Source organism: Pristiophorus japonicus, chromosome 8 (assembly GCF_044704955.1).
Source record: "Pristiophorus japonicus isolate sPriJap1 chromosome 8, sPriJap1.hap1, whole genome shotgun sequence".
Taxonomy (NCBI): domain Eukaryota; kingdom Metazoa; phylum Chordata; class Chondrichthyes; family Pristiophoridae; genus Pristiophorus; species Pristiophorus japonicus.
This window is the reverse complement of record NC_091984.1, coordinates 154,351,388-154,485,699: the sequence shown is the minus strand read 5'-3', so window position 1 is coordinate 154,485,699 and position 134,312 is coordinate 154,351,388. Positions and strand designations below refer to the sequence as shown.

The 134,312-nt window shown below is 60.7% G+C and overlaps 3 protein-coding genes across 3 annotated transcripts; all 3 read right to left on the bottom strand.

Moving 5' to 3' along the window:
• Positions 1 to 4,688: 4,688 nt before the first annotated feature.
• LOC139269199 (mucin-22-like) lies at positions 4,689 to 5,633 on the bottom strand. The gene is made up of 2 exons (XM_070888291.1): positions 5,470 to 5,633; positions 4,689 to 5,385 (listed from the first exon to the last, which is right to left on the bottom strand). Exons 1-2 carry the CDS (start codon positions 5,631 to 5,633, stop codon positions 4,689 to 4,691), a joined length of 861 nt encoding a protein of 286 aa, XP_070744392.1.
• Positions 5,634 to 33,728: 28,095 nt separating this feature from the next.
• LOC139269198 (mucin-22-like) lies at positions 33,729 to 34,673 on the bottom strand. The gene is made up of 2 exons (XM_070888290.1): positions 34,517 to 34,673; positions 33,729 to 34,429 (listed from the first exon to the last, which is right to left on the bottom strand). Exons 1-2 carry the CDS (start codon positions 34,671 to 34,673, stop codon positions 33,729 to 33,731), a joined length of 858 nt encoding a protein of 285 aa, XP_070744391.1.
• Positions 34,674 to 63,459: 28,786 nt separating this feature from the next.
• LOC139269197 (mucin-22-like) lies at positions 63,460 to 71,090 on the bottom strand. The gene is made up of 10 exons (XM_070888289.1): positions 70,754 to 71,090; positions 70,141 to 70,703; positions 69,453 to 69,896; positions 68,700 to 69,031; positions 68,423 to 68,642; positions 67,342 to 68,012; positions 66,712 to 66,979; positions 64,653 to 65,035; positions 64,245 to 64,482; positions 63,460 to 63,699 (listed from the first exon to the last, which is right to left on the bottom strand). The coding sequence occupies exons 1-10, from the start codon at positions 71,088 to 71,090 to the stop codon at positions 63,460 to 63,462; spliced, it is 3,696 nt and encodes a 1,231-aa protein (XP_070744390.1).
• Positions 71,091 to 134,312: the final 63,222 nt, after the last annotated feature.

Below are 134,312 nucleotides of genomic sequence, written 5' to 3'. Positions count from 1 at the left end.
CTGCCTAGGGTCTCACTGTCTAGGGTCTCGCTACCCAGTGTCGCGCTGCCTAGAGTCTCACTGCCACTGGTCTCACTGCCCAGGATCTCGCTGCCCAACGTTTCGCTGCCCAGGATCTCACTGCCCAGGGTCTCGTTGCTTCGCGGCTCGCTGCCTCCGGTCTCGCTGCCCAGTGTTTCGCTACCAAGGGTCTTGCAGCCTCGATTATCTGTTCCTAGCGACTCAGTGCCCAGTACCTCGTTGCCCAAAATCTTGCTGCCCACGGTCTCGCTGCCCAACATTTCACTGTCCTGGGACTCGCTGTCCGTGTCTCGTTGCCAAAGGTCTCGCTGCCCGGGTCTCACTGCCTAGGCTCTCGCTGCCTAGGTTCTCGCTGCCCAGGGTCTGGCTGCCCAGGGTTTCGCTGCCTCGGGGCTCGCTGCCCAGGGTCTCGCAACTTAGGGTCACGCTGCCCATCGACTCGCTTCCTAGATTCTCGCTGCCTAGGGTCTCGCTACCAAAGAAGTCATTGCCTCAGATCTCCGGTTCTCGGGACACACCTGCCAGGGTCTCACTGTTCACGGTCTCTCTGCCCTGCGTCTTGCTGCCTGGTGTCTTGCTGCAAAGGGTCTTGATGCCCAATGTCTCGGTGCCTAGTGTCTCGCTGCCCAGAGGTCGCTATCGAATGTCTCTATACCTCGGGTCTCAGGTTCTAATCTCCCGTTGCCCATGGTCTTGCTGCCTTAAGTCTCGCTTCCCAGCGGCTCGCTGCCCATGGGCTCACTGCTAAGGGTCTCGGTGCCCAGGATCTCGCTACCCAGGGTCTCGCTGCCTAGGGTTTCACTGCCCAGGATCTCTTTGCTACGTGTCTTGCTGCCTCCGGTATCGCTGTCTACGTTCTCGCAGCCCAGTGTCGCGCTGCCTCGGGTCTCACTGCCCAATGTCTCGTTGCTTAGGGGCTCGCTGCCTCGGGTCTCGCTGCCTAAGGTCTCGCTTGCTTGGGTCACGCTGCTCAGTGTCTCGCTGACTAGGGTCTCACTGCCTAGGGTCTCGTGCCTAGGGTCTCTGGTCCTAGTGACTCACTGTCCAGTGCCTCCCTGCCCAACATCTCGCTGACCAGGAGCTCGCTGCATCGGTTCTCGAAGCCCAGGGTTTCACTGCAAAGGGTCTCGCTGCCTACGTTCTCGCTGCCCAGAGTCTGGCTAACTAGGGTTTCGCTGCCTCGGGGCTCGCTGCCCAGGGTCTCGCTGCCCAGTGTCTCACTGCCTAATGTCCCGCTGCCCAAGGTCCCGCTGCCCAGTGTTTTGCTTCCTAGGGCCTCGGTGCCCAGGGACTCGGGTCCGAGTGTCTCGCTGCCCAACGTCTCGCTGCTCAGGGTCTCACTGACCAAGATCTCGCTGTCCAACTTTTCGCTGCCCAGGATCTCACTGCCCAGGGACTCGTTGCTTCGGGGCTCGCTGCCTGTTGTCTCGCTGCCCAGTGTCCCGCTGCCTAGGGTTTGCTGTCTAAGGTCCCGCTGTCTTGGGTCTCGCTGCTCAGTGTCTCGCTGTCTAGGGTATCACTGCGTAGGGTCTCACTGACTAGGGTCCCTGCTCCTAGCGACTCACTGCCCAGTGCCGCACTGCCCTACATCTCACTGCCCAGGCTCTCGCTGTCTAGATTCTCGCAGCCCAAGGTTTCGCTGGCCAGGGTCTCGCTGTCCAACGTCTCGCTTCCCAGGGTCTCGCTGTCTCGGATTTCGCTGCCGAGGATCTCGCTGCCAAGTGACTCGCTGCCTAGGCTGTCGCTGTCCAGCATCTTGGGACCTAGGATCACTCTGCACAGCGTCTCTCTGCCTAGGGTCTCGTTGCCTATGGTCCAGCTGCCGAGAGTTTTGCGGTCAAGTGTCTTGCTGCCGAGGATCTCGCTTCCTAGGGTCTCGCTGACTGGTGTATTTCTGTCCAGGATCTCGCTGCCTAGGGTCGCACTCCCCATGGTCACGCGTCCAAGTGTCTTGCTGTCCAGGGTCTCACTGCCCAGAGTCTCGCTGCCCAAAATCTCGCTGCCCGGGATCTCGCAACCTGGAGTCTCGTTGCCTAGCGTCTCGCTACCGACCGGATCGCTGCCCAAGGTCTCGCTGCCCAGGGACTCACTGACCAGGATTTCTCTGCCCAAGGTCTCGCTACCCAGGGTCTCACTGACCAGGATTTCGCTCACCAAGGACTCGCTGCTCAGGGTCTCGCTGCCCACGGTCTCGTTTCTTGCTTTCTCGCTGCCCAGTATTTCGCTGCCTAGGGTCTCGCTGCCTTGGGTATCACTGCTTAGTGTCTCATTGCCCATGGTATAGTTGCCTAAAGTCTCGCTACCCAGGATCTCGCTGACTCAAGTCTCGCTGCCAAGGGTCTCGCTGTCTAGGGTCTCCTTGCCCAGGGCCTCGCTGCCTAGGGTCTCGCTGCCGATCGTCTCGGTGCCCAGGTACTCGTTGCCTAGTCTCTCATTGCCAGTGTCTCCTGGCCTCGTGTCTCGCTGCCCAGGTTCTAGCTGCCCAGTAACTCACTGCCCTGGGTCTCGGGTCCTGGGATCTCGGTTCCCAGGGTTTAGCTGCCGAGGGTCTTGCTGCTTATGGTCTCGCTGCACGGGGTCTTGCTGCATCGCATCTCGCTGCCCAGGGTCTCTTTTCCGAGGATCTTGCTTCCTAGCGTCTCTGGTCCGAGCATCTCGCTGCCCAGGGTCTCGAGTCCTAGCGTCTCGCTGCCTAGTGTCTCACTAACGAGGGTCTCGCTGCCCAGAGTTTCGCTGCCCAGGGTCTCGCTGCCTAGGGTCTCACTGACCACAGTCTCGCTGCCCAGCATCTCAGGTCCTAGTGTCTCACTACCCAGAGTCTCGTTGCCCACGGTCTCGCTGCCTAGGGTCTCACTGCTTAGGGTATCACTGCATCGGATTCTCGTGTCCTAGGGTCTATGTAAAGAGGGTCTCGCTAGAGTCTCGCTGCCGAGCGTCTTGATGCCTAGGGTCTTGCTGACTAGTGACTCAGGTCCTAGTGTCTCGCTGCCTCTCGTCTCGTTGCCCTGGGACTTGCAGCTTGGGATTTGCTGCCAAGGATCCCGGCACTTAGTGTCTCGCAGCCCAGAGTCTATCTGCCCATGGTCTCACTGCCTGGGATCTCGCTGCCAAATGTCTCACTACCCAGGGTCTCGCAGCCAAACGTTTCGCTGCCGAGGGTCTTGCTCGCTAGGGTTTCCCTACCCAGCGGCTCGCTGCCAATAGTCTTTGGCCGCAGGTTCTCGCTGACATTGGTCTCGCTGCCTTGATTCTCGCTGCCTATGGTCTCACGTCTTAGGGTCTCACAGCTCAGGGTCTCGCTGCCCAGGGTCACTTTGCCGAGGGTCTCACTGCATAAGGTCTCGCTGCCTCGGGTCTCAGGTTCTAATGTCTCGTAGCCCACGGTCCCGCTGCCTTGAGTCTCGCTGCCTGAGGTCTCGCTTCCCAGCGGCTCGCTGCCCAGGGTCTCACTGCCAAGGTTCTCGCTGCTCAGGATATCACTGCCCAGGATCTCGCTGCCGAGAGTTTCACTGCCCAGGATCTCGTTGCTTCATGTCTCGCTGCCTCGGGTCCAGCTGCCAAGAGTTTTGCGGACCAGTGTCTCGCTGCCGAGGATCTCGCTTCCTCGAGTCTCGCTGCCTGGTGTCTTGCTGTCCATGGTCTCACTGCCGAGGGTCGCACTCCCCATGATCACGCGTCCAAGTGAATTGCTGTCCAGTGTCTCGCTGCCCAGGGTCTCGCTGCCCGGCGACTCGCTACCTAGAGTCTCGCAGCCTAGCGTCTCGCTACAGACCGGATCGCTGCCCAAGGTCTCGCTGCCCAGGGTCTCACTGACCAGGATTTCGCTCCCTAAGGTCTCGCTGTCCAGGGTCTCACTGCCCAGGTTCTCGTTGCTTACCATCTCGCTGCCCAGGATTTCGCTGCCTAGGGTCTCGCTGCCTTGGGTATCACTGCTTATGGTCTCATTGCCCAGGGTGTCGCTGCCTCAAGTCTCGCTGCCAAGGGTCACGCTGCCTCGGGTCTCGTTGCCCAGTGCCTCGCTGCCGAGGCTCTCGCTGCGGATCGTTTCGGTGCCCACGGACTCGTTGCCTAGTCTCTCATTGCCCAGTGTCTCGTGGCCTCGTGTCTCGCTGCCCAGGTTCTAACTGCCCAGGAACTCACTGCCCTGGGTCTCGGGTCCTAGGATCTCGGTTCCCAGGGTTTAGCTGGCTAGGGTCTTGCTGTTTAGGGTCTCGCTGCACGGGGTCTTGCTGCATCGCATCTCGCTGACCAGTGTCTCTCTTCCGAGGATCTTGCTTCCTAGCGTCTCTGGTCCGATCATCTCGCTGCCCAGGGTCTCGAGCTCTAGCGTTTCGCTGCCTAGGGTCTCACTGACGAGGGTGTCGCTGCCCAGAGTCTCAGGTCCTAGTGCCTCCCTGCCCAGAGTTTCGCTGCCCAGGTTTTCGCTGCCGAGGGTCTCACTGACCAGGGTCTCGCTGCCCAGCATCTCAGGTCCTAGTGTCTCATTACCCAGAGTCTCGTTGCCCAGTGTCTCGCTGCCCAGATTCTCACTGCTTAGGGTATCACTGCCTCGGATCTCGTGTCCTAGGGTTTCGCTAAAGAGGGTCTCGCTAGTGCCTCGCTGCCGAGCGTCTTGATGCCTAGTGTCTTGCTGTCTAGGGACTCAGGTCCTAGTGTCTCGCTGCCTCTCATCTCGCTGCCCTGGGTCTTGCAGCTCCGGGCTTGCTGCCAAGCGTCTCGGGACTTAGGTTCTCGCAGCCCAGAGTCTGGCCGCCCATGGTCTCGCTGCCTAGGTTCTCGCTGCCGAGGGTCTCAGATTCTAATGTCTCGTAGCCCACGGTCCCGCAGCCTTGAGTCTCGCTGCCTGAGGTCTCGCATCCCAGCGGCTCGCTGCCCAGCGTTTCATTGCCAAAGGTCTCGCTGCCCACGGTTTCACTGCCCACGATCTCGTTGCTTCGTATCTCGCTGCCTAGGGTCTCGCTGTCTAGGGTCTCGCTACCCAGTGTCGCGCTGCCTAGGGTTTCGCTGCCCAGGGTCTCGCTGCCCAGTGTCTCACTGCCTAATGTCTCGCTGCCCAAGGTCTCGCTGCCCAGTGTTTTGCTGCCTAGGGCCTCGGTGCCCAGGGTCTCTGGTCCTAGTGTCTCGCTGCCCAACGTCTCGCTGCCCAGGGTCTCGCTGCCCAGGGTCTCGCTGCCTAGGGTCTCACTGCCACGGGTCTTACTGACCAGGATCTCGCTGTCCAACGTTTCGCTGCCCAGGATCTCACTGCCCAGGGACTCTTTGCTTAGGGGCTCGCCGCCTGGGGTCTCGCTGCCCAGTGTCTCGCTGCCTAGGATCTCGCTGCCTAAGGTCTCGCTGTCTTGGGTCTCGCTGCTCAGTGTCTCGCTGTCTAGGGTAACACTGCGTAGGGTCTCGCTGACTAGAGTCCCTGGTCCTAGCGACTCACTGCCCAGTGCCACCCTGCCCTACATCTCACTGCCCAGGGGCTTGCTGCCTAGATACTCGCAGCCCAAGTTTTCGCTGCCCAGGGTCTCGCTGCCTCGGGTCTCGCTTTCCAGGGCCTCGCTGCCTAGGGTCTCGCTGCCTATCGTCTCGGTGCCCAGGGACTCGTTGCCTAGTCCCTCATTGCCCATTGTCTCGTGGCCTCGTGTCTCGCTGCCCAGGTTCTAGCTGCCAGGAACTCACTGCCCTGGGTCTCGGATCCTAGGATCTCGGTTCCCAGTGTTTAGCTGCCTAGGGTCTTGCTTCTTATGGTCTCGTTGCACGGGGTCTTGCTGCATCGCATCTCCCTGCCCAGTATCTCGCTTCCCTGGGTCTCGCTTCCTTGCGTCTCTGGTCCGAGCATCTCGCTGCTCAGGGTCTCGAGTTCTCGTGTCTCGCTGCCTAGGGTCTCACTGACGAGGGTCTCGCTGCCCAGAGTTTCGCTGCCCAGGGTCTCGCTGCCTACGGTCTCACTGACCATGGTCTCGCTGCCCAGCATCTCAGGTCCTAGTGTCTCACTACCCAGAGTCTCGTTGGCCAGGGTCTCGCTGCCTAGGGTCTCACTGCTTAGGGTATAACTGCCTCGGATCTCGTGTCCTAGGGTCTCGGTAAAGAGGGTCTCGCTAGAGTCTCGCTGCCGAGCGTCTTGATGCCTAGGGTCTTGCTGTCTAGGGACTCAGGTCCTAGTGTCTCGCTCCCTCTCGTCTCGCTGCCCTGGGTCGTGCAGCTTGGGGTTTGCTGCCAAGGTTCTCGGGACTTAGGGTCTCGCAGTCTAGAGTCTGGCTACCCATGGTCTCACTGCCTGGGATCTCGCTGCCCAATGTCTCACTACACAGGGTCTCGCTGCCAAACGTTTCGCTGCCCAGGGTCTTGCTCCCTAGGGTCTCCATAACCAGGGGTTCGCTGCCAAGGGTCTCGGGCTGCAGGTTCTCGCTGCCATGTGTCTCGCTGCCTGGAGTTTCGCTGCCTATGGTCTCGCGTCTTAGGGTGTCGCAGCTCAGGGTCTCGCTGCTCAGGTTCTCGCTGCCGAAGGTCTCACTGACTAAGGACTCGCTGCCTCGGGTCTCAGGTTCTAATGTCTCGTCACCCACGGTCCCGCTGCCTTGAGTCTCGCAGCCTGAGGTCTCGCTTCACAGCGGCGCGCCGCCCAGGGTCTCACTGCCAAGGGTCTCGCTGGCCAGGCTTTCGCTGCACAGAGTCTCGCTGCCTGGGTTTCACTGCCCAGGATCTCGTTGCTTCGTGTATCGCTGCCGAGGGTCTCGCTGTCTAGGGTCTCGCTGCCCAGTGTCGCCCTGCCTAGGGTCTCACTGCCGCTGGTCTCACTGCCCAGGATCTCGCTGCCGAACGTTTCGCTGCCTAGGATCTCGCTGCCCAGTGTTTCGCTGCCTAGGGTCTTGCAGCCTCGATTATCGGGTCCGAGCAGTGCCCAGTCCCTCGCTGCCCAAAATCTTGCTGCCCACGGTCTCGCTGCCCAACATTTCACTGTCCTGGGACTCGCTGTCCCTGTCTCATTGCCAAAGGTCTCGCTGCCCAGGTCTCGCTGCCAAGGCTCTCGCTGCCTAGGTTCTCGCTGCCCAGGGCCTGGCTGCCCAGGGTTTCGCTGCCGAGGAACTTGCTGCCCAGGGTCTCGCAACTTAGGGTCACGCTGCCCAGGGTCTCGCTTCCTAGAATCTCGCTGCCGAGGGTCTTGCAACCTAAGAAGTCATTGCCTCGGATCTCCGGTTCTTGGGACACGCCTCCCAGGTCTCGCTGCTCATGGTCTCTCTGCCGTGCCTCTCGCTGCCTCGTGTCTCGCTGCAAAGGGTCTTGATGCCCAATGTCTTGCTGCCTGGTGTCTCGCTGCCCAGAGTTCGCTGTCCAATGTCTCGCTCCCCGGGGTCTCGATGCCGAGAGTCATGCTGCTTCGGGTCTCAGTTTCTAATGTGCCGTTGTCCAAGGTCTCGCTGCCTTGAGTCTCGCTTACAAGCGGCTCGCTGTCCAGGGTCTCATTGCTAAGTCTCTCGCTGCCCAGGATCTCGCTGCCCAGGGTCTCGCTGCCTAGGGTTTCACAGCGCAGGATCTCTTTGCTAAGTGTCTCGCTGCTCGGGTATTGCTGTCTAGGGTCTCGGTGCCCAGTGTTGCGCTGCCGAGGGTCTCACTGCCACGGGTCTCACTGACAAGGATCTCGCTGTCCAACGTTTCGCTGCCCAGGATCTCACTGCCCAGGGACTCGTTGCTTCGGGGCTCGCTGCCTGTTGTCTCGCTGCCCAGTGTCCCGCTGCCTAGGGTTTGCTGTCTAAGGTCCCGCTGTCTTGGGTCTCGCTGCTCAGTGTCTCGCTGTCTAGGGTATCACTGCGTAGGGTCTCGCTGACTAGGGTCCCTGCTCCTAGCGACTCACTGCCCAGTGCCGCACTGCCCTACATCTCACTGCCCAGGGTCTCGCTGTCTAGATTCTCGCAGCCCAAGGTTTCGCTGGCCAGGGTCTCGCTGTCCAACGTCTCGCTTCCCAGGGTCTCGCTGTCTCGGATTTCGCTGCCGAGGATCTCGCTGCCAAGTGACTCGCTGCCTAGGCTGTCGCTGTCCAGCATCTTGGGACCTAGGATCACTCTGCACAGCGTCTCTCTGCCTAGGGTCTCGTTGCCTATGGTCCAGCTGCCGAGAGTTTTGCGGTCAAGTGTCTTGCTGCCGAGGATCTCGCTTCCTAGGGTCTCGCTGACTGGTGTATTTCTGTCCAGGATCTCGCTGCCTAGGGTCGCACTCCCCATGGTCACGCGTCCAAGTGTCTTGCTGTCCAGGGTCTCACTGCCCAGAGTCTCGCTGCCCAAAATCTCGCTGCCCGGGATCTCGCAACCTGGAGTCTCGTTGCCTAGCGTCTCGCTGCCGACCGGATCGCTGCCCAAGGTCTCGCTGCCCAGGGACTCACTGACCAGGATTTCTCTGCCCAAGGTCTCGCTACCCAGGGTCTCACTGACCAGGATTTCGCTCACCAAGGACTCGCTGCTCAGGGTCTCGCTGCCCACGGTCTCGTTTCTTGCTTTCTCGCTGCCCAGTATTTCGCTGCCTAGGGTCTCGCTGCCTTGGGTATCACTGCTTAGTGTCTCATTGCCCATGGTATAGTTGCCTAAAGTCTCGCTACCCAGGATCTCGCTGACTCAAGTCTCGCTGCCAAGGGTCTCGCTGTCTAGGGTCTCCTTGCCCAGGGCCTCGCTGCCTAGGGTCTCGCTGCCGATCGTCTCGGTGCCCAGGTACTCGTTGCCTAGTCTCTCATTGCCAGTGTCTCCTGGCCTCGTGTCTCGCTGCCCAGGTTCTAGCTGCCCAGTAACTCACTGCCCTGGGTCTCGGGTCCTGGGATCTCGGTTCCCAGGGTTTAGCTGCCGAGGGTCTTGCTGCTTATGGTCTCGCTGCACGGGGTCTTGCTGCATCGCATCTCGCTGCCCAGGGTCTCTTTTCCGAGGATCTTGCTTCCTAGCGTCTCTGGTCCGAGCATCTCGCTGCCCAGGGTCTCGAGTCCTAGCGTCTCGCTGCCTAGTGTCTCACTAACGAGGGTCTCGCTGCCCAGAGTTTCGCTGCCCAGGGTCTCGCTGCCTAGGGTCTCACTGACCACAGTCTCGCTGCCCAGCATCTCAGGTCCTAGTGTCTCACTACCCAGAGTCTCGTTGCCCACGGTCTCGCTGCCTAGGGTCTCACTGCTTAGGGTATCACTGCATCGGATTCTCGTGTCCTAGGGTCTATGTAAAGAGGGTCTCGCTAGAGTCTCGCTGCCGAGCGTCTTGATGCCTAGGGTCTTGCTGACTAGTGACTCAGGTCCTAGTGTCTCGCTGCCTCTCGTCTCGTTGCCCTGGGACTTGCAGCTTGGGATTTGCTGCCAAGGATCCCGGCACTTAGTGTCTCGCAGCCCAGAGTCTATCTGCCCATGGTCTCACTGCCTGGGATCTCGCTGCCAAATGTCTCACTACCCAGGGTCTCGCAGCCAAACGTTTCGCTGCCGAGGGTCTTGCTCGCTAGGGTTTCCCTACCCAGCGGCTCGCTGCCAATAGTCTTTGGCCGCAGGTTCTCGCTGACATTGGTCTCGCTGCCTTGATTCTCGCTGCCTATGGTCTCACGTCTTAGGGTCTCACAGCTCAGGGTCTCGCTGCCCAGGGTCACTTTGCCGAGGGTCTCACTGCATAAGGTCTCGCTGCCTCGGGTCTCAGGTTCTAATGTCTCGTAGCCCACGGTCCCGCTGCCTTGAGTCTCGCTGCCTGAGGTCTCGCTTCCCAGCGGCTCGCTGCCCAGGGTCTCACTGCCAAGGTTCTCGCTGCCCAGGATATCACTGCCCAGGATCTCGCTGCCGAGAGTTTCACTGCCCAGGATCTCGTTGCTTCGTGTCTCGCTGCCTCGGGTCCAGCTGCCAAGAGTTTTGCGGACCAGTGTCTCGCTGCCGAGGATCTCGCTTCCTCGAGTCTCGCTGCCTGGTGTCTTGCTGTCCATGGTCTCACTGCCGAGGGTCGCACTCCCCATGATCACGCGTCCAAGTGACTTGCTGTCCAGTGTCTCGCTGCCCAGGGTCTCGCTGCCCGGCGACTCGCTACCTAGAGTCTCGCAGCCTAGCGTCTCGCTACAGACCGGATCGCTGCCCAAGGTCTCGCTGCCCAGGGTCTCACTGACCAGGATTTCGCTCCCTAAGGTCTCGCTGTCCAGGGTCTCACTGCCCAGGTTCTCGTTGCTTACCATCTCGCTGCCCAGGATTTCGCTGCCTAGGGTCTCGCTGCCTTGGGTATCACTGCTTATGGTCTCATTGCCCAGGGTGTCGCTGCCTCAAGTCTCGCTGCCAAGGGTCACGCTGCCTCGGGTCTCGTTGCCCAGTGCCTCGCTGCCGAGGCTCTCGCTGCGGATCGTTTCGGTGCCCACGGACTCGTTGCCTAGTCTCTCATTGCCCAGTGTCTCGTGGCCTCGTGTCTCGCTGCCCAGGTTCTAACTGCCCAGGAACTCACTGCCCTGGGTCTCGGGTCCTAGGATCTTGGTTCCCAGGGTTTAGCTGGCTAGGGTCTTGCTGTTTAGGGTCTCGCTGCACGGGGTCTTGCTGCATCGCATCTCGCTGACCAGTGTCTCTCTTCCGAGGATCTTGCTTCCTAGCGTCTCTGGTCCGATCATCTCGCTGCCCAGGGTCTCGAGCTCTAGCGTTTCGCTGCCTAGGGTCTCACTGACGAGGGTGTCGCTGCCCAGAGTCTCAGGTCCTAGTGCCTCCCTGCCCAGAGTTTCGCTGCCCAGGTTTTCGCTGCCGAGGGTCTCACTGACCAGGGTCTCGCTGCCCAGCATCTCAGGTCCTAGTGTCTCATTACCCAGAGTCTCGTTGCCCAGTGTCTCGCTGCCCAGATTCTCACTGCTTAGGGTATCACTGCCTCGGATCTCGTGTCCTAGGGTTTCGCTAAAGAGGGTCTCGCTAGTGCCTCGCTGCCGAGCGTCTTGATGCCTAGTGTCTTGCTGTCTAGGGACTCAGGTCCTAGTGTCTCGCTGCCTCTCATCTCGCTGCCCTGGGTCTTGCAGCTCCGGGCTTGCTGCCAAGCGTCTCGGGACTTAGGTTCTCGCAGCCCAGAGTCTGGCCGCCCATGGTCTCGCTGCCTAGGTTCTCGCTGCCGAGGGTCTCAGATTCTAATGTCTCGTAGCCCACGGTCCCGCAGCCTTGAGTCTCGCTGCCTGAGGTCTCGCATCCCAGCGGCTCGCTGCCCAGCGTTTCATTGCCAAAGGTCTCGCTGCCCACGGTTTCACTGCCCACGATCTCGTTGCTTCGTATCTCGCTGCCTAGGGTCTCGCTGTCTAGGGTCTCGCTACCCAGTGTCGCGCTGCCTAGGGTTTCGCTGCCCAGGGTCTCGCTGCCCAGTGTCTCACTGCCTAATGTCTCGCTGCCCAAGGTCTCGCTGCCCAGTGTTTTGCTGCCTAGGGCCTCGGTGCCCAGGGTCTCTGGTCCTAGTGTCTCGCTGCCCAACGTCTCGCTGCCCAGGGTCTCGCTGCCCAGGGTCTCGCTGCCTAGGGTCTCACTGCCACGGGTCTTACTGACCAGGATCTCGCTGTCCAACGTTTCGCTGCCCAGGATCTCACTGCCCAGGGACTCTTTGCTTAGGGGCTCGCCGCCTGGGGTCTCGCTGCCCAGTGTCTCGCTGCCTAGGATCTCGCTGCCTAAGGTCTCGCTGTCTTGGGTCTCGCTGTCTAGGGTAACACTGCGTAGGGTCTCGCTGACTAGAGTCCCTGGTCCTAGCGACTCACTGCCCAGTGCCACCCTGCCCTACATCTCACTGCCCAGGGGCTTGCTGCCTAGATACTCGCAGCCCAAGTTTTCGCTGCCCAGGGTCTCGCTGCCTCGGGTCTCGCTGTCCAGGGCCTCGCTGCCTAGGGTCTCGCTGCCTATCGTCTCGGTGCCCAGGGACTCGTTGCCTAGTCCCTCATTGCCCATTGTCTCGTGGCCTCGTGTCTCGCTGCCCAGGTTCTAGCTGCCAGGAACTCACTGCCCTGGGTCTCGGATCCTAGGATCTCGGTTCCCAGTGTTTAGCTGCCTAGGGTCTTGCTTCTTATGGTCTCGTTGCACGGGGTCTTGCTGCATCGCATCTCCCTGCCCAGTATCTCGCTTCCCTGGGTCTCGCTTCCTTGCGTCTCTGGTCCGAGCATCTCGCTGCCCAGGGTCTCGAGTTCTCGTGTCTCGCTGCCTAGGGTCTCACTGACGAGGGTCTCGCTGCCCAGAGTTTCGCTGCCCAGGGTCTCGCTGCCTACGGTCTCACTGACCATGGTCTCGCTGCCCAGCATCTCAGGTCCTAGTGTCTCACTACCCAGAGTCTCGTTGGCCAGGGTCTCGCTGCCTAGGGTCTCACTGCTTAGGGTATAACTGCCTCGGATCTCGTGGTCCTAGGGTCTCGGTAAAGAGGGTCTCGCTAGAGTCTCGCTGCCGAGCGTCTTGATGCCTAGGGTCTTGCTGTCTAGGGACTCAGGTCCTAGTGTCTCGCTCCCTCTCGTCTCGCTGCCCTGGGTCGTGCAGCTTGGGGTTTGCTGCCAAGGTTCTCGGGACTTAGGGTCTCGCAGTCTAGAGTCTGGCTACCCATGGTCTCACTGCCTGGGATCTCGCTGCCCAATGTCTCACTACACAGGGTCTCGCTGCCAAACGTTTCGCTGCCCAGGGTCTTGCTCCCTAGGGTCTCCATACCCAGGGGTTCGCTGCCAAGGGTCTCGGGCTGCAGGTTCTCGCTGCCATGTGTCTCGCTGCCTGGAGTTTCGCTGCCTATGGTCTCGCGTCTTAGGGTGTCGCAGCTCAAGGTCTCGCTGCTCAGGTTCTCGCTGCCGAAGGTCTCACTGACTAAGGACTCGCTGCCTCGGGTCTCAGGTTCTAATGTCTCGTCACCCACGGTCCCGCTGCCTTGAGTCTCGCAGCCTGAGGTCTCGCTTCACAGCGGCGCGCCGCCCAGCGTCTCACTGCCAAGGGTCTCGCTGGCCAGGCTTTCGCTGCCCAGAGTCTCGCTGCCTGGGTTTCACTGCCCAGGATCTCGTTGCTTCGTGTATCGCTGCCGAGGGTCTCGCTGTCTAGGGTCTCGCTGCCCAGTGTCGCCCTGCCTAGGGTCTCACTGCCGCTGGTCTCACTGCCCAGGATCTCGCTGCCGAACGTTTCGCTGCCTAGGATCTCGCTGCCCAGTGTTTCGCTGCCTAGGGTCTTGCAGCCTCGATTATCGGGTCCTAGCAGTGCCCAGTCCCTCGCTGCCCAAAATCTTGCTGCCCACGGTCTCGCTGCCCAACATTTCACTGTCCTGGGACTCGCTGTCCCTGTCTCATTGCCAAAGGTCTCGCTGCCCGGGTCTCGCTGCCAAGGCTCTCGCTGCCTAGGTTCTCGCTGCCCAGGGCCTGGCTGCCCAGGGTTTCGCTGCCGAGGAACTTGCTGCCCAGGGTCTCGCAACTTAGGGTCACGCTGCCCAGGGTCTCGCTTCCTAGAATCTCGCTGCCGAGGGTCTTGCAACCTAAGAAGTCATTGCCTCGGATCTCCGGTTCTTGGGACACGCCTCCCAGGTCTCGCTGCTCATGGTCTCTCTGCCGTGCCTCTCGCTGCCTCGTGTCTCGCTGCAAAGGGTCTTGATGCCCAATGTCTTGCTGCCTGGTGTCTCGCTGCCCAGAGTTCGCTGTCCAATGTCTCGCTCCCCGGGGTCTCGATGCCGAGAGTCATGCTGCTTCGGGTCTCAGTTTTTATGTGCCGTTGTCCAAGGTCTCGCTGCCTTGAGTCTCGCTTACAAGCGGCTCGCTGTCCAGGGTCTCATTGCTAAGTCTCTCGCTGCCCAGGATCTCGCTGCCCAGGGTCTCGCTGCCTAGGGTTTCACAGCGCAGGATCTCTTTGCTAAGTGTCTCGCTGCTCGGGTATTGCTGTCTAGGGTCTCGGTGCCCAGTGTCGCGCTGCCGAGGGTCTCACTGCCACGGGTCTCACTGACAAGGATCTCGCTGTCCAACGTTTCGCTGCCCAGGATCTCATTGCTCAATGTCTCGTTGCTTCGGGGCTCGCTGCCTCGGGTCTTGCTGCCTAAGGTCTCGCTGTCTTTGGTCTCGTGCCTCGGGTCTCTGGTCCTAGCGACTCACTGCCCAGTGCCTCCCTACCCAACATCTCGCTGTCCAGGGTCTCGCTGCCTAGGTTCTCGCAGCCCAGTGTTTCACTGCACAGGGTCTCGCTGCCTCGGGTCTCGCTGCCCAGGATCTGGCTGCCCAGGGTTTTGCGGCCTAGGGGCTCGCTGCCCAGGGTCTCCCTCCCCAGTGTCTCACTGCCTAATGTCTCGCTGCCCAAGGTTTCGCTGCCAAGTGTTTTGCTGCCTAGGGCCTTGGAGCCCAGGGTCTCGGGTCCTAGTGTTGCGCTTCCCAACGTCTCGCTGCCCAGGGTTTCGCTGCCACGGGTCTCGTGTTATAGGGTCTCGCTCCCAGTGCGTCTTGATGCCTAGGGACTTGCTGACTACGGACTCAGATCCTAGTATCCCGCTCCCTCTCGTCTCGCTGCCCTGGGTCTTGCAGCTTGGGTTTTGCTGCCAAGGTTCTCGGGACGTAGGGTCAAGCAGCCCAGAGTCTGGCTGCCAGGGTCTCGCTGCCAAGGGTCTTGCTTCCCAGGGTCTGGCTGCCAGGGTCTCCCTGCCTAGGGTCTCGCTGCCCAGGCTCTCGCAACTTAGGGTATCGCTGCCCAGGGTCTCACTTCCTAGAATCTCGCTGCCAACGCTCTTGCTGACTAAGATGTCATTGCCTAGGGTCTTCTGTCCTAGGGACACTCTTCCCAGGGTCTAGCTGCCCAGAGTCTCTCTGCCCTGCATGTCGCTGCCTTGTGTCTCGCTGCCAAGGTTCTTTCTGCGCAATGTCTCGCTGCTTAGTGTCTCGCTGCTCAGAGTTCGCTGCCCAATGTCTCGCTAACTGGAGTCTCGCTGCCTCGGGTCTCGCTGCCTAGGTTCTCAGTTTCTAATGTCCCGTTGCCCACGGCCTCGCTGCCTTGAGTCTCGCTGCCCAGGATCTCGCTGCACAACATTTCGCTGCACAGGTTCTCACTGCCCAGGTTCTCGTTGGTTAGTGTCTCGCCCTCTAGTGTCTCGCTGTCAAGGGTCTCGCTGCCTAGGTTCTCAGTTTCTAATGTCCCGTTGCCCACGGCCTCGCTGCCTTGAGTCTCGCTGCCCAGGATCTCGCTGCACAACATTTTGCTGCACAGGATCTCACTGCCCAGTTTCTCGTTGGTTAGTGTCTCGCTCTCTAGTGTCTCGCTGTCAAGGGTCTCGCTGCAGAATGTCACGTTGCTTAGGATCTCACTGCCTAGGGTCACACTGGCTAGTGTCTCAGGTCCTAGAGACTCTTTGCCAGGTAACTCGCTGCCCAACATCTCACTTACCAGGGTCTCGCTGCCTAGGGTCTCATTGCCTACAGTCTCCAGTCCTCGGGTCTCGCTGCCCAGGGTGTCGCTGCTCAGGATCTCGCTGCCCAGGTTCTTGCTGCCCGGTGTCTCGAAGCCTAGAATGTCGCTGCCGAGGGTCCCGGGTCCAAAGGTCCTGCTGCCCAGTGTGTCGCTGCCTAGGATGTCGCTGTCGAGGCTCTCACTGCCGAGGATCTCATTGCCTCGGATTTCCGGTCCGAAGGACATGCTTCCCACGGTCTCGCTGCTCAGGGTCTCTCTGCCCGGCACCTCGCTGCCTAGTGACTGGATGCCAAGGTTCACGGGTCCCAGGGTCCCGCCGCTTAGCGTCTCACTGCCTACGGTTTAGGGTCCTAGCTTCTTGCTACCCAGCGTTTTGCACCCTCGGATCTCGCTGCCTCGGGTCTCGCTCCACGGTCTCTCGCGGCCTCGCGTCTTGCTGCCCAGAGACTCGCTGCCCAAGGTCGCGCTTCCCAGGGCCTTGCAACCTTGGTGTCACTGCCTATGTTCTCGGGTCCTAGGGTCTCGCTGTCTAAGGTCTCGCTGCCAAGGATCTCACGGCCGAGAGTCTCATTGCCTAGGGTCTCGTATCCAAATGACTCGCTGCCTAGGTTCTCACTGCCTAGGGTCTCAGGTTCTAATGTCTCGTAGCCCACGGTCCCGCTGCCTTGAGTCTCGCTGCCTGAGGTCTCGCATCCCAGCGGCTCGCTGCCCAGCGTCTCATTGCTAAGGTTCGCGCGGCCAACGGTTTCACTGCCCACGAACTCATTGCTTCGTATCTCGCTGCCTAGGTTCTTGCTGTCTAGGGTCTCGCTACCCAGTGTCGCGCTGCCTAGGGTTTCGCTGCCCAGGGGCTCGCTGCCGAGGGTCTCACTGCCCAGTGTCTCACTGCCTAATGTCTCGCTGCCCAAGGTTTCGCTGCCCAGTGTTTTGCTGCCTAGGGCCTCGGTGCCCAGTGTCTCGGGTCCTAGTGTCTCGCTGCCCAACGTCTCGCTGCCCAGGGTCTCGCTGCCTAGGGTCTCGCTGCCTAGGGTTTCACTGCCACGGGTCTTACTGATCAGGATCTCGCTGTCCAACGTTTCGCTGCCCAGGATCTCACTGCCCAGGGATTCTTTGTTTAGGGGCTCGCTGCCTGGGGACTCGCTGCCCAGTGTCTCGCTGCCTAGGAAATCGCTTCCTAAGGTCTCGCTGCTCAGTGTCTCGCTGTCTAGGGTATCACTGCGTAGGGTCTCGCTGACTAGAGTCCCTGGTCCTAGCGACTCACTGCCCAGTGCCACCCTGCCCTACATCTCACTGCCCAGGGGCTTGCTGCCTAGATTCTCCCAGCCCAAGTTTTCGCTGCCCAGGGTCTCGCTGCCTCGGGTCTCGTTGTCCAGGACCTCGCTGCCTAGGGTCTCGCTGCCGATCGTCTCGGTGCCCAGGGACTCGTTGCCTAGTCTCTCATTGCCCAGTGTCTCGTGGCCTCGTGTCTCGCTGCCCAGGTTCTAGCTGCTAGGAACTCACTGCCCTGGGTCTCAGATCCTAGGATCTCGGTTCCCAGTGTTTAGCTGCCTAGGGTCTTGCTGCTTAGGGTCTCGCTGCACGGGGTCTTGCTGCATCGCATCTCGCTGCCCAGTATCTCGCTTCCCTGGGTCTCGCTTCCTTGCGTCTCTGGTCCGAGCATCTCGCTATCCAGGGTCTCGAGTTCTCGTGTCTCGCTGCCCAGTGCCTCCCTGCCCAACATCTGTCTGACCAGGGTCTCGCTGCCTAGGTTCTCGCCACCCAGGGATTCACTGCACAGGGTCTCGCTGCCGAGGGTCTCACTGCCCAGGGTCTGGCTGCCCATGATTTCGCTGCCAAGGAGCTCGCTGCCCAGGGTCTCGCTGGCCAGAGTCTCACTGCCGAATGTCTCGCTGCCCAAGGTCTCGCTGCCCAGTGTTTTGCGCCTTGGGCCTCGGTGCCAAGGTTCTCGCTTCTAGTGTCTCGCTACCAAACGTCTCGCTGCCCACGGTCTCGCTGCCTAGGGCCTCGCTGCCTAGGGTCTCACTGCCACGGGTCTCACTGACCAGGATCTCACTGTCCAACGTTTCGCTGCCCAGGATCTCACTGCCCACGGACTCGTTGCTTAGGGGCTCGCTGCATGGCTCTCGCTGCCCAGTGACTTGCTGCCTCTGGTCTCTCTGCCTATGGTCCCGCTGTCTTGGGTCTCGCTGCCCAGTGTATCGCTGTCTAGGGTATCACTGCGTAGGGTCTCGCTGACTAGAGTCCCTGGTCCTAGCGACTCACTGCCCATTGCCACTTTGCCCAACATCTCGCTGCCCAGGTTCTCGCTGCCTAGATTCTCGCAGCCCAAGGTTTCGATGCCCAGCGTCTCGCTGCCTAGGGTCTCGCTGCCCAGCGTCAAGCTGCCCAGTATCTCACTGCCTAGGGTCTCGCTGCCCAAGGTCTCGCTGCCCAGTGTTTCGTTACCGAACGTCTCGCTGCCCAGGGTCTCGCTGCCTAAGGTTTCGCTGCCGAGGGTCTCGCTGCCAAGTGACTCGCTGCCTAGGCTCTCGCTGTCCAGCATCTTGGGACCTAGGATTTCTCTGCACAGAGTCTCTCTGCCTAGCGTCTCGCTGCCTATGGTCCAGCTGCCGAGAGTGTTGTGGCCCAGTGTCTCGTTGCCGATGATCTCGCTTTCTAGGGTCTCGCTGCCTGGTGTCTTGCTGTCCAGCGACTCACTGCCTCGGGCCGCACTCCTCATGGTCACGCGTCCAAGTGCCTTGCTGTCCAGGGTTTCGCTGCCCAGGGTCTCGCTGCCTCACGTCTCGCTACCGACCGGATCGTTGCCCAAGGCCTCGCTGCCCAGGCTCTCACTGACCAGGATTTTGCTCCCCAAGGTTTGCTGCCCACGGTCTCACTGCCCAGGGTTTCGTTGCTTACTATCTCGCTGCACACGATCTTGCTACTTGGGATCTCGCTGCCTCGTGTCTTTTTGCACAGGATCTCGCTCCCTGGGATGTCACTGACCAGGTTCTCGCTGCCCAGGATCTCGCTGCCCAGTGTCTCACTGCCTAAGTTCTCATTGCATATGGATTTGCTCCCCGGGGTCTTGCCGCCCAGGGTCTCGCTGCCGACGGTCTCGGTTCCGAGGGTCTCGCTCACTCGGATCTTGCTGTCTCGGGTCTCTGTCACTATTGACTCGCTGCATTGTGTCATCAGTCTCGCTGCCCAGGGTCTCCCTGCCTAGGGATTCGTTGCAAAGTGTATCGGGTTCTAGCGACTCATTGGCCAGTGACCACTGTCGAACATCTCGCTGCTCAGGGCCTCGCCGCCCAACGTCGCACTGTCCAGGGTCTCGCTGCCTCGGTTCTTGCTTCCCAGAGACTCGCTGCCCATGTCTCGTTGCCCGGGTCATGCTGCCTCGGGTCTCGCTTCCGACGATCTCGGTGCCCAGTGTCTCGCTGCCCACGGTCTCGCTGCCCACAGTCTTTGCCCAGGGTCTCGCTTCCTAGGATCTCGCTGCCCTGGCTCTCGCTGCTTAGGATCTCGCTGCCCACGGTCTCGCTGCCCAGGGTATCGCTGCCCAGGGTGTCGCTGCCTCGGTTACACGCTTCCCAGAGTGTCGCTGCTTAGGGTCCCGCCGCCCAGCGTCTCGCTGCTTAGGTTCTCGCTGCTTAGCATCTCGCTGCCAGTGTCTCGCTTCCCAGGGTCTCGCAGACTGGGTGTCACTGCCTAAGATTTCGGATCCTAGGATCTCGCTGCCGAGGGTCTCATTTCCTTGGGTCTCGAGTCCTAATGACTCGTTGCCTGGTGCCTCGCAGCCCAGGGTCTCGCTGACGAGCGTCTAACTGCTGCGCATCTCGGGTCCTAGGCTCTTGCTGCCCGCGTCTCGCTGCCTAGTGTCTCGCTGCCAAGGGTGTCGCTGCCCAACGTCTCACTGTCCAGGGTCTCGTTGCCTTGGGTCTCGCTGCCTAAGTTCTCTGATCCTCGCGACTCACTGCCCAGTGCCTCGCTGCCCATCATCACCCAACTCAGGGTTTCGCTGCCCAGGGTCTCGCTGCCTAGGGTCTCGCTGCCCACCGTCTCGCTATCCAGTATCTCACTGCCTAGTGTCTCGCTGAACAACGTCTCGCTGCCTTGTGCCTCGCTGCCTCGGGTCTCGCTGCCTCGGGCCTCCCGTCCTAGTGTTTTGCTGCCCAACATCTCGCTGCCAGTTTCTCGCTGCCTCTGATCTCGTTGGCTCGATTATCCGGTCCTAGCGACTCTCTGCCCAGTGCCTCGCTGCCCAAAATCTTGCTGCCTACGGTCTCGCTGCCCAACATTTCACTGCCCTGGGACTCTGCCTGGGTCTAGTTGCCAAAGGACTCGCGGCCCGGGTCTCACTGCCTAGGGTCTCGCTGTCTATGGTCTCGCTGCCCAGGGTCTGGCATCCAGGCTCACGCTGCCTCGGGGCTCACTGCCCAGGGTCTCGCAACTGAGGCTCTCGCTGCCCAGGGTCTCGCTTACCAGAATCTCGCTGCCTAGGGTCTCGCTGCCGAAGATGTCATTGCCTAGGGTCTCCGGTCCTGGGGACACGCTTCCCAGGGTCTCGCTGCCCAGGGTCTCTCTGCCCTGCGTTTCGCTGCCTTATGTCTCGCTGCCCAATGTCTCGCTGCCTAATGTCTCGCTGCCCAGAGTTCGCTGCCCAATGTCTCGCTACCCGGTGTCTCGCTGCCTCGGGTGCTAGGGTCTCAGGTTCGAATGTCTCGTTGCCCACGGTCCCGCTGCCTTGAGTCTCGCTGCCTGAGGTCTCGCTTCCCAGCGGCTCGCTGCTCAGGGTCTCACTGCCAAGGGTCTCGCTGCTCAGGATTTCGTTGCCCAGGGTCTCGCTGCCTAGAGTTTCACTGCCCAGGACCTCGTTGCTTAGTATCTCGCTGCCTAGGGTCACGCATCTACGGTCTCGCTGCCCAGGGTCTAGCACCCAGGCTCACGCTGCCGAGGGGCTCACTTATCAGGTTCTCGCAACTTAGGGTCTCGCTGCTCTGGGTCTCGCTTCCCAGAATCTCGCTGCCTAAGATGTCATTGCCGAGGGTCTCCGGTCCTGCGTACACGTTTCCCAGGGTCTCGCTGCCCAGGGTCTCTCTGCCCTGCGTCTCGCTGCCTGATGTCTCACTGCCAAGGCTCTTGCTGCCCAATATCTCGCTGCCTAGTGTATAGCTGCCCAGAGTTCGCTGCCCAATGTCTCGCTACCCGGTGTCTCGCTGCCTAGGTTCTCGCTGCCTAGGGTTTCAGATTCTAATGTCTCGTTGCCCACGGTCCCGCTGCCTTGAGTCTCGCTTCCTGAGGTCTCGCTTCCTAGCGGCTCGCTGCCCAGGGTCTCACTGCCAAGGATCTCGCTGCCCAGGATATCGCTGCCCAGGGTCTCGTTGCCTCGGGTTTCACTGCCCAGGATCTCGTTGCTTCGTGTCTCGCTGCCTCGGGTCTCGCTGTCTTGGGTCTCGCTGCCCAATGTCGCGCTGCCTAGAGTCTCACTGCCACTGGTGTCACTGCCCAGGATCACGCTGCCCAAAGTTTCGCTGCACAGGATCTCACTGCCTATGGTCTCGTTGCTTAGCAGGTCGCTGCCTCGGGTCTCACTGCCCAGTGTTTCGCTGCCTAGGGTCTTGCAGCCTCGATTAACGGGTCCTAGCGACTCAGTGCCCAGTGCCTCGCTGTCCAAAATCTTGCTGCCCACGGTTTCGCTGCCAACATTTCACTGTCCTGGGACTCGCTGTCCGTGTCTCGTTGCCAAAGGTTTTGCTGCCTTTGGTTTCGATGCTCAGTGTCCCGCTGCCGAGTGTCTCACTGCCTAGGGTCTCGTGCCCAGGGTCTCTGGTCCTAGCGACTCACTGCCCAGTGCATCCCTGCCCAACATCTCGCTGACTAGGGTCCCGCTGCCGAGGTTCTCGCAGTCCAGGGTTTCACTGCACAGGGTCTCGCTGCCTAGGGTCTCACTTGCCAGGTTCTAGCTGCGCAAGGATTCGCTGCCTAGGGGCTCGCTGCCCAGGGTATCGCTGCCCAATGTCTCACTACCTAATGTCTCGCTGCCCAAGGTCTCGCTGCCCAGTGTTTTGCTGCCTGTGGCCTCGGTGCCCAGGGTCTCGGGTCATAGTGTCTCGCTGCCCAACGTCTCGCTGCCCAGGGTCTCGATGCCTATGGTCTCGGTGCCTAGTGTCTCACTGCCACAAGTCTCACTGACCAGGAGCTCGCTGTCCAACGTTTCGCTGCCCAGGACCTCACTGCCCAGGGACTCGTTGCTTCGTGGCTCGCTGCCTGGGGTCTCGCTGCTCAGTGTCTCGCTGCCTTGGGTCTCGCTGCCTAAGGTCCCGCTGTCTTGGGTCTCACTGATCAGTGTCTCGCTGTCTCTGATCTCACTGCGTAGGGTCTCGCTGACTAGAGTCCATGGTCATAGCGACTCACTGCCCAGTGCCACCCTGCCCATCATCTCGCTGCCCAGGGTCTCGCTGCCTAGATTCTCGCAGCCCAAGGTTTCGCTGCCCAGGGTCTCGCTGCATCGGGTCTCGCTGCCCAGCGTCAAGTTGCACAGTATCTCACTGCCTAGGGTCTCGCTGCCCAAGGTCTCACTGCCCAGTGTTTCACTGCTCCGGTTCTCGCTGCCTAGGATTTATCTGCCGAGGGTTTCGCTGCCAAGTGACTCGCTGCCTAGCCTGTCGCTGTCCAGCATCTTGGGACCTAGGATTTCTCTGCACAGAGTCTCTCTGCCAAGGGTCTCGCTGCGTATGGTCCAGCTGCCGAGAGTGTTGCGGCTCAGTGTCTCGCTGCTGAAGATATCGCTTCCTAGGTTCTCGCTGCCTGGTGTCTTGCTGTCCAGGGTCTCACGGCCCAGGGACGCACTCCCATGGTCACGCGTCAAAGTGTCTCGCTGCCCGGGGTCTCGCTACCTCGAGTCTCGTTGCCTAACGTCTCGCTACCGACCGGGTCGTTGTCCAAGGTCTCGCTGCCCAGGGTCTCACTGACCAGGATTTCGCTCCCGAAGGTCTCGCGGCCCAGGGTCTCACTGCCCAGGGTCTCGTTGCTTACTATCTCGCTGCCCAGGATTTCGCTGCCTAGGATCTCGCTGCCTTGGGTATCACTGCTTAGGTTCTCATTGCCCAGGGTATAGCTGCCTAAATTCTCGCTACCCAGGGTCTCGCTGCCTCAAGTCTCGCTGCCAAGTGTCTCGCTGCCTCGGGTCTCGTTGCCCAGGGCCTCGCTCCCTCGGGTCTCTCTGCCAAACGTCTCGGTGCCCAGGGACTCGTTGCCTAGTCTCTCATTGCCCACTGTCTCGTGGCCTCGTGTCTCGCTGCTCAGGTTCAAGCTGCCCAGGAACTCACTGCCCTGGGTCTCGGGTCCTAGGATCTTGGTTCCCACGGTTTAGATGCCGAGGGTCTTGCTGCTTAGGGTCTCGCTGCACGGGGTCTTGCTGCATCGCATCTCGCTGCCCAGGGTCTCTCTTCCGAGCGTCTCGATTCCTAGCGTCTCTGGTCCGAGCATCTCGCTGCCCAGGGTCTCGAGTCCTAGCGTCTCGCTGCCTCGGGTCTCACAGACGATGGTCTCGCTGCCTAAGTTCTCACTGTCTTGGGTCTCGCAGCTCAGGGTTTCGCTGCCCAGGGTTTCGCTGCCTAGGGTCTCGCTGCCTAAGTTCTCGCAGTCTTGGTTCTCGCTGCCCAGTGTCTCGCTGCCTAGGGTCTTACAGCTTGGATCTTGATGCCTAAGTTCTCTGGTCCTCGCGACTCACTGCCCAGTGCCTCGTTGCCCATCATCTCGCAGCTCAGGGTTTCGCAGACCAGGGTCTCGCTGCCTAGGGTCTCGCTGCCCAGCGTCTCGCTGCCAATATCTCAGTGCCGAATGTCTCGCTGACCAACGTCTCGCTGCCTTGGGCCTCGCTGCCTCGGGTCTCGCTGCCTCGGGGCTCCCGTCCTAGTGTTTTGCTGCCCAACATCTCGCTGCCAGTTTCTCGCTGCCTCTGATCTCGTTGCCTCGATTATCGGGTCCTAGCGACTCACTGCCCAGTGACTCACTGCCCAAAATCTTGCTGCCTACGGTCTCGCTGCCCACATTTCACTGCCCTGGGACTCTGCCTGGGTCCAGTTGCCAGAGGACTCGCTGCCCAGGTCTCGCTGCCTAGTGTCTCGATGTCTAGGGTCTCGCTGCCAAGGGTCTGTCATCCAGGCTCACGCTGCCTCGGGGCTCACTGCCCAGGGTCTCGCAACTTAAGGTCTCGCTGCCCAGGGTCTCGCTTACCAGAATCTCGCTGCATAGGGTCTCGCTGCCTAAGATGTCATTGCCTTGGGTCTCCGGTGCTGGGGACACGCTTCCCAGGGTCTCGCTGCCCAGGGTCTCTCTGCCCTGCGTCTCGCTGCCTGATGTCTCGCTGCCCAATATCTCGCTGACGAATGTCTCGCTGCCCAGATTTCGCTGCCCAATGTCTCGCTACCCGGAGTCTCGCTGCCTCGGATCTCGCTCCCTAGGGTCTGAGGTTCTAATGTCTCGTTGCCCACGGTCCCGCTGCCTTGAGTCTCGCTGCCTGAGGTCTCGCTTCCCAGTGGCTCGCTGCCCATTGTCACACTGCCAAGCGTCTCGCTGCCCAGGATATTGCTGCCCAGGGTCTCGCTGCCTAGGGTTTCACTGCCCAGGATCTCGTTGCTTAGTATCTCGCTGCCTAGGGTCTGGCACCCAGGCTCACGCTGCCTAGGGGCTCACTGCCCATGGTCTCGCAACTTATAGTCTCGCTGCTCTGGGTCTCGCTTCCCAGAATCTCGCTGCTTACGGTCTCGCTGCCTAAGATGTCATTGCCGAGGGTCTCCGGTCCTGGGAACACGCTTCCCAGGGCCGCGCTGCCAACGGTCTCTCTGCCCTGCGTCTCGCTGCCTGATGTCTCGCTGACAAGGCTCTTGCTGCCCAATATCTCGCTGCCGAATGTCTCGCTGCCCAGAGTTCGCTGCCCAATGTCTCACTATCCGGAGTCTCGCTGCCTCGGGTCTCGCTGCCTAGGGTCTGAGGTTCTAATGTCTCGTTGCCCACGGTCCAGCTGTCTTGAGTCTCGCTGCCAGAGGTCTCGCTTCCCAGCGGCTCGCTGCCCATTGTCACACAGCCAAGCGTCTCGCTGCCCAGGATATTGCTGCCCATGGTCTCGCTGCCTAGGGTTTCACTGCCCAGGATCTCGTTGCTTAGTATCTCGCTGCCAATGGTCTGGCACCCAGGCTCACGCTGCCTAGGGGCTCACTGCCCAGGGTCTCGCAACTTAGGGTCTCGCTGCTCTGGGTCTCGCTTCCCAGAATCTCGCTGCTTACGGTCTCGCTGCCTAAGATGTCATTGCCGAGGGTCTCCGGTCCTGGGAACACGCTTCCCAGGGTCGCGCTGCCAATGGTCTCTCTGCCCTGCGCCTCGCTGCCTGATGTCTCGCTGACAAGGCTCATGCTGCCCAATGTCTCGCTGCCTAATGTCTAGCTGCCCAGAGTTCGCTGCCAAATGTCTCGTTACCCGGAGTCTCGCTGCCTCGGGTCTCGCTGTCTAGGGTCTGAGGTTCTAATGTCTCGTTGCACACGGTCCCGCTGCCTTGAGTCTCGCTGCCTGAGGTCTCGCTTCCCAGCGGCTCGCTGCCCAGGGTCTCACTGCCAAGGGTCTCGCTGCCCAAGATATCGCTGCCCAGAGTCTCGCTGCCTAGGGTTTCACTGACCAGGATCTCGTTTCTTAATATCTCGCTGCCTAGGGTCTCGCATCTAGGGTCTCGCTGCCCATGGTCTGGCACCCAGGCTCACGCTGCCTAGGGGCTCACTGCCCACGGTCTCGCAACTTAGGGTCTCGCTGCTCTGTGTCTCGCTTCCCAGAATCTCGCTGCTTACGGTCTCGCTGCCTAAGATGTCATTGCCGATGGTCTCCGGTCCAGGCTACACGCTTCCGTGGGTCTCGCTGCCCAGGGTCTCTCTGCCCTGCGTCTCACTGCCTCATGTCTCGCTGCCAAGGCTCTTGCTGCCCAATGTCTCGCTGCCTAGTGTCTAGCTGCCCAGCTTTCGCTGCCAATTGTCTCGCTACCTGGAGTCTCGCTGCCTCGGTTCTCGCTGCCTAGGGTCTCAGGTTCTAATGTCTCGTTGCCCACGGTCCCGCTGCCTTGAGTCTCGCTGCCTGAGGTCTCGCTTCCCAGCGGCTCGCTGCCCTGGGTCTCACTGTCAAGGATCTCGCTGCCCAGGATATCGCTACCCAGGGTCTCGCTGCCTCGGGTTTCACTGCCCAGGATCTCGTTGCTTCGTGTCTCGCTGCCTAGGGTCTCGCTGTCTAAGGTTCTCGCTGCCCAGTGTCGCGCTACCTAGGGTCTCACTGCCACTGGTCTCACTTCCCAGGATCTCGTTGCCCAACGTTTCGCTGCCCAGGATCTCACTGCCCAGGGTCTCGTTGCTCAGCAGCTCGCTGCCTCGGGTTTCACTGCCCAGTGTCTCGCTGCCTCGGGTCTTGCAGCCTCGATTATCGGGTCCTAGCGACTCAGTTCCCAGTGCCTCTCTGCCCAAAATCTTGCTGCCCATGGTCTCGCTGCCCAACATTTCACTCTCGTGGGACTCGCTGTCCGTGTCTCGTTGCCAAAGGTCTCGCTGCCCGGGTCTCGCTGCCCAGGGACTGGCTGCGCAGGGTTTCACTGCCTAGGCTTTGACTGACTCGGGGCTCGCTGCCCAGGGTCACCCTGCCCAGGGTTTCACTGCCTAGAATCTCGCTGCCTAGGGTCGTGCTACTTAAGAAGTCATTGCCTCGGATCTCCGGTTCTCGGGTCACACTTCCCAGAATCTCGCTGGTCACGGTCTCTCGGCCATGCATCTCGCTGCCTGGTGCCTCGCTGCAAAGGGTCTTGATGCCCAACATCTCGCTGCCTAGTGTCTCGCTGCCCAGAGTTAGCTGTCCAATGTCTCGCTACCCGGAGTCTAGATTCCAACAGTCTCGCTGCCTCGGGTATCAGGTTCTAATGTCCCGTTGTCCATTGTCTCGCTGCCTTGAGTCTCGCTTCCAAGCGGCTCGCTGCCCAGTGTCTCACTGCTAAGGGACACGCTGCCCAGGATCTCGCTGCAGAGGGTCTCGCTGCCTCGGGTTTCACTGCCCAGGATCTCTTTGCTGAGTGTCTCGCTGCCTCGGGAATCGCTGTCTAGGGTCTCGCTGCTCAGTGTCGCGCTGCCTAGGGTCTCACTGTCATGAGTCTCACTGACCAGGATCTCGCTGTCCAACGTTTCGCTGCCCAGGATCTCACTGCTCAATGTCTCATTGCTTAGCGGCTCGTTGCCTCGGGTCTCGCTGCCTAAGGTCACGCTGTCTTTTGTCCCGGTGCTCAGTGTCTCGCTGCCTAGGGTCTCTGGTCCTAGCGAATCACTGCCCAGTGCCTCACTGCCCAACATCTGGCTGACCAGGGTCTCGCTGCTTAGGTTCTCGCAACCCAGGGATTCACTGCACAGGGTCTCGCTGCCTAGGGTCATACTGCCCAGGGTCTGGCTGCCCATGGTTTTGCTGCCTAGGAGCTCGCTGCCCAGGGTCTCGCTGCCCGGAGTCTCACTGCCGAAAGTCTCTCTGCCCAAGGTCTCGCTGCCCAGTGTTTTGCGCCTGGGGCCTCGGTGCCAAGGTTCTCAATTCTAGTGTCTTGCTAACAAACGTCTCGCTGCCCAGGGTCTCGCTGCCTAGGGCCTCGCTGCCTAGGGTCTCACTGCCACGGGTCTCACTGACCAGGATCTCACTGTCCAACGTTTCGCTGCCCAGGATCTCACTGCCCAGCGACTCGTTGCTTAGGGGCTCGCTGCATGGCTCTCGCTGCCCAGTGCATTGCTGCCTCGGGTCTCGCTGCCGAAGGTCCCGCTGTCTTGGGTCTCGCTGCCCAGTGTCTCGCTGTCTAGGGTATCACTGCGTAGGGTCTCGCTGACTAGAATCCCTGGTCCTAGCGACTCACTGCCCATTGCCACTTTGCCCAACATCTCGCTGCCCAGGTTCTCGCTGCCTAGATTCTCGCAGCCCAAGGTTTCGCTGCCCAGCGTCTCGCTGCCTAGGGTCTCGCTGCCCAGCGTCAAGCTGCCCAGTATCTCACTGCCTAAGGTCTCGCTGCCCAAGGTCTCGCTGCCCAGTATTTCGTTGCCGAACGTCTCGCTGCCCAGGGTCTCGCTGCCTAGGATTTCGCTGCCGAGGGTCTCGCTGCCAAGTGACTCGCTGCCTAGGCTCTCGCTGTCCAGCATCTTGGGACCTAGGATTTCTCTGCACAGAGTCTCTCTGCCTAGCGTCTCGCTGCCTATGGTCCAGCTGCCGAGAGTGTTGTGGCCCAGTGTCTCGCTGCCGATGATCTCGCTTTCTAGGGTCTCGCTGCCTGGTGTCTTGCTGTCCAGCGACTCACTGCCTCGGGCCGCACTCCTCATGGTCACGCGTCCAAGTGCCTTGCTGTCCAGGGTTTCGCTGCCCAGGGTCTCGCTGCCTCACGTCTCGCTACCGACCGGATCGCTGCCCAAGGTCTCGCTGCCCAGGGTCTCACTGACCAGGATTTTGCTCCCCAAGGTATGCTGCCCACGGGCTCACTGCCCAGGGTTTCGTTGCTTACTATCTCGCTGCCCAGGATTTCGCTGCCTAGGATCTCGCTGCCTCGGGTATCGTTGCCCAGGGCGTCGCTGCCTAGGGTCTCACTGCCGAAAGTCTAGTTGCCCAGGGCCTCGCTGCCTAGGGTCTCACTGCCGATAGTCTCGGTGCCCAGGGACTCGTTGCCTAATCTCTCAATGCCCAGTGTCTCGAGGCCTCGTGTCTCGCTGCCCAGGTTCTAGCTGCCCCCGAACTCACTGCCCTGGGTCGCGGGTCCTATGATCTCGGTTCCCAGTGTTTAGCTCCCTCGGGTCTTGCTGCTTAGGGTCTCGCTGCACGGGGTCTTGCTGCATCGCATCTCGCTGACCAGGGTCTCTCTTCCGAGGGTCTCTCTTCCTAGCGTCCCTGGTCCGAGCATCTCGCTGCCCAGGGTCTGAGCCCTAGCGTCTTGCTGCCCAGAGTTTCGCTGCCCAGGTTCTCGCTGCCTACGGTCTCACTGACCAGGGTCTCGCTGCTCAGCAACTCAGGTCCTAGTGTCTCACTACCCAGAGTCTCGTTGCCCAGTGTCTCGCTGCCTAGGGTCTCACTGCTTAGGGTATCACTGCCTCGGATCTCTTGTCATAGGGTCTCGCTAAAAAGGGTCTCGCTAATGTCTCGCTGCCGAGCGTCTTGATGCCTAGCGTCTTGCTGACTAGGGACTCAGGTCCTAGTGTCTCGCTGCCTCTCGTCTCGCTGCCCTGGGTCTTGCAACTTGGGGTTTGCTGCCAAGGGTCAGGGGACTTAGGATCTCGCAGCCCAGAGTCTGGACGCCCATGGTCTCACTGCCTGGGATCTCGCTGCCCAATATCTCACTACCCAGCGTCTCACTGCCCAACGTTTCGCTTCCTAGGATTTTGCTCCCGAGGGTCTGCCTACACAGGGGCTCGCTGCCAAGGGTCTCGTGCCCCAGGTTCTCGCTGGCATGGTTCTCGCTGCCTAGATACTCGCTGCCTATGGTCTCGCATCTTAGTGTCTCGCAGCTCAAGGTCTCGCTGCCCAGGGTCTCTCTGCCGAGGGTCTCGCTGCCTAAGTTATCACTGCCGAGGGTCTCAGATTCTAATGTCTCGTAGCCCACGGTCCCGCTGCCTTGAGTGTCGATGCCTGAGGTCTCGCTTCCCAGCGGCTCGCTGCCCAGCATCTCACTGCCAAGGGTCTCGCTGCCCAGGATATCGCTGCCCAGTGTCTCGCTGCCTATGGTTTCACTGCCCAGGATCTCGTTGCTGATTATCTCGCTGCCTAGGGTCTCACTGTCTAAAGTCTCGCTACCCAGTGTCGCGCTGCCTAGAGTCTCACTGCCACTGTTCTCACTGCCCAGGATCTCGCTGCCCAGCGTTTCGCTGCCCAGGATCTCACTACCCAGGGTCTCGTTGCTTCGCGGCTCGCTGCCTCCGGTCTCGCTGCCCAGTGTTTCGCTACCTAGGGTCTTGCAGCCTCGATTATCGGTTCCTAGCGACTCAGTGCCCAGTGCCTCTTAGCCCAAAATCTTGCTGCCCACGGTCTCGCTGCCCAACATTTCACTGTCCTGGGACTCGCTGTCCGTGTCTTGTTGCCAAAGGTCTCGCTGCCCGGGTCTCACTGCCTAGGCTCTCGCTGCCTAGGTTCTCGCTGCCCAGGGTTTGGCTGCCCAGGGTTTCGCCGCCTCGGGGCTCGCTGCCCAGGATCTCGCAACTTAGGGTCACGCTGCCCATCGTCTCGCTTCCTAGATTCTCGCTGCCTAGGGTCTCGCTACCAAAGAAGTCATTGCCTCAGATCTCCGGTTCTCGGGACACACCTGCCAGGGCCTCACTGTTCACGGTCTCTCTGCCCTGCGTCTTGCTGCCTGGTGTCTCGCTGCAAAGGGTCTTGATGCCCAATGTCTCGCTGCCTAGTGTCTCGCTGCCCAGAGTTCGCTGTCGAATGTCTCGATACCCGGTGGCTAGATGCCGAGAGTCTCGCTGCCTCGGGTCTCAGGTTCTAATCTCCCGTTGCCCATGGTCTCGCTGCCTTAAGTCTCGTTTCCCAGCGGCTCGCTGCCCATGGGCTCACTGCTAAGGGTCTCGGTGCCCAGGATCTCGCTACCCAGGGTCTCGCTGCCTAGGGTTTCACTGCCCAGGATCTCTTTGCTACGTGTCTTGCTGCCTCAGGTCTCGCTTGCTTGGGTCACGCTGCTCAGTGTCTCGATGCCTAGGGTCTCACTGCCTAGGGTCTCGTGCCTAGGGTCTCTGGTCCTAGTGACTCACTGTCCAGTGCCTCCCTGCCCAACATCTCGCTGACCAGGAGCTCGCTGCATAGGTTATCGCAGCCCAGGGTTTCACTGCAAAGGGTCTCGCTGCCTACGTTCTCGCTGCCCAGAGTCTGGCTAACTAGGGTTTCGCTGCCTCGGGGCTCGCTGCCCAGGGTCTCGCTGCCCAGTGTCTCACTGCCTAATGTCCCGCTACCCAAGGTCCCGCTGCCCAGTGTTTTGCTTCCTAGGGCCTCGGTGCCCAGGGTCTCGGGTCCGAGTGTCTCGCTGCCCAACGTTTCGCTGCTCAGGGTCTCACTGACCAGGATCTCGCTGTCCAACGTTTCGCTGCCCAGGATCTCACTGCCCAGGGACTCGTTGCTTCGGGGCTTGCTGCCTGTTGTCTCGCTGCCCAGTGTCCCGCTGCCTAGGGTTTGCTGTCTAAGGTCCCGCTGTCTTGGGTCTCGCTGCTCAGTGTCTCGCTGTCTAGGGTATCACTGCGTAGGGTCTCGCTGACTAGGGTCCCTGCTCCTAGCGACTCACTGCCCAGTGCCACCCTGCCCTACATCTCACTGCCCAGGGTCTCGCTGTCTAGATTCTCGCAGCCCAAGGTTTCGCTGCCCAGGGTCTCGCTGTCCAACGTCTCGCTTCCCAGGGTCTCGCTGTCTAGGATTTCGCTGTCGAGGGTCTCGCTGCCAAGTGACTCGCTGCCTAGGCTGTCGCAGTCCAGCATCTTGGGACCTAGGATCACTCTGCACAGCGTCTCTCTGCCTAGGGTCTCGTTGCCGATGGTCCAGCTGCCGAGAGTTTTGCGGTCAAGTGTCTTGCTGCCGAGGATCTCGCTTCCTAGGGTCTCGCTGACTGGTGTATTTCTGTCCAGGGTCTCGCTGCCTAGGGTCGCACTCCCCATGGTTACGCGTCCAAGTGTCTTGCTGTCCAGGTCTCACTGCCCAGAGTCTCGCTGCCCAAAATCTCGCCGCCCGGGATCTCGCAACCTGGAGTCTCGCTGCCTAGCGTCTCGCTACCGACAGGATCGCTGCCCAAGGTCTCGCTGCCCAGGGTCTCACTGACCAGGATTTCTCTGCCCATGGTCTCGCTACCCAGGGTCTCACTGACCAGGATTTCGCTCACCAAGCACTCGCTGCTCAGCGTCTCACTGCCCACGGTCTCGTTTCTTGCTATCTCGCTGCCCAGGATTTCGCTGCCTATGGTCTCGCTGACTTGGGTATCACTGCTTAGGGTCTCAATGCCCATGGTATAGCTGCCTAAAGTCTCGCTACCCAGGATCTCGCTGACTCAAGTCTCGCTGCCAAGGGTCTCGCTGTCTAGGGTCTCCTTGCCCAGGGCCTCGCTGCCTAGGGTCTCGCTGCCGATCGTCTCGGTGCCCAGGTACTCGTTGCCTAGTCTCTCATTGCCCAGTGTCTCCTGGACTCGTGTCTCGCTGCCCAGGTTCTAGCTGCCCAGTAACTCACTGCCCTGGGTCTCGGGTCCTGGGATCTCGGTTCCCAGGGTTTAGCTGCCGAGGGTCTTGCTGCTTATGGTCTCGCTGCACGGGGTCTTGCTGCATCGCATCTCGCTGCCCAGGGTCTCTCTCCCGAGGTTCTTGCTTCCTAGCGTCTCTGGTCCGAGCATCTCGCTGCCCAGGGTCTCGAGTCCTAGCGTCTCGCTGCCTAGTGTCTCACAGACGAGGGTCTCGCTGCCCAGAGTTTCGATGCCCAGGGTCTCGCTGCCTAGGGTCTCACTGACCACAGTCTCGCTGCCCAGCATCTCAGGTCCTAGTGTCTCACTACCCAGAGTCTCGTTGCCCACGGTCTCGCTGCCTAGGGTCTCACTGCTTAGGGTATCACTGCATCGGATTCTCGTGTCCTAGGGTCTATGTAAAGAGGGTCTCGCTAGAGTCTCGCTGCCGAGCGTCTTGATGCCTAGGGTCTTGCTGACTAGTGACTCAGGTCCTAGTGTCTCGCTGCCTCTCGTCTCGTTGCCCTGGGACTTGCAGCTTGGGATTTGCTGCCAAGGATCCCGGCACTTAGGGTCTCGCAGACCAGAGTCTATCTGCCCATGGTCTCACTACCTCGGATCTCGCTGCCAAATGTCTCACTACCCAGGGTCTCGCAGCCAAACGTTTCGCTGCCGAGGGTCTTGCTCGCTAGGGTTTCCCTACCCAGCGGCTCGCTGCCAATAGTCTTTGGCCGCAGGTTCTCGCTGACATGGGTCTCGCTGCCTTGATTCTTGCTGCCTATGGTCTCACGTCTTAGGGTCTCACAGCTCAGGGTCTCGCTGCCCAGGGTCACTTTGCCGAGGGTCTCACTGCATAAGGTCTCGCTGCCTCGGGTCTCAGGTTCTAATGTCTCGTAGCCCATGGTCCCGCTGCCTTGAGTCTCGCTGCCTGAGGTCTCGCTTCCCAGCGGCTCGCTGCCCAGGGTCTCACTGCCAAGGTTCTCGCTGCCCAGGATATCACTGCCCAGGTTCTCGCTGCCGAGAGTTTCACTGCCCAGGATCTCGTTGCTTCGTGTCTCGCTGCCTCGGGTCCAGCTGCCAAGAGTTTTGCGGACCAGTGTCTCGCTGCCGAGGATCTCGCTTCCTCGAGTTTCGCTGCCTGGTGTCTTGCTGTCCATGGTCTCACTGCCGAGGGTCGCACTCCCCATGATCACGCGTCCAAGTGACTTGCTGTCCAGTGTCTCGCTGCCCAGGGTCTCGCTGCCCGGCGACTCGCTATCTAGAGTCTCGCAGCCTAGCGTCTCGCTACAGACCGGATCGCTGCCCAAGGTCTCGCTGCCCAGGGTCTCACTGACCAGGATTTCGCTCCCTAAGATCTCGCTGCCCAGGGTCTCACTGCCCAGGGTCTCGTTGCTTACCATCTCGCTGCCCAGGAGTTCGCTGCCTAGGGTCTCGCTGCCTTGGGTATCACTGCTTATGGTCTCATTGCCCAGGGTGTCGCTGCCTCAAGTCTCGCTGCCAAGGGTCACGCTGCCTCGGGTCTCGTTGCCCAGTGCCTCGCTGCCGAGTGTCTTGCTGCAGATCGTTTCGGTGCTCACGGACTCGTTGCCTAGTCTCTCATTGCCCAGTGTCTCGTGGCCTCGTGTCTCGCTGCCCAGGTTCTAACTGCCCAGGAACTCACTGCCCTGGGTCTCGGGTCCTAGGATCTCGGTTCCCAGGGTTTAGCTGGCTAGGGTCTTGCTGTTTAGGGCCTCGCTGCACGGGGTCTTGCTGCATCCCATCTCGCTGACCAGTGTCTCTCTTCCGAGGACCTTGCTTCCTAGCGTCTCTGGTCCGATCATCTCGCTGCCCAGGGTCTCGAGCTCTAGCTTTTCGCTGCCTAGTGTCTCACTGACGAGGGTGTCGCTGCCCAGAGTCTCAGGTCCTAGTGCCTCGCTGCCCAGAGTTTTGCTGCCTAGGTTTTCGCTGCCTAGGGTCTCACTGACCTGGGTCTCGCTGCCCAGCATCTCAGGTCCTGGTGTCTCATTACCCAGAGTCTCGTTGCCCAGTGTCTTGCTGCCCAGATTCTCACTGCTTAGGATATCACTGCCTCGGATCTCGTGTCCTAGGGTCTTGCTAAAGAGGGTCTCGCTAGTGCCTCGCTGTTGAGCGTCTTGATGCCTAGTGTCTTGCTGTCTAGGGACTCAGGTCCTAGTGTCTCGCTGCCTCTCATCTCGCTGCCCTGGGTCTTGCAGCTCGGGGTTTGCTGCCAAGCGTCTCGGGACTTAGGTTCTCGCAGCCCAGAGTCTGGCCGCCCATGGTCTCGCTGCCTAGGTTCTCACTGCCTAGGGTCTCAGATTCTAATGTCTCGTAGCCCACGGTCCCGCAGCCTTGAGTCTCGCTGCCTGAGGTCTCGCATCCCAGCGGCTCGCTGCCCAGCGTTTCATTGACAAAGGTCTCGCTGCCCACGGTTTCACTGCCCACGATCTCGTTGCTTCGTATCTCGCTGCCTAGGGTCTCGCTGTCTAGGGTCTCGCTACCCAGTGTCGCGCTGCATAGGGTTTCGCTGCCCAGGGCTTCGCTGCCCAGTGTCTGACTGCCTAATGTCTCGCTGCCCAAGGTCTCGCTGCCCAGTGTTTTGCTGCCTAGGGCCTCGGTGCCCAGGGTCTCTGGTCCTAGTGTCTCGCTGCCCAACGTCTCGCTGCCCAGGGTCTCGCTGCCTAGGGTCTCGCTGCCTAGGGTCTCACTGCCACGGGTCTTACTAACCAGGATCTCGCTGTCCAACGTTTCGCTGCACAGGATCTCACTGCCCAGGGACTCTTTGCTTAGGGGCTCGCTGCCTGGGGTCTCGCCGCCCAGTGTCTCGCTGCCTAGGATCTCGCTGCCGAAGGTCTCGCTGTCTTGGGTCTCGCTGCTCAGTGTCTCGCTGTCTAGGGTATCACTGCGTAGGGTCTCGCTGACTAGAGTCCCTGGTCCTAGCGACTCACTGCCCAGTGCGACCCTGCCCTACAACTCACTGCCCAGGGGCTTGCTGCCTAGATTCTCGCAGCCCAAGTTTTCGCTGCCCAGGGTCTCGCTGCCTCGGGTCTCGCTGACCAGGGCCTCGCTGCCTAGGGTCTCGCTACCGATCGTCTCGTTGCCCAGGGACTCGTTGCCTAGTCTCTCATTGCCCATTTTCTCGTGGCCTCGTGTCTCGCTGCCCAGGTTCTAGCTGCCAGGAACTCACTGCCCTGGGTCTCGGATCCTAGGATCTCGGTTCCCAGTGTTTAGCTTCCTAGGGTCTTGCTGCTTATGGTCTCGTTGCACGGGGTCTTGCTGCATCGCATCTCGCTGCCCAGTATCTTGCTTCCCTGGGTCGAGCTTCCTTGCGTCTCTGGTCCGAGCATCTCGCTGCCCAGGGTCTCCAGTTCTAGTGTCTCGCTGCCTAGGGTCTCACTGACGAGGGTCTCGCTGCCCAGAGTTTCGCTGCCCAGGGTCTCGCTGCCTACGGTCTCACTGACCATGGTCTCGCTGCCCAGCATCTCAGGTCCTAGAGTCTCACTACCCAGAGTCTCGTTGGCCAGGGTCTCGCTGTCTAGGGTCTCACTGCGTAGGGTATTACTGCCTCGGATCTCGTGTCCTAGGGTCTCGGTAAAGAGGGTCTCGCTAGAGTCTCGCTGCCGAGCGTCTTGATGCCTAGGGTCTTGCTGTCTAGGGACTCAGGTCCTAGTGTCTCGCTCCCTCTCGTCTCGCTGCCCTGGGTCGTGCAGCTTGGGGTTTGCTGCCAAGGCTCTCGGGACTTAGGGTCTCGCAGCCCAGAGTCTGGCTACTCATGGTCTCACTGCCTGGGCTCTCGCTGCCCAATGTCTCACTACCCAGGGTCTCGCTGCCCAACGTTTCGCTGCCCAGGGTCTTGCACCCTAGGGTCTCCCTACCCAAGGGTTCGCTGCCAAGGGTCTCGGGCTGCAGGTTCTCGCTGCCATGTGTCACGCTGCCTAGAGTCTCGCTGCCTATGGTCTCGCGTCTTAGGGTGTCGCAGCTCAGGGTCTCGCTGCTCAGGTTCTCGCTGCCGAAGGTCTCACTGACTAAGGTCTCGCTGCCTAGGGTCTCAGGTTCTAATGTCTCGTCACCCACGGTCACGCTGCCTTGAGTCTCGCTGCCTGAGTTCTCGCTTCCCAGCGCAGCGCCGCCCAGGGTCTCACTGCCAAGGGTCTCGCTGGCCAGGCTGTCGCTGCCCAGGGTCTCGCTGCCTGGGTTTCACTGCCCAGGATCTCGTTGCTTCGTGTATCGCTGCCGAGGGTCTCGCTGTCCAGGGTCTCGCTGCCCAGTGTCGCCCTGCCTAGGGTCTCACTGCCGCTGGTCTCACTGCCCAGGATTTCGCTGCCGAACGTTTCGCTGCCTAGGATCTCGCTGCCCAGGGTCTCGTTGCTTAACGGCTCGCTGCCTCGGGTCTCGCTGCCCAGTGTTTCGCTGCCTAGCGTCTTGCAGCCTCGATTATCGGGTCCTAGCGACTCAGTGCTCAGTGCCTCGCTGCCCAAAATCTTGCTGCCCACGGTCTCGCTGCGCAACATTTCACTGTCCTGGGACTCGCTGTCCGTGTCTCATTGCCAAAGGTCTCGCTGCCCGGGTCTCGCTGCCAAGGCTCTCGCTGCCTAGGTTCTCGCTGCCCAGGGCCTGGCTGCCCAGGGTTTCGCTGCCGAGGAACTTGCTGCCCAGGTTCTCGCAACTTAGGGTCACGCTGCCCAGGGTCTCGCTTCCTAGAATCTCGCTGCCGAGGGTCTCGCAACCTAAGAAGTCATTGCCTCGGAACTCCGGTTCTTGGGACACGCCTCGCAGGTCTCGCTGCTCACGGTCTCTCTGCCCTGCGTCTCGCTGCCTGGTGTCTCGCTGCAAAGTGTCTTGATGCCCAATGTCTCGCTGCCTGGTGTCTCGCTGCCCAGAGTTCGCTGTCCAATGTCTCGCTCCCCGGGGTCTCGATGCCGAGAGTCATGCTGCCTCGGGTCTCAGTTTCTAATGTGCCGTTGTCCAAGGTCTCGCTGCCTTGAGTCTCGCTTACAAGCGGCTCGCTGTCCAGGGTCTCACTGCTAAGTGTCTCGCTGCCCAGGATCTCGCTGCCCAGGGTCTCGCTGCCTAGGATTTCACTGTCCAGGATCTCTTTGCTAAGTGTCTCGCTGCCTCGGGTATCGCTGTCTAGGGTCTCGGTGCCCAGTGTCGCGCTGCAGAGGGTCTCACTGCCACGTGTCTCATTGACAAGGATCTCGCTGTCCAACGTTTCGCTGCACAGGATCTCATTGCTCAATGTCTCGTTGCTTCGCGTCTCGCTGCCAAGGGTCTCGCTTCCCAGGGTCTGGCTGCCAGGGTATCGCTGCCTCGGGTCTCGCTGCCCAGGCTCTCGCAACTTAGGGTATCGCTGCCCAGGGTCTCACTACCTAGAATCTCGCTGCCAACGCTCTTGCTGACTAAGATGTCATTGCCTAAGGTCTTCTGTCCTAGGGACACTCTTCCCAGGGTCTTGCTGCCCAGAGTCTCTCTGCCCAGCATCTCGCTGCCTGGTGTCTCGCTGCCAAGGTTCTTGCTGCGCAATGTCTCGCTGCTTAGTGTCTCGCTGCTCAGAGTTCGCTGCCCAATGTCTCGCTAACTGGAGTCTCGCTGCCTCGGGTCTCGCTGCCGAGGTTTTCAGTTTCTAATGTCCCGTTGCCCACGGCCTCGCTGCCTTGAGTCTCGCTGCCCAGGATCTCGCTGCACAACATTTCGCTGCACAGGATCTCACTGCCCAGGTTCTCGTTGGTTAGTGTCTCGCTCTCTAGTGTCTCGCTGTCAAGGGTCTCGCTGCAGAATGTCACGTTGCTTAGGATCTCACTGCCTAGGGTCTCACTGGCTAGTGTCTCAGGTCCTAGAGACTCTTTGCCAGGTGACTCGCTGCCCAACATCTCACTTACCAGGGTCTCGCTGCCTTGGGTCTCATTGCCTACAGTCTCCAGTCCTCGGGTCTCGCTGCCCAGGGTGTCGCTGCTCAGGATCTCGCTGCCCAGGTTCTTGCTGCCCGGGGTGTCGAAGCCTAGAATGTCACTGCCGAGGGTCCCGGGTCCAAAGGTCCTGCTGCCCAGTGTGTCGCTGCCTAGGATGTCGCTGTCGAGGCTCTCACTGCCGAGGATCTCATTGCCTCGGATTTCCGGTCCGAAGTACATGCTTCCCAGGGTCTCGCTGCTCAGGATCTCTCTGCCCTGCACCTCGCTGCCTAGTGACTGGATGCCTAGGTTCACGGGTCCCAGGGTCCCGCCGCTTAGCGTCTCACTGCCTACGGTTTAGGGTCCTACCGTCTTGCTACCCAGCGTTTTGCAGCCTCGGATCTCGCTGCCTCGGGTCTCGCTCCACGGTCTCTTGCGGCCTCGCGTCTTGCTGCCCAGAGTCTCGCTGCTCAAGGTCTCGCTTCCCAGGGCCTCGCAACCTTGGTGTCACTGCCTATGTTCTCGGGTCCTAGGGTCTCGCTGTCTAAGGTCTCGCTGCCTAGGATCTCACGGGCGAGAGTCTCATTGCCTAGGGTCTCGTATCCAAATGACTCGCTGCCTAGGTTCTCACTGCCTAGGGTCTCAGGTTCTAACGTCTCGTAGCCCACGGTCCCGCTGCCTTGAGCCTCGCTGCCTGAGGTCTCGCATCCCAGCGGCTCGCTGCCCAGCGTCTCATTGCCAAGGTTCGCGCTGCCAATGGTTTCACTGCCCACGATCTCGTTGCTTCGTATCTCGCTGCCTAGGGTCTTGCTGTCTAGGGTCTCGATACCCAGTGTCGCGCTGCCTAGGGTTTCGCTGCCCAGGGGCTCGCTGCCGAGGGTCTCGCTGCTCAGTGTCTCACTGCCTAATGTCTTGCTGCCAAAGGTCTCGCTGCCCAGTGTTTTGCTGCCTAGGGCCTCGGTGCCCAGTGTCTCGGTTCCTAGTGTCTCGCTGCCCAACGTCTCGCTGCCCAGGGTCTCGCTGCCTAGGGTCTCGCTGCCTAGGGTCTCACTGCCACGGGTCTTACTGATCAGGATCTCGCTGTCCAACGTTTCGCTGCCCAGGATCTCACTGCCCAAGGACTCTTTGCTTAGGGGCTCGCTGCCTGTGGTCTCGCTGCCCAGTGTCTCGCTGCCTAGGAACTCGCTGCCTAAGGTCTCGCTGCTCAGTGTCTCGCTGTCTAGGGTATCACTGCGTAGGGTCTCGCTGACTAGAGTCCCTGGTCCTAGCGACTCACTGCCCAGTGCCACCGTGCCCTACATCTCACTGCCCAGGGGCTTGCTGCCTAGATTCTCGCAGCCCAAGTTTTCGCTGCCCAGGGTCTCGCTACCTCGGGTCTCGTTGTCTAGGACCTCGCTGCCTAGGGTCTCGCTGCCGATCGTCTCGGTGCCCAGGGACTCGTTGCCTAGTATCTCATTGCCCAGTGTCTCGTGACCTCGTGTCTCGCTGCCCAGGTTCTAGCTGCCAGGAACTCACTGCCCTGGGTCTCGGATCCTAGGATCTCGGTTCCCAGTGTTTAGCTGCCTAGGGTCTTGCTGCTTAGGGTCTCGCTGCACGGGGTCTTGCTGCATCGCATCTCGCTGCCCAGTATCTCGCTTCCCTGGGTCTCGCTTCCTTGCGTCTCTGGTCCGAGCATCTCGCTGCCCAGGGTCTCGAGTTCTAGTGTCTCGCTGCCTAGGGTCTCACTGACGAGGGTCTCGCTGCCCAGAGTTTCGCTGCCCAGGATCTCGCTGCCTACGGTCTCACTGACCATGGTCTCGCTGCCCAGCATCTCAGGTCCTAGTGTCTCACTACCCAGAGTCTCGTTGGCCAGGGTCTCGCTGCTTAGGGTCTCACTGCTTAGGGTATCACTGCCTCGGATCTCGTGTCCTAGGGTCTCGGTAAATAGGGTCTCGCTAGAGTCTCGCTGCCGAGCGTCTTGATGCCTAGGGTCTTGCTGTCTAGGGACTCAGGTCCTAGTGTCTCGCTGCCTCTCGTCTCGCTGCCCTGGGTCGTGCAGCTTGGGGTTTGCTGCCAAGGCTCTCGGGACTTAGGGTCTCGCAGCCCAGAGTCTGGCTGCCCATGGTCTCACTGCCTGGGATCTCGCTGCCCAATGTCTCACTACCCAGGGTCTCGCTGCCCAACGTTTCGCTGCCCAGGGTCTTGCTCCCTTGGGTCTCCCTACCCAGGGTCTCGCTGCCAAGTGTCTCGGGCTGCAGGTTCTCGCTGCCATGTGTCTCGCTGCCTAGAGTCTCGCTGCCTATGGTCTCGCGTCTTAGGGTGTCGCAGCTCAGGGTCTCGCTGCTCAGGTTCTCGCTGCCGAAGGTCTCACTGACTAAGGTCTCGCTGCCTAGCGTCTCAGGTTCTAATGTCTCGTCGCCCACGCTCCCGCTGCCTTGAATCTCGCTGCCTGAGGTCTCGCTTCCCAGCGGCGCGCCGCCCAGGGTGTCACTGCCAAGGGTCTCGCTGGCCAGGCTGTCACTGCCCAGGGTCTCGCTGCCTGGGTTTCACTGCCCAGGATCTCGTTGCTTCGTGTCTCACTGCCGAGGGTCTCGCTGTCTAGGGTCTCGCTGCCCAGTGTCGCCCTGCCTAGGGTTTCACTGCCGCTGGTCTCACTGCCCAGGATCTCGCTGCCGAACGTTTCGCTGCCCAGGATCTCGCTGCCCAGGGTCTCGTTGATTAACGGCTCGCTGCCTCGGGTCTCGCTGCCCAGTGTTTCGCTGCCTAGGGTCTTGCAGCCTCGATTATCGGGTCCTAGCGACTCAGTGCCCAGTGCCTCGCTGCCCAAAATATTGCTGCCCACGGTCTCGCTGCCCAGCATTTCACTGTCCTGGGACTCGCTGTCCGTGTCTCATTGCCAAAGGTCTCGCTGCCCGGGTCTCGCTGCCAAGGCTCTCGCTGCTCAGGGTCTCGCTGTCTAGTGTTTCACTGCCCAGGGTCTCTTTACTAAGTGTCTCGCTGCCTCGGGTATCGCTGTCTAGGCTCTCGGTACCCAGTGTCGCGCTGCCGAGGGTCTCACTGCCACGGGTCTCAATGACAAGGATATCGCTGTCCAACGTTTCGCTGCCCAGGATCTCATTGCTCAATGACTCGTTGCTTCGGGGCTCGCTGCCTCGGGTCTCGCTGCCTAAGATCTCGCTGTCTTTGGTCTCGTGCCTAGGGTCTCTGGTCCTAGCGACTCACTGCCCAGTGCGTCCCTGCCCAACATCTCGCTGTCCAGGATCACGCTGCCTAGGTTCTTTCAGCCCAGGGTTTCACTGCACAGGGTCTCGCTGCCTCGGCTCTCGCTGCCCAGAGTCTGGCTGCCCAGGGTTTTGCGGCCTAGGGGCTCGCTGCCCAGGGTCTCCCTGCCCAGTGTCTCACTGCCTAATGTCTCGCTGCCCAAGGTTTCGCTGCCCAGTGTTTTGCTGCCTAGGAGCTTGGAGCCCAGGGTCTCGGGTCCTAGTGTTTCGCGGCCCAACGTCTCGCTGCCCAGGGTCTCGCTGCCACGGGTCTCGTGTCATAGGGTCTCGCTGCTAGTGCGTCTTGATGCCTAGGGACTTGCTGACTTCGGACTCTGATCCTAGTGTCCCGCTCCCTCTCGTCTCGCTGCCCTGGGTCTTGCAGCTTGGGGTTTGCTGCCAAGATTCTCGGGACTTAGGGTCTCGCAGCCCAGAGTCTGGCTGCCAAGGTCTCGCTGCCAAGGGTCCCGCTGCCCAGGGTTTGACTGCCAGGGTCTCGCTGCCTAGGGTCTCGCTGCCCAGGCTCTCGCAACTTAGGGTATCGCTGCCCAGGGTCTCACTTCCTAGAATCTCGCTGCCAACGCTCTTGCTGACTAAGATGTCATTGCCTAGGGTCTTCGGTCCTAGGGACACTCTTCCCAGGGTCTCGCTGCCCAGGTTCTCTCTGCCCTGCATCTCGCTGCCTGGTGTCGCGCTGCCAAGGTTCTTGCTGCGCAATGTCTCGCTGCTTAGAGTCTCGCTGCTCAGAGTTCGCTGCCCAATGTCTCGCTAACTGCAGTCTCGCTGCCTCGGGTCTCGCTGCCTAGGTTCTCAGTTTCTAATGTCCCGTTGCCCACGGCCTCGCTTCCTTGAGTCTCGCTGCCCAGGATCTCGCTGCACAACATTTCGCTGCACAGGATCTCACTGCCCAGGTTCTCGTTGCTCAGTGTCTCGCTGTCAAGTGTCTCGATGCGGAATGTCACGGTGCTTAGGATCTCACTGCCTAGGGTCTCACTGGCTAGTGTCTCAGGTCCTAGAGACTCTTTGCCAGGTAACTCGCTGCCCAACATCTCACTTACCAGGGTCTCGCTGCCTAGCGTCTCATTGCCTAGAGTCTCGAGTCCTCGGGTCTCGCTGCCCAGGGTGTCGCTGCTCAGGACCTCGCTGCCCAGGTTCTTGCTGCCCGGGGTCTCGAAGCCTAGAATGTCACTGCCGAGGGTCCCGGGTCCAAAGGTCCTGCTGCCCAGTGTGTCGCTGCCTAGGATGTCGCTGTCGAGGCTCTCACTGCCGAGGATCTCATTGCCTCGGATTTCCGGTCCGAAGTACATGCTTCCCAGGGTCTCGCTGCTCAGGTTCTCTCTGCCCTGCACCTCGCTGCCTAGTGACTGGATGCCTAGGTTCACGGGTCCCAGGGTCCCGCCGCTTAGCGTCTCACTGCCTACGGTTTAGGGTCCTAGGGTCTTGCTACCCAGCCTTTTGCAGCCTCGGATCTCGCTGCCTCGGGTCTCGCTCCACGGTCTCTCGCGGCCTCGCGTCCTGCTGCCCAGAGTCTCGCTGCCCAAGGTCTCGCTTCCCAGGGCCTCGCAACCTTGGTGTCACTGCCTATATTCTCGGGTCCTAGGGTCTCGCTGTCTAAGGTCTCGCTGCCTAGGATATCACTGCCGAGAATCTCATTGCCTAGGGATCGCGTCCTGATGACTCGCTGCCGAGGGTCTCGCTGCCCAGGGTCTCGCTGCCAAGGGTCTCGCTGCCTAGGGTCTCGCTGCACAGAGTCTCGTTGCCCAGTGTCTCGCCGACTAAAGTGTCACTGCCTATTGTCTCGGTTGCTTAGGTCCGGGCGCCCAGCGTCTCGCTGCCTAGGATCTCGCTGACGAAGCTCTCACTGTCGAGTGTCTCATTGCATAGGGACTCGGGTCTGACGGAGTCGGTTCCCAGAGTCTCGCTGCCCAGCGTCTCTCTGCCCAGCGTCTCGCTGCCTAGAATCTCGCTTCCTAGAGTATCGCTGACTGGGGACTCGCTGCCTAGGGTCTCGCTGCCCGGGGTCTCATTGCCTAGGGTCTTACTGCCTATGTTCTCTCGTGCTAGTGTCTCGCTTCTTAGGGTCTCGCTGCCAAGGGTCTGGCTACCAACATCTCGGGTCTTAGTGTCATGCTGCCCGCGTATCGCAGCGTAGAGTCTCGTTTCCTAGGGTTTCACTGCCAAGGGTTTTGCTGCACAGCGACTCGCTGCCTATGGTCTCGCTGCCTCGGGTCTCAGATCCTACGGTCTCGTTGCCCATGGTCTCGCTGCCTTGAATCTCGCTGCGTAGGGTCCCGCTGCTCAGCGGCTCGCTGCCCAGGGTCTCACTTCCCAGGGTCTCGTTGCTTAGCGTCTCGCAGCCCACCGTTTCACTACCTAGGAACTCACTGCCTAGTGTCTCGGGTCATAAGATCCGTGTGCCCAGGGTCTCGCTGCCTAGGATCTCGCTGCCTAGGCTTTCACTGCCGAGGTTCTAATTGCCAAGTGTCCCTGTTCCTAAGATCCGAGTGACCAGGGTCTCGCTGTCTCGAATCTCGCTGCCTAGGCTCTCACTGCCGAGGGTATCATTGCCGAGGGTCTCCTGTCCTAGGCACTCGCTTCCCAATGTCTCGATGCCCAGCGTCTCTCTGCCCAGCATCTCGCTGCCTTGCATCTCGCTGCCTAGTGTCTCGCTGCCTCCGGTCTCGGATCCTACGGTCTTGCTGCCTACGGTCGCGCTATCTAGGGTCACATTGCCGAGGATCTCATCACGTATGGTCTCTCCTCCTGGTGTCTCGTTGGCTAGGGTCTCGCTGCCCAGTGTCTCGCTGTCTTGGGTATCGCTGCCCAGGGTCTCGCTGCCAATATCTTCCTTCCCGGGTCTCGCAGCCTGGGTGTCACTGCCTATGGTCTCGGGTCCTACGGTCTCGCCATCGAGGGTCTCGCTGCTTAGAATCGCACTGCCGAGGGTCTCATTGCCTAGGGTCTGGAGTCCTAATGACTTGCTGCCCAGGGTCTCGCTGCCCAGCGTCTCTCTGCCCAGTGTCTCGCTGCCTAGTAACTCGCTACCTAGAGTCTCGCTGACTAGGGTCCCACTGCCTACGGTCTCGCTGCCTAGAGTCTAACTGCCGAGCATCTCGCTGCCTAACATCTCGGGTCCTAGGGTCATGCTGCCCGCGTCTCGCTGCCGAGAGCCTCGCTGCCTAGGATCTCACTGCCAAGGGATTGCTGCCCAGTGTCTCGCTGCCTAGTGTCTCGCTGCCCAGGTTCTCACTGCCCAACGTCCCGCTGTGCGGGATCTCATTGCCTCGGGTTCCGCTGCCTAGGATCTCGCTCCCTCTGGTCTCAGGTCCTAAGGTCTCGTTGCCTGCGGTCTCGCTGCCTCAGGTCTCACACCCTATGTGCTCTCCTCCTAGTATCTCGCAGCATTGGGTCTCGCTGCCCAGAGTCTCGGGTGCTACGGTCTCGCCTCCTAGTGTCTCGCTGCCCAGGATCTCACTGCCGAGGGTCTCATTGCCCAGGGTCTCGAGTTCTTATGATTCGCAGCACAGGGCCTCTCTGCCCAGGGTCTCGCTGCACAAGGTCTCGCTGCCCAGGGTCTCCCCACCTAGGGTGTCAGTGCCAACTGTCCCTGTTCCTAAGATCCGGGTGCCCAGCGTCTCGCTGCCTAGAATCTCGCTGCCTAGGCTCTCACTGCCGAGAGAATCATTGCCGAGGGTCTCCGGTCCTAGGCACTCGCTTCCCAATGTCTCGATGCCCAGCGTCTCTCTGCCCAGCATCTCGCTGCCTTGCATCTCGCTGCCTAGAGTCTCGCTGCCTACGGTCTCGGATCCTACGGTCTCGCTGCCTATGGTCTCGCTGCCTAGGGTCACATTGCCGAGGATCTCATCACGTATGGTCTCTCCTCCTGGTGTCTCGTTGCCTAGGGTCTCGCTGCCCAGTGTCTCGCTGTCTTGGGTATCGCTGCCCAGGGTCTCGCTGCCAATATCTTGCTTCCCAGGGTCTCACAGCCTGGGTGTCACTGCCTATGGTCTCGTGTCCTATGGTCTCGCCACCGAGGGTCTCGCTGCTTAGAATCGCACTGCCGAGGGTCTCATTGCCTAGGGTCTGGAGTTCTAATGACTCGCTGCCCAGGGTCTCGCTGCCCAGCGTCTCTCTGCCCAGTGTCTCGCTGCCTAGTAACTCGCTAGCTAGAGTCTCGCTGACTAGGGTCCCACTGCCTACGGTCTCGCTGCCTAGAGTCTAACTGCCGAGCATCTCGCTGCCTAACATCTCGGGTCCTAGGGTCATGCTGCCCGCGTCTCGCTGCCGAGAGCCTCGCTGCCTAGGATCTCACTGCCAAGGGATTGCTGCCCAGTGTCTCGCTGCCTAGTGTCTCGCTGCCCAGGTTCTCACTGCCCAACGTCCCGCTGTGCGGGATCTCATTGCCTCGGGTTCCGCTGCCTAGGATCTCGCTCCCTCTGGTCTCAGGTCCTAAGGTCTCGTTGCCTGCCGTCTCGCTGCCTCAGGTCTCACACCCTATGTGCTCTCCTCCTAGTATCTCGCAGCATTGGGTCTCGCTGCCCAGAGTCTCGGGTGCTACGGTCTCGCCTCCTAGTGTCTCGCTGCCCAGGATCTCACTGCCGAGGGTCTCATTGCCCAGGGTCTCGAGTTCTTATGATTCGCAGCACAGGGCCTCTCTGCCCAGGGTCTCGCTGCACAAGGTCTCGCTGCCCAGGGTCTCGCCACCTAGGGTGTCAGTGCCAACTGTCCCTGTTCCTAAGATCCGGGTGCCCAGCGTCTCGCTGCCTAGAATCTCGCTGCCAAGGCTCTCACTGCCGAGAGAATCATTGCCGAGGGTCTCCGGTCCTAGGCACTCGCTTCCCAATGTCTCGATGCCCAGCGTCTCTCTGCCCAGCATCTCGCTGCCTTGCATCTCGCTGCCTAGAGTCTCGCTGCCTACGGTCTCGGATCCTACGGTCTCGCTGCCTACGGTCTCGCTGCCTAGGGTCACATTGCCGAGGATCTCATCACGTATGGTCTCTCCTCCTGGTGTCTCGTTGCCTAGGGTCTCGCTGCCCAGTGTCTCGCTGTCTTGGGTATCGCTGCCCAGGGTCTCGCTGCCAATATCTTGCTTCCCAGGGTCTCACAGCCTGGGTGTCACTGCCTGTGGTCTCGTGTCCTATGGTCTCGCCACCGAGGGTCTCGCTGCTTAGAATCGCACTGCCGAGGGTCTCATTGCCTAGGGTCTGGAGTTCTAATGACTCGCTGCCCAGGGTCTCGCTGCCCAGCGTCTCTCTGCCCAGTGTCTCGCTGCCTAGTAACTCGCTAGCTAGAGTCTCGCTGACTAGGGTCCCACTGCCTACGGTCTCGCTGCCTAGAATCTAACTGCCCAGCATCTCGCTGCCTAACATCTCAGGTCCTAGGGTCATGTTGCCCGCGTCTCGCTGCCGAGAGCCTCGCTGCCTAGGGTCTCACTGCCAAGGGATTGCTGCCCAGTGTCTCGCTGCCTAGTGTCTCGCTGCCCAGATTCTCACTGCCCAACGTCCCGCTGTGCGGGATCTCATTGCTTCGAGTCTCGCTTCCTAGGATCTAGCTCCCTCTGGTCTCAGGTCCTAAGGTCTCGTTGCCCACGGTCTCGCTGCATTCAGTCTCGCTGCGTAGGGTCTCGCTGCCCAGCGCCTCGTTGCCCAGGGTCTCAATGCCCTGGGGCTCGTTGCTTAGGGTCTCGCAGCCCAATATATCGCTACCCAGGATCTCACTGCCCAGGATTTCATCGCGTTGGGTCTCGCTGCCTCGGGTCTCGCTGCCTAGGTTCTCGATGTCTAGGGTTGCGCTGCCCAGGGTCTCGCTGCTCAGGGTCTCTCTGCACTGCATCTCGCTGCCTGGTGTCTCGCTGCCAAGGGTCTTGCTGCCCAATGTCTCTCTGCCTAGTGTCTCGCTGCCCAGATTTCGCTGCCCAATGTCTCGCTACCTGGAGTCTCGCTGCCCACAGTCTCGCTGCTTGAGTCTCGCTGCCCAGGATCTCGCTGCCCAAACTTTCGTTGCCCAGGATCTACTGCCCCAGGTTATCGTTGCTTTGTGTCTCGCTGTCAAGGATCTCACTGCCCTGTATCGCGCTGCTAAGGATCTCACTCTCTAGGGTCTCGCTGCCTCGGGTCTCGGGTCCTAGCGACTCATTGCACAGTAACTCGCTGCCCAACATCTCACTGCACAGGATCTCGCTCCCGAGGCTTTCATTGACTACGGTCTCGAGTACTCCGGTCTCGCTGCCCAGCGTCTCACTGCTCAGGGTCTCGCTGCCCAGGGTCTTGCTGCACGGGGTCGCGTGACCTAGGGTATCACTGCCTCGGGTCCCGGGTCCTAAGTTGCTGCTGCCCAGTGGGTCGATGCCTTGGATGTCGCTGACGAGGCTCTCTCTGCGAGGTACTCATTGCCTCGGGTTTCCGGTCTTCAGGTCATGATTCCCAGGGTCTCGCTGCCCAGTGTCTCTCTGCCCTGCAACTCGCGGCCTAGTGACTGGCTGCCTAGGTTCACGGGTCCCAGGGTCCCGCCGCTTAGCGTCTCGCTATCTACGGTTTAGGGGCCTCGGGTCTTGCTGCCCAGCGTTTTGCAGCCTAGGATCTCGCTGTCTAGGCTCTCGCTACCCGGTGTCTTGCTGCCTCGCTTCTTGCTGCCCAGGGTCTAGCTGCCCAAGGTCTCGCTTCCCAGGGCATCGCAACATGGATTTCACTGCCTATGGTCTCATGTCCGAGGGTCTCGCTGCCTAGGGTCTCGCTGCCTAGGATCTCACTGCCGAGGGTCTCATTGCCTATGGTCTCGAGTCCTAATGACTCACACCCCAGGGTCTCGCTGACCAGGGTCTCGCTGCCAAGGGTCTCGCTGCACAGAGTCGCGTTGCCCAGTGTCTCGCAGCCTAGGGTGTCACTGCGGAGTGTCTCGGGTACTTAGGTCCGGTCGCCCAGCGTCTCGCTGTCTAGGATCTTGCTGCCTATGCTCTCACTGCTGAAGGTCTCATTGCCTCGGGAATCGGATCCTACGGAGTCGGTTCCCAGAGTCTCGCTGCGCAGCGTCTCTCGGCCCAGCGTCTCGCTGCCTAGTATTTCACTGACTGGAGTCTCGCTCCATAAGGTCTCTCGTCCTTGTGTCTTGGTTCCTAGGATCTCGCTGCTGAGGGTCTCGCTGCCTCGGATCTAAATGCCGAGCATCTCGCTGCCTAGCGTCTCGGGTCTTAGGGTCATACTGCCCGCGTCTCGCTGCATAGAGTCTCGCTGCCTCGGGTCTCAGTGCCAAGCTATTTGCTGCCCAGTGACTCGCTGCCTCGGGTCTCGCTGGCTAGCTACTCGCTGCCTAGAGTCTCAGATCCTAAGGTCTCGTTGCCCACGGTCTCGTTGCCTTGACTCTCGCTGTGTAGGGTCCCGCTGACAAGCGCCTCACTGCCCAGGGTTTTGCTGCCCAGGGTCACCCTGCTTAGGGTCTGGCTGACCAGCCTCTCGCTGCCTATTATCGCACTGCGTCGCGTCTCGCTGCCCAAGGTCTCGCTGCCCAGTGTCTTGCTGCTTAGGTCCTCACTGCCCAGGGTCTCGGGTCCTAATGTCTTGCTGCCCAACGTCTCGCTGCCCAGGGTCTCGCTGCTAGTGTCTCGCTGCCTAGGGTCTCGCAGCCTCGATTATCGGGTCCTAGCGACTCACTGCCCTATGTCTCGCTTCCCATTATTTTGCTGCCCACGGACTCGCTGCCCAACATTTTACTGCCCTGGGTGTATCTGCCCGGGGCTCGTTGCCAAATGTCTCGCTGCCCGGGTCTCGCTGCCTAGGCTCTCACTGCCAAGGGTCTCGCTGCCAAGGGTCTGGCTGCCAGGGTCTCGATGCCTAGGGTCTTGGTGCCCAGGCTCTCGCAACTTAGGGTATCGCTGCCCAGGGTCTCGCTGCCAATATCTCGCTTCCCAGGGTCTCGCAGCTTGGGTGTCACTGCCTATGGTCTCTTGTCCTACGATCTCTCCACCGAGGGTCTCGCTGCCTAGAATCGTACTGCCGAGGGTCTCATTGCCTAGGGTCTGGAGTCCTAATGACTCGCTGCCCAGGGTCTCGCTGCCCAGCGTCTCTCTGCCCAGCGTCTCGCTGCCTAGTAGCTCGCTACCTAGAGTCTCGCTGACTAGGATCCCACTGCCTACGGTCTCGATGCCTAGGGTCTAACTGCCGAGCATCTCGCTGCCTAACATTTCGGGTCCTAGGGTAATGCTGCCCGCGTCTCGCTGCCCGAGAGCCTCGCTGCCTAGGGTCTCACTGTCAAGGGATTGCTGCCCAGTGTCTCGCTGCCTAGTGTCTCGATGCCCAGAGTCTCACTGCCCAACGTCCCGCTGTGCGGGATCTCGTTGCCTCGGGTCTCCCTGCCGAGGGTCTCGGTGCCTCTGGTCTCAGGTTCAAAGGTCTCGTTGCCCACGGTCTCGCTGCATTCAGTCTCGCTGCGTAGGGTCTCGCTGCCCAGCGACTCGCTGCACAGGGTCTCAATGCCCAGGGTCTCGTTGTTTAGGGTCTCGCAGCCCAATATTTCGCTACCCAGGATCTCACTGCCCAGGATTTCATTGCTTTGGGTCTCGCTGCCTCGTGTCTCACTGCCTAGGTTCTCGCTTCTAGGGTTGCGCTGCCCAGGGTCTCGCTGCTCAGGGGCTCTCTGCAGTGCATCTCGCTGCCTGGTGTCTCGCTGCCAAGGGTCTTGCTGCACAATGTCTCTCTGCCTAGTGTCTCGCTGCCCAGATTTCGCTGCCCAATGTCTCGCTGCCAAGGGTCTCACTGCCTAGTGTCTCAGGTTCTAATGTCTCGTTGCCCACGGTCTCGCTGCTTGAGTCTCGCTGCCCAGGATGTCGCTGCGCAAACTTTCGTTGCCCAGGATCTCGCTGCCCCAGGTTCTCGTTGCCTAGTGTCTCGCTGTCAACTGTCTCACTGCCCAGTGTCGCGCTGCTAAGGATCTCACTGTCTAGGGTCTCGCTGCCTTGCGTCTCGGGTCCTAGCGACTCATTCCCCAGTAACTCGCAGCCCAACATCTCACTGAACAGGATCTCGCTTCCGAGGGTTTCATTGACTACGGTCTCGAGTACTCCGGTCTCACTGCCCAGCGTCTCGCTGCTCAGGGTCTCGCTGCCCAGGGTCTTGCTGCCCGGGGTCTCGTGGCCTAGGGTGTCACTGCCTCGGGTCCCGGGTCCTAAGTTCCTGCTGCCCAGTTTCTCGCTGCCTTGGATGTCGCTGCCGAGGCTCTCACTGCCGAGGATCTCATTGCCTCGGGTTTCAGGTCTTCACGACATGCTTGCCAGGGTCTCGCTGCCCAGTGTCTCTCTGCCCTGCACCTCGCTGCCTAGTGACTAGCTGCCTAGTTTCACGGGTCCCAGCGTCGCGCCGCTTAGCGTCTCGCAGTCTACGGTTTAGGGTCCTCGGGTCTTGCTGCCCAGCGTTTTGCAGCCTAGGAACTCGCTGTCAAGGCTCTCGCTACCCGTTGTCTCGCAGCCTCGCTTCTTGCTGCCCAGGGTCTATCTGCCCAAGGTCTCGCTTGCCAGGGTATCGCAACCTGAATTTCACTGCCTATGGTCTCGGGTCCGAGGGTCTCGCTGCCTAGGGTCTCGCTGCCGAGGGTCTCATTGCCTATGGTCTCGAGTCCTAATGACTCACTGCCCAGGGTCTCGATGATCAGGGTCTCGCTGCCAAGGGTCTCGCTGCACAGGGTCGCGTTGCCCAGCGTCTCGCAGCCTAGGGTTTCACTGCCGAGTGTCTCGGGTACTTAGGTCCGGTCGCCCAGCGTCTCGCTGTCTAGGATCTCGCTGCCTATGCTCTCACTGCTGAAGGTCTCATTGCCTAGGGACTCGGATCCTACGGAGTCGGTTCCCAGAGTCTCGCTGCGCAGCGTCTCTCGGCCCAGCGTCTCGCTGCCTAGTATTTCACTGCCTAGAGTCTCGCTCGGTAAGGTCTCTCGTCCTAGTGTCTCGCTTCCTAGGATCTCGCTGCTGAGGGTCTTGCTGCCTCGGTTCTAAATGCCGAGCATCTCGCTGCCTAGCGTCTCGGGTCTTCGGGTCATGCTGCCCGCGTCTCGCTGCATAGAGTCTCGCTGCCTCGGGTCTCAGTGCCAAGGTTTTTGCTGCCCAATGACTCGCTGCCTCGGGTCTCGCTGCCTAGCTTCTCGCTGCCTAGAGTCTCAGATCCTAAGGTCTCGTTGCCCACGGTCTCGCTGCCTTGAGTCTCGCTGTGTAGGGTCCCGCTGCCAAGCGCCTCACTGCCCAGGGTTTTGCTGCCCAGGGTCTCCCTGCTTAGGGTCTGGCTGACCAGAGTCTCACTGCACAGGGTCGCGTTGCCCAGTGTCTCGCCGCCTAGGGTGTCACTGCCGAGTGTCTCGGGTACTAACGTCCGCTCGCCCAGCGTCTCGCTGCCTAGGATCTCGCTGCCTATGCTGTCACTGCCGAAGGTCTCATTGCCTAGGGACTCGGATCCTACGGAGTCGCTTCCCAGAGTCTCGCTGCCCAACGTCTCTCTGCAAAGCGTCTCGCTGCCTAGTAACTCACTGCCTAGAATCTCGCTGACTCAGGTCTCACTGCCTATGGTCTCGCTGCCTAAGATCTCATTGCCTGGGGTCTCACTCCGTATAGTCTTTCGTCCTAGTGTCTCGCTTCCTAGGGTCTCGCTGCTGAGGGTCTCGCTGCCTCGGGTCTAAATGCTGAGCATCTCGCTGCCTAGCGTCTCGGGTCTTAGGTTCATGCTGCCCGCATCTCGCTTCATAGAGTCTCGCTGCCTCGGGTCTCAGTGCCAAGGTTTTTGCTGCCCAATGAATCGCTGCCTCGGGTCTCGCTGCCTAGCTTCTCGCTGCCTAGAGTCTCAGATCCTAAGGTCTCGTTGCCCACGGTCTCGCTGCCTTGAGTCTCGCTGTGTAGGGTCCCGCTGCCAAGCGCCTCACTGCCCAGGGTTTTGCTGCCCAGGGTCTCCCTGCTTAGGATCTGGCTGACCAGCGTCTCGCTGCACAGGGTCGCGTTGCCCAGTGTCTCGCCGCCTAGGGTGTCACTGCCGAGTGTCTCGGGTACTAACGTCCGCTCGCCCAGCGTCTCGCTGCCTAGGATCTCGCTGCCTATGCTCTCACTGCCGAAGGTCTCATTGCCTAGGGACTCGGATCCTATGGAGTCGCTTCCCAGAGTCTCGCTGCCCAGCGTCTCTCTGCAAAGCGTCTCGCTGCCTAGTAACTCACTGCCTAGAATCTCGCTGACTCAGGTCTCACTGCCTATGGTCTCGCTGCCTAAGATCTCATTGCCTGGGGTCTCACTCCGTATAGTCTTTCGTCCCAGTGTCTCGCTTCCTAGGGTCTCGCTGCTGAGGGTCTCGCTGCCTCGGGTCTAAATGCTGAGCATCTCGTTGCCTAGCGTCTCGGGTCTTAGGTTCATGATGCCCGCGTCTCGCTGCATAGAGTCTCGCTGCCTCGGGTCTCACTGCCAAGGTTTTTGCTGCCCAGTGACTCGCTGCCTCGGGTCTCGCTGCCGAGCGTCTCGCTGCCTAGAGTCTCAGATCCTAAGGTCTCGTTGCCCACGGTCTCGCTGCCTTGAGTCTCGCTGTGTAGTGTCCCGCTGCCAAGCGCCTCACTGCCCAGTGTTTTGCTGCCCAGGGTCTCCCTGCATAGGGTCTCACTGACCAGCGTCTCGCTGCCCATTATCGCACTGCGTCGTGTCTCACTGCCCAAGGTCTCGCTGCCCAGTGTCTTGCTGCTTAGGGCCTCACTGCCCAGGGTCTCGGTTCCAAGTGTCTCGCTGCCCAACGTCTCGCTGCCCAGGGTCTCGCTGCTAGTGTCTCGCTGCCTAGTGTCTCGCAGCCTCGATTATCGGGTCCTAGCGACTCACTGCCCTATGTCTCGCTGACCATTATCTTGCTTCCCACGGACTCGCTGCCCAACATTTCACTGTCCTGGGTGTCGCTGCCCGGGTCTCATTGCCAAATGTCTCGCTGCCCGGGTCTCGCTGCCTAGCCTCTCTCTGCCAAGGGTCTCGCTGCCGGGTCTGGCTGCCAGAGTCTCGCTGCCTAAGGTCTCGCTGCCCAGTCTCTCGCAACTTAGGGTATCGCTGCCCAGGTTCTCACTTCCTAGAATCTCGCTGACAAATCATTGCCTAGGGTTTTCGGTCCTCGGGACACGCTTCCCAGGATCTCGCTGCCCTGCATCTCGCTGCCTGGTGTCTCACTGCCAAGGGTCTTGCTGCGCAATGTCTCGCTGCTTAGTGTCTCGCTGCTCAGAGTTCGCAGCCCAATGTCTCACTAACTGGAGTCTCGCTGCCTCGGGTCTCGCTGCCTCGGGTCTCAGTTTCTAATTTCCCGTTGCCCACGGCCTCGCTGCCTTGAGTCTCGCTGCCCAGGATCTTGTTGCACAACGTTTCGCTGCACAGGATCTCACCTCCCAGGTTCTCGTTGCTTAGTGTCTCGCTCTCTAGTGTCTCGCTGTCAAGGGTCTCGCTGCCAAGTGTCGCGCTGCTTAGGACCTCACTGCATAGGGTCTCGCTGTCTAGAGTCTCAGGTCCTAGCGACTCATTGCCCAGTAACTCGCTGCACAACATCTCACTTCGCAGGGTCTCGCTGCCTAGGGCCTCATTGCCTACGGTCTCGAGTCCTCGGGTCTCGCTGACCAGGGTCTCGCTGCTCAGGGTCTCGCTGCCCAGGGTCTTGCTGCCCGGGGTCTCGTGGCCTAGAATGTCACTGCCGTGTGTCCCGGGTCCTAAGGTCCTGCTGCCCAGTGTCTCGCTGCCTAGGATGTCGCTGCCGAGGCTCTCACTGCCGACGATCTCATTGCCTCGGATTTCCGTTCCTAAGGACATGCTTCCCAGGATCTCGCTGCCCAGGGTCTCTCTGCCCTGCACCTCGCTGCCCAGTGACTGGATGCCTCGGTTCACGGGTCCCAGGGTTCCGCCGCTTAGCGTCTAACTGCCTACGGTTTAGGGTCCTAGGGTCTTGCTGGCAGCGTTTTGCAGCCTAGGATCTCGCTGCTACGGGTTTCGCTACTGGTGTCTCGCTGCCTCGCGTCTTGCTGCCCAGAGTCTCGCTGCCCAAGGTCTTGCTTCCCAGTGCCTCGCAACCTTGGTGTCCCTGCCTACGTTCTCCGGTCCAAGGGTCTCACTGTCTAAGGTCTCGCTGCCTAGGATCTCACTGCCGAGAGTCTCATTGCCTAGGGTCTCGCGTCATAATGACTCGCTGCCCAGTGTCTCGCTGCCCAGGGTCTCGCTGCCAAGGGTCTCGCTGCCTAGGGTCTCGCTGCACATGGTCTCGTTGCCCAGTGTATCGCCGAATAAGGTGTCACTGCCTATTGTCTCGGTGGCTTAGGTCCGGGCGCCCAGCGTCTCGCTGCCTAAGATCTCGCTGACTATACTCTCACTGTCGAGGGTTTTTTTGCCTCGGGACTCGGGTCCGATGGAGTCGCTTCCCAGAGTCTCGCTGCCCAGCGATCTCTGCCCAGCGTCTCGCTGCCTAGAAACTCGCTGTCTAGAGTCTCGCTGACTCGGGACTCGCTGACTATGGTCTCGCTTCCTGGGGTCTCATTGCCTACCGTCTCACTCCCTAGGTTCTCTCGTCCTAGTGTCTCGCTTCCTAGGGTCTCGCTGCCAGGGGTCTCGCTACCTAGCATCTCGGTTCTTAGGGTCATGCTGCCCGCGTCTCGCTGCGTAGAGTCTTGCGTCCTAGGGTCTCACTGCCATGGGTTTTGCTGCACAGTGATTCGCTGCCTATTGTCTCCCTGCCCAGGGACTCGCTGCGCAACGTCCCGCTGTGCGGGGTCTCGTTGCCTCGGGTCTCGCTGCCTACGGTCTCGCTGCCTAGGGTCTCAGATCCTAAGGTCTCGTTGCCCATGGTCTCGCTGCCTTGAGTCTCTTTGCGTAGAGTCCCGCTGCCCAGCGGCTCGCTGCCCAGGGCCTCACTTCCCAGGGTCTCGTTGCTTAGCGTCTCGCAGCCCACCGTTTCGCTACCCAGGCTCTCACTGCCTAGTATCTCGGGTCCTAAGATCCGTGTGCCCAGGGTCTCGCTGTCTAGGATCTCGCTGCCTAGGCTTTCACTGCCGAGGGTCTAATTGCCTAGTGTCTCGGGTCCTAGGGACTCGCTTCCCTTTATCTCGCTGCCCAGTGTCTCTCTGCCCAGCGTCGCGCTGCCTAGTATCTGGCTGCATAGAGTCTCGCTGCCTAGGGTCTCGGATCCTAGGGTCTCGTTGCCTGCGGTCTCGCTGCCTCAGGTCTCACACCCTATGTGCTCTCCTCCTAGTATCTCGCAGCATTGGGTCTCACTGCCCTGGGTCTCGCTGCCCAAGATCTCGCTTCCCTGGGTCTCGCAGCCTGGGTGTCACTGCCCATGGTCTCGGTGGTACGGTCTGGCCTCCTCGTGTCTCGCTGCCCAGGATCTCACTGCCGAGGGTCTCATTGCCCACGGCCTCGAGTTCTAATGACTCGCAGCACAGGGCCTCTCTGCCCAGGGTCTCGCTGCCAAGGGACTTGCTGCCTTTGGTCTCGCTGCACAGGGTCTCGCTGCCCAGAGACTCGCCACCTAGGGTATCACTGCTTAGTGTCCCTGTTCCTAAGATCCGGGTGCCCAGGGTATCGCTGCCTAGGATCTCGCTGCCTAGGCTCTCACTGCCGAGTGTCTCATTGCCGATGGTCTCGGGTGCTAGGCACTCGCTTCCCAGTGTTTCGCTGTCCAGCGTCTCTCTGCCCAGCGTCTCGCTGCCTTGTATCTCGCTGCCTAGATTCTCGCTGCCTAGGGTCTCGGATCCTACGGTCTCGCTGCCTACGGTCTCGCTGCCTAGGGTCGCATTGCCGAGGATTTCATCCCCTATGGTCTCTCCTCCTGCTGTCTCGTTGCCTAGGGTCTTGCTGCCAATATCTCGCTTCCAAGTGTCTCGCAGCCTGGGTGTCATTGCCTATGGTCTCGGGTCCTACGGTCTCGACACCGAAGGTCTCGCTGCTTAGAATCGCACTGCTGAGGGTCTCATTGCCTAGTGTCTGGAGTCCTAATGACTCGCTGCGCAGGGTCTCGCTGCACAGCGTCTCTCTACCCAGCGTCTCGCTGCCTAGTAGCTCGCTACCTAGATTCTCGCTGTCTAGGGTCCCACTGCCTACGGTCTCGCTGCCTAGGGTCTAACTGCCAAGCATCTCGCTGCCTAACATTTCTGGTTCTAGGGTCATGCTGCCCGCGTCTCGCTGCCGAGAGCCTCGCTGCCTAGGGTCTCACTGTCAAGGGATTGCTGCCCAGTGTCTCGCTGCCTAGTGTCTCGCTGTCCAGGGTCTCACTGCCCCATGTCCCGCTGTGCGGGATCTCGTTGCCTCGGGTGTCCCTGCCTCTGGTCTCGCTGCCTCTGGTCTCAGGTCCTAAGGTCTCGTTGCCCACGGTCTCACTGCATTCAGTCTCGCTGCGTAGGGTCTCGCTGCCCTGCGCCTCGCTGCCCAGTGTCTCAATGTCCAGGGTCTCGTTGCTTAGGGTCTCGCAGCCCAATATTTCGCTACCCAGGATCTCACTGCCCAGGATTTCATTGCTTTGGGTCTCACTGCCTCGGGTCTCACTGCCTAGGATCTCGCTGTCTAGGGTTGCGCTGCCCAGGGTCTCGCTGCTCAGGGTCTCTCTGCACTGCATCTCGCTGCCTGGTGTCTCGCTGCCAAGTGTCTTGCTGCCCAATGTCTCTCTGCCTACTGTCTCGCTGCCCGGATTTCGCTCCCCAATGTCTCGCTACCTGGAGTCTCGCTGCCGAGGGTCTCGCTGCCTTGGGTCTCACGTTCTAATGTCTCGTAGCCCACGGTCTCGCTGCCCAGGGTCACGTTGCACAGGGTCTCGCTACCCATCGTCTCGCTGCCCAGTGTCTCACTGCCCAGGATCTCGCTGCCCACGATCTCAATGCACAGGGTCTCGTTGCTTAAGGTCTTGCTGCCCAACGGCTCAGTGCCCAGGGTCTCACAGCCCAGGGTCTTGCTGTCCAGGATCTCGCTGCCCAACGTTTCGCTGCCCACGATCTCACTGCCCTGGATTTCGTTGCTTAGGTTCTCGCTGCCTCGGATCTCGCTGCCTCGGGTCTCGCTGTCTAGGGTTGCGCTGCCCAGTGTCTCGCTGCCTAGGATATCGCTGTCCAGGGTCTCGCTATCTCAATTCTCGCTGCCCAGTGTCTCGCTGCCGAGAGACTCGGGTCCGAGGGTCTCGCTCCTCAGACTTTCGCTGCCTAGGTTCTTGCTGCACAGGGTCTCACTGCCCAGGGTCCCGCGGCCTAGGGTGTCACTGCCTAGGGTGTTGGGTCCCAAGGTCCTGCTGACCAGGGTCTCGCAGCCTACAATGTCGCTGCGTAGGCTCTCACTGCCGAGGTTCACATTGCCCAGCGTTTCGGGTTCTAGGGTCTTTCTACCTGGGATCTCGCTGCCAAGGTCTCGCTGCCAAGGGGCTTGCTGCCCAGCATCTCGCTGCACGGGTGCTCGCTTGTTATGGTCTCGCTGCATTGGGTCTCGCTACCACGGGTCTCAGATCCTACTGTCTTGCTGATTCGGACTTCGCTGCCCAGCAGCTCGCTGCCCAGGGTCTCGCTGCCCATGGTCTCGCTCCTTAAGGTATCCTTTCCGAGGGTCGAGAAGCCGAAATTCTCGCTACCCAGGGTCTCGCTGCCTCAAGTCCCACTCACTAGAGTTTCTCTGCCTGGGCTCTCGTTGCCTAGCGTCTCGGTGCCTAGGGTCTCGCTGCCCAGGGTCTCACTGCCCAGTGTCTCGGGTCCTAAGATGTCGCTTCCCAGGAACTAGCTGCCTTGGGTCTTCCTGCCTAATGTCTTGCTACGTAGGGTTTCACTGCCCAGGGTCTCTCTGCCTCGTGTCTAACTGCCGAGTGTGTCACTGCCTGTTGTCTCTCTGTCTCGCGTCTCGCTGTCCAGGGTCTCCCTGCCCAGGGTCTCAGTTCCTAGTGTCTCGCTGACCAGGGTTTCGCTGCGTCGGGTCTCGCTGCCCAGGATCTCGCTGCCTAGGATCTCGCTGCCTAGGGTCTCGCTGCCACGGGTCTCGGGTCCTAGTGACTCACTGCCCTGTGACTCGCTGTCCAACATCTCGCTGCCCATGGACTCGCTACCCAACGTCTCACTGCCCAGGGTCTCGCTGCCCAGGATAACGCTGCCCAGTGTCTCGCTCCCTAGGTTCTCGCTGCCTAGGATGTCGCTGCCTAGTTTGGCACTGCCGAGGATCTCATTGCCAAGGGTCTCCGCTCCTAGGGACACGCTTCCCAGGGTCTCGCTGCCCAAGGCCTCTATGCCCTGCGTCTCGCTGCCTTGTGTCTCGCTGCTGAGAATCTTGCTGCCGAGGGTCTCGGGTCCATAGGGTCATGCTGCCTGCGAATCGCTGCCTAGGTTCTCGCTGCCATTGGTCTTGCTGCCCAATGTCCCGCTGCCCGGGGTCTCGCTGCCCAGTGGCTTGCTGCCCAGGGTCTCACTGCCAAGGGTCTCGCTGCACAGGATTTCGCTGCCCAATGTTTCGCTGCCCAGGATTTCACTTCCCAGGCTCGCGTTGCTTCGGGTCTCGCTGCCTCGAGTCTCGTTACCCAGTGTCTCGCTTCCTCGGGACTCGCTCCCAGGGTCTCGCTGCCGATGGTCTCGTGGCCAAGAGTGTCACTGCTTAGGGTCTCGGGTCCTAAGGTCCTGCTGCCCAGAGTCACGCTGCTAGAATCTGGCTGCCTACAGACTCGCTGCCTCGGAAGTTGCTGGCTATGCTCTCACTGCCGAGGGTTTCATTGCGTAGGGTCTCCGCTCCTAGGGACACGCATCCCAGGTTCTCACTGCCCAAGGTCTCCATGCCCTGCGTCTCAATGCCTAGTGTCTCGCTGCCTAGATTCGCAGGTCCTAAGGTATCATTGCCCACGGTCTCGCTGCGTTGAGTCTCGCTGCGTAGGGTCTCGCTGCCCAGCGGCTCGCTGCCCAGTGTCTCACTGCCCAGTGTCTCGCTGTCAGGGTCTCGCTGCCCAACATTTGGCTGCCCAGGATCTCACTGCCCAGGATTTCGTTACTTATGGTCTCGCTGCCTAGGGTCTCGCTGTCTAGGGTTGCGCTCCTCAGTGATTCGCTGCCTAGTGTCTCGCTGCCAAGGGTCTCGCTGTCTAGGTTATCGGGTCCCAAGGACCTGCTGCCCAGGGACTCGTTGCCTACGATGTCGCTGCATCGGCTCTCACTGCCGAGGATCTCATTGCATAGGGTCTCGGGTACTAGGGTCTCGCAGCCTAGCGTCTCGCTGCCTAGGGTCACGCTGCCAAATGTCTTGCTGCCCAACGTCTCGCTGCACGGGGTCTCGCTTCCTAGGGTCTCGCTGCATTATGTCTCGCTACCTAGGGTCACATTGCCTAGGGTCTCACTCCCTATGGCCTCTCGTCCTAGTGTCTCGCTGCCTAGTGTCTCGCTGCCGAGGGTATCGCTGCCTGGGGTTTAACTGCCGAGCATCTCACTGCCTATAATCTCGCATACTAAGGTCATGCTGCCGCGTCTCGCTGCCGAGAATCTCGCTGCTTAGGGTCTCACTGCCAAGAGTTTTTCTGCCCAGTGTCTCGCTGCCTATTGTCTCGCTGCCCTGGGTCTCAGTGCCCAACGTCCCGCTGTGCAGGGTTAGGTTGCGTCGGGTCTCGCTGCCTAGGGTCTCGCTGCCTCGGGTCTCAGGTCCTAAGGTCACGTTGCCCACGTTCTCGCTGCCTTGAGTCTCGCTGCGTAGGATCTCGCTGCCCAGCGGCTCGCTGCCCAGTGTCTCACTGCCCAGGATCTCGCTGCCCAACATTTCGCTGCCCAGGATCTCACTGCCCAGGATTTCGTTGCTGAGGGCCTCGCTGCCTCGGGTCTCGCTGCCTAGGGTCTCGCTGTCTAGGGTTGCGCTGCCCAGTGTCTCGCTGCCTCGTGTCTCGCTGCCTCGGTTCTCACTGTCTCGGGTGTCGGGTCCCAAGGTCCTGCTGCCCAGGGATTCGCTGCTAACGATTTCGCTGCATAGGCTCTCACTGCCGAGGGTCTCATTGCCTCGAGTCTCGTGTCCTTGGGTCTCGCAGCCTAGCATCTCGGTGCCTAGAGTCACGCTTCCAAGGGTCTTGCTGCCCAACGTCTCGCTGCACGGGGTCTCGCTGCCTAGGTTCTCGCTGCATTGGGTCTCGCTACCTAGAGTCTAATTGCCTAGGGTATCACTCCCTATGGCCTCTCGTCCTAGTGTCTCGCTGCCTAGTGTCTCGCTGCCGAGGGCCTCGCTGTCTGGGGTCAAACTGGCGAGCATCTCGCTGCCTAGCATCTCGGGTCCTAAGATCATGCTGCCCGCGTCTCGCTGCCGAGAGACTCGCTGCTTAGGGTCTCACTGCCAAGAGTCTTGCTGCCCAGTGTCTCGCTGCCGAGTGTCTCGCTGCCCAGGGTCTCACTGCCCAACCTCCCGCTGTGCGGGGTGTTGTTGCCTCGGGTCTCGCTGCCTAGGGTCTCGCTGCCTCGGGTCTCAGTTCCTAAGGTCTCGTTGCCCACGTTCTCGCTGCCTTGAATCTCGCTGCGTAGGGTCTCGCTGCCCAGTGTCTCGCTGCCCAGCATCTCGCTGCCCAAGGTTTGCCTGCCCACGATCTCACTGCACAGTGTCTCGTTGCTTATGATCACGCTGCCCAGCGGCTCGCTGCCAGGGTCTCATTGCCCAGAGTCTCGCTGTCCAGGATCTCACTGCCCAACGTTTCGCTGCCCAGGATCTCACTGCCCAGGATTTCGTTGCATTGGGTGTCGCTGCCTCGGGTTTCGCTGCCTCGGGTCGCGCTGTCTAGGGTATCGATTCCCATTGTCTCGCTGCCTCGGATCTCGGGTACTAGGGTCTCGCTCCTCAGAGTTTCGCTGCCCAGGTTCTTCGTGCACAGGGTGTCACTGCCCAGGGTCTCGCGGCCGAGGGTCTCACTGCCTAGGTTGTCGCGTCCCAAAGGCCTGCTGCCCAGGGTCTCGCTGCCTACGATATCGCTGCCTAGGCTCTCAATGCCGAGGGTCTCATTGCCTATGGTCTCGGGTCCTAGGGTCTCGCTGCCTAGGGTCTCACTGCCTTGGGTCTCGCTACCAATGATCGAACTTCCGCATGTATCACTGCCCGGTCTCTCTCTGCCTCGGGTTTCGCTGTCCAGGGTCTCCCTTCCAGGGTCTCAGGTCCTAGTGTCTCGCTGACTAGACTCTTGCTACACTGGGTCTCGCTGCCTTGGGTCTCGCTGCCTAGGTTCTCGCTTCCTAGGGTCTCGGGTCTTAGGGTCTCAAGGCCCAGGGTCTCGCTGCCTCGTGTCTCGCTGCCCAGTGTCTCGCTGCCTAGCATCTCGCTGCCTCGGGTCTCGGGTCCCAGCGACTCACTGCCCAGTGCCTCGCTGTCCAACACTCGCTGACCAATGTCTCGCTGCCCAACGTTTCACTGCCCAGTATCTCTCTGCCCAGGGAGTTGCTGCCTAGGATCTCGCTGCCTAGTGTCTCATTGCCTAGGCTCTCGAGTCCGAGGGAATCGCTGCCCAGCCTCTCGCTGCCTCGGGTCTCGCTGACTAGGATGTCGCTGCCTAGTTTCGCACTGCCAAGGATCTCATTACCTAGGGTCTCCACTCCTCGGGACACGCTTCCCAGGGTATCGCTGCCCAGGGTCTCGCTGCCAAGATTCTCGCTTCCTAGGGTCTCGGGTCTTAGGGTCTCAAGGCCCAGGGTCTCGCTGCCTCGTGTCTCGCTGCCCAGTGTATCGCTGCCTAGCATCTCGCTGCCGAGTGTCCGGCTGCCCAACGTCTCACTGCCCAGTATCTCTCTGCCCAGGGAGTTGCTGCCTAGGATCTCGCTGCCGAGGGTCTCATTGCCTGGGCTCTCGAGTCCGAGGAAATCGCTGCCCAGGGTCTCGCTGCCTAGGGTCTCGCTGACTAGGATGTCGCTCCTAGTTTCGCACTGCCGAGGATCTCATTACCTAGGGTCTCCACTCCTAGTGACATGGTTTCCAGGGTATCGCTGCTCAGGGTCTCTCTGCCCTGCGTCTCACTGCCTTGTTTCTCGGTGCCGAGAATTTCGCTGCCTAGGGTCTCGTGTCCTAGTATCTCGCTGCGTGGGGTCCAGGTGCCGAGGGGCTTGCTGCCCAGGATCTCACTGCCAAGGGCCTTGCTGGAAAGGATTTCGATGCCCAATGTTTCACTGCCCAGGATTTCACTTCCCAGGCTCGCGTTGCTCAGGGTCTCGCTGCCTCGAGTCTCGCTACCCAGTGTCTCGCTGCCTAGGTACTCGCTGCCCAGGGTCTCGCTGCCCATGGTCTCGTGGCCTAGGGTGTCACTGCCTAGGCTCTCACTAAGGTCCTCCTGCATTAGTCTCGCTGACTAGAATCTGGCTGCCTACAGTCTCGCTGCCTCGGATGTCGCTGCCTAGGCTCTCACTGCCGATGGTCCCATTGCCCATGGTCTCCACTCCTAGGGACACGAATCCCAGGGCCTCGCTGCCAAGGGTCCTCTGCCTTGCGTCTCAATGTCTAGTGTCTCCATGCTTCGGGTGTCAGGCCCTATGTTCTCGTTGCAACGGTCTCGCTGCCTTGTGTCTCACTGCGTAGGGTCTCGCTGTCCAGCGGCTCGCTGCCCAGGGTCCCACTGCCCATGGTCTCGTTGCTTAGGGTCTCGTAGCCCAACGTTTCGCTGCCCAGGTTCTCAAGGCCCGGGTGACGGGTCCTAGTGTCTCGCTCCTCAGAGTTTCGCTGCCCAGGTTCTTGCTGCACGGGGTCTCACTGCCCAGGGTCTCACGGCCGAGGGTTTCACTGCCTTGGGTGTCGGGTTCCAAGGTCCTGCTTACTTGGGTCTCGCGGCCTACGATGTCGCATCGTAGGCTCTCACGGCCGAGGGTCTCCTTGTCTCGTGTCTCCGATCCTAGGGTCTCGCTGCCATAGGTCTCGCTGCCTAAAGTCTCGCTGCCAAGGTTCTTGCTGCCCAACGTCTCGCTGCACAGGGTCTCGATGCCTAGGGTCTCGCTGCATTTGGTCTTGCTACCTTGGCTCTCTGGTCCTCAGGTCTTGCTGATTAGGACTTCGCTGCCCAGCAGCTCGCTCCTTTGGGTCTCGTTGCCGAGGGTTTAGCCGCCTAAATCACGCTACCAGGGTCTCGTTGCCTCAATTCTCACTCCCAAGAGTCTCGCTTTCCAGGGACTCACTGCCCAGGGTCTCAGGTCCTAGGATCTCTCTTCCCAGGATCTAGCTGCATCGGGTGTTCCTGCCTAATGTCTTGCTGCTTAGTGTCTCGCTGCCCAGGGTCTCCCTGCCTGGCGTCTAACTGCCGAGTGTGTCAGTGCCCATTGTCTCTCTGCCTCGGGTTTCGCAGTCCAAGGTCTCCCTGCCCAGGATCTCAGGTCGTGATTTCTCGCTGCCGAGACTTTCGCTACCCTGGGCCTCGCTGCCTTCGGTCTCGCTGCCTAGGATCTCGCTGCCAAGGGTCTCGCTGCTTCGGGTCTCAGGTCCGAGCGACTTTCTGCCCAGTACCTCGCTGTCCAACTTCTCGCTGCCCAGAGTCTCGCTGCCCAACGTCTCACTGCCCAGGATCTTTCTGCCGCGGATCTCTCTGCCTAGGGTCTCATTGCCTAGGCTCTCGAGTCCGAGGGAATCGCTGCCCAGGGTCTCACTGCCTCGGATGTCACTGCCCAGTTTCACACTGCCGACGATCTCATTGCCGAGGGTCTCCCCTCCTAGGCATACGCTTCCCAGAGTTTTGCTGGCAAGGGTCTCTCTGCCCTGTGTCTCGCTGCCTGGTGTCTCGCTGCCGATAATCTCACTGCCTCGGGGCTCGTGTCCTAGTGTCTCGCTGCGTAGGGTCCAGCTGCCTAGGGTCTCGTGGCCTAAGGTGTCACTGCCTGGAATCTCGGGTCCTAGGTTCATGCTGCCTGCGTCACGCTGCCTAGAGTCTCGCTGCCAATGGTCTTGCTGCCCAATGTCTCGCTGCCCGCGGGCTCGCTGCCCAGCGGCTTGCTGCCCAGAGTTTCACTGCCAAGGGTCTCGCTGCACGGGATTTCGCTGCCCAATGTTTCGCTGCCCAGGATTTCACTTCCGAGGCTCGCGTTGCTTAGGGTATCGCTGCCTCGGGTCGCGCTGCCCAGTGTCTCGCTGCCTCGGGACTAGCTGCCCAGGGTCTCGCTGCCCATGGTCTCGTGACCTAGGGTGTCACTGCCTAGGGTCTCGGGTCCTAATGTCCTGCTGCCCAGGGTCTCGCTGCCAGGAATCTGGCTGCCTGCAGTCTCGCTGCCACGGATGTCGCTGCTTCGGCTCTCACTGCTGAGGGTCTCATTGCCTGGGGTTTCCGCTCCTGGGGACACCCATCCCAGGGTCTCTCTGCCCTGCGTATCAATGCCTAGTGTCTCATTGCCTCGGATCTCAGGTACTAGGGTCTCGTTACCCAGTATTCCGCTGCCTCGGATCTCGCTGCCTATGGTCTCGCAGCCCGGTGTCTCGGTACCTCGGCTATCACTGCCCAGGGTCTCGCTTCCTAGGATCACGCGGCCTGGGGTGTCACTGCCTAAGGTCTCGAGTCCTAATGACTCGCTGCCCAGGGTCTCGCTGCCCAGGGTCTCGCTGGCCAGGATCTCGCTGCCAAGCATCTCGCTGCCTCAGGTATCGCTGCCGAGAGCCTCATTGCCTCGGACATCGAGTCCTAATGACCCGCTGCGCCGTGTCTCGCTGCCCAGGGTTTGCTGCCCAGGATCTCGCTGCCGAGGGTCATGCTGCCCAGGGTTTCGCAGCCCAGGATCTCGCTGCCCAACGTTTTGCTGCCCACGATATCACAGTGCAGGGTCTCGTTGCTTAGGGTCTTGCTGCTCAGCAGCTCGCTGCCCAGGGTCTCACTGTCCAGGATCTCGCTGTTCAGGATCTCGCTGCACAAAGTTTCGCTGCCCAGGATCTCACTGCCCAGGATTTCGTTGTTTAGGGTCTCGCTGCCTCGGGTCTCTCTGCCTACGGTCTCCCAGTCTAGGGTTGGGCTGCCCGTGTCTCGCTGCCGAGAGTCTCGGTGCCGAGAGTCTCACTGCCAAGGGTCTTGCTGCCCAGTGTCTCGCTGCCTAGTGTCTTGCTGAACAGGGTCTCACTGCCCAACGTCCCGCTGTGTGGGGTCTCGTTGCGTCGGGTGTTGCTGCCTAGGGTCTCGCTGCCTGGGGTCTCAGGTCCGAAGGTCTCGTTGCCCACGGTCTCGCTGCCTTGAGTTTCACTGCGTAGGGTCTCGGTGCCCAGCGGCTCGCTGCCCAGGGTCTCACTGCCTTGGGTCTCGTTGATTAGGGTCTCGCAGCCCAACGTTTCGCTGCCCAGTGTCTCGCTGCATAGGATCTCGCTGCCCAAGTTTTGGCTGCCCACGATCTCAATGCACAGGGTCTCGTTGCTTATTGTCTCGCTGCCCAGCGGCTCGCTGCCCAGGGTCTCACTGCCCAGGGTCGCGCTGTCCAGATCTCGATGCCCAACGTTTCGCTGCCCAGGATCTCACTGCCCAGGGTCTCACTGCCCATGGTATCGCGGCTTAGCGTGTCACTGCCTAGGTTGTCGGGTCCCAAGGTCCTGCTGCCCAGGTTCTCGCTGCCTCCGATGTCATTGCGTAGGCTCTCACTGCCGAGGGTCTCATTGCCTGGGGTCTCTGGTCCTAGGGTCTCGCTGCCTAGCGTCTTGCTGCCTAGGGTCTCGCTGCCAAGGGTCTTGCTGCCCAACGTCCCGCTGCACGGAGTCTCGCTGCCTGGGGTCTCGCTGAATTGGGTGTCGGTACCTCGGGTCTCTGGTCCTAAGGGCTTGCTGATTAAGACTTCGCTGCCCAGCAGCTCGCAGCCTCGGTTCTCGCTACCCATCGTCTCGCTGCTTAGGGTCTCGTTGCCGAGTGTCTAGCTGTCTCAAGTCTCGCTACCCAGGGTCTCACTGCTCAAGACTCACACGCTCGATTCTCGCTGCCTGGGCTCTCGTTGCCCAGCGGCTCCGTGCCTTGAGTCTCGCTGCCCAGGGTCTCACTGCCCAGGGTCTCGGGTCCTAGGATCTCGCTTCCCAGTATTTAGCTGCCGCGGGTCTTCCTGCCTAATAGCTTGCTGCTTAGCGTCTTGCTGTCCAGGGTCTCGCTAACTCGGATCTAACTGCCGCGTGTATCACTGCATGGTGTCTCTCTGCCTCGGATATCGCTGTCAAGGGTCTCCCTGCCAGGGTCTCAGATCCTAGTGTCTCGGTGACTAGACACTCGCTACCCTGTGTCTCGCTGCCTTGGGTCTCGCTGCCCAACATCACACTGCCTAGTATCTCGCTGCCCAGGATCTTGCTGCCTAGGATCTCGCTGCTTAGGGTCTCATTGCCAAGGCACTCGAGTTATAGGGAATCGCTGTCCAGGGTCTTGCTGCCTAGGGTCTCGCTGCCTAGGATGTCGCTGCCTAGTTTCGCACTGCCGAGGATCTCATTGCCTAGGGTCTCCGCTCCTAGCGACACGGTTCCCAGGGTCTCGCTGCCCTGGGTCTCTCTGCCCTACGTCTTGCTGCCTTGTGTCTCGCTGCCAGGAATTTCGCTGCCTAGAGTCTCGTGTCCTCGTGTCTCGCTGCGTTGGGTCCAGGTGCCTATAGTCTCGTGGCCTAGGCTGTCACTGCCGAGGGTCTCGGGTTCTCGGGTCATGCTGCCTACGTCTCGCTGCCTAGGGTCTCGCTGTTATTGGAATTGCTACCAAATGTCTCGCTGCGCGCGGTCTCGCTGCCTAGCGGCTTGCTGCCCAGGGTCTCTCTGATCATCGTCGCGTGGTCTAGGGTGTCACTGCCTAGGATCTCGTGTCCTAAGGACCTCCTGCATTAGTCTTGCTGCCTCGAATCTGGCTGCCTACAGTCTCGCTGCCTCGGATGTCGCTGCCTAGGCTCTCACTGCCGATGGTCTCATTGCCCATGGTCTCCACTCCTAGGGACACGAATCCCAGGGCTTCGCTGCCAGGGGTCCTCTGCCTTGCGTCTCAATGTCTACTGTCTCCATGCTTCGGGTGTCAGGCCCTAAGTTCTCGTTGCCAACGGTCTCGCTGCCTTGTGTCTCACTGCGTAGGGTCTCGCTGTCCAGCGGATCGCTGCCCAGGGTCTCACTGCCCAAGGTCTCGTTGCTTAGGGTCTCGTAGCCCAACATTTCGCTGCCCAGGGTCTCACGGCCCGGGTGGCGGGTCCTAGTGTCTCGCTCCTCAGAGTTTCGCTGCCCAGGATCTTGCTGCACGGGGTCTCACTGCCCAGGGTCTCACGGCCGAGGGTTTCACTGCCTTGGGTGTCGGGTTCCAAGGTCCTGCTGCCTTGGGTCTCGCGGCCTACGATGTCGCATCGTAGGCTCTCACGGCCGAGGGTCTCCTTGTCTCGTGTCTCGGGTCCTAGGGTCTCGCTGCCATAGGTCTCGCTGCCTAAAGTCTCGCTGCCAAGGTTCTTGCTGCCCAACGTTCGCTGCACAGGGTCCCGATGCCTAGGGTCTCGCTGCATTTGGTCTTGCTACCTTGGCTCTCTGGTCCTCAGGTCTTGCTGATTAGGACTTCGCTGCCCAGCAGCTCGCTCCTTTGGGTCTCGTTGCCGAGGGTTTAGCCGCCTAAATCACGCTACCCAGGGTCTCGTTGCCACAATTCTCACTCCCAAGAGTCTCGCTTTCCAGGGACTCACTGCCCAGGGTCTCAGGTCCTACGATCTCTCTTCCCAAGATCTAGCTGCATCGGGTGTTCCTGCCTAATGTCTTGCTGCTTAGTGTCTCGCTGCCCAGGGTCTCCCTGCCTGGCGTCTAACTGCCGAGTGTGTCAGTGCCCATGTGTCTCTCTGCCTCGGTTCTCGCAGTCCAAGGTCTCCCTGCCCAGGATCTCAGGTCGTGATTTCTCGCTGCCGAGACTTTCGCTACCCTGGGCCTCGCTGCCTTCGGTCTCGCTGCCTAGGATCTCACTGCCAAGGGTCTCGCTGCTTCGGGTCTCAGGTCCGAGCGACTTACTGCCCAGTGCCTCGCTGTCCAACCTCTCGCTGCCCAGAGTCTCGCTGCCCAACGTCTCACTGCCCAGGGTCTTTCTGCCGCGGATCTCTCTGCCTAGGGTCTCATTGCCTAGGCTCTCGAGTCCTAGGGAATCGCTGCCCAGGGTCTCACTGCCTCGGATGTCACTGCCCAGTTTCACACTGCCGACGATCTCATTGCCGAGGGTCTCCGCTCCTAGGCTTACGCTTCCCAGAGTTTTGCTGGCAAGGGTCTCTCTGCCCTGCGTCTCGCTGCCTGGTGTCTCGCTGCCGATAATCTCACTGCCTCGGGGCTCGTGTCCTAGTGTCTCGCTGCGTAGGGTCCAGCTGCCTAGGGTCTCGTGGCCTAAGGTGTCACTGCCTGGAATCTCGGGTCCTAGGTTCATGCTGCCTGCGTCACGCTGCCGAGGGTCTCGCTGCCAATGGTCTTGCTGCCCAATGTCTCGCTGCCCGCGGTCTCGCTGCCCAGCGGCTTGCTGCCCAGAGTTTCACTGCCAAGGGTCTCGTTGCACGGGATTTCGCTGCCCAATGTTTCGCTGCCCAGGATTTCACTTCCGAGGCTCGCGTTGCTTAGGGTATCGCTGCCTCGGGTCGCGCTGCCCAGTGTCTCGCTGCCTCGGGACTAGCTGCCCAGGGTCTCGCTGCCCATGGTCTCGTGACCTAGGGTGTCACTGCCTAGTGTCTCGGGTCCTAATGTCCTGCTGCCCAGGGTCTCGCTGCCAGGAATCTGGCTGCCTGCAGTCTCGCTGCCTCGGATGTCGCTGCTTCGGCTCTCACTGCCGAGGGTCTCATTGCCTGGGGTTTCCGCTCCTGGGGACACCCATCCCAGGGTCTCTCTGCCCTGCGTATCAATGCCTAGTGTCTCATTGCCTCGGATCTCAGGTACTAGGGTCTCGTTACCCAGTATTCCGCTGCCTCGGATCTCGCTGCCTATGGTCTCGCAGCCCGGTGTCTCGGTACCTCGGCTATCACTGCCCAGGGTCTCGCTTCCCAGGATCACGCAGCCTGGGGTGTCACTGCCTAAGGTCTCGAGTCCTAATGACTCGCTGACCAGGGTCTCGCTGCCCAGGGTCTCGCTGGCCAGGATCTCGCTGCCAAGCATCTCGCTGCCTCAGGTAATGCTGCCGAGAGTCTCATTGCCTCGGACATCGAGTCCTAATGACCCGCTGCGCCGTGTCTCGCTGCCCAGGGTCTTGCTGCCCAGGATCTCGCTGCCGAGGGTCATGCTGCCCAGGGTTTCGCAGCCCAGGATCTCGCTGCCCAACGTTTTGCTGCCCACGATATCACAGTGCAGGGTCTCGTTGCTTAGGGTCTTGCTGCCCAGCAGCTCGCTGCCCAGGGTCTCACTGTCCAGGATCTCGCTGTTCAGGATCTCGCTGCACAAAGTTTCGCTGCCCAGGATCTCACTGCCCAGGATTTCGTTGTTTAGGGTCTCGCTGCCTCGGGTCTCTCTGCCTACGGTCTCCCAGTCTAGGGTTGGGCTGCCCGTGTCTCGCTGCCGAGAGTCTCGGTGCCGAGAGTCTCACTGCCAAGGGTCTTGCTGCCCAGTGTCTCGCTGCCTAGTGTCTTGCTGAACAGGGTCTCACTGCCCAACGTCCCGCTGTGTGGGGTCTCGTTGCGTCGGGTGTTGCTGCCTAGGGTCTCGCTGCCTGGGGTCTCAGGTCCGAAGGACTCGTTGCCCACGGTCTCGCTGCCTTGAGTCTCACTGCGTAGTGTCTCGGTGCCCAGCGGCTCGCTGCCCAGGGTCTCACTGCCTTGGGTCTCGTTGATTAGGGTCTCGCAGCCCAACGTTTCGCTGCCCAGTGTCTTGCTGCATAGGATCTCGCTGCCCAAGTTTTGGCTGCCCACGATCTCAATGCACAGGGTCTCGTTGCTTATTGTCTCGCTGCCCAGCGGCTCGCTGCCCAGGGTCTCACTGCCCAGGGTCGCGCTGTCCAGATCTCGATGCCCAACGTTTCGCTGCCCAGGATCTCACTGCCCAGGGTCTCACTGCCCATGGTATCGTGGCTTAGCGTGTCACTGCCTAGGTTGTCGGGTCCCAAGGTCCTGCTGCCCAGGTTCTCGCTGCCTCCGATGTCATTGCGTAGGCTCTCACTGCCGAGGGTCTCATTGCCTGGGGTCTCTGGTCCTAGGGTCTCGCTGCCTAGCGTCTCGCTGCCTAGGGTCTCGCTGCCAAGGGTCTTGCTGCCCAACGTCTCGCTGCACGGAGTCTCGCTGCCTGGGGTCTCGCTGAATTGGGTGTCGGTACCTCGGGTCTCTGGTCCTAAGGGCTTGCTGATTAAGACTTCGCTGCCCAGCAGCTCGCAGCCTCGGTTCTCGCTACCCATCGTCTCGCTGCTTAGGGTCTCGTTGCCGAGTGTCTAGGTTTCTCAAGTCTCGCTACCCAGGGTCTCACTGCTCAAGACTCACACGCTCGAGTCTCGCTGCCTGGGCTCTCGTTGCCCAGCGGCTCCGTGCCTTGAGTCTCGCTGCCCAGGGTCTCACTGCCCAGGGTCACGGGTCCTAGGATCTCGCTTCCCAGTATTTAGCTGCCGCGGGTCTTCCTGCCTAATAGCTTGCTGCTTAGCGTCTTGCTGTCCAGGGTCTCGCTAACTCAGATCTAACTGCCGCGTGTATCACTGCATGGTGTCTCTCTGCCTCGGATATCGCTGTCAAGGGTCTCCCTGCCAGGGTCTCAGATCCTAGTGTCTCGGTGACTAGACACTCGCTACCCTGTGTCTCGCTGCCTTGGGTCTCGCTGCCCAACATCACACTGCCTAGTATCTCGCTGCCCAGTGTCTCGCTGCCTAGTGTCTTGCTGAACAGGGTCTCACTGCCCAACGTCCCGCTGTGTGGGGTCTCGTTGCGTCGGGTGTTGCTGCCTAGGGTCTCGCTGCCTGGGGTCTCAGGTCCGAAGGTCTCGTTGCCCACGGTCTCGCTGCCTTGAGTCTCACTGCGTAGGGTCTCGGTGCCCAGCGGCTCGCTGCCCAGGGTCTTACTCCCTTGGGTCTCGTTGATTAGGGTCTCGCAGACCAACGTTTCGCTGCCCAGTGTCTCGCTGCATAGGATCTCGCTGCCCAAGTTTTGGCTGCCCACGATCTCAATGCACAGGGTCTCGTTGCTTATTGTCTCGCTGCCCAGCGGCTCGTTGCCCAGGGTCTCACTGCCCAGGGTCGCGCTGTCCAGATCTCGATGCCCAACGTTTCGCTGCCCAGGATCTCACTGCCCAGGGTCTCACTGCCCATGGTATCGCGGCTTAGCGTGTCACTGCCTAGGTTGTCGGGTCCCAAGGTCCTGCTGCCCAGGTTCTCGCTGCCTCCGATGTCATTGCGTAGGCTCTCACTGCCGAGGGTCTCATTGCCTGGGGTCTCTGGTCCTAGGGTCTCGCTGCCTAGCGTCTCGCTGCCTAGGGTCTCGCTGCCAAGGGTCTTGCTGCCCAACGTCTCGCTGCACGGAGTCTCGCTGCCTGGGGTCTCGCTGAATTGGGTGTCGGTACCTCGGGTCTCTGGTCCTAAGGGCTTGCTGATTAAGACTTCGCTGCCCAGCAGCTCGCAGCCTCGGTTCTCGCTACCCATCGTCTCGCTGCTTCGGGTCTCGTTGCCGAGTGTCTCGCTGTCACAAGTCTCGCTACCCAGGGTCTCACTGCTCAAGACTCACACGCTCGAGTCTCGCTGCCTGGGCTCTCGTTGCCCAGCGGCTCCGTGCCTTGAGTCTCGCTGCCCAGGGTCTCACTGCCCAGGGTCTCGGGTCCTAGGATCTCGCTTCCCAGTATTTAGCTGCCGCGGGTCTTCCTGCCTAATAGCTTGCTGCTTAGCGTCTTGTTGTCCAGGGTCTCGCTAACTCGGATCTAACTGCCGCGTGTATCACTGCATGGTGTCTCTCTGCCTCGGATATCGCTGTCAAGGGTCTCCCTGCCAGGGTCTCAGATCCTAGTGTCTCGGTGACTAGACACTCGCTACCCTGTGTCTCGCTGCCTTGGGTCTCGCTGCCCAACATCACACTGCCTAGTATCTTGCTGCCCAGGATCTTGCTGCCTAGGATCTCGCTGCTTAGGGTCTCATTGCCAAGGCACTCGAGTTATAGGGAATCGCTGTCCAGGGTCTCGCTGCCTAGGGTCTCGCTGCCTAGGATGTTGCTGCCTAGTTTCGCACTGCCGAGGATCTCATTGCCTAGGGTCTCCGCTCCTAGCGACACGGTTCCCAGGGTCTCGCTGCCCTGGGTCTCTCTGCCCTACGTCTTGCTGCCTTGTGTCTCGCTGCCAGGAATTTCGCTGCCTAGGGTCTCGTGTCCTCGTGTCTCGCTTCGTTGAGTCCAGGTGCCTATAGTCTCGTGGCCTAGGCTGTCACTGCCGAGGGTCTCCGGTTCTCGGGTCATGCTGCCTGCGTCTCGCTGCCTAGGGTCTCGCTGTTATTGGTCTTGATACCAAATGTCTCGCTGCGCGCGGTCTCGCTGCCTAGCGGCTTGCTGCCCAGGGTCTCTCTGATCATCGTCGCGTGGTCTAGGGTGTCACTGCCTAGGATCTCGTGTCCTAAGGACCTCCTGCATTAGTCTTGCTGCCTCGAATCTGGCTGCCTACAGTCTCGCTGCCTCGGATGTCGCTGCCTAGGCTCTCACTGCCGATGGTCTCATTGCCCATGGTCTCCACTCCTAGGGACACGAATCCCAGGGCTTCGCTGCCAAGGGTCCTCTGCCTTGCGTCTCAATGTCTAGTGTCTCCATGCTTCGGGTGTCAGGCCCTAAATTCTCGTTGCCAACGGTCTCGCTGCCTTGTGTCTCACTGCGTAGGGTCTCGCTGTCCAGCGGCTCGCTGCCCAGGGTCTCACTGCCTAGGGTCTCGTTGCTTAGGGTCTCGTAGCCCAACGTTTCGCTGCCCAGGGTCTCACGGCCCGGGTGGCGGGTCCTAGTGTCTCGCTCTTCAGAGTTTCGCTGCCCAGGATCTTGCTGCACGGGGTCTCACTGCCCAGGGTCTCACGGCCGAGGGTTTCACTGCCTTGGGTGTCGGGTTCCAAGGTCCTGCTGCCTTGGGTCTCGCGGCCTACGATGTCGCATCGTAGGCTCTCACGGCCGAGGGTCTCCTTGTCTCGTGTCTCGGGTCCTAGGGTCTCGCTGCCATAGGTCTCGCTGCCTAAAGTCTCGCTGCCAAGGTTCTTGCTGCCCAACGTCTCGCTGCACAGGGTCTCGATGCCTAGGGTCTCGCTGCATTTGGTCTTGCTACCTTGGCTCTCTGGTCCTCAGGTCTTGCTGATTAGGACTTCGCTGCCCAGCAGCTCGCTCCTTTGGGTCTCGTTGCCGAGGGTTTAGCCGCCTAAATCACGCTACCCAGGGTCTCGTTGCCTCAATTCTCACTCCCAAGAGTCTCGCTTTCCAGGGACTCACTGCCCAGGGTCTCAGGTCCTACGATCTCTCTTCCCAGGATCTAGCTGCATCGGGTGTTCCTGCCTAATGTCTTGCTGCTTAGTGTCTCGCAGCCCAGGGTCTCCCTGCCTGGCGTCTAACTGCCGAGTGTGTGAGTGCCCATGTGTCTCTCTGCCTCGGGTCTCGCAGTCCAAGGTCTCCCTGCTCAGGATCTCAGGTCATGATTTCTCGCTGCCGAGACTTTCGCTACCCTGGGCCTCGCTGCCTTCGGTCTCGCTGCCTAGGATCTCGCTGCCAAGGGTCTCGCTGCTTCGGGTCTCAGGTCCGAGCGACTTACTGCCCAGTGCTTCGCTGTCCAACCTCTCGCTGCCCAGAGTCTCGCTGCCCAACGTCTCACTGCCCAGGGTCTTTCTGCCGCGGATCTCTCTGCCTAGGGTCTCATTGCCTAGGCTCTCGAGTCCTAGGGAATCGCTGCCCAGGGTCTCACTGCCTCGGATGTCACTGCCCAGTTTCACACTGCCGACGATCTCATTGCCGAGGGTCTCCGCTCCTAGGCATACGCTTCCCAGAGTTTTGCTGGCAAGGGTCTCTCTGCCCTGCGTCTCGCTGCCTGGTGTCTCGCTGCCGATAATCTCACTGCCTCGGGTCTCGTGTCCTAGTGTCTCGCTGCGTAGGGTCCAGCTGCCTAGGGTCTCGTGGCCTAAGGTGTCACTGCCTGGAATCTCGGGTCCTAGGTTCATGCTGCCTGCGTCACGCTGCCTAGGATCTCGCTGCCAATGGTCTTGCTGCCCAATGTCTCGCTGCCCGCGGTCTCGCTGCCCAGCGGCTTGCTGCCCAGGGTTTCACTGCCAAGGGTCTCGCTGCACGGGATTTCGCTGCCCAATGTTTCGCTGTCCATGATTTCACTTCCGAGGCTCGCGTTGCTTAGGGTGTCACTGCCTCGGGTCTCGGGTCCTAATGTCCTGCTGCCCAGGGTCTCGCTGCCAGGAATCTGGCTGCCTGCAGTCTCGCTGCCTCGGATGTCGCTGCTTCGGCTCTCACTGCTGAGGGTCTCATTGCCTGGGGTTTCCGCTCCTGGGGACACGCATCCCAGGGTCTCTCTGCCCTGCGTCTCAATGCCTAGTGTCTCGTTGCCTCGGATCTCAGGTACTAGGGTCTCGTTACCCAGTATTCCGCTGCCTCGGATCTCGCTGCCTATGGTCTCGCAGCCCGGTGTCTCGGTACCTCGGCTATCACTGCCCAGGGTCTCGCTTCCCAGGATCACGAGGCCTAGGGTGTCACTGCCTAAGGTCTCGAGTCCTAATGACTCGCTGCCCAGGGTCTCGCTGCCCAGGGTCTCGCTGGCCAGGATCTCGCTGCCAAGCATCTCGCTGCCTCAGGTATCGCTGCCGAGAGTCTCATTGCCTCGGACATCGAGTCCTAATGACCCGCTGCACCGTGTCTCGCTGCCCAGGGTCTTGCTGCCCAGGATCTCGCTGCCGAGGGTCATGCTGCCCAGGGTTTCGCAGCCCAGGATCTCGCTGCCCAACGTTTTGCTGCCCACGATATCACAGTGCAGGGTCTCGTTGCTTAGGGTCTTGCTGCCCAGCAGCTCGCTGCCCAGGGTCTCACTGTCCAGGATCTCGCTGTTCAGGATCTCGCTGCCCAAAGTTTCGCTGCCCAGGATCTCACTGCCCAGGATTTCGTTGCTTAGGTTCTCGCTGCCTCGGGTCTCTCTGCCTACGGTCTCCCAGTCTAGGGTTGGACTGCCCGTGTCTCGCTGCCGAGAGTCTCGGTGCCGAGAGTCTCACTGCCAAGGGTCTTGCTGCCCAGTGTCTCGCTGCCTAGTGTCTTGCTGAACAGGGTCTCACTGCCCAAATTCCCGCTGTGTGGGGTCTCGTTGCTTCGGGTGTTGCTGCCTAGGGTCTCGCTGCCTGGGGTCTCAGGTCCGAAGGTCTCGTTGCCCACGGTCTCGCTGCCTTGAGTCTCACTGCGTAGGGTCTCGATGCCCAGCGGCTCGCTGCCCAGGGTCTCACTGCCTTGGGTGTCGTTGATTAGCGTCTCGCAGCCCAACGTTTCGCTGCCCAGTGTCTCGCTGCATAGGATCTCGCTGCCCAAGGTTTGGCTGCCCCCGATCTCAATGCACAGGGTCTCGTTGCTTATTGTCTCGCTGCCCAGCGGCTCGCTGCCCAGGGTCTCACTGCCCAGGGTCGCGCTGTCCAGATCTCGATGCCCAACGTTTCGCTGCCCAGGATCTCACTGCCCAGGGTCTCACTGCCCATGGTCTCGCGGCTTAGCGTGTCACTGCCTAGGTTGTCGGGTCCCAAGGTCCTGCTGCCCAGGTTCTCGCTGCCTCCGATGTCATTGCGTAGGCTCTCACTGCCGAGGGTCTCACTGCCTGGGGTCTCGGGTCCTAGGGTCTCGCTGCCTAGCGTCTCGCTGCCTAGGGTCTCGCTGCCAAGGGTCTTGCTGCCCAACGTCTCGCTGCACGGAGTCTCGCTGCCTGGGATCTCGCTGAATTGGGTGTCGGTACCTCGGGTCTCTGGTCCTAAGGGCTTGCTGATTAAGACTTCGCTGCCCAGCAGCTCGCAGCCTCGGTTCTCGCTACCCATCGTCTCGCTGCTTAGGGTCTCGTTGCCGAGTGTCTAGCTGTCTCAAGTCTCGCTACCCAGGGTCTCACTGCTCAAGACTCACACGCTCGAGTCTCGCTGCCTGGGCTCTCGTTGCCCAGCGGCTCCGTGCCTTGAGTCTCGCTGCCCAGGGTCTCACTGCCCAGGGTCTCGGGTCCTAGGATCTCGCTTCCCAGGATCTGGCTGCCGCGGGTCTTCCTGCCTAATAGCTTGCTGCTTAGCGTCTTGCTGTCCAGGGTCTCGCTAACTCGGGTCTAACTGCCGCGTGTATCACTGCATGGTGTCTCTCTGCCTCGGATATCGCTGTCAAGGGTCTCCCTGCCAGGGTCTCAGATCCTAGTGTCTCGGTGACTAGACACTCGCTACCCTGTGTCTCGCTGCCTTGGGTCTCGCTGCCCAACATCACACTGCCTAGTATCTCGCTGCCCAGGATCTTGCTGCCTAGGATCTCGCTGCTTAGGGTCTCATTGCCTAGGCACTCGAGTTATAGGGAATCGCTGTCCAGGGTCTCGCTGCCTAGGGTCTCGCTGCCTAGGATGTCGCTGCCTAGTTTCGCACTGCCGAGGATCTCTTTGCCTAGGGTCTCCGCTCCTAGCGACACGGTTCCCAGGGTTTCGCTGCCCTGGGTCTCTCTGCCCTACGTCTTGCTGCCTTGTTTCTCGCTGCCAGGAATTTCGCTGCCTAGAGTCTCGTGTCCTCGTGTCTCGCTGCGTTGGGTCCAGGTGCCTATAGTCTCGTGGCCTAGGTTGTCACTGCCGAGGGTCTCGGGTTCTCGGGTCATGCTGCCTGCGTCTCGCTGCCCAGGGTCTCTCTGATCATCGTCGCGTGGTCTAGGGTGTCACTGCCTAGGATCTCGTGTCCTAAGGACCTCCTGCATTAGTCTTGCTGCCTCGAATCTGGCTGCCTACAGTCTCGCTGCCTCGGATGTCGCTGCCTAGGCTCTCACTGCCGATGGTCTCATTGCCCATGGTCTCCATACCTAGGGACACGAATCCCAGGGCCTCGCTGCCAAGGGTCCTCTGCCTTGCGTCTCAATGTCTAGTGTCTCCATGCTTCGGGTGTCAGGCCCTAAGTTCTCGTTGCCAACGGTCTCGCTGCCTTGTGTCTCACTGCGTAGGGTCTCGCTGTCCAGCGGCTCGCTGCCCAGGGTCTCACTGCCCAGGGTCTCGTTGCTTAGGGTCTCGTAGCCCAACGTTTCGCTGCCCAGGGTCTCACGGCCCGGGTGGCGGGTGCTAGTGTCTCGCTCCTCAGGGTTTCGCTGCCCAGGATCTTGCTGCACGGGGTCTCACTGCCCAGGGTCTCACGGCCGAGGGTTTCTATGCCTTGGGTGTCGGGTTCCAAGGTCCTGCTGCCTTGGGTCTCGCGGCCTACGATGTCGCATCGTAGGCTCTCACGGCCGAGGGTCTCCTTGTCTCGTGTCTCGGGTCCTAGGGTCTCGCTGCCATAGGTCTCGCTGCCTAAAGTCTCGCTGCCAAGGTTCTTGCTGCCCAACGTCTCGCTGCACAGGGTCTCGATGCCTAGGGTCTCGCTGCATTTGGTCTTGCTACCTTGGCTCTCTGGTCCTCAGGTCTTGCTGATTAGGACTTCGCTGCCCAGCAGCTCGCTCCTTTGGGTCTCGTTGGCGAGGGTTTAGCCGCCTAAATCACGCTACCCAGGGTCTCGTTGCCTCAATTCTCACTCCCAAGAGTCTCGCTTTCCAGGGACTCACTGCCCAGGGTCTCAGGTCCTAGGATCTCTCTTCCCAGGATCTAGCTGCATCGGGTGTTCCTGCCTAATGTCTTGCTGCTTAGTGTCTCGCTGCCCAGGGTCTCCCTGCCTGGCGTCTAACTGCCGAGTGTGTCAGTGCCCATGTGTCTCTCTGCCTCGAGTCTCGCAGTCCAAGGTCTCCCTGCCCAGGATCTCAGGTCGTGATTTCTCGCTGCCGAGACTTTCGCTACCCTGGGCCTCGCTGCCTTCGGTCTCGCTGCCTAGGATCTCGCTGCCAAGGGTCTCGCTGCTTCGGGTCTCAGGTCCGAGCGATTTACTGCCCAGTGCCTCGCTGTCCAACCTCTCGCTGCCCAGAGTCTCGCTGCCCAACGTCTCACTGCCCAGGGTCTTTCTGCCGCGGATCTCTCTGCCTAGGGTCTCATTGCCTAGGCTCTCGAGTCCTAGGGAATCGCTGCCCAGGGTCTCACTGCCTCGGATGTCACTGCCCAGTTTCACACTGCCGACGATCTCATTGCCGAGGGTCTCCGCTCCTAGGCATACGCTTCCCAGAGTTTTGCTGGCAAGGGTCTCTCTGCCCTGCGTCTCGCTGCCTGGTGTCTCGCTGCCGATAATCTCACTGCCTCGGGGCTCGTGTCCTAGTGTCTCGCTGCGTAGGGTCCAGCTGCCTCGGGTCTCGTGGCCTAAGGTGTCACTGCCTGGAATCTCGGGTCCTAGGTTCATGCTGCCTGCGTCACGCTGCCTAGGGTCTCGCTGCCTCGGATGTCGCTGCCTAGTTTCGCACTGCCGAGGATATCTTTGCCTAGGGTCTCCGCTCCTAGAGACACGGTTCCCAGGGTCTCGCTGCCCTGGGTCTCTCTGCCCTACGTCTTGCTGCCTTGTGTCTCGCTGCCAGGAATTTCGCTGCCAAGGGTCTCGTGTCCTCGTGTCTCGCTGCGTTGGGTCCAGGTGCCTATAGTCTCGTGGCCTAGGCTGTCACTGCCGAGGGTCTCGGGTTCTCGGGTCATGCTGCCTGCGTCTCGCTGCCTAGAATCTCGCTGCCATTGGTCTTGCTACCAAATGTCTCGCTGCGCGCGGTCTCGCTGCCTAGCGGCTTGCTGCCCAGGGTCTCTCTGATCATGGTCGCGTGATCTAGGGTGTCACTGCCTAGGATCTCGTGTCCGAAGGACCTCCTGCATTAGTCTTGCTGCCTCGAATCTGGCTGCCTACAGTCTCGTTGCCTCGGATGTCGCTGCCTAGGCTCTCACTGCCCAAGTCTCATTGCATAGGGTCTCCGCTCATCGGGAGACGAATCTCAGGGTCTCGCTGCCCAGGGTCTCTCTGCCCTGCATTTCAATGCCTAGTGTCTCGCTGCCTCGGGTCTCAGGTCCTAAGGTCTCATTGCCCACGGTCTCGCTGCCTTGTGTCTCGCTCCGTAGAGTCTCGCTGCCCCGCGGCTCGCTGCCCAGTGTCTCACTGCCCAGGGTCTCGTTGCTCAGGGTCTCGCTATCCAACGTCTCACTGCCCAGGGTCTCGCTGCCCAGAATCACGCTGCCCAAAGTTTTGCTGCCCACGATCTCACTGCGCAGTGTCTCGTTGCTTAGGGTCTCGCTGCCCAGCAGCTCGCTGCCCAGGATCTCACTTCCCAAGATCTCACTGCATAGGATTTCGTTGCTTAGGGTCTCGCTTCCTCGGGTCTCACTGCCTAGGGTCTCGCTGTCTAAGGTTGCGCTGCCCAGTGTCTCCCTGCCTAGGGTCTCGCTGCCGAGCGTCTCGCTGTTTAAGGTCTCGCTGCCCATTGTCTCGGGACCTAGGGTCTCGCTCATCAGAGATTCGCTGCCCAGATTCTTACTGCACGGAGTCTCACTGCCCAGGGTCTCACAGCCTAGGGTTTCACTGCCTTGGGTGTCGAGTCCCAAGGTCCTGCTGCCCAGGGTATCGCAGCCTACGCTGTTGCAGTGTAGGCACTCACTGCCGAGGGTCTCATTGCCTAGGGATTGGGGTGCTAGGGTCTCGCTGCCAAGGGTCTCGCTGCCTAAGGTCTCGCTTCCATGGGTCTTGCTGCCCAAGGTCTCGCTGCATGTGGTCTCGCTGCCGAGAGTCTCGCTGCATTGGGTCTCGCTACCTAGGGTCTCTGGTCCGAAGGTCTTGCTGATTAGGACTTCGCTGGCCAGCAGCTCGCTGCCCAAGGTCTCGCTGCTCATGGTCTCGCTGCTTTGGCTCTCGTTGCCGAGGGTCTAGCTGCCAAAAGTCTCGCTACCCAGGGTCTCACTGCCTCAAGTCTCACTCCCAAGAGTCTCGCTGCCCAGGGTCTCACTGTCCAGGGTCTCGGGTCCATGGATCTCGCTTCCCAGGATCAAGCTGCCTCGTGTCTTCCTGCCTAATGTATTGCTGCTTCGTGTCTCGCTGACCAGGGCCTCGCTCCCTGGGGTCTAACTGCCGAGTGTATCTCTGCCCGGTGTCTCTGCCTCGGGTCTCGCTGTCCAGAGTTTCCGTGCCTAGGATCTCAGGTCCTAGTGTCTCGCTGCCTGCACTCTCGCTACCATGGGACTCGCTGCCCTGGGTCTCGCTGCCTAGGATCTCGCTGTCTAGGGTCTCGGGTCTTCGGGTCTCGCAGCCCATGGTCTCGCTGCCTCGGGTATCGCTGCCAAGGGCCTCGTGCCTAGGATCTCGCTGCCTAGCGTCTCGCTGCCTCGGGTCTCGTGTCCTAGCGACTTACTGCCCAGTGCCTCGCTGTCAAAGATCTCGCTGCCCAGAGTCTCGCTGCCAAACGTCTCACTGCCCAAGGTTTCTCTGCCCAGGCTCTTGCTGCCTAGGATCTCGCTGCCTCGGCTCTCATTGCCTAGGCTGTCAAGTCCTAGGGATCGCTGCCCAGGGTCACGCTGCCTAGGATGTCGCTGCCCAGTTACTCACTGCCGAGGATGTCATTGCCAAGTGTCTCCGCTCCTCGGGATACGCTTCCCAGGGTCTCGCTGGCAAGGGTCTCTCTGCCCTGCATCTCCATGCCTGGTGTCTCGCTGCCGAGAATCTCACTGCCTAGGGTCTCGCATCCTAGTGTCTCGCTGCGTAGGGTCCAGCTACCTCGGGCCTCGTGGCCTAAGGTGTCAATGACTCTGGTCTCGGGTCCTCGGGTCATGCTGCCTGCGACTCGCTGCCTAGGGTCTCGCTGCCAATGGTCTTGCTGCCCAAAGTCTCGCTGCCCGGAATCTCGCTGCCCAGCGGCTCGCTGCACGGGATTTCGCTGCCCATGTTTCACTGCCCAGGATTTCAATTCCCAGGCTCGCGTTGCTTCGGGTCTCGCTGCCTCGGGTCTCGCTACACGTTGTCTCGCTGCCACTGGACTCACTGCACAGGGTCTCGCTGCCTATGGTCTCATGGCCTTGGGTGTCACTGCCTAGGGTCTCGGGTCCTTAGGTCCTGCTGCCCAGGGTCTCGCTGCCTGGAAAGTGGCTGCCTACATTCTCGCTGCCTCGGATGTCGCTGCCTCGGCTCTCACTGCCGAGGGTCTCATGGCCTGGGGTCTCCGCTTCTAGGAACACGCATCCCAGGGTAACGCTGCCCAGGGTCTCTCTCCCCTGCGTCTCAATGCCTAGTGTCTCGTTGCTTGGGGTCTCAGGTCCTAGGGTCTCGCTACCCAGTTTTTCTCTGCCTCTGATCTCGCCACTTGTGGTCTCGCAGCCCGGTGTCTCGCTGCCTCGGCTCTCGCTGCCCAGGGTCTCGTTGACCAGGATCTCGCTGCCAAGCATCTCGCTTCCTCAGGTATCGCCACCTGGGGTCTCATTGCCGAGGAACTGGAGTCCTAATTACTCGCTGCCCAGTGTCTCGCTGCCCAAGGTCTTGCCGCCCAGGATCTCGCTCTCTATGGTCACGCTGACCAGGGTCTCGCTGCACAATGTCTCGCTGCCCAGCGTCTCGTGGATTGGCTATCACTGCCTAGGGTCTCGAGTACTAAGATCCGGGTGCCCAAGGTCTCGTTGTATCGGATGTCGCTTCCTCGGGTAACAGGCCGGAGAATCTCGCTGCTTCGTGTCTCGCTGCCTCTGGTCTCGTGTCCTGGGGTCTCGCTGCCTAGTTTCTCGATGCCCACGGTCTAGCAGCATAAGGCCTCGCTGCCTACTGTCTAACTGTCGAGTGTCTCGCTGCCCGGTGTCTCTCTGCGTCGGTTCTCGCTGCCCAGGGTCTCGCTGCCAAGGATCTCGCTGCCCAGAGTGTCGCTGCCCAAGTTATCACTGCCCAATGTCTCGCTGCCCAGCATTCTGCTGCCTCAGGTCTCGCTGACTCGTGTCTCATTGCCTCGGTTCTGGAGTCCTAATGATTCGCTGCCCAGGATCTCGCTGCCCAGGGTCTCGCTGCCCAGGATCTCGCTGCCTATGCTCTCGCTGACCAGAGTCTCACTGCAGAGGGTATCGCTGCCCAGGGTCTCGTGGCCTTGCGTATCACTGCCTAGGGTCCCGGGTCCTGAGGTCTGGGTGACCAGGGTCTCGCTGCGTAGGATGTCGCTTCCTCGGTCTCAGATCCGAGAATCTCGCTGCCAATGACTCGCTGCCAAGGTCTCGAGTCCTAGGGTCTCACTGCCTCGTGTCTCGATGCCCAGGGTCTAGCTGCTGAGGGTCTCGCTGCCCTTGGTGTCACTTCCTGTGGTCTCGCTGCCCAGCCTCATGTTGGCCAGATTCTCGCTGCCGAGGGCCTCTCTGCCTATACTCTCGGGTCCTAGGATCGCGCTACCCAGTGTACAACTGCAGAGGGTCTTGCTTCCTAGCGTCTCGCTGTGAATGGACTTGCTGCCGAGATTCTCGCTTCCTCGGATCTCGTGTCTGAGCATCGCATAGCCCAGGTCTCTGGCCATTGGGTCCCGCTGCACAGGGTCGCGCTGCTTAGGGTCTCGCTGCCCAGTGTCTCGCTATCTTGGGTCTCGCTGCCTAGGGTCTCGCTGCCTCGGATCCCGGCTCCTAGGGTCTACGTTCCTATGGTCTCGCTGCACAAGTCCTCGCTGCCTCGAGTATCAGCTCCTAAGGTCTTGCTGTCCACGGTTTCACTGCCATGATTCTCGCTGCCTAGGGTCTCGCTGCCCAGTGGCTCGCTGCCCAATGTCACGCTGCCGAGGGTCTTGCTGCCCAGTGACTCTCTTCCCACGGTCTCGCTTCCCAGGATCTCACTGCCCATGGACTCGTTGCTTAGGGTGTCGCTGCTAAGGGACTCGGGGCCGAGTATCTCGCTGCTCAGGGTTACACTGCCTTGGGTCTCACAGCCGAGGGTATCGCTTCCTTGGGTCTCATTGCCCAGGGTCTAGCTGGTGATGGTCTGGCTTCCCAGTATCTCGCTGCCTCTTGCCCTTGGTCTAGTCGCCTCGGGTTTCGGATCCTACTGTCTCGCTCCCAGGGTCTCGCTGCCGTGGGTCTCGCCGCCTAAGATCTCGCTGCCCAACGTCTCGCTGCCCGGGGTCTTGCTGCCTTGGGTCCCACTGCCAAGAACTCGCTGCCTAGGGTCTCAGGTCCTAATGTCTTGCTGCCCACGGTCTCACTGCCTTGAGTCTCGCTACGTAGGGTCTGGCTGCCCAGCGGCTTGCTGCAAAGTGTCTCGCTGTTCAAGGTCTCACCTCCTAGGGTCTGACTCCCCATGGTCTCCTTGTTTCGAATCTCGCTTCCGAGGGTCTCAGCGACGAGTGTCTCGCAACTCAGGGTTTCGCTGCCTAGGGTCTTGTTGCCCAGGGTCTAGCTGCTGAGGATGTCGCTGCCCAGGGTCTGGCTGCCTAAAGTCTATCTGCCTCGGGATCTGTTATCCAGGGTCTTGCTGCCGAAGCTCTCAGATCCTAGGATCTCGCTGCCCAGGGATTCACCTCCTCGGGTCTCATTGCCCAGGGTCTCGTTCCCACGGTCTTGCTGCCTAGGGACTCTCTGCCTGAGGTATCGCTGCCCAAGATCTCGCAGTCTCCTAACTCGCTGCTCATGGACTAGCTGCCTTGGGTCTCACTCCCGATGATCTCGCGCCCTAGTGTTTCACTGGCGAAGTTCTCGCTGCCTCACGTCTCGCTGCCTCGTGTCTCGCTTCCGAGAAACTAACTGCCGAGTTTCTCGCTGCCTAGCGTCTTGGGTCCTCGGGTCATGCTGCCCGGGTCTCGCTGTCTAGGGGACTCGCTGCCTGAGTGTTCGTCCCCAAGACCTTGTAGGTTACTGTCTCGCTGCTCATGTTCTTGCTGCCCCGATTCTCCCTGCCCCAGTTCTCGCTCCCTCGGGTTTCGCTTCCTCGGATGTCCCTGCCTAGGGTCTCACTGCCTAGGTTCTCGCTGCCTAGGGTCTCATTGCCTGGGGTCACAAGTCCTAATGACTCGCTACTCAGGGTCTCGCTGCCCAGGATCTCATTGCACAGGGTCTCGCTGCACAGCGTCTCGCTGCCCAGTGCCTCGTGGCCTTGGGTATCACTGCCAAGGGACTCGGTCGTAAGCTCCGGGTGTCCAGGGTCTCGCTCCCTAGTATGTCGCTGCTGAGGCTCTCACTGCCTAGGGCCTCATTGCCCAGCATCTCGGTTCCTCGGGACTCGCTTCTCAGGGCCTCGCTGCCCATGGCCTCTCTGCCCAGCGTCTCTCTGACTAGTTTCTCGCTGCCAAGTGTCACGCTGCTTGGAGTCTCGCTGCCTGCGGTCTCGTTGGCCAGGCTCTCACTGCCTAGGGTCTCACTGCCTCGGGTCTCTCTCCTCATTGTGTCGCGTCCTAGTGTCTCTCTGCCTAGGGTCTCGGTTCCAAGTGTCATGGTGCCCGCGTATCGCAGCCTAGTGTCTCGCTGCCTCGGGTCGCGCTGCCAAGGGTATTGCTACCCAATGTCTCGCTGTCAAGCGTCTCGCTTCCAAGCGTCTCACTGCGCAACGTCTCGCTGCCCGTGTCTCACTGCCCAGCAGCTCGCTTCTCAGGGTCTTGCTGCCTAGGACTACGCTGCCTCAGGTTTCGCTGCCCAGGGTGTCGTTGCCCAGGTTGTCGCTCCCGAGGGGATCATTGCCCATTGTCTCGCTGCCACGAGTCTTGCTGCTTAGGTTCTCGTTTTCTCGGGTCTCGTATCTGACCGTCTCGCTGCGCAGGGTCTCGCTGCCTCGGGTCTGGCTGTCCAGTGTCTCAACTAACATGGTCTCGCTGCCTAGGGTCTCGCTGCCCAGGGTCTCGCTGTCTATGGTCTCGCTGCCCAGGGTCTCGCTGCCCAGGATCTCGCTGTATAGGGACTCACTGCCTGAGTTATCGCTGCCCAAATTATTGCAAGCTACCGTCTCGCTGCCCATGGTTTCGCAGCCCAGTGTCTCGAGTCCTTGGTTCTCGCTGCCCCGGTTCTCGCTGCCCCAGTTCTCACTGCCTCGGGTCTCATTGCCTCGGATCTCCCTGCCTCGGATCTCCCTGCCTATGATCTCACTGCCAAGGATCTCGATGGTCTCAAGTCTAATGATTCGCTACCCACGGTCTCGCTCCTCAGGGTTTCGCTGCCTCGGGTCTCGATGCCCAGTTTGTCGCTGCACATGGTCTCGCTGCAGAGGGCCTCGTGGCCTAGGGTGTCACTGCCTAAAGTCTCAGGTCGTAAGGTCCGTGTGCCCAGGGTCTCGCTGCCTATGATGTTGCTGCCGAGGGTCTCTTTCCTAGGGTGTCGGGTCCTAGGGACTCGCTTCCCAGGGTCTCGCTGCCTACTGTCTCGCTGCCTGGGGTCTCGCTGCCTGGCGTCTCGTTGCCCAGGGTCTCACTGCCTAGGGTCCCACTGCCTAGGGTCTCACTGCCTCGAGTCACGCTCCCCATGATCTCGCGTGCTACTGTCTCGCTGCCGAGGCTCATGCTGCCCACGTCTCGCTGCCTAGGGTCGCGCTCCCAAGGCTCTTGCTGCCCAATATCTCGCTGCCTCGGATCACAAGGCACAGGGTCTCGCTTCCCAAAGTCTCTGTGCCCGGGTCTCGCAGCCTCGGGTCTCGCTGCATCGGGTCTCAGGTACTAAGGTCTCGATGTCCATCATCTCGCTGCCTTGGGTCTCGCTGCCCAGCGGCTCGATGCCCAGAGTCTCGCTGCCCAGAGTCTCGCTGCCCAGGATCTCACTGCCCAAGGTTTCGCTGTCCACAGTCTCACTGAACAGGGTCTCGTTGCTTCGGGTCTCGCTGCCTAGTGTCTCGCTGCCACGTGTATCGGTGCCTAACGTCTCACTGCGCAGAGTCTCGCTGCCAGGGTCTCGCTGCACGGAGTCTCGCTGCCTAGGGTCTCGCTGCCCAAGGTCTCGCTGCCTAGGGTCTCGCTTCCTTGGGTCTCATGTCCGAGCGTCTCGATGCCCAGGGTCTCGCTGCCTCGGGTCTTGCTGCCTAATGTCTCGCTGCCCATGGTCTCGCTGCCAAGGGTCACGCTGCCCAGCGGCCCGAGTCCTTGGATCTCGCTGACTAGGGTCTCGCTGCCCAGGATGTCCTGCCCAAGTTCTCGCTGCCCAACGTCTCGCTGCCCGGTGTCTCACTGCCTTGGGTCTCGCTGCCAAGGGACTCACTGACTCGCGATTCATCACCTAGAGTCGCGCTGCCCAGGATGTCACTGTCCATGTTCTCACTGCCCAAAGTTTCGCTGCCCGGGGTCTCGCTGCCTCTGGTCTCGCTGCCAAGGATCTCGCTGCCTCAGGTCTTGCTGCCTAGAATCTCGCTGCCGAGAGTCTCATTGCCTCGGGTCTCAAGTCCTAATGACTCGCTGCCCAGGGTCCCGCTGCCCTGGGTCTCGTTGCCCTGGACCTCGCGACCGAGGGTTTCACTGCCGAGGGTCTCGGGTTATAAAGTCCAGGTACCCAGGCTCTCGCTGCCTAGGACCTCATGGCCTTGGATGTTAAAGCCTCGGTTCTCGAGTCCAATGGTCCTGCTGCCCAGCATATCAGTGCCTCGAGTCTCGCAGCTTCGGATGTCGCTGCCTAGGCTGTCACTGATGAGGATCTCCTTGCCTTGGGTCTCCGCTCCTCGGACACGCTTCCCAGTGTCTCGCTGCCCAGGGTCTCTCTGCCCTGCGTCTAAATGCCAATTGTCTCGCTGCCGAGGATCTCGCTGCCTGCGGTCTCAGGTCCTAGGGTCTCGCTGCTCTACATTTCGTTGCCTAGGATCTCGCTGCCTATGGTCTCGCAGCCCGGAGTCTCGCTGCCTCGGGTCTTGGCGCCCAGGGTCTCGCTGCACAGGGTGTCGCTGCCCAGGCTCTCGCTCACCAGGGTCTCGCTGCCCAGAATGTCGCTGCCAAGCAACCCGCTGCCTCAGGTCTCGCTGCCTCGGGTCTCACTGCCTAGGGTCTCGAGTCCTCATGAGTAGATGCCCAGGGTCTCGCTGCCCAGGTTCTCGATGCCTAGGGTCTCGCTGATCAAAGTTTCGCTGCACAAGGTTTTGCTGCCCACGGTCTGGTGGCCTAGGGTATCACTGCCTAGGGTCTCGTGTCCTAAGGACCGTGTGCCCAAGTCCTCGCTGCCTAGGATGTCACTTCCTTGGGTCTCAGATCCGTGAATTTCACTGCCTGGAGTCTCCCTGCCTCGGGTCTCGGATCCTAGGTTCTCGCTGCCTCGTGTCTCGATGCCCACGGTCTAGCTGCCCTAGGTCTCAATGCCTAGGCTCTCGTTGCCTAGGCTCTCGCAGCCCGGTGTCTCGCTGCCTCGGGTCTTGGTGCCCAGGGTCTCGCTGCCCAGGGTTTCGCTTCCCAGGCTCTCGCTCACCAGGTTCTCGCTGCCCAAAATGTCGCTGCCAAGCATCTCGCTGCCTCAGGTCTCGCTGCCTCGGGCCTCGCTGCCAATGGTCTCGGGCCCTAGGATCTCGCTTCCCAGTGTCCAGATGCCGAGGGTCTTGCTGCCTAGCGTCTCGCTGCACGGTAACTCGCTGCCTAGGGTCTCGTTTCCTTGGGTCTTGTGTCCGAGCGTCTCACTGCCAAAAGGTCTCGGGTCATAGGGTCTCGCTGCACAGGGTCTCACTGTTTAGGGACTCGCTGCCTAGGGTCTCGGCTCAGAGGGTCTCGGTTCCTAGGGTATCGCTGCACGAGGCCTCGCTGCCGAGGATCTCGCTGCCTAGGGTCTCAGGTCCTAAGGTCATGCTGCCCACGGTCTCATTGCCTTGAGTGTCGATGCCCAACGGCTCGCTGCCCCCTGTTTCGTTGCCAAATTTCTCGCTGCCCAGCGTCTCTCTGCCAAGGTCTCGCTTCCCAGGGCCTCACTGCCCACAGGCTCGTTGCTTAGGGTCTCGCTGCCCGGGGTCACGGGGCCTCGGGTCTCACTGCTCAGGGTTTCGCTGCCAAGGTATCGTTGCCCAAGTTCTTACAGGCTACTGTCTCGCTGCTCATGGACTTCCTGTCCCGGTTCTCGCTGCCCCAGTTCTCGCTGCCTCGGGCCTCGCTGCCTCGGATCTCGCTGCCTAGGATCTCACTGCCAAGGGTCCCGCTGCCTAGGGTCTCATTGTCGACGGTCTCAAATCCGAATGACTCGTTGCCCAGTGTCTCGCAACCTTGGCTCTCACTGCCCAGTGTCTCGCTGCCCACGGTCTCGATGCCCAGTGTCTCACTGCACAAGCTCCCGCTACCTAGGGTCTCACTGCCCATGGTCTCGTTGTTTAGCGTCTCGTCGCCGAAATTCTCGGGGACTAGGGTCTCTCTGCTCAAGGTTTTGCCGCCAAGGGTCTCATTGCCCAGCGTCTAGCTGCTGAGAGTCCAGCTGCTCAGGGTCTCGCTGCCTATGGTCTCGTTTCCTCGTGTCTCGTTGCCGAGGATCTCGCTGCCTATGGTCTCGTTGCCTAGGGACTACCTGCCGAGTTTCTCAATGCCTAGCGTCTCGGGTCCTCGTGTCATGCTGCCCGAGTCTCGCTGTCTAGGGGACTCGCTGCCTGAGGTAACGCATGCCCAAGATCTTGCAGGCTACTTTCTCGCTGCCCATGGTCTAGCTGCCTCGGTTCTCGCTGCCCCAGCTCTCGCTGCCGCGGGTCTCGCTGACTCAGATCACACTGCCTAGGATCTCACTGCCTAGGGTCTCGCTGCCTCGGGTCTCATTGCCTTGGGTCTCAAGTCCTAATGACTCGCTACCGTGGATCTCACTGCCCACGGTCTCGCTGCATACGGTTCCGCTTTCCAGGGCCTAGTGGCCTCGGATGTCACTCCCTAGGGTCTCGGGTCGCAAGGTCCGGGTGCCCAGATTCTCGCTGCCTTGGATGTCACAGCTGAGGCTGTCACTGCCGAGGGTCTCATTGCCTACGATCTCGGGTCGAAGGGACTCGCTTCCCAGGGATCTCGCTGCCCATGGCCTCTCTGCCCAGCGTCTCGCTGCCTCATGTCTCGCTGCCCAGGGTCTCACTGCCTCGGGTCTCACTGCCTCGGGTACTACTCGCCATGGATTCGTGTCGTAGTTTCTCGCTGCCAAGGGTCGAACTGCCGAGCATTTCACTGTCCAGCGTCTCGGTTCTTCGGGTCATGCTGCCCGCGTCTCGCTGCCCAATGTCTCGCTGCCCAGGGTCTCGCTGCCCAACGTCTCGCAGCCCGGGTCTCGATGCCTAGGGTCTTGCTGCCTAGGGTCTCAGGTCCAAAGGTCTTGCTGCCCACCATCTCGCTGCCTAAGGTTTCGCTCCCAGGGTCTCACTGCACAGGGTCTCGTTGCTTAGGATCGTGCTGCCGAAGATTTTGGGGCCTCGGTTCTCGCTGCCCAGATTTTCGCTGTCTGGGGCCTCGCTGCCAAGCGTATCGTTGCCTCGGGTCTCGTTGCCCAAGGTCCAACTGCCTAAAGTCTCGCTGCTCAGTGTCTTGCTGCCTCAGCTCTCGCTGCTTAGGTTCTCGCTGCCTTTGGTCTCGTTGACCAGGTTATCGCTGCTGAGTGGCTCACTACCCAGTGTCTTGCTGCCAAGTGTCTTGCTGCCGAGAGTCTCGCTGCATGGTGTCTCGCTACTTAGGGTCACGCCGCACAGGGTCTTGCTGCAGAGGGTCTCACCGAATAGGGTCTCGCTCCTTAGGGTCTCGCCGCAAAGCGTCTCGGTGACTAGGCTCCCGGGGCCTTATGGCTCGATGTGTAGTGTTTAACTGATTAGGGTATAGCTGCCTAGCGTCTGTTTGCCCAGGGTGTAGCTGCCTAATGTCTCGCTGCCTCGGGTCCTGTTGCCCAGGGTCTCGCTGCCTCGGGTCTCGGATCCTAGAATCTCGCAGCCCAGGGTTTCACTGCCTAGGGTATCGTTGCGCAGGGTCACATTCCCACGGTCTTTCTGCCTCGGATCTCTCAGCCTGAGGTGTCGCTGCCCAAGATCTCGCAACCTGCGGTCTCGCTGCTCTAGGTCTCCCTGCCTTGGTTATCGCTGCTCAGGGTCTCACTGCCTAGGGTCCCACTGCCTAAGGTCTCACTGCCTCGGGTCTCACTCCCCAGGGTCTCGCGGCCTAGTGTCTCGCTGCCGAGGGTGTCATTGCCCAATGTCTCACTGCCCAGGGTTCTCGCTGCACAGTGCCTCGCTGCCCAGGGTCTCATGGCCTAGGGTGTCACTGCCTAGGGTCTCGGGTCGTAAGGTACGTGTGCCCAGTGTCTCGCTGGCTTGCATGTCGCTGCCGAGGGTGCCATTTCCTCGGGTCTCACTGCCGAGGGTCTCACTGCCCAATGTCTCGCTGCCTAGGGTCTCGCTGCCCAGTGTCTCGCTGCCCAGGGTCTCGCTGCCCAGTGTCTCGCTGCCCAAGGTTTCACTTCCCAGGATCTCACTGCACCTAGTCTCGTTGCGTAGAGGCTCGTTGCCTAGGGTCTCGCTGCCAAGGGTATCGCTGCCTAGGGTCTCGTTGCCCAAGGTCTAGCTGTCTAAAATCTTGCTGCCCAGGTTCTAGCTGCCTCAGCTCCCGCTGCCTAGGATCTCGATGCCTTGGGTCTCACTGCCCAGTGTCTCGCTGCCACGGGACTTGCTGCCCATTGTCCCGCTGTGCATGGTCTCGCTGCCCAGAGTTTCGCTGCACGGGGACTTGCTGCCTAGAGTTTCGGTGCTCAAGGTCTCGCTGCCTCGGTTCTCGCTTCCTTGGGTTTCTTGTCCGAGCATCTCGCTGCCTAGGGGCCCGAGTCTTTTGCTCTCGCTGCCCATTATCTCGATGCCTATGGTATCATTGCCTAGGGTCTCGCTGCCCAGGATATCGCTGCCCAAGTTCTCGCTGCCTAATGTCTCGCTGCCGGCGTCTCGCTGCCTTGGGTCTCGCTGCCTAGGGTCTCACTGCCTATTGTCTCGCTGACCAGGATGTCGCTGCCCAATTTCTCGCTGTCCAACATCTCGCTGCCCGGGATGTCGCTGCCTAAGCTCTCGCTGCCTAGGATCTCGCTGCCTCAGGTCTAGCTGCCTAGGATCTCGCTGGCTAGGGTCTCATTGCCTATGGTCTCAAGTCGTAATGACTCGCTGCCCAGGGTTTCGCTGCCCAGGGTCTCGCTGCGTCGGGTCTCGCTGCCCAGTGTCTTGCTGTACAGGTTCTCGCTGCCCTGGGCTTCGTGGCCTTGGGTGTCACTGCCTAGGGTCACAAGTCGTAATGTCCAGGTATCCAGGGTCTCATTGCCTATGGTCTCGCTGCCTGGTGTCTCGCTGCCCAGTGTCTCACTGCCTAGGGTCTCACTGCCTAGGGTCCCGCTGCCTCGGGTCTCACTGCCTCCGGTCTCACTCCCCATGGTCTCGCGTCTTAGTGTCTCACTGCCAAGTTTCTCGCTGCCCAATGTCTCGCTGCCGAGGGTCTCGCTGCCCAGGATCTCGCTGCCCAAGGTTTCACTTCTCAGGATCTCACCGCACCTGGTCTGGCTGCCTAGGGTCTCGCTGCCCAGGGTCTCGCTGCCCAAGGTCCAGCTGTCTAAAGTCTCGCTGCCCAGGGTCTCGCTCCCTCAGCTCTCGCTGCCTACGATCTCGATGCCTTGCGTCTCACTGCCCAGTGTCTCACTGCCACGGGTCTTGCTGCCCATTGTCTCGCTGTGTATGGTCTCGCTCTCCAGGGTCTCGCTGCACGGGGACCTGCTGCCTAGCGTTTCGGTGCTCAAGGTTTCGCTGCCTCGGGTCTCGCTTCCTCGGGTCTCGTGTTCGAGCGTCTCGCTGCCCACGTGTCTTGCTGCCTCGTGTCTTGCTGCCTAATGTCTCGCTGCCCAGGGTCTCGCTGCCTAGGATCCCGCTGCCCAGGGGCCCGCGTGTGTTGGTCTCGCTGCCTATTATCTCGCTGCCTATGGTCTTACTGCCTCGAGTCTCGCTGACCAGGATGTCGCGACCCAATTTCAAGTCCTAATGACTCGCTGTCCAGGGTGTTACTGCCCAGGGTCTCGCTGCGTCGGCTCTCGCTGCCCAGTGTCTCGCTGTACAGGACGTCGCTGCCCTGGCATCGCCTAGGGTGTTATTGCCTAGGGTCACAAGTCGTAATGTCCAGGTATCCAGGGTCTCACTGCCTATGGTCTCGCTACCTGGTGTCTCGCTGCCCATTGTCTCACTGCCTCGGGTCTCACTGCCTAGGGTCCCACTGCCGAGGGTCTCACTCCCCATTGTCTCGCGTCCTAGTGTCTCGCTGCCGACGGTCGCACTGCCCAATGTCTCGCTGCCTAGAGTCTCGCTGACCAGGGTCACACTGCACAGTTTCTCGCTGCCCAGGATCTCGCTATCCAAGATTTCACTTCCCAGGATCTCACTGCACCTGGTCTCGTTGCGTAGGATCTCGCTGTCTAGGGTCTCGCTGCCAAGGGTATCGCTGCCAAGGGTCACATTGCCCAAGGTCTAGCTGTCTAAAGTCTCGCTGCCTCAGCTCTCGCCGCCTAGTATCTCGATGCCTTGGGTCTCACTGCCCAGTGTCTCGCTGCCACGGGGCTTGCTGTCCATTGTGTCGCAGTGCGCGGTCTCGCTGCCCAGGTTCTCGCTGCATGGGGACTTGCTGCCTAGCGTTTCGGTGCTCAAGGTATCACTGCCTCGGGTCTCGCTTCCTCGGGTCTCGTGTTCGAGCGCTTCGCTGCCCAGGGACTCGCTGCGTCGTGTCTTGCTGCCCAGTGTCTCGCTGCCCACGGTCTCGCTGCCTAGGGTCTCGCTGGCTATGGTCTCGCGTACTAGTGTCTCGCTGCCTCGGATCTCGCTGACTTGGGTCTCGAAGCCTAGGGTCTACCTGCCGAGCATCTCGCTGCCTAGCGTCTGAGGTCCGCGGTTCATGCTGCCCGTGTCTTGCTGCCTAGCGTCTCGCTGCCCAGCGTCTCGCTGCCAAAGGGACTTCCTCTCCAATGTCTCACTGCCTAGGTCTCGCTGCATAGGGTCTCAGTGCCCAATGTCTCGCTGCCTAGGGCCTCGCTGCCGATGGACTTGCTCTCGTATATTTCACTGCCTAGTTTCTCGCTATCTCGTGTCTCGATGCCTTGAGTCTTGCTGACTAGGTTCTCGCTGTCCATCCGCTCTCTCCCCAGGGTCTCCCTGCCCAGGATTTCGTTGCTTAGCGTCTCGCTGCCTAGTGTCTCGGGGCCTAGGGTCTCGAAGCTCAGTGTTTCACTGCCCAGGGTCTAGCTGCCTAAAGTCTCGCTGCCTCAAGTCTCGCTGCCTATGTTCTCGCTGCCTAGGGTCTCGTTTCCCAGGTTCTCGCTGCCTCGGGTCCCGCTGCCCAGGGTCTCGGTGCCTAGCTTCTCGCTGCCAAGGTCTCACTGCCTAGGGATTCGCTGCCCAGGGACTAGCTGCTTCGGGTCCCGCTGCCGAGTGACACGCTGCCTCGGGTGTTGCACCCTGGAGTTTCGCTGCCCATGGTCACACTGCCTCGGCTCTCAATGCCTCGGGTCTCACTTCCCATGATCTCGCATCCTATTGTCTCGCTGCCGGAGCTCTCACTGCCTACGGTCTCGCTGCCAAGGGTCTAAATGCCGAGAATCTCGCTGCCTAGTGACTCGGGTGCTAGGATCATGATGCCCACGTCTCACTGCTTAGGGCCTCGCTGCCTAGGATCTCGCTGCCAAGGTTCTCGCTGCCCAACATCTCACTGCCCGGGGTCTCGCTGCCTAAGGTCTCGCTGCCTATGGTCTCAGGTCCTAAGGTCTCGCTGCCCACGGTGTCGCTGCCTTGAGTATCGCTGCCTTGGGTCTGGCTGCCCAGCGGCTCGCTGCGCAGCGTCTCGCTGCCCAGGGACTCGTTGCCCAGATTCTAGCTGCCTAAAGTCTTGCTGCGAGGATTTCGCTGCCTCAAATCTCTCTGCCTAGTTTCTCGTTCACCAGGATCTAGCAACCGAGGGTCTCGCTGCCCAAGATCTCGCTTCCTCGGGTCCCATAGCCCATGGTCTAGCTGGCTAGGGGCCCCCTGCCCAGGGACTCGCTGGCTAGGATCTCGCTTACCAGGGTCTAGCTGCCTAGTGACTCGCTGCCCAGTGTCTCGCTGCCTAGGGTCTTGCTGCCTGGGGTCTCGCTGCCCAGGGTTTCACTGACTAGGGTCGCACCACCTAGTGTCTCACTCCCTATAGTCTCGGGATTTAGTGTGTCGCTGCCGCGGATCTCGCTGCCTAGGGTCTCGCTGCCTCGGATCTAACTGCCGAGCATCTCGCTGCCTAGCGTCTCAGGTTTCGGGACATGCTGTCCGTGTCTCGCTGCCCAAGGTTTCGCTGCTAAGTCACATGCTCTCCAATGTCTCACTGCCGAGGTCTCGCTGCATAGGGTCTCGCTCCCCAACGTCTCACTGCCTAGGGTCTCACTGCCAATGGACTTGCGCTCCAATATCTCGCTGCCTAGCTTCTCGCTGCCTAGTGTCTCGCTGCCTTGAGTCTTGCTGCCTGGAGTCTCGCCGCCCAGCGGCTCGCTGCCAGGGTCTCGCTGCCCTGTGTCTCGTTGCTTTGCATCTCGCTGCATAGGCTCTCGGGGCCTATTGTCTCACTGCACAGGATTTCGCTGCCCAGGGTCTCGCTGCTCAAATTCGCTGCCTAGGGTCTCGTTTCCCAGGTTCCCGCTGCCTAGTGTCCCGCTGCCCAGGATCTCGGTGCCTATGGTCTCGCTGCCTAGAGTCTCGCAGCCGAGAGTCTCACTCCCCATGGTCTCGTGTCCTAGTGTCTCGCTGCCGAGGCTCTCACTGCCTTGAGTCTCGCTGCCAAGGGTCTAACTGCCGAGCATCTAGCTGCCGGGGGTCTCGCTGCCTAAGGTCTCGCTGCCTAGGTCTCAGGTCCGAAGGTCTCGCTGCCCACTGTCTCGCTGCCTTGAGTCTCACTGCCTCGGGTCTGGCTGCCGAGCGGCTCGCTGCCCAGGATCTCACTGCCCAGAGTCTCCTTGCCCAGGTTATAGCTGCCTGAATATTCGCTGCCGAGGGTCTCGCAGAATCAAGTCTCGCTGCCTAGGATCTCGCTGCCTAGGGTCTCCTTACCCAGGATCTCGCTACCTAGGGTCTCGCTGCCCAGGGTGTCGCTGCTAAGGATCTAACTGCTGACCATCTCGCTGCCGAGCGTATCGGGTCTTGGATTCATGCTGCCCACATCTCGCAGCCTGGGGTCTCGCCACCCATGTTCTCGCTGCCCAACGTCTCGCTGCCCGGGGTCTCACTGCCTCGGGTCCCGCTCCATAGGGTATCTGGTCGTACGTTCTTCATGCTCACGGTCTCGCTGCCTTGATCTTGCTGCCTAGAGTCTCATTGCCCAGCGTATCGCTGCCAGGAATTTGCTGTCAAAGATTTTGCTGCCCAGGGTCTCACTGCACAGAGTCTCGTTACTTAGCATCTCGCTGCCTTGTGTCTCCGGGCCGATGGTCTCGCTGCCAGGTGTCTCACTGCCCAGGGTCTCGCTGCCCAGGTGTCGCTGCCTCAGTTCTCGCTGCTTAGGGTCTTGTTGCCTACGGTCTCATTGCCCATGTTCTCGCTGCCTAAAGACTCGCTGCCCAGGGTTTCGCTTCAAAGGGCTCGCTGGCTAGTGTATTGCTGCCTATGGTCTCGTTGCCCAGCGTCTCGCTGCAAAGAGGCTCACTGCACAGCGTCGCGCTGCAAAGGGTCTTTTTGCCCATGGTCTCGCAGCACAGGGTATCGCTGCCCATGATCTCGCTGTACAATGTCTCGCTGCCCAGGGCCTATTGGCCGAGGGTGTCACTGCCTCGGATCTCGGGTTGTAAAGTCCGGGGGCCCAGGGTTTCGCTGACTAGGGTGTCGCTGATGAGGCTCTCACTGCCGAGGGCCTCATTCCCTTGGGTCTCGGGTCCTAGGGACTCGCTTCCCAGGGCTTCGCTTCCCATGGCCTCTCTGCCCAGCATCTCGCTGCCTGGTGTCTCGCTGCCTCGGGTCTGGCTGCCGAGCGGCTCTCTGCCCAGGGTCTCACTGCCCAGGGTCTCGTTGCCCAGCTTATAGCTGCCTGAATATTCGCTGCCGAGGGTCTCGCAGCATCAAGTCTCGCTGCCTAGGATCTCGCTGCCTACGGTCTCCTTACCCAGGATCTCGCTACCTAGGGTCTCGCTGCTCAGGGTGTCGCTGCTAAGGATCTAACTGCTGACCATCTCGCTGCCGAGCGTATCGGGTCTTGGATTCATGCTGCCCACATCTCGCAGCCTTGGTTCTCGCCACCCATGGTCTCGCTGCCCAACGTCTCGCTGCCCGGGATCTCACTGCCTCGGGTCCCGCTGCCTAAGGTATCTGGTCGTACGTTCTTCATGTTCACGGTCTCGCTGCCTTGATCTTGCTGCCTAGAGTCTCATTGCCCAGCGGCTCGCTGCCAGGAATTTGCTGTCAAAGCTTTTGCTGCCCTGGGTCTCACTGCACAGGGTCTCGTTACTTAGCATCTCGCTGCCTTGAGTCTCCGGGCCGAGTGTCTCGCTGCCAAGTGTCTCACTGCCCAGGGTCTCGCTGCCCAGGTGTCGCTGCCTCAGTTCTCGCTGCCTAGGGTCTTGTTGCCTACGGTCTCATTGCCCATGTTCTCGCTGCCTAAAGACTCGCTGCCCAGGGATTCACTTCAAAGGGCTCGCTGGCTAGTGTATCGCTGCCTATGGTCTCGTTGCCCAGGGTCTCGCTGCAAAGAGGCTCACTGCACAGCGTCGCGCTGCCAAGGGTCTTTCTGCCCATGGTCTCGCAGCACAGGGTATCGCTGCCCATGATCTCGCTGCACAATGTCTCGCTGCCCAGGGCCTAGTGGCCGAGGGTGTCACTGCCTAGGATCTCGGGTTGTAAAGTCCGGGGGCCCAGGGTTTCGCTGACTAGGGTGTCGCTGATGAGGCTCTCACTGCCGAGGGCCTCATTCCCTTGGGTCTCGGTCCTAGGGACGTGCTTCCCAGGGCTTCGCTGCCCATGGCCGCTCTGCCCAGCATCTCGCTGCCTGGTGTCTCGCTGCCTCGGGCCTCGCTGCCTGGGGTTTCGTTGCCCAGGATCTCACTGCCTAGTGGATCGCAGTTTCCGTTCTCACTCCCCATGGATTCGTGTCCTAGTTTCTCGTTGCCAAGGGTCTAACTACCGAGCTTCTCGCTGTCTCGCGTCTCTGTTCCTGGGGTCATGCTGCCCGCGTCTCGCTGCCTAGGCTCTCGCTGCCCAATGTCTCGTTGTCGCGTGTCTCGCTACCCAGTGTCTCGCTGCCCAACATCTCGCTGGGTAGGGTCTCGCTGCCTAGGGTCTCAGGACCAAAGGTCTCGCTGCCTACCGTCTCGCTGCCTAGCGGCTCCCTGCCCAGGGTTTTGCTGCAGAGGATTTCGGTGCCCATGCTTTCGCTGCTCTGGGTCTCACTGCACAGTGTCTCATTGCTTATGGTCTCGCTGCCTAGGGTTTCGGGGCCTAGACTCTCGCTGCCTAGGTTTTCGCTGCCTCGGGCCTCGCTGCCAAGTGTATCGCTGCCTAGGAGATCGTTGCCCAATGTCTAGGTGCCGAAAGTCTCGCTGTCCAGGTTCTCGCAGCCTCTGCTCTCGCTGCCTAGGGTCTCGCTGCCTTGGGTCTCATTGCCCAGTGTTTCGCTGCCAAGGGTTTTGCTGACCAACGTCTCGCTGCACCGGGGCTTCCTGCCTAGCGTCTCGCTGCCCAAGGTATGGCTGCCTAGGGTCTCGCTTTCTCCATTCTTGTGTCCGAGCGTTTCGCTGCCTAGGGTCTCGCTGCCTCGGGTTTCGCTGCCATGCATCACACCGCACAGAGTCTCGCTGCGTAGGGTCTCGCCGCATAGGGTCTCTTTGCCCAGGTTCTCACTCCCTACGGTCTCGCCGCACAGCATCTTGCTGCCGAGAGATTTGCTGGCCGGGGTCTCGCTGCCCAGGATCTCATTGCCCAAGGTTTCGCTGCCCAGGGTCTCGTTGCCCAGGGTCTCACTGCCTAGTGTCTCGCGGCCTCCGTTCTCACTCCCCATGGATTTGTGTCCTAGTTTCTCACTGCCAAGGGTCTAACTACCGAGCATCTCGCTGTCTAGCATCTCTGTTCCTGGGGTCATGCTGCCCGCGTCTCGCTGCATAGGCTCTCGCTGCCCAATGTCTCGTTGTATCGTGTCTCGCTGCCCAGGGTCTCGTTGCCCAACATCTCGCTGGGTAGGTTCTCGCTGTCTAGGGTCTCAGGACCAAAGGTCTCGCTGCCTAGCGTCTCGCTGCCTAGCGGCTCCCTGCCCAGGGTCTTGCTGCACAGGATCTCGGTGCCCATGCTTTCGCTGCTCGGGGTCTCACTGCACAGGGTCTCGTTGCTTATGGTCTCGCTGCCTAGGGTTTCGGGGCCTAGACACTCGCTGCCTAGATTTTCGCTGCCTCGGGCCTCGCTGCCAAGGGAATCGCTGCCTAGGGGCTAGTTGTCCAATGTCTAGCTGCCGAAAGTCTCGCTTCCCAGGTTCTCGCTGCCTCAGCTCTCGCTGCCTAGGGTCTCGCTGCCATGGGTCTCGTTGCCCAGTGTTTCGCTGCCAAGGGTCTTGCTGCCAAACGTCTCGCTGCACCGGGGCTTCATGCCTAGCGTCTCACTGCCCAAGGTCTCGCTGCCTCGGGTCTTGCTTCCTCCGTTCTCGTGTCCGAGCGTTTCGCTGCCTAGGGTCTCGCTGCCTCGGGTTTCGCTGCCTAGCATCACGCCGCACAGAGTCTCGCTGCATAGGGTCTCGCCGCATAGGGTCTCGTTGACCAGGGTCTCACTCCCTAGGGTCTCGCCGCACAGCGTCTTGCTGCCGAGAGATTTGCTGCCCGTGGTCTCGCTGCCCATGATCTCGCTGCCCAATGTTTCGCTGCCCAGGGTCTCGTTGCACAGGGTCTCGTTGCCCAGGGTTTAACTGCCTGGGGTATCGCAGCCCTGTTTGCCCATGTTCTAGCTGCCTAAAGTCTCGCTGCCTCGCCTCCTGTTGCCCAGTGTCTCGCTGCCCAGGGTTTCCTGCCCAGGGTCTCGCTGCCTAAAGTCTCGCTGCCTCGGGTCCTGTTGCCCAGCGCCTAGCTGCCTAGGGTCTCGTATCCTAGGGTATCGCTGCCCAGGGAATCACTGACGAGGGTTTCGTTGTCCAGGATCACATTCCCACGGTCTTTCTGCCTCGGAACTCTCTCCCTGAGGTATCGCTGCCCAAGATCTCGCAACCATACAGTCTTGCTGCTCATGGTCTCCCTGCCTAGGGACTAACTGCCGAGTGTCTCGCTGCCCAGCTTCTCGGGTACTAGTGTCATGCTACTCGTGTCTCGCTGTCTAGGGACTCGCTTCCTGAGGTATCGTTTCCAGAAATCTTGCAGGCTACTGTCTCGATGCCGCTGGTCTCGCTGCCCATAGTCTCGAGTCCTTGGGTCTCGCTGCCCTGGTTCTAGCTGCCCCGGGACTCGCTGCCTCGGATCTCCCTGGCTAGGATCTCCCTGACTAGCATCTCACTGCCTAGGGTCTCATGGCCTAGGATCTCAATTCCTAATGACTTGCTACGCAGAGTCTCGCTCCTCAGGGTTTCGCTGGCTAGGGTCTCGCTGCCCAGGGTCTCGCTGCACAGGGTCTCGCAGCCCAGGGCCTCGTGGCCTTGGGTGTCACTGCCAAGTGTCTCGGGTCATAAGGTCCGGGTGCCCAGGGTCTCGCTGCCTCGGACGTCGCTGTCGATGGTCTCATTTCCGAGGGTCTTTGGTCCGAGGGATTCGCTTCCCAGATATCGCTGCCTACTGTCTCACTCCCTAGAGTCTCGTAGCCTGGGGTCTCGCTGCCTGGGGTCTCGCTGCCCAGGGGCTCACTGCCTAGGGTCCCACTTCCTAGGGTCTCACTGCCTCGGGTATCTCACTCCCCATGGTCTCGCGTCCAAGTGTCTCGATGCCGAGGGTCTCGCTGCCCAATGTCTCGCTGCCTTGGGCCTCGCTGCCCAGGGTCTCGCTCCCCATAGTCTCGCGGACGAGGTTTCGCAGCCTCAGGACTCGCTGCCACGGGTCTCGCTTCCCAGGGTCTCGCAGCCAAGAATCTCGCTGCCCACGGTTTCGCTGCCCAGGGTCTCACTGCACCTGGTCTCGTTGCTTGTGGTCTCGCTGCCTAGGTTCTCGCTGCCAAGGGTTTTCGGTGCCTGGGGTCTCGTTTCCCAAGGTCTAGTTGCCTAAAGTCTCGTTTCCCAGGGTCTCGCGGCATCAGCTTTCGCTGCCGAGGATCTCGCTGCCCAATGTCTCAGTGCCAAGGGTCTTGCTGCCCATTGTCTCGCTGCGCAGGGTCTCGCTGCCCAAGGGACCCTATCCATTGTTCTTATTGGCTAGGGACTCGCTACTGAGGATCTCGCTGCCTAGGGTCTCACTGCCTCGGGTCTCGCTGCCCAGTATATCGCTGCCCAAGTTCTCGCTGCCCAACGTCTTGCAGCCCGGCGACTAACTGCCTTGCATCTCGCTGGCTATGGTCTCACTGCCTAGCGTCTCGTTGCCCAGGATGTGGCTGCTCAAGTTCTTGCTGCCCAGCGACTCGCTGCCCGGGGTCTTGCTGCCTAAGGTCTCGCTGCCTCAGGTCTCCCTGCCGAGGATCTCGCTGCCTCAGGTCTCATTGCCTCGGGTCTCAAGTCCTAACGACTCGCTGCCAGGGTCTCGAAGCATAGGGTCTCGCTGTCCAGTGTCTCGCTGTACAGGATCTCGCTGCGCTGGGCCTCAAGGCCGCGGGTGTCATTGCCTAGGATCTCAGTTCGTAATGTCCAGGTACCCAGTGTCTCACTGCCTGTGGTCTCGCTGCCTGGTTTCTCGCTGCCCAATGTCTCACTGCCTAGCGTCTCACTGCCTAGGGTCTCACTCCCTCTGGTCTCGCGTACTAGTGTCTCACTGCCTCGGATCTTGCTGCCCAGGGTCTCGCTGCCTAGGGTCTAACTGCCCAGCATCTCGCTGCCCTATGTCTCAGGTCCTAGCGTCATGCAGCCCGTGTTTCACGGCCTAGGGTTTCGCTGCCCAGTGTCTGACTGCTAAAGGACTTGCTCTCCAATGTCTCACTGCCTCAGTCTCGCTGCATAGGGTCTCGCTGCCAAACGTCTCGCTGCCTAGGGTCTCGCTGCCAATGGACTTGCTCTCCAATATCTCACTGCCTAGCTTCTCACTGCCTAGGGACTCGCTGTCTTGAGTCTCGCTGCCTAGGGTCTCGCCTCCCAGCGACTCGCTGCCCAGGATTTCACTGCCCAGGGTCTCGTTGCTTAGTGTCTCGCTGCCGACGGTCTCGGGGCCTACGGTTTCGCTGCTCAGGGTTTCGCTGCCCAGGAATTCGCTGCCTCAAGCCTCACTGCCTTGAGTCTCGTTTGCCAGGTTATCGCTGCCTAGGTCTCGCTGCCTGGAGTCTCGCTGCCCAGGGTTTCACTGCCTAGGCTCTCACTGCCTAGGGTCTCAGTCCCCATGGTGTCGCATCCTAGTGTCTCGCTTCCGAGGCTCTCGCTGCCGAGGGTCACACTGCCAAGGGTCTAACGGCCGAGCACTCACTGCCTAGCGACTCGGGTCCTCGGTTCATGCTGCCTGCGTCTTGCTGCCTAGGGTCTCATTGCCAAGGTTCTCGCTGCCCAGCGTCTCGCTGCGCGGGGTTGCGCTGCCTAGGGTCTCGCTGCCTAGAGTCTCAGGTTCTAAGGTCTCGCTGCCCACGGTCTCGCTGCGTTGAGTCTCGCTGCCTCGGGTCTGGCTGCCTAGGATCTCGCTGCCTAGGGTCTCGTTACCCAGGATCTCGCTACCGAGGGTCTCGCTGCCCAGGCTCTCACTTCATCGGTTCCCATAGCCCAGGGTTTAGCTGGCTCGGGTCTCGCTGCCCAGGGACTCGCTGGCTAGGAACTCGCTGACCAGAATCTAGCTGCCTCGTGTCTCGCTGCCTAGAGCTTCGCTGCCTAGGGTCTCGCTGCCTGGAGTCACGCTGCCCAGGGTTTCACTGCCTCGGGTCTCACTGCCTAGCGTCTCACTCCCCATGGTCTCGCGTTCTAGTGTCTCGCTGCCGAGGGTCTCGCTGCCTAGGGTCTCGCTGCCAAGAGTCTAACTGCCGACCATCTCGCTGCCTTGCGTCTTGGGTCCTGGGTTCATGCTGTCCGCATCTCGCTGCCTGAGGTCTCGCTGCCGAGGGTCTCGCTGCCCAACGTGTCGCTGCCAGGGGTCTCGCTGCCTAACGTTTCTCTGCCCAAAGTCTCGCTGCCCGGGGTCTTGCTGCCGAGGGGCTCGCTGCCTATGGTCTCAGGTCCTAAGGTCTCCCTGTTCACGGTCTCACTGCCTTGATCTCGCTAGCTAGCATCTCATTGCACAGCGGCTCGCTGCCAGGGTTTTGTGTCCATGGTTTTGTTGCCCAGGGTCTCACTGCACAGGATCTCGTTGCTTATGGGCTCACAGCCTAGCGACTCGAGGCCTAGGATCTCCCTGCCCAGTGTCTCACTGCCCAGGGTCTCGCTGCCCAGGTGTCGCTGCATCAGGTGTCGCTGCCTCGGGTCTTGCTGCTTATGGTCTCGCTGCCCAATGTCTCGCTGCCTAAGGTCTCGATGCCTAGGGTATCGCTGCCTCCGGTCTCGTTACCCAGGATCTCGTTGCAAAGGGGCTCACTGCCTAGGGTATCGCTGCCAAGGGTCTTTCTGCCCATCGTCTCGCAGCGAAGAGTATCGCTGCCCAGGGTCACGCTGCACGGGGTTTTGCGGCCTAGCGTCTGGCTGCCCAAGGTCTCGCTGCCTTGGGTCTCGCTGCGCAGGGGCCGGATTCCTTGGGTCTCGCTGCCTAGACTCTCGCTGCCTAGGATCTCGCTGCCTAGAGTCTCACTGCCTGGCATCTCGCTGCCCAGGATGTCGCTACCCAATTCTCGCTGCCCAACGTCTCGCTGCCCGGGATCTTGGTAACTTGAGTCTCGCTGCCAAGGGTCTCACTGCCTACGGTCTCAGGTCCTAAGGTATTTTTGCCCATGGTCTCACTACCTTAGTCTCGCTGCATAGCATTTCGCTGCCCAGCGTCTCGCTGCCCACTGTCTCAAGTCCAAATGACTTGCTGCCCAGGGTCTCGCTCCCCAAGGTCTCGCTGCACAGGGTCTTGCTGCATAGGGTTTCGCTGCCCAGTGTCTCGCTGCACAGGGTCTCGCTACCCTGGGCCTCGTGGCCTCGTGTGTCACTGCCTAAGGTCTCGGGCCGTAATGTTCGGCTACTCAGGGTCTCGCTATCTCGTATCTAGCTTTTAGGCTCTCACTGCCAAGGGTCTCATTGCCTAGAGTCTCGGGTCCTAGGGTCTTGCTCCGTATGGTCTTGCGTCCCAGTGTCTCGCTGCCCTGGATCTCACTGCCTCGGGTCTACTGGCTACGATCTAACTGCCGACCATCTCGCTGCCTAGCGTATTGGGTCCTAGGCTCATGCTGTCCGTGTCTCGCTGCCGAGGATCTCGCTGCCAAGGTTCTCGCTGACAATGGTCTTGCTCGCCAATGTCTCACTGCCTAGTGTCTCGCTGACGAGGTTCTCGTTACCTTGAGTCACGCTGCTTAGGGTTTCGCTGCCCAGCGGCTCGCTGCCCAGGGTCTCACTGCCCAGGTTCCCGTTGCTTAGTGACTCACTGCCTAGGGTATCGGAGAGCAGGGTCTCGCTGCTCAGGTTTTCGCTGCCCAGGTCCTCGCTGACTAAAGTCTCGCTGCCTTGGGTCTCGTTACCCAGGCTCTCGCAGGCTAGTGTCTCGCTGCCGAGGGTCTCGCTGCCAAGGGTCTCGCTGCCAACTGTCTAACTGCCCAGCATCGCGCTGCCTAGCGACTAGGGTCCGAGATTCTTGCTGCCCGCCTCTCGCTGCCTAGAGTCTCGCTGCCTAGCTTCTCGCTGCCAAGGATCTCGCTGCCGAACGTCTCGCTGCCCGGGGTCTCGCTGCCTTGAGATTCGATGCCTGGGGTCTCGCTCCCCAGCGGCTCGCTGCCCAGGGTGTCACTGCCCAGGCTTTCGTTGCCCAGGGTACAGCTACCTAAAGTATCGCTGCCGAGGGTCTCGCTGCCTCAACACTCGCTGCCTAGGATCTCGCTGCCCAGGTTCTCTTTACCCAGGTCTCGCTCCTAAGTTCTCGCTGCCTCGGGTCCCATAGCCCAGGGTCTAGCTGCCTAGGGTCTCGCTCCCTAGCGAATCGCTGCCCAGGGACTCGCTCGCTGAGGTCTCGCTGACCAGGGTCTAGCTGACTACTTTCTCGCTGCCTAGAGTCTCGCTGCCTATGGCCTCGCTGCCTGGCGTCTCGCTGCCCAGGGTCTCACTGCCTAGTGTGTCACTGCCTCGTTTCTCAATTCCCATGGTCTCGCGTTCTAGTGTTTCGCTGCCGAGGGTCTCGCTGCCTCGGGTCTCGTTGCCAAGAGTCTAACTGCCGAACATCTCACTGCCTAGCATCCCTGGTCCTGTGGTCATTATGCCCGCGTCTCGCTGCCTGGTGTCTCGCTGCCTAGGGTCTCGCTGCCAAGGGTCTTGCTGCCTAGGGTCTCAGTACCTAATGTCTCCCTGGCCACGGTCTCGCTGCTTTTAACTCGCTCCCTAGGTTCTCACAGCCCAGCGGCTAGCTGCCCTTGGTTTTGCTGCCTCAGGTCTCGCTGCCTCGGGTCCAGCTGCCTATGGTCTCGTTGCACAGGGTCGAGCTGACTAAAGTCTCGTACCCAGGGTCTCACTGCACATGGTGTCTATGCTTAGCGTCTCGCTGCCAAGGGTCTCTGGGCCTAGCGTGTCGCTGCCCAGTGGCTCACTGCGCAGGGCCTCGCTGCCCAGGTGTCGCTGCATCTGGTCTCGCTGCCTAAGTCTCGCTGAATACGGTCTCGTTGCCGAGGGTTTGGCTGCGTAAAGTCTCTGTGCTCAGGGTCTCGCTGTCTCGGTCTCGCTGCCTCCGGTATCGCTGCCTAGGGTCTCGTTGCCCAGGGTCTAGATAACTAAGTTTCGCTGCCCAGCGTTCCACTGCCTCAGGTCTCGCTGCCTAGGGTCTTGTTGCTAAGGACTCGTTGCCCAGGGTCTCGCTGCCAAGGGTCTTGCTGCCAATTGTCTCGCCACGCAGGATCTCGCTGCCCAGGGTCTCGCTGCCTACGGTGTCGCCTCACACTGTCTCGCTGCCCAGGGTCTCGGTGCCTAGGGTCTCGCTTCCCAGGGCTCCGATTCCTTGGTCTCGCGGCCTAGGGTCTCGCAGCCCAGGGTCTCGCTGCTCAGTATGTCGCTGCACAAGTTCTTGCTGCCCAACGTCTCGCTGCCCGGGAGCTTGCTGCATTCGGTATCGCTACCAAGCATCTCACTGCGTATTGTCTCAGGTCCTAAGGTTTTACTGCCCATGGTCTCACTGCCTTGAGTCTCGCTGCCTAGGGTCACGCTTCCCAAGGGCTCGCTACCCACTGTCTCGCTGCTCAGGGTTTCGCTGCCCAGTGTCTTGGTGCCTTGGGTTTCGCTGCTTAGGGTTTCACTGCCGTGGGTCTTGCTACGTAGGTTATTGCTGCCTAGCGTCTCTTTGCCGAGGGTCCAGCTGCCGAGGATCTCGCCGCCCAGGGTCTCGCTGCCTAGGGTCTCGGATCCTAGGGTCTCGTAGCCCATGGACTCGCTGCCTAGTGTCTCGTTGCCCAGGGTCCAGCTGCCTAGTTTCTCACTCCCATGATCTCGCTGCCTAGGGTCTGGCCTCCCAGGGTCTCGCTGCCCACGGTCTCGCTGCCTTGGGTGGTGCTGCGTAAGTTCTCGCTGACAAATGATTGCTGTCCAGGGTCTCGTTACCCATGGTCTTACTGCTGAGGGTCTCGCTGCCCAAAGTCTCGCTGCCTAAGGTCTCGGTGCCTATGGTCTCGGTGCCTAGGGTGGTGCTGCCTAAGTTCTCGCTGCCCATCGTCTCGCTGACCGGGATTTCGCTGCCTAGGGTCTCCCTGCTCAGGGTTTCACTGCCTAGGGTCTCGCTACGTAGGGTATCGCTGCCGAGCGTCTCGTTGACCATGGTATAGCTGCCGAGGGTCTCGCTGCCCAGGGTCTCGCTGGCTAGGGTCTCGGATCCTAGGGTGTCGTAGCCCAGGGACTCGCTGCCTCGTGTCTCTCTCCCAGGGTCTCGCTGCATAGGGTCTGGCCTCCCAGGGTCTCGCTGCCCAAGGTCTCGCTGCCTAGGGTCGCGCTGCCTAAGTTCTCACTGCCCAACGTCTTGCTGTCCAGGGTCTCACTACCCAGGATCTCGCTGCCCGGGGTCTCGCTGCCTAGGGTCTCGCTGCCTAACGTCTCGGTGCCTAGGGTCTCGGTGCCTAGGGTCTCGGGTCCTCAGGTCACGCTGCCCAGGGTCTCGCTACCTTGGAACTCGTAGCCTAGCCTCTCGCCACCGAGTCTCTCGCTGCCTAGCATCTCGTTGCCTCGGAACTCGCTACCCAAAGTCTCGCTGCCCAGGGCCTCTCTGTCTTGCGTCTTGCTGCCCAGGGTCTCGCTGCCTAAGAGTTACGCTGCTCAGTGTCTGGCTGCCCAACGTCTTGCTGCCTAGGGTCTAGCTGCCTATCATCTAGCTGCCTCGGGTCTCGCTGCCCAGGGTCTCGGGTCCTTAGGTCGCGCTGTCTTTGGTCTCGGGTCCTAGGGTATCGCAGCGCAGGGTCTCGCTGCGCCAGGGTTTCGCTCCCTCTTGTACTCCTGCCAAGGGGCTCGCTGCATAGGGTCTCGCTGCCCTGGTTCTAGCTGCCCAGGAACTCACTGCCCAGAGTCTTGGGACCTCCGATCTCACTTCCCAGTGTTTAGCTATCTAGGGTCTTGCTGCTTAGGGTCTCGTTGCCCAGGATCTCGATGCCTAGGGGCTCGCTGCCCAGATTCTCGCTGACCAGGGTCTCGCTGCTCAGCGTCTCGCTTACCAGTATCTTGGATCCGAGCGTCTCGCTGCGTAGGGACTCGCCGCCTAGGATCTCGCTGCTAAGGTCTCGCTGCCATGGGTCTCGCTGCGTAGGGTCTAGCTGCAAAGGTACTCGCTGACGAGGGGCTCATAGGCTAGAGTCTTGCTGCCCATGGTCTCGCTGCCTAGGCTCTCGCTACCCAGCGTTTCGCTGCCGAGGATTTCGCTGCCGCGGGTCTCGCTGCCCAGCGTCTCGCTGCAAGGGGTCTCGCTGCCGCGGTCTCGTTGCCCAGCGTCTCGCTGCATGGGGTCCCGCTGCTCTGGGTCTCGCTGCCTAATGTCTCACTTCCTATGTTCTCTCTCCCCAGGGTCGCGGGACATAAAGTCTCGCTGCCCAGGATCTGACTGCCCAGCGTCTTACTGAATAGAGTCTCGCTGCCCACAGTCTCGCAGCCCGAGAGTTTCGCTGCCCAGGATCTCGCTGACGCGGGGATGACTGCCAATAGTCTCGTTGACCAGGGTCTCGGGTCCAAGTGTACCGCTGCCGACGGTTTTGCAACCTAGAGTCTCGCTGCCTAGGGCCTCGCTGCTCACGGTCTCGCTGCCTAGAATATCGTTGCCTAAGATCTCCCTGCTCAGGGTCTCGCTGCCTCAGGTCTCACTAACTAGGGTTGCACTGGCAAGGGTCTCGCTGTCCAGGGTCTCTGGTCCTAGTGTCTCGCTACCCACAGTCTCGCTGCCTAGACTCTCGCTGCCGAGGGTCTCGCTGCAAAAGGTTTCGCTGACTTGTGTCTTGGGTCCTAGTGTCGAGGTGCCCACGGTTTTGTGGTGTAGGGTCTCGCTGCCCGGTGTCTCTCTGCCTTGGGTCTCGTTGCCTCGGGTCTGTCTGCCCAGCGTCTCATTGCAAGAGGTCTCGGGTCCTATGGTCTCGCTGCACAGGGTCTCGCTGCCTCGGCTCTCGCTGCCTAGGGTCTCGGGTCCTCAGGTCTCGCTGCCCAGGGTCTCGCTGCTTAAGGTCTCGCTGCCTAAGCTCTTGCTGTCTAGGGTCTCGCTGCCTGGTGTCTCGCTGCCCGGTGTCTCATTGCCCGTGAAAACGCTGCCCCGGGTCTCGCTGCAGAGGGGCTTGCATCCGAGCGTGTCGCTGCCGACGGTTTCGATGCTTAGGGTTTCGCATACTAGGGTCTCTGGTCCTACGGTCTCGCTGCCTCGAGTCTCGCAGCCCTGTGACTCGCAGCCCAGGGTCTCAATCCCCAGTGTCTTATTGCCTAGGGTCTCATTCCTAGCATTTTGCTGCCTGGGTTCTCGTTGCCCAGCATCGAGCTGCTTAGGGATTCGCTGCTCAGTGTCTCGGTGCCTCGGTTCTCGCTGCCGTGGGTCTTACTGCCTAGTGTCTCGACTCCTAGCGTTTCGGGAGCTACGGTCTCGCTGCACAGGGGCTCATTGCATGGGATCTCACTGCCTAGGGTCTCGCTGCCTTGGTTCTCGTTGCCCAGGTTCTAGCTGCTTAGGGTCTAGCTGCCTAGGGTCTCACTGCCCAGGGTCTCGTTGCCTAGGGTCTAGCTGCCTAGGGTCTCGCTGTCTCGGGTCTGATTACACAGGGTCTATCTGCCTAGTGTCTCGCTCCCTGGGGGCTCGTTGCCTATTGGCTGTTTGCCCAGGGTCTCTCGGCCTATGTCCCGTTGCCCAGGGTCTAGCTGACTAGGATCTCGTATGCTAGCGTCTCGCTGCTCAAGGATTCGCTGTCCAGAGTCTCGTTGCCCATAGTCTAGCTGCCGAACGTCTTAATCCCAGGGTCTCGCTGCCGAGGGTCTCGCCTCCCAGGGTCTCGCAAACCAGGGTCTCGCTGCCGAGCGGCTCGGCTCCTAGACTCTCGGGTCCAAGGGCTCGCTGCACAGGTTCTCGCTGTCTCGGCTCTCGCTTCAGAGGGTCTCGCTGCCTAAGGTCTCGGGTCCTAAGTTCACACTGCCTAGTGTCTCGCTACCCAGATTGTTGATGCCCAGGAACTCACGGGAAAGTGTTTTTGGTCCTACGATCTCGCTTCCCAGGGTCTAGCTGCCTTGTGCATTGCTGCCTCGGGTCTTGCTGCTTTGGGTCTCGCTGCCCAGGGCCTCGATGCCTAGGGGCTCGTTTCCCACGGTCTCGATGCCTAGGGTCTTGCCACTCATGGTCTCGCTGCCCAAGGTCTCATTGACCAGGGTCACACTCCACGGGGTGTCGCTGTCCTGGGTCTCTGTTCCTAGCGTCTCGAAGTCCAGGGTCTCTTTGCCCAGTGTCTCGCTGCCTAGGATCTCGCTGTCTAGGGTCTCGGGTCCTAGGGTTTCTCTGCCTAGAGTCTCGCTGCCCTGCGTCTCGGTGCCTAGGGTCTCTCTGCCCAGTGTCTCACTGCCTAAGGTCTCGTTCCTCGGGTTTTGCTGCGGAGCTTCTCGTTGCCCAGCATCTAGTTGCTTAGGGTTTCGCTGCCCAGCGTCTCGGTGGCTAGGCTCTCGCTGCCTAGGATCTTGCTGCCTCGCGTCTCGACTCCGAGGGTGTCGGGAGCTACGGTCTCGCTGCAAAGGGGCTCGTTGGGTGGGATCTCACTGCCTAGGGTCTCGCTAACTTGGGTCTCGTTGCCCAGGGTCTAGCTGCCTAGGGTCTAGCTGCCTACGCCTCCCTGCCCATGGTCTCGCTGCCGAGTGTCTAGCTGCCTAGGATCAAGCTGCCTAGGGTCTGCTTGCCCAGGGTTTAGCTGCCTAGTGTCTCGTTGCCCAGGGTCTCGGTGCCTAGTGTTTCCTTGCACAGGGTCTCGGGGCCTCGGATCTGGTTGTCCAGCGTCCAGCTGACTCGGATCTCGTATCCTCGCGTCTCGCTGCTCAGGGACTCGCTGTCCAGGGTCTCGTTGCCCAGCGTCTCGCCTCCCAGGATTTCGCTGCCTCGGCTCTCGCTGCCCAGGGCCTCGCTGCCTAAGGTCTCGGGTACTAAGTTCTCGCTGCTCAGTGTCTCGCTGCCCATGTTCTAGCTGCCCAGGAACTAACGACCCAGTGCCTTGGGTGCCAGGATCTCGCTTCCCAGGGTCCAGCTGCCTTGTGTCTTGCTGCTGAGGATCTTGCTGCTTATGTTCTCGCTTCCCAGGGTCTCGATGTCTGGTGGCTCGTTGCCCAGGGTCTCGATGCCTAGGGCATTGCTGCCCATGGTCTCGCGGCCCACGGAATCATTGCCCAGGGTCACGCTGCCCAGGGTCTCGCTGCCTCGCGTCTCGCTGCCTAGGGTCTCGAAGCTTACGTCTCGTGTCCCAGGATTTTGCTGCCTCGAGTCTTGCTGCCTAGCATCTAGCTGCAAAGGGTGTCGCTGCCAAGGGGCTCACTGCCTAGCGTCTCAATCTTGATGGTCTCACGTCCTAGAGTCTCGCTGCTTTGGGTCTCGGTGCACGAGGTCTCGCTGCCCAGATTCTCGTTGCCCAGGTTCCTGCTGCCCAGGGACTCGCTTCCTCGGGTCTCATGTCTGAGCATCTCGCTGCCTCGGGTCTCACTCGATTTGGTCTCACATCCGTATGTTTCGCTGACCAGTGGTCTCGTTGCCTAGGGACTCGCTGCTAGGACCTCGCTGATTATGGTCTTGCTGCCTCGAATCATGCGTCCTCAGGTCCCGCTGCCCACCTCTCGCTCCCTCGCGTCACACTGCCCAGGGTTTCGCTGCACGGGGTCTCACTGTCTATGGTCTCGCTGCCTAGGATTTCGCTGCTTGGGGTCTCGGATCCTAGGGTCTCGCTGCGCAGTTTATCGCTGGCTAGTGTCTCACTGCCCAGGGTCTCACCGCCCAGTGTCTAACTGCACAGGGTCTCGGTGACTAGGGTCTTGGGTCCTAGTGTGTCGTTGCCCACGGTCTCGCTGCCTCGGGTCTCGGTGCATAGCGTCTCGCTGCCTTTGGTCTCGCTGCAAAATGTCTCACTGATGACGGTCTCGGGTCCTAGTGTCTAGCTGCCCAGGGCTTTTCTGTCCAGCGTCTCGCTGCCTATGGTCTCACTACCCGGTCTCTCCCTGCCTTGGGGATCAGTGTCTAGGGTCTGGCTGCCAAGGGTCACAGTGCACGGTGTCTCGGGTCCTAATGTCTCGCTGTCCAGGGTCCCGCTGCCTAGCGTCTGGTTGCCCAGTGTCTAGCTGCCTATGTTCTCGTTGCCCAGGGTCTCGGTGCCTAGTGCCTCCTTGCCCAGGTTCTCGCGTCCTCAGGTCTGGTTGCCCAGGGTCTAGCAAGCTCGGATTTCGTATCCGAGCGTCTCGCTGCTCAAGGACTCGCTGTGCAGGGTGTCGTTCCCCAGGGTCTAGCTGTCGAGGTTCTCGCTCCCAGGGTCTCGCTGCCGAGGCTCTCGCCTCCGAGGGTTTGGCTGCCTCGGCCCTCGCTACCCATGCTCTCGCTCTCCAAGTTCTCGGTGCCGAGTGTCTCCTTGACTAGTGTTTCGCGGCCTCGCGTCCCGTTGCCCAGCATCCAGCTGACTAGAATCTCATCTGCTCGTGTCTCGCTGCTCAAGGAGTCGCTGTCCAGGGTCCTGTTGCCCAGTGTCTAGCTGCCTAGGCTCTCGCTCCCAGGGTCTCGCTACCTAGGGTCTCTCCTCCCCGGGTCTCGCAGCCCAGGTCTCGCTGCCCAGCGTCTCGGCTCCTCGAGTCTCGGGTCCAAAGGCTCGCTGCACAGGGTCTCGCTGCCTAGGATCTCGCTGCCTAGGGACTTGCTGCACAGTGTCTCGCTACCTCGGCTCTCGCTTCGCAGGATCTCGCGGCCTAAGGTCTCGGGTCCGATGTTCTCGCTGCCTCGTGTCTCGCTGCCCAGATTCTAGCTGCCCAGGAACTCGCGGAAAATTGTCTTGGGTCCTAGGGTCTCGCTTCCCAGCGTCTAGCTGCCTTTTGCATTGCTGCCAAGGGTCTTGTTGCTTTGGGTCTCGCTGCCCAGGGTCTCGATGCCTAGGGGCTCGTTGCCCACGGTCTCGATTCCTAGGCTGTTGCTGCCCATGGTCTCGCTGCCCAAGGTCTCATTGCCCAGGGTCACGCTGCACGGGATGTCGCTGCCCAGCGTCTCGCTGCACAGGGTCTCGCGGCCTCTGCTCTCGCTGCCTAAGTTCTCAATGCTTGAGTCTCGTATACTAGCGTCTCGCTGCCTAGGGTTTCGCTTGCTTGTGTCTCGCTGCCTAGGCTCTTGGATCCCAGGGTTTTGCTGCCTAGCGATTCGCTGACTTGGATCTCGGTCCCGAGGGTCTCGCAGCCCAGGGTCTCTCTGCCCAGTGTCTCACTGCCTAGCGTCTCATGCCGAGGGCTTTGCTGCCTAGTTTCTCGCTGCCCGGGGTCTCGCTGCCCAGGGTATCACTACCTAGGGTCTCGCTGCCTAGGGTCTCGCTGCTTAGTGTCTCGCGTCCTTGGGTCTCGCTGCCTCGGGGCTCGCTGCCTAGGGCCTCGCTGCCTAGTTTCTCACTGCCCAGGGTATCAATGCCCAGCGTCTCACTGAACAGAGTCTCGCAGACTATGGTCTCCGGTCCTAGTGTGTCGTTGCCCACCGTCTCGCTGCCTAGAATCTCGCTGCCTTGGGTCTTGCTGCCCAGGTTCTCACTGCACGGGGTCTCGGGTCCTAAGGTCTCACTGCCCAGCGTCTCGCTGCCTAGGCTCTCGCTGCCTAGAGTCTCACTGCCCGGTGTCTCGCAGCCTGGTGTCATACTGCCCACGGTCACATTGCCCAAGGTCTCACTTCCTCGGGTCTCACTGCCTCGTGTGTCGTTGCCCACGTTCTCTCTGCCTACAGTCTCGCGGCCTAGGCTCTCGCTGCCTCGGGTCTCGCTGCGCAGGGTCTCGCTGCACAGGGCCTCACTGCCAGGTGTCTCGCGGACTCGGGTCTCGCGGCCTTGTGTGTCATTGCCCACAGTCTCGCTGCCTAGAATGCCGCTGCCTAGGGTTTCGCTGCCCAGGGATTCGCTGCCTAGGATCTCGCTGCCCAGGGTCTCGCTGCCCAGTGTATGTCTGCCTTGGATCTCGCTCCCTAGTGCCTCACTGTCTAGGGTCTCGTTTCCTCGGGTCTCGCATCCCAGGGTCTCTCTGCCCAGTGTCTCACTGCCTCGAGCCTCGTGCCTAGGGTTTTGCTGCCTTTGTTCTCGTTGCCCATCATCTAGTCGCTTCATAGGGTCTGAGGTCCGAGGTTCTCGGTGCCTAGCGTCTCGCTGCCTAGCGTATCCCTGCCTAGGGTCTCATTGTCGAAGGTCTCGTTGTCTCGAGTCTCAGGTTCTAGGATCTAGCTGCTTCGGGTTTCGCTGCCCAGTGCCTCGGTGGCTAGGCTCTCGCTGCCTAGGCTCTTGCTGCCTCGTGTCTCGATTGCTGGGGTCTCGCTTGCTACGGTCTCGCTGCACAAGGGCTAGTTCGGTGGGATCTCACTGCCTAGGGTCTCGCTGACTTGGGTCTCGTTGCCCAGAGTCTAGCTGTTTAAGGTCCAGCTGCCTAGCGCTGTCTGCCCTGGGTCTCGCTTTCTAGGGTCTAGCTGCCCAGGATCAAGCTGCCTCGGGTCTGCTTGCCAAGGGTTTAGTTGCCTAGGGTCTCGTTGCCCAGGGTCTCGGTGGCTCGTGTTTCCTTGCACAGTCTCGCGGCCTCGGGCCTGATTGTCCAGCGTCCAGCTGACTCGGATCTCATATCCTAGCGTCTCGTTGCTCAGAGACTCGCTGCCCAGGGTCTCGTTGCCCAATGCCTAACTGCCTAGATCTCGATCCCAGGGTCTCGTTGCCTAGGGTCTCAACTCCCAATGTCTCGCTGCCTCGGTTCTCGCTGCCCAGGGTCTCGCTGCATAAGGTCTCGGGTCCTAAGGTCTCGCAGCCCAATGTCTCGCTGCCCATGTTCTAACTGCCCATGAACTCACGACCCAGTGTCTTCGGTGCTCGAATATCGCTTCCCAGGTTCTAGCTGCCTTGTGTCTTGCTGCTGAGGATCTTGCTGCTTCGGGTCTCGTTGCCCAGGGTCTCGATGCCTCGGGCATTGCTGCCCATGGTCTCGCTGCCCACGGACTCATTGCGCAGGGTCACGTTGCCCAAGGTCTCGCTGCCTCGCGTCTCGCTGCCTAGGGTCTCGATGCTTGCGTCTCGTGTCCCAGGATCTCGCTGCCTAGGATCGAGCTGCAAAGGGTCTCGCTGCTTGGGGCTCACTGCCTATGGTCTCAATCCCGATGGTCTCACGTCCTAGTGTCTCGCTGCTTAGGGTCTCGCTGCACGAGGTCTCGTTGCCCAGGTTCTCGCTGTCCAAGGCCTTGCTGCCCAGGGACTCGCATCCTTGGGTCTCATTTCTGAGCATCTCGCTGCCTCTGGTCTCACTCCCTGTGGTCTCACATCCGAGTGCCTGGCTGACCAGTGGTCTCGTTGCCTCGGGACTCGCTGCTAGGACCTCGCTGATTATGGTCTTGCTGCCCCGAGTCTTGGGTCCTCAATTCCCGTTGCCTACATCTCGCTGCCTCGCGTCTGACTGCCCAGGCTTTCGCTGCCCGGGGTCTCACTGTCTAGGGTCTAATTGCCGAGGGTCTCGCTGCTTAGTGTCTCGGGTCCGAGGGTCTCGCTGCGCAGTCTCTCGCTGGCTAGTGTTTCGCTGCCCAGTGTCTCACTGCCCAGTGTCGAACTGAACAGGGTCTCAGTGATTCGAGTCTTGGGTCCTAGTGTGTCGTTTCCCACGGTCTCGCTGCCGAGGGTCTCGGTGCATAGCGTCACACTGCCTTGGGTGTTGCTGCAAAACGTCTCACTGACGATGGTCTCGGGTCCTTTTGTCTAGCTGCCCAGGGCTTTTCTGTCTAGCGTTTCGCTGCCTATGGTCTCACTACCCGATGTCTCCATGCCTTGGGTATCACTGTCTAGGATCTGGCTGCCCAGGGTCACACTGCACGGGGTCTCGGGTCCTAATGTCTCGCTGCCCAGTGTCTCGCTGCCCAGGGTCTCGCTGCCTAGGGTCTAGGTGCCTAGGGTCTCGCTGCCTAGAGTTTGGTTGCCCAGTGTCTAGCTGCCTCGGGTCTCGTTGGCCAGAGTCTCGGTGCCTATTGCCTCCTTGCTCAGGTTCTCTTGTCCTCGGGTCTGGTTGCCCAGGGTCGAGCTAGCTAGGATCTCGTATCCGAGCGTCTCGCTAATCAGGGACATGCTGCGCAGGGTTTCGTTGCCCAGGTTCTAGCTGCCTAGATCTCGCTCCCAGGGTCTCGCTGCCAAGGGTCTCGCCTCCCAGGGTCTCGCTGCCTCGGTTCTCGCTACCCAGGGTCTCGCTGCCTCAGGTCTCGTTGTTAAGGTCTCGCTGCCTAGTGTCTCGCTGCCCAGGGTCTCGATGCCTCGGTGCTTGTTGCTCAGGGTCTCGAAGTCTAGCGTCTTGCTGACAATGGCTCGCTGCCCACGGATTCATTGCCCAGTGTCACGTTGCACGGGGTCTCGCTGCCTAACGTCTCGCTGCCCAGGGTCTCGCTTCCTCGTGTCTCGCTTCCTAGGATCTCGATGCTTGTGTCTCCTGTCCCAGGATCTCGCTGCCTAGTGTCTTCCTGCATCGGATCTAGCTGCAAAGGGTCTCGCTGCCTAGGGTCTCACTGCCGAGGGTTTCAATCGCTATGGTCTCACGTCCTTGTGTCTCGCTCCTTAGGGTCTCGCTGCATTGTGTCTCGCTGCCCAGGTTCTCGCTGCTCAGTGTCTTGCTGCCGAGGTACTCGCTTTTCGGGTCTCATGACTGAGCATCCCGCTTCCTTGAGTCTCACTCCCTATGGTCACACGTCCCAGTGTCTCGCTGACCAGTGGTCTCTTTGCCTAGTGACTCGCTGTTCGGAACTCGCTGATTATGGTCTTGCTGCCGAGGGTCATGGGTCCTCAACTCGATGCCCACCTCTCGCTGCCTTGCATCTCACGGCCCAGGGTTTCTCTGGCTAGGGTTTCGCTACCAAGCTCCCGCTGCCTGGGGTCTCACTGCCCGGGGTCTCACTACCTCGGTTCTCGCTGCCTCGGGTCTCGCTGCTTAGGGTCTCTGGTCCTAGAGTCTCGCTGCGGCAGGTCTCGCTGCCTAGTGTCTCGCTCCCCAGGGTCTCACTGCCCACGGTCTCACTGCACAGTGTCTCGCTGACTAGCATCTCGGGTCCTCGTGTGTCGTTGCCCACGGTCTCGCTGCCTAGGGTCTCACTGTATAGCATCTCGCTGCCTAGGGGCTTACTGCAAAAGGTTTCACTGACTACCGTCTCGGGTCCAGGTGTCTAGCTGCCCAGGGCTTTGTTGTCTAGGGTCTCACTGCCTATGGTCTCACTGCCCGCTGTCTGCCTGCCTTCAGTCTCACTGTCTAGGGTCCGGCTGCCCAGGGTCTCACTGCATGGGGTCTCGGGTCCGACAGTTTCGCTGGCTAGAGTCGCGCTGCCAAGTGTCTCGATGCATAGCGTCTCGCTGCCTCGGGTCTCCCTGCCCAGGGTCTCGCTGCCTAGAGTCTCGCTGCATAGTGTCTCGCTGCCTCGGGTCTCCCTGCCCAGGGTCTCGCTGCCTACAGTATCGCTGCCCAAGATCTCACTGCCCGGCGTCTCTCTGCCTTGGTCTCGCTGCCCAGTTTCTCACTGCCCAGGCTCTCGCGGCCTCTGGAGACGCTGCTTCGGATTTCTCTACCTAGGGTCTCGCTGACCAGGGTGTTGCTTCCTAAGCTCTCACTGCCGAGGGTCTCGCGGCCTATAGTATCGCTTCCTAGGGTATCGTGTCCGAGGACTCACTGCTAGCGGTCTCGCTGCTCAGCGTCTCGCTGTCTCAGGTCTCGGGTCCTAGGGTCTCGGTGCCTAGTGTCTCGATGACTAGGTTATCGGTTGCTAGGGTCTCGCAGCTCAGCGTCTCTCTGCCCAGGTTCTCACTGCCTCGGATCTCGTGCCGAGGGTTTTTCTGCCTCGGTTCTCGTTCCCCAGAATCTAGCTGCTTAGGTTTCGCTGCCCAGTTTCTCGGTGCCCAGACTATCGCTGCAAAGGGTCTTGCTCCCTAGTGTCTCGACACCTAAGGTCTCGGGTCTTATGGTCTCGCTGCACAGTGTCTCGTTGCCTGGGATCTCACTGCCTAGTGTCTCGCTGCCTTGGGTCTCGTTGCCCAGGGTCTCGCTGCCCAGGGTCTCGCTACCTATGGTCTCACTGCCCGGAGTCTCGTTGACTAGGGTCTCGTAGTCTAGTGTGTTGTTGCCCAGGGTCCCGCTGCCTAGAGTCTCGCTGCCTTGGGTCTCGCTGCCCATGGTCTTGCTGCCTAGAATCTAGCTGCCCAGAGTCTCGCTGCCCAGGGTCTCGCTTCCTACGGTCTAGCTGCCGAGAGTCACGCTGCCCGGCGTCTCTCTGCCTTGCTCTCGCTTCCCAGGGTCTCACTGCCTATAATCTTGCGGCGTATGGTGTCACTGCCTACGGTCTCACTGCTCAAGGTCTCGCTGCTTCGTATCTCGCTGCCCAGGGTCTAGCTGATCAGGGTCTCGCATCATAGTGTCTCATGTCCGAGCACTTCGTTGCCTAGTGTCTTGATGCACAGGTTCTTGCTGCCCAGGATCTCGCTGCCCAGGAGTCTCATTGCCGAGCGTCTCGCTGCCGAGGTTCTCGCTGCCTAGGACCTCGCTGCCAATGGTCTCGTGCCTCGGGTTTTGGGTCCTAAGGTCTCACTGCCCACCTCTCGCAGCATAGCATCTCACTGCCCGGAGTCTCGCTGCCTTACGTCTCGCTGCAATGGTCTCGCTGCCAAGGTCTCGCTGCCTCGGATCTCGCTGCGTAGGATCTAACTGCCGAGCGTCTCGCTGCCGAGCGTATCGGGTCCCAGGGTTACGCTGCCCACGTCTCACTGCCCAGGCTCTCACTGCATAGTAGCTTGCTGCCGCGCGTGTCGCTGCCGAGTGTCTCGCTGTCTAGGGTCTCATTGCCCAGGGTCTCGGTGCCTAGTGTCTCCTTGTCCAGGGTATCGCGGCATCGGTTCTGGTTGCCCAGGGTCTAGCTAGCTCGGATCTCGCATCCGAGTGTCTCACTGCTCTGGGACTCGCAGCGGAGGGTCTCATTGCCCAGAGTCTAGCTGCCTAGGTTCTCGCTCCCAGGGTCTCGCTGCCTCGCGTCTTGTTTTCCAGGGTCTTGCTGCCACGGCTCTTGCTACACACGGTCTCGCTGCCTAAAGGCCTAGGGTCCTAAGGTCTCGCTGTCCAGTGTCTCGCTGCCCATGTTCTAGATGCCCAGGAACCCACGACCCAGTGTCTTTGGTCCGAGGATTTTGCTTCCCAGTGCCTAGCTACCTTGCTGCCGGTGATATTGCTGCTTAGGGTCTCGCTGCCCAGGGTCTCGATACCTAGGGGCTACTTGCCCAGGGTCTCGATACCTAGGGTGTTGCTGCTCAGGGTCTTGCAACCCACGGACTCATTGCCCAGGGTCACGCTTCACGGAGTCTCGCTGCCTAGCGTCTCGCTGCCCAGGGTCTCGCTGCCTCGCATCTTGCTTCCTAGGGTCTCGATTCTTGTGTCTCCTGTCCTAGGATCCCGCTGCCTAGTGTCTCGCTGCCTAGGCTCCAGCTGCAAAGGATCTCGCTGCCTAGCGTCTCACAGACTTGGGTTTCAATCCCTATGGTCTCACGTCCTTGTTTCTCGCTGCTTAGGATCTCGCTGCACGGAGTCTCGCTGCCCAGGGTCTCACTGCCCAGGGTCTTTCTTCCCAGAGACTCGCTTCCTAGGGTCTCATGTCTGAGCATCCCGCTTCCTAGAGTATCACTCCCTATGGTCTCACGTGCTAGTGTCTCGCTGACCAGTGGTTTCTTTCCCTAGCGACTCGCTGCTTGTAACTCGCTGATTATGTTCTTGCTGCCGAGAATCATGGGTCCTCAGGTCTCGCCGCCCACCTCTCGCTGCCGCGCGTCTCACAGCCCAGGGTTTCTCTGCCTAGGGTCTCGTTGACAAGGTCCCGCTGCCTAGGGTCTCGCTGGCTATGGTCTCGCTGCCAGGGGTCTCACTGCCTAGGGTCAAGCTGCCTCGGGTCTCGCTGCTTCCGGTCTCGGGTCCTAGGATCTCGCTGCGCTGCGTCTCGCAGCCTAATGTCTCGCTGCCCAGCGTCTCACTGCCCAGGGTCTCACTGCACAGGGTATCGCTGACTAGCGTGGCGGCTTCTAGTGTGCCGTTGCCCATGGTCTCGCTGCCTAGGGACTCGCTGCATAGCATCTCGCTGCGTAGGGGCTCGCTGCAAAAGGTTTCACTGACTACGGTCTCAGTCCTAGTATCTAGCTGCCCAGGTCTTTGCTGTCTAGGGTCTCACTGCCTATGGTCTCACTGCCCGTTGTCTCCCTGCCTTGGGTCTCACTGTCTAGAGTCCGACTGCCCAGGGACTCACTGCACAGGGTCTGGGGTCCTAAAGTGTCGCTGCCTAGACTCGCGCTGCCTAGTGTCTCGCTGCCCAGGGTTTCGCTGCCTAGAGTCTCGCTGCATAGCGTCTCGCTGCCGAGAGTCTCGCTGCCTAGGATCTCGCTGCCCAGGGTCTCGCTGACTAGAGTCTCGCTGCCTAGAGTCTCGCTGCCTAGGATCTCGCTGCCTAGGGTCTCGCTGCCTGCAGTCTCGCTGCATAAGGTATCACTGCCCGGCGTCTCTCTGCCTTGGTCTCGCTGCCCAGATTCTCACCGCCCAGGGTCTCGTGGCCTATGGTGTCGCTGCCTAGGGTTTCACTGCCTCGGGTATTGCTGCCCAGGGTGTTGCTTCCTCGGCCTTCGCTGCCCAGAGTCTCACTGCCCAGGGTCTCGCGGCCTATGGTATCGCTTCCTAATATCTCGTGTCCTCGGTCTCACTGCTAGTGGTCTCGCTGCTCAGGGTCTCGCTGTCGACGGTCTGGGTCCTAATGTCTCGGTGCCTCGGGTCTCGATGACTAGGGTATCGGTTCCACGGGTCTCGCAGCTCAGGGTCTCTCTGCCCAGGGTCTCACTGCCTCGAGTCCCGTGCCTAGGGTTTTGCTGCCTAGGTTTTCGTTGCCCAGCCTCTAGCTGCTTAGGTTTCGCTGCCCAGTTTCTTGGTGCCTAGATTGTCGCTGCCTAGGGACTTGCTCCCTAGTGTCTCGACACCTCAGTTCTCGGGATTTATAATCTCGATGCACAAGGTCTCGTTGCCTGGGATCTCACTGCCTAGGGTCTCGCTGCCTTGGGTCTCGTTGCCCAGGTTCTCGATGCCCAGGGTCTCGCTGCCTAGTGTCTCACTGCCCGGGGTCTCGTTGACTAGTGTCTCGCGGTGTAGTTTGTCGTTGCCCAGTGTCTCGCTGCCTGGACACTCGCTGCCTGGGGTCTCGCTGCCCCTGGTCTCGCTGCCTCGAGTCTAGCTGCCCAGAGTCTCGCTGCCCGGCATCTCTCTGCCTTGCTCTCGCTGCCCAGGGTCTCACTGCCCATGGTCTCGCGGCCTATGGTGTCGCTGCCTATGGTCTCACTGCTCAAAGTCTCGCTGCTTCGTATCTCGCTGCACGCGGTCTCCCTGCCCACGTTCTCGCTGCCTAGGGTCTCGCTGAATGGGTTCGCGGGTCCTAGTGTATCGCTGCCTGGAATCTCGCTGCCTTGACTCTCGCAGCGCAGCGTCTCTCTACTCAGGATCTCACTGCCTAGGGTATCATTCCTAGGGTTTTGCTGCCCGCATCTAGCAGCTTTGGGTTTCGCTGCCCAATGTCTCGGTGCCTCGGCTCTCGCTGCCAAGGGTGTTACTGCCTAGTGTCTCGGCTCCTAGTGTCTCGGGAGCTACGGTCTCGCTGCACAGGGGCTCATTGCATGGGATCTCACGGCCTAGGGGCTCGCTGCCTAAGGTCTGGTTGCCCAGGGTGTATCTGGTTAGGGTCTCGCTGCGCATTGACTCGGTGCCTAGTGCCTCATTGCCCAGGGTCTCGAGCCCTTGGGTCCCGTCGCCCAGGTCTAGCTGACTAGGATCTCATAGCTAGCGACGCGCTGTTCAGGGTCTCGCAGCCCAGGGACTCGCTGCCAAACGTATCGTCTCCTAGAGTCTCGGGTCCAAGGCTCATTGCACAGTGTCTCGCTGCCTAGGGTCTCGCTGCCTAGGGTCTTGCTGCATGGGGTCTCGCTGCCTCGGCAATCGCTTCGCAGAGTCTTGCTGTCTAAGTTCTCTGGTCCTAAGGTCTCGCTGCCTAGTGTCTCGCTGCCCAGGTTCTAGCTACGCAGGAACTCACGGCACAGTGCCTTGGGTCCTAGGTTCTCGCTTCCCAGGGTCTAGCTGCCTTGTGTTTTGCTGCCTCGGATCTTGCTTCTTAGGGTATCGCTGCCCAGGGTCTCGATGCCTAGGGGCTCCTTGCCCAGGATCTCGATGTCTAGGGTCTTGCTGCCCATTGTCTCGCTGCCTAAGGTCTCATTGTCCAGGTTCACGCTGCACGGGGTCTCGCTGCCCAGCGTCTCGCTGCCCAAAGTCTCGCTGCCTCGGCTCTCGCTGCCTACGGACTCGATGCTTGTGTCTCGTGGACTAAGATCTCGCTGCCTAGGGTTTCGATTGCTAGCGTCTTGTAGCCCAGGGTCTCTCTGCCCAGTGTCTCACTGCCTAGGGTCTCGTGCCTATGGCTTTGCTGCCTAGGTTCTCGCTGTGTGGGGTCTCGATCCCCGGGGACTCACTGCCTAGGGTCTTGCTGCCTACGGTCTCGCTGCTGAGGGTCTCGGGTGCTAGTGTCTCGCTGCGGGTCTCGCTGCCTAGTGTCTCGCTGCCAAGGGTCTCAATGCCAAGCGTCTCACTGCACAGCGTCTCGATGACTAGGGTGTCCAGTCCAAGTGTTTCGTTGCCAAAAGTCTCGCTGCCTAGAATCTCGCTGCCTAGGATCTCGCTGCAAAAGGTCTATCTGACTAGGGTCTCGGGTCCTAGCGTCTAGCTGCCCAGGTTTTTGCTGGCTAGCATCTCGCTGCCCGGGGTCTCACTGCACGGGGTGTCGAGTCCTAAGGTCTCGCTGCCCAGGGTCTCGCTGCCTAGGCTCTCGCTGCATAGGGTCTCATTGCCCGGTGTCTCTCTACCCGGTGTCTCACTGCCCGTGGTCCCACTGCCCAGTGTCTCACTGCCTATGGTTTCGCTGCCGAGTGTGTCGTTGCCTTGGCTCTCGCGGCCTAGAGTCTCGCTGCTAAGGGTCTCGCTGCCTAGGGTCTCGCTGCCCATCGTCTCGCGGACAGCGGTCTCGGGGCCTCGTGTGTCATTGCCCGCAGTCTCGCTGCCTAGAGTGCTGCTGCCTCGGGTCTCGCTGGCCAGGGTCTCGCTGCCCAGTGTCTCGCTGCCTAGAGTCTAGCTGCGTTGGATCTCGCTGCCCAGGGACTAACTGATTTGGGTCTCGGTTCCTAGGGTCTCGCAGTACAGGGTCTCTCTGCCCAGTGTCTCACTGCTTAGGGTCTCGTGCCTCTGGCTTTGCTGCCTCGGTTCACGTTGACCAACATTTAATCTATTCCTAGGTTCTCAGGTCCTAGGGTCTCGGTGCCTAGGGTCTCGCTGCCTAGCGTTTCGCTGACGAGGGTCTCATTTTCTAGGGTCTCGCTGTCTCGGGACTCGGGTCCTCGGGCCTCGCTGCCTAGAGTCTCGCTACCATGGGTCTCGCAGCCCAGCATCTCTCTGCCCACTGCCTCACTGCCTCGGGTCTCTTTCATAGGGTTTTGCTGCCTAGGTTCTCGTTGCCCATATCTAGCTGATTAAGCTTTCGCTGTCCAGCTTCTCGGTGGCCAGGCTCTCTTTGCCTTGTGTCTTGCTGCCTAGTGTCTCGACCCATATGGTCTCGGGTGCTATGGTCTCGCTGCACAGGGGCTCATTGCATGGGATCTCTTTGCCTAGTGTCTCGCTGCCTTGGGTCTCGTTGTCCAGGGTCTAGTTGCCGAGGGTCTAGCTGCCTAAGTTCTCCTTTCCCAGGGTCTCGCAGCCTAGGGTCTAGCTGCCTATGGTCTCGCTGCCAAGGGTCTGCTTGCCCAGGGTCCCGCTCCCTAGGGTCTAGGTGCCCATGGTCTCGCTGCCTAGGGTCTCGCTGCATAGCATCTCGCTGCCTAGGATCTCGCTGCAAAAGGTCTAGCTGACTAGGGTCTCGGGTCCTAGCGTCTAGCTGCCCAGGTTTTTGCTGGCTAGCATCTCGCTGCCCGGGGTCTCACTGCACGGGGTGTCGAGTCCTAAGGTCTCGCTGCCCAGGGTCTCGCTGCCTAGGCTCTCGCTGCATAGGGTCTCATTGCCCGGTGTCTCTCTACCCGGTGTCTCACTGCCCGTGGTCCCACTGCCCAGTGTCTCACTGCCTATGGTCTTGCTGCCGAGTGTGTCGTTGCCTTGGGTCTCGCGGCCTAGAGTCTCGCTGCTAAGGGTCTCGCTGCCTAGGGTCTCGCTGCCCATCGTCTCGCGGACAGCGGTCTCGGGGCCTCGTGTGTCATTGCCCGCAGTCTCGCTGCCTAGAGTGCTGGTGCCTCGGGTCTCGCTGGCCAGGGTCTCGCTGCCCAGTGTCTCGCTGCCTAGAGTCTAGCTGCGTTGGATCTCGCTGCCCAGGGACTAACTGACTTGGGTCTCGGTTCCTAGGGTCTCGCAGTACAGGGTCTCTCTGCCCAGTGCCTCACTGCTTAGGGTCTCGTGCCTCGGGCTTTGCTGCCTAGGTTCACGTTGACCAACATTTAATCTTTTCCTTGGTTCTCAGGTCCTAGGGTCTCGGTGCCGAGGGTCTCGCTGCCTAGCGTTTCGCTGACGAGGGTCTCATTTTCTAGGGTCTCGCTGTCTCGGGACTCGGGTCCTCGGGCCTCGCTGCCTAGAGTCTCGCTACCATGGGTCTCGCAGCCCATCATCTCTCTGCCCACTGTATCACTGCCTTGGGTCTCTTTCATAGGGTTTTGCTGGCTAGGTTCTCGTTGCCCACATCTAGCTGATTAAGCTTTCGCTGTCCAGCTTCTCGGTGGCCAGGCTCTCTCTGCCTTGTGTCTTGCTGCCTAGTGTCTCGACTCATATGGTCTCGGGTGCTATGGGCTCGCTGCACAGGGGCTCATTGCATGGGATCTCTTTGCCTAGTGTCTCGCTGCCTTGGGTCTCGTTGTCCGGGGTCTAGTTGCCGAGGGTCTAGCTGCCTAAGTACTCCTTTCCCAGGGTCTCGCTGCCTAGGGTCTAGCTGCCTATGGTCTCGCTGCCAAGGGTCTGCTTGCCCAGGGTCCCGCTCCCTAGGGTCTAGGTGCCTAGGGTCTCGCTGCCTAGGGTCATGTTGCCCAGGGTCTAGCTGCCTATGTTCTCGTTGCCGAGGTTCTCGGTGCCTAGTGCCTCCTTGCCCAGCTTCTCGCGGCCTCGGATCTAGTTGCCCAGGGTCTAGCTAGCTAGGATCTTGTATCCGAGCGTCTCGCTGCTCAGGGACTCACTGCGCAGGGTGTCGTTGACCAGGGCCTAGCTGCCTAGGTTCTCGCTCCCAGGGTCTCGCTGCCGAGGGTCTCGCCTCCCAGGGTCTGGCTGCCTCGGCTCTCGCTACCCAGGCTCTCGCTGTCCAAGGTCTCGGTGCCGAGTGGCTCCTTGCCAAGTGTCTTGCGGCCTCGAGTCCCGTTGCCCAGGGTCTAGTTGACTCGGATCTCATATGCTAGCGGCTCGCTGCTCAGGGAGTCGCTGTCCAGGGTCTCGTTGCCCAGTGTCTAGCTGCCTAGGGTCTCGCTCCCAGGGTCTCGCTACCTAGGGTCTCGCCTTCCCGTGTCTCGCAGCCCAGGTCTCGCTGCCCAGCGTCTACGCTACTCGAGTCTCGGGTCCAAAGGATCGCTGCACAGGGTCTCGCTGCCTAGGGTCTTGCTGCCTAGCGTCTTGCTGCACAGGGTCTCGCTGCCTAGTTCTCGCTTCGCAGGTTCTCGCCGCATACCGTCACGGGTCCGAAGTTCTCGCTGCCTAGTGTCTCGCTGCCCAGATTCTAGCTGCCCAGGAACTCGCGGAAATGTGTCTTGGATCCTAGGATCTCGCTACCCAGGGTCCAGCTGCCTTGTGAATTGCTGCCTAGGGTCTTGCTGCTTTGGGTCTCGCTGCCCAGGGTCTCGATGCCTACGGTCTCGCTGCCCAAGGTCTCATTGCCCAGGGTCACGCTGCAAGGGGTGTCGCTGCCCAGCGTCTCGCTGCACAGGGTCTCGCTGCCTCGGCTCTCGCTGCCTAAGTTCTCAATGCTTGAGTCTCGTATACTAGCGTCTCGCTGCCTAAGGTTTCGCTTGCTAGTGTCTCGCTGCCTAGGCTCTTGGGTCCCAGGGTTTTGCTGCCTAGCATCTCGCTGACTCGGATCTCGGTCCCGAGGGTCTCGCAGCTCAGTGTCTCTCTGCCCAGTGTCTCACTGCCTAGCGTCTCGTGCCGAGGGCTTTGCTGCCTAGTTTCTCGCTGCCTAGGGTCTCGCTGATTAGTGTCTCGGGTCCTAGGGTCTCGTGTCCTAAGGTCTCGCTGCACAGAGTCTGGCTGCCTCGGCTCTCGCTGCCTCGAGTCTCACTGCCCGGTGTCTCGCTGCCCGGTGTCTCACAGCCCGCAGTCACACTGCCCAGGGTCTCATTTCCCAAGGTCTCGCTGCCCAGTGTGTCGTTGCCCACAGGCTCACTGCCCGGTATCTCGCAGACTCGGGTCTCGCGGCCTTGTGTGTCATTGGCCACAGTCTCGCTGCCTGGAATGCCGCTGCCTAGGGTCTCGCTGCCCAGGGTTTCGCTGCCTAGGATCTCGCTGCCCATGGTCTAGCTGCCCGGTGTCTCTCTGCCTTGGATCTCGCTAGCCAGGGTTTCACTGTCTAGGGTCTCGTTTCCTAGGGTCTCGCATCCCAGGGTTTCTCTGCCCAGTGTCTCACTGCCTCGAGTCGCGTGCCTTGGGTTTTGCTGCCGATGTTCTCGTTGCCCATCATCTAGTCGCTTCATAGTGTCCGAGGTCGGAGGGTCTTGGTGCCTTCGGTCTCGGTGCCTAGCGTATTGCTGACTAGAGTCTCATTGTCGAGGGTCTCGTTGTCTCGAGTCTCAGGTTCTAGGATCTAGCTGCTTCGCGTTTCGCTGCCCAGCGCCTCGGTGGCTAGGCTTTCGCTGCCTAGGCTCTTGCTGCCTCGTGTCTCGACTCCCAGTTTCTTGAGTTCTACGGTCTCGCTGCACAGAGGCTCGTTGGGTGGGATCTCACTGCCTAGGGTCTCGCTGACTTGTATCTCGTTGACCAGGGTATTGCTGCCTAGGGTCTAGCTGCCTAGGGATCCCTGTCCAGGGTCTCGCTGCCTGGGGTCTCGCTGCTCAGGTTCAAGCTGCCTAGGGTCTGCTTGCCCAGGGTTTAGCTGCCTAGGGTCTCGTTGCCCAGGGTCTCGGTGCCTCGTGTTTCGTTGCACAGGGACTCGCGGCCTCCGGTCTGGTTGTCCAGCGTCCAGCTGACTCGGATCTCATATCCTAGCGTCTCGCTGCTCAGGGACTCGCTGCCCAGGGTCTCGTTGCCCAGTGTTTAGCTGCCTAAAATCTCGATCCCAGAGTCTCGTTGCCGAGGCTCTCGCCTCCGAGGTTCTCGCTGACTCAGTTTTCGCTGCCCAGGGTCTCGCTGCATAACGTCCCGGGGCCTAAGGTCTCGCCGACCAGTGTCTCGCTGCCCATGTTCTAACTGCCCAGGAACTCACGACCCAGTGTCTTGGGTGCAAGGATCTCGCTTCCCAGGGTCCAGCTGCCTTGTGTCTTGCTGCTGAGGATCTTGCTGCTTAAGGTCTCGCTGCCCAGGGTCTCGATGTCTAGGGGCTCGTTGCCCAGGGTCTCGATGCCAAGGGTCTCGAAGCTTGCGTCTAGTGTCCCAGGATCTCGCTGCCTAAAGGGCTCACTGCCTAGGGTCTCAATCCCGATGGTCTCACGTGCTAGTGTCTCGGTGCTTAGGGTCTCGTGCCTAAGGCTTTGCTGCCGAGGGTCTCGTTGCCCAGCATTTAGTCTTTTCCTAGGTTCTCAGGTCCTAGCGTCTCGGTGCCTAGGGTCGCGCTGCCTAGCGTGTCGCTGCCGAGGGTCTCACTGTCTAGGGTCTCGCTGCCTCTAGTCTCGCTACCTTGGGTCTCGCAGCCCAGCGTCTCTCTGCCCAGTGTTTCACTGCCTATGGTCTCGTTCATAGCCTTTTGCTGCCTCGGTTCTCGTTGCGCACATCTAGCTACTTAGGCTTTCGCTGCCCAGCATCTCGGTGGCTAGGCTCTCGCTGCCTTGTGTCTTGCTGCCTAGTGTCTCAACCCATCGAGTCTCAGGAGCTACGGTCTCGCTGCACAGGTGCTCATTGCATGGGATCTCTTTGCCTCGGGTCTCGCTGCCTTGGGTCTCATTGTCCAGGGTCTAGTTGCCGAGGGTCCAGCTGCCTAGGCTCTCCCTTCCCAGGGTCTCGCTGCCTAGGGTCTAGCTGCCTAGGGTCTCGCTTCCTAGTGTCTGCTTGCCCAAGGTCCCGCTGCCGAGGCTCCAGGTGCCTAGGTTCTCGCTGCCTCGGGTCTGGTTGCCCAGGGTCTAGCTGCCTAGGCTCTCCCTTCCCAGGGTCTCGCTGCCTAGGGTCTAGCTGCCAAGGGTCTCGCTTCCTAGTGTCTGCTTGCCCAGGGTCCCGCTGCCGAGGCTCCAGGTGCCTAGGTTCTCGCTGCCTCGGGTCTGGTTGCCCAGGGTCTAGCTGCCTATGGTCTCGTTGCCCAGGGTCTCGCTGCCTAGTGGCTCCTTGTCCAGCTTCTCGCGGCCTCGGGTCTGGTTGCCCATGCTCAAGCTTGCTAGGATCTCATATCCGAGTGTCTCGCTGCTCAGGGACTCGCTGCACAGGGTGTAGTTGCCCAGGCTCTAGCTGCCTAGGGTCTCGTTGCCCAGCGTCTCGGTGCCTCGTGGTTCGTTGCAGAGGGTCTCGCGGCCTCCGGTCTGGTTGTCCAGCGTCCAGCTGACTCGGATCTCATATCCTAGCGTCTCGCTGCTCAGGGACTCGCTGCCCAGGATCTCGTTGCCCAGTGTTTAGCTGCCTAAAATCTCGATCCCAGAGTCTCGTTGCCGAGGATCTCGCCTCCGAGGTTCTCGCTGCCTCATTTCTCGCTGCCCAGGGTCTCGCTGCATAAGGTCTCGGGTCCTAAGTTCTCGCTGCCCATGTTCTAACTGCCCAGGAACTCACGACCCAGTGTCTTGGGTGCAAGGATCTCGCTTCCCATGGTCTAGCTGCCTTGTGTCTTACTGCTGAGGATCTTGCTTCTTAGGGTCTCGCTGCCCAGGGTCTCGATGTCTAGGGGCTCCTTGCCCAGTGTCTCGATGCCAAGGGTCTCGAAGCTTGCGTCAAGTGTCCCAGGATCTCGCTGCCTAAAGGGCTCACTGCCTAGGGTCTCAATCCCGATTGTCTCACGTGCTAGTGTCTCGCTGCTTAGGGTCTCGTGCCTAAGGCTCTGCTGCCGAGGGTCTCGTTGCCCAGCATTTAGTCTTTTGCTAGGTTCTCAGGTCCTAGGTTCTCGGTGCCTAGGGTCTCGCTGCCTAGCGTGTCGCTGCCGAGGGTCTCACTGTCTAGGGTCTCGCTGTCTAGGGTCTCGGGTCCTCGGGTCTCGCTGCCTCGAGTCTCGCTACCTTGGGTCTCGCAGCCCAGCATCTCTCTGCCCAGTGTTTCACTGCCTATGGTCTCGTTGATAGGCTTTTGCTGCCTAGGTTCTCGTTGCGCACATCTAGCTACTTAAGCTTTCGCTGCCCAGCATCTCGGTGGCTAGGCTCTCACTGCCTTGTGTCTTGCTGCCTCGTGTCTCAACCCATCGGGTCTCGGGTGCTACGGTCTCGCTGCACAGGGACTCATTGCATGGGATCTCTTTGCCTCGGGTCTCGCTGCCTTGGGTCTCATTCTACAGGGTCTAGTTGCCGAGGTTCTAGCTGCCTAGGCTCTCCCTTCCCAGGGTCTCGCTGCCTAGGGTCTAGCTGCCTAGGGTCTCGCTTCCTAGGTTCTGCTTGCCCATGGTCCGCTGCCGAGGGTCTAGGTGCCTAGGTTCTCGCTGCCTCGGGTCTAGTTGCCCAGGGTCTAGCTGCCTATGGTCTCGTTGCCCAGGGTCTCGCTGCCTAGCGGCTCATTGCCCAGCTACGCGCGGCCTCGCGTCTGGTTGCCCAGGCTCAAGCTAGCTAGGATCTCGTATCCGAGTGTCTCGCTGCTCAGGGATTCGCTGCGCATGGTGTAGTTGCCCAGGCTCTAGCTGCCTAGGTTCTCGCTCTCACGGTCTCGTTGCCTCGGGTCTCGCTGCCCAGCGTCTCGCTGCATAATGTCTCGTGTCCTAAGGTCTCGCTGCCCAGTGTCTCGCTGCCCATGTTTTGCTGCAAAGGAACTCACGACCCAGTGTCGTGCGTGCAAAGATCTCGTTTCCCAGGGTCTAGCTGCCTTGTGTCTTGCTGCTGAGGATCTTGCTGCTTAGGATCTCGCTGCCCAGCGTCTCGATGTCTAGGTGCTCGTTGCCCTGGTTCTCGATGCCTAGGGCATTGCTGCCCATGGTCTCGCTGCCCACGGACTCATTGCCCAGGGTCACGCTGCCCAGGGTCTCGCTGCCTCGGGTATCGCTGCCTGAGGTCTCGATGCTTGCTTCTCGTGTCCCAGGATCTCGGTGCCTAGAGTCTCGCTGCCTAGGATCTAGCTGCAAACGGTCTCGCTGCCTAGGGGCTCACTGCCTAGGGTCTCAATCCCGATGGTCTCACGTCATAGTGTCTCGCTGCTTAGGGTCTCGTGCCTAGGTCTTTGCTGCCGAGGTTCTCGTTGCCCAGCAATTAGTCTTTTCCTAGGTTCTCAGGTCCTAGGGTTTCGGTGCCGAGGGTCTCGCTGCCTAGCGTGCCGCTGCCGAGGGTCTCACTGTCTAGGGACTCGCTGTCTATGGTCTCGGGTCCTTGGGTCTCGCTGCCTCGAGTCTCGCTACCTTGGGTCTCGCAGCCCATCGTATCTCTGCCCAGTGTCTCACTGCCTCGGGTCTCGTTCATAGGGTTTTGCTGCCTAGGTTCTCGTTGCCCACATCAAGCTGCTGAGGCTTTCGCTGCCCAGCATCTCGGTGGCTAGGCTCTCGCTGCCTGGTGACTTGCTGCCTATTGTCTCGACCCATAGGGTATCGGGTGCTACGGTCTCGATGCACAGGGGCTCATTGCATGGGATCTCTTTGCCTAGGGTCTCGCTGCCTTGGCTCTCGTTGTCCAGGATCTAGTTGCCAAGGTTCTAGCTGCCTAGGGTCTCTCTGGCTAGGGTAATTCATCTTGGGTGCCGCTGCCAAGGGTCATCCTGCCTTGGGTCTCGTGTCCTATTGGCTCAGGTCCTGTGTTCTTGCTGCACAGGGTTTCGTTGCCTCGGGTCTTGCTGCCCGTTGTCTTGCTGCCTCGGGTCCCGCAACCCAGGGTCTTGCTGCCCAATGTCTCACTGCCTAGGGCTCGTGCCGAAGGGTTTCGCTGCCCTGGATCTCGCTGCCGAGGGTCTCGCTGCATCGGCTCTCGCTGCCTAGGATCTCGCTGCCTAGTGTCTCGACTCCGAGCGTCTCGGTTGCTAGGGTTTCGCTGCACAGGGTCTCGTTGACTGGGATCTCACAGCCTAGAGTCTCGCAGCCCAGGGTCTCGTTGCCTAGGATCTCGTTGCCAAGTGTCTCGCAGCCCGGGGTCACGCTGCCCTGTGTCACGCTGCTCTGTGCCTCCCTTCCCAGGGTCTCGCTGTCCAGAGTCTCGCTGCTTGGGGTCTCGCTCTCAAGGGTCATGGGTGCTAGGATCTCGAACCTAGTGTCTTGGGTCCTCGGGTCTCGCGGCCAAAGGTCACGCGGCCCAGCGTTGCGGGTCCAAAGGTCTCGCTGTACAGGGGTGTCGCTGCCCAGGTTCCCACTGCCCAGAATCTCGCTGCCCAGAATCTCGCTGCCTATGGTCTCGCTGCCTAGGTTCTCGCTGCTAAATGTTTCTCTGGCTCTTGTCTCGCTGCCTAGGTTCTCGCTGGCCAGGGACTCTCTGCCCAGGTTCTAGCTGCTTAGCGTCCTGCTGCCTAGGCTCACTGCCTACCCACTCGCTGCCGACGGTCTCGCCACCCGGCGTCTCGTTGCTCAAGGTCTTGCTGCCCAGGGTTTCGCCACCTAGGGTCTCGCTGCGTGGGGTCTCGCTGCCTGCGTCTCGCTGCGCCAGGTCTCGCTGCTTCGGGTGTCGCTGCCCAGTCTGGCGCTGCCTAAGATCTCACTGCGTAACGTTTTGCTGCCCAGGGTCTCGCTGTCTGGTGTCTAGCAGCCAAGGGTCTCAGGTACAAAGGTTTCGCTGCCCAGGGTTCCGCTGCCTGGCATCTCGCTGCCTCGGCTCTCGCTGCCGAATCTCTCGCTGCCTAGCAACACATTGCCTAGGGACTCACTTCGTAGGGTCTCGCTGCCTAGTGTCTCAGGTCCTCGGGACTCACTTCCCATGGTATCACTGCCCAAGGTCTCTCTGCCCGGGGTTACGCTGCGCTGTGTCTCGCTGCCCTGTGTCTTCCTGCCCAGGGTCTCGATGTCCAGGGTCACGCTGCCCAGGGTCTCGCTGCCAAGGCTCATGGGTGCTAGGGTCTCGCTGCACAGTGGCTCGCTGCGTCGTGTCTCACTGCCTCGGCTTTAACGTCCTAAATTCACGCTGCCTAGACTCTCGCTCCGAGCATCTCACTGCCGAGACATTCATGTCCTCGAGTCTCGTTCCTTTGGTCTCGTTGCCCAGCGTCTCGCTTCCTAGGATCTCGGCTACTCGTGTCTTGGGTTCTCGGGTCTCGCTGCCGAGGGTCACGCTGCCTTGTGTCACGGGTCCTCGGTCTCGATTCTTAGGTTCTCGCTGCCCACGGACTCACTGCCAAGCATCTCACTCCCAGAGTTTCGCTGCCCAGAGTCTTGCTGCCCAGGTCTCGCTGCTTAGGCTATTGATGCCCAGGGTCTCTGTGCCTAGTGCCTCACTGCCTATGATCACGGGTACTAGGGTCTCAGGTCCTAGATTCAAGCTGCACAGTGTCTCACTGCCGAGGGTCTACCTGCCTCGGCACTCGGGTGGTAATGTCTCACTATCCAGGGTCTCGTTGCCCAGGGTCTCGCTGCCTATGGTCAGTCATCTTGGGTGTCGCTGCCAAGGGTCATAGGTCCTAGAGTCTCGGGTACCCGTATCTTGGGTCGAGGGTCTCGCGGCCGAGGGTCACGCTGCCTCGCGTTTCGGGTCCTAAGTTCTCGCTGTCCAGGATTGTCGCTGCCCAGGTTCCTGCTGCCCTGAGTCTCGCTGCCCAGAGTTTCGCTGCCTCGGGTCTCGCTGCCTAGGTTCTTGCTGCCCAGGGTCTCCCTGCTAATGTTCTAGCTGCCTCACGTCCCGCTGCCTGGTGTCGCTGCCTACGCACTCGCTACCGTGGGTCTCGCTACCCGGCGTCTCGTTGCTCAAGGTCTCGCTGCCCAGGGTGTCTCTCCCTACGGTCTCGTTGCCTGGGGTCTCGCTGCAGGGGTCTCGCTGCCCAATGTCTCGCTGCCTTGGGTCTTCCTGCCAAAGTCTCACTTCCTCCGGTCTCAGTGCCTCAGGTCTCGCTGCCCAGGCTGTCGCTGCCTAAGTTCTCACTGCGCAACATTTTGCTGCCCAGTGTCTCGCTGCACGGAGTCTGGCAGCCAAGGGTCTCGTGCCCAAAGGTTTCGCTGCCCAGAGTCTCGGTGCCTAGGATCTCGCTGCCTCGGCACTCGCTGCCGGGGCTCTCGCTGTCTACCATCTCATTGCCTAGGGACTCTCTTCGTAGAGTCTCGCTGCCTAGGGTCTCAGGTCCGAGGGACTCACTTCCCATGGTCTCGGGTCCTAGGGTCTCGATGCCGCAGGGCTCGCTGCCCCGGGTCTCCCTGCCCAGGTCCAAGCTGCTTAGAGTATCGCTGCCTAGGTTCTCGGTTCCTAGGATCTCGCTACCCAGGGTTTGCTGCCTAATGTTTCGCTACCTAGGGTCTCGCTGCCCTTGCTTTCTGTGCCTCGGGTCGCGCTGCACAGGATCTCGTTGCCCAGGCTGTTGCGGCCTAGGGTCTCGCATCCTAGCACCTCCCCGTCTCGGATCTTGCTGCCTATACTGTCGTCAACTAGCATCTCAGGTCCTCGTGTCTCCCTGCCTAAGCTATCGTGTCCTAGGGTCATGCTGCCCGCATCTCGCTGCCTAGGGTCTCGCTTCCTAGAGTCTCAATGCCCAGGATCTCCCTACCTATGGTCTCGCTGCCCAGGGACTTGAGTCCTTGGGCCTCACTGCTACATTTCTCGCTGCCCCGGTTCTCGATGCCGAGCCTCTCTCTGCATAGCGTCTTGGGTCCTCGGGACTCGCTGCACTGTTTCTCACTGCCTGGGTTCTCACTCCCTGTGTTCTCACACCCTACTGCCTTGCTGCCTAGGGTCTCGCTGTCTCATCTCTCGGGTCCTAGGTTCACGCTGCCCGCCTCTTGTGGCCTAGTGTCTCGCTGCCTCGGGTCTCGCTGCCCAAGGTATCGCTAACTATGGTCTTGCTTCCCAAGGTCTCGCTGTTTCGGGTCTCTATGCCTAATGTCTCACTGCCCAAGGTCTCACTATCTAGGCGTTCGCTGCCTAGTGTATCGCTGCCCAAGGTCTCGCTGCCTTGGATCACGCTGCCTAGGGTCTTGCTGCCCAATGTCTCGCTGCCTCGGATCTCTCTGTGCAGGGTCTCGCTGCCTAGGGTCTCGATGGCTATGGGCTCTCTACCCACGCACATTGTTCCTCTGGTCACGGTTCCTAGGGTCTCGATGCACAGTGTCTTGCTGCCTAGTGTCCCACTGCCTCGGCTCTCGGGTCCTAGGTCTCGTTGCCCAAGGTCTCCCTGCCCAGATTCTAGCTGTCCAGCGTCTCGTTGCCCAGGGTCTAGCTGCCTCGGGTGTTGCTGCCTTGGGCGTCGCTGCGTAGTTTCCCACTGCCCGGGGTCTCGCTGCTCAAGGTCTCACTGTCCACGGTCTCGCTGCCCAGGGTGTGGCTGCCTAGGGTGTCGGTCCCTGGGGTCTCACGGCCTAGGGTCTCGCTGCCCAAGGTCTCGCTGTCTCTGATCTCACTGCCTCGGGTCTCGCTGACTGGGGTGTCACTGCCAAGGGTCTCGTTGCCCAGGGTCTCGGTCCTAGTGTCTCACTGCCCATCGTCTCGGGTCGTCGGTTCTCGTTGCCCAATGACTCGCTTCCCAGTGTCTCGCTGCTCATGGACTCGCTGCCCATGGTCTCGCTGCTCAAGTTCTCGCTGCCCAAGTTGTCGCTGCCTTGGGTCTCTCTGCCTGGGGTCCCGTGGGCTAGGGTCTCGTTGCCGAAAATCTCGCTGCCTAGGATCTCGCTGCCCAGGGTTACGCTGCTTAGGGTGTCGCTGCCTCAAACCTCGCTACCCATGTTGTCGACGCCTAAGTTCTCACTGCTCAACGTCTTGCAGCCAAGGGTCCCACTGCCTCGCGTCTTGCATCGCAGGGTCTCGCTGCCCGTGGTCTCAACGCTTCAGGTCACGCTGCCTAGGGTCTCGCTTTCTATGGTCTCGGTTCCTAAGGCCCCTCTGCCCAGGGTCTCGCTGCCTAGGATCTCGCCTCCTAGGTTCTCGCTGCCTAGCATCTGATTACCGAGGAACTCGTTTTGCCAGGGTCTCGCTGCCCAGTGTTTCGCTGGCAAGGGTCTCAATGCCTACGGTATCGCTGCCTGTGGTATCTATGCCTAGCGTCTCGCTGCCTTACGTCCCGCTTACCAGCGTTTTGCCACCCAGAGTTTCGCTGCCTAGAATCTCGCTGCCTAAGCTCTCGCTGCCGAGACTCTCGCTGCCTAGCATTTCATTGTTTAGGTATTCACTTTGCAGGTTCTTGCTGCGCAGGGTGTCGCTGCCCAGTGTCTCACTGCCTTGCATCTCGCTGCCCAGTGTCTCACTGCCCAGGGTCTCGCTGCCCAGGGTGTCGCTGCCGACGTTCTCGCTGTTCAAGGTCTCACTGACAAGTGTCCCGTTGCCCAGGGTCTCGGGTTCTAGTCTCTCACTGCCCATGGTCTCAGATCCTAGGTTCGCGTTGCCCAAGGTCTCGCTGCCAAGGGTCTTGCTGTCTAGGGTCATGCTTAATAGGATCGAGCTGCACACGGTCTCGCTGCCGAGGTTCTCAATGCCTACGGTCTCTCTCCCTATGGTCTCACATCCTAGTGTCTCGCTGTGTAGGGTCTCGCTGCCTAGGGTCTCGTTGCCAATGGTCTAACTGCCGAGCGTCTCGCTGCCTAGCATCTCGGGTGTTAGATTCACGCTTCCCGCATTTCGCTGCCTCGGGTCTCGCTGCCCAGGGTCTCGCTGTCTAATGTCTCGCTGCCCAGGGTCTCGGGTTCT

Bases quoted from the DNA above. Each gene is read 5' to 3' on its own strand.
- LOC139269198 (XM_070888290.1), bottom strand. From the start codon at position 34,673: ATGGGCAATGAGAGACTAGGCAACGAGTCCCTGGGCAACGAGACGATC. The intron at 34,430-34,516 runs GTGAGTTGTAGG...GTGATACCCTAG, and splicing joins AGGCAGCAAGCCCCTGGGCA to ACAGCGAGACACTGAGCAGC.
- LOC139269199 (XM_070888291.1), bottom strand. From the start codon at position 5,633: ATGGGCAATGAGGGACTAGGCAACGAGTCCCTGGGCACCGAGACGATA. The intron at 5,386-5,469 runs GTAGGGCAGGGT...TACCCTAGACAG, and splicing joins AAGCCCCTGGGCAGTGAGAT to CGAGACACTGAGCAGCGAGA.
- LOC139269197 (XM_070888289.1), bottom strand. From the start codon at position 71,090: ATGGGTAGCGAGAACCGAGGCTGCGAGCTGCTGGGCAGCGAAGTCTTA. The intron at 69,897-70,140 runs GTTAGATCTGAG...TGAGAAACCTAG, and splicing joins ATGCAGTGATACACGCGGCA to ACACTCGGCAACGAGACCCT. The intron at 63,700-64,244 runs GCGGGTCATTAG...CTGGGCAGCTAG, and splicing joins GGGCAGCGAGACACGGCGCA to TCCCGAGGCAGCGAGACACT.